The sequence below is a fragment of the Bactrocera oleae genome, chromosome 3, assembly GCF_042242935.1.
Source record: "Bactrocera oleae isolate idBacOlea1 chromosome 3, idBacOlea1, whole genome shotgun sequence".
In the NCBI taxonomy this organism is placed as follows: domain Eukaryota; kingdom Metazoa; phylum Arthropoda; class Insecta; order Diptera; family Tephritidae; genus Bactrocera; species Bactrocera oleae.
In genome coordinates this window covers 9616680-9760858 of record NC_091537.1, presented here as the reverse complement: position 1 = coordinate 9760858, position 144179 = coordinate 9616680, and the positions used below count along the sequence as shown (strand labels likewise).

At 33.9% G+C, this 144179-nt stretch overlaps 10 protein-coding genes across 23 annotated transcripts in view; 6 read left to right on the top strand and 4 right to left on the bottom strand.

The window, feature by feature from the left end:
* The window catches only part of LOC106617094 (cilia- and flagella-associated protein 44), an 8717-nt gene extending 7048 nt beyond the window's left edge, over positions 1–1669 (bottom strand). The window contains exons 1-3 of the mRNA XM_036358044.2: positions 1379–1669; positions 1153–1315; positions 323–1090 (exon numbers count right to left, since the gene is read on the bottom strand). Coding sequence (XP_036213937.2) covers positions 323–1090; positions 1153–1315; positions 1379–1470 — 1023 coding nt within the window. The 5' untranslated portion in view covers positions 1471–1669. The remainder of the gene's footprint in view (positions 1–322; positions 1091–1152; positions 1316–1378) is intronic.
* A 1622-nt stretch (positions 1670–3291) lies between these two features.
* Marcal1 (SWI/SNF-related matrix-associated actin-dependent regulator of chromatin subfamily A-like protein 1) lies at positions 3292–6393 on the bottom strand. The gene is made up of 10 exons (XM_036358042.2): positions 5751–6393; positions 5474–5690; positions 5276–5410; positions 4867–5222; positions 4650–4800; positions 4406–4570; positions 4193–4343; positions 3991–4122; positions 3732–3926; positions 3292–3675 (listed from the first exon to the last, which is right to left on the bottom strand). Exons 1-10 carry the CDS (start codon positions 6286–6288, stop codon positions 3463–3465), a joined length of 2253 nt encoding a protein of 750 aa, XP_036213935.2. The 5' UTR covers positions 6289–6393; the 3' UTR covers positions 3292–3462.
* Positions 6394–7095: 702 nt separating this feature from the next.
* On the top strand, positions 7096–8680 carry jet (F-box and leucine rich repeat protein jetlag). 2 transcript variants are annotated; one of them, XM_036358041.2, is made up of 2 exons: positions 7096–7979; positions 8126–8366. In XM_036358041.2, exons 1-2 carry the CDS (start codon positions 7249–7251, stop codon positions 8292–8294), a joined length of 900 nt encoding a protein of 299 aa, XP_036213934.1. In that variant the 5' UTR covers positions 7096–7248; the 3' UTR covers positions 8295–8366. The 2 variants fall into 2 exon arrangements, with proteins under 2 accessions (XP_036213934.1, XP_014089618.1); XM_014234143.3 differs by lacking the exon at positions 8126–8366 and adding an exon at positions 8373–8680 and having other exon boundaries at positions 7104–7979.
* Positions 8592–11417, bottom strand: betaggt-I (geranylgeranyl transferase type-1 subunit beta). The gene is made up of 5 exons (XM_014234142.3): positions 10724–11417; positions 9983–10142; positions 9760–9923; positions 9545–9697; positions 8592–9477 (listed from the first exon to the last, which is right to left on the bottom strand). Exons 1-5 carry the CDS (start codon positions 11003–11005, stop codon positions 9052–9054), a joined length of 1185 nt encoding a protein of 394 aa, XP_014089617.2. The 5' UTR covers positions 11006–11417; the 3' UTR covers positions 8592–9051.
* A 284-nt stretch (positions 11418–11701) lies between these two features.
* mRpL24 (mitochondrial ribosomal protein L24) lies at positions 11702–12911 on the top strand. Its single transcript, XM_014234145.3, has 5 exons — positions 11702–11868; positions 11971–12127; positions 12196–12389; positions 12450–12645; positions 12705–12911. The coding sequence occupies exons 1-5, from the start codon at positions 11785–11787 to the stop codon at positions 12818–12820; spliced, it is 747 nt and encodes a 248-aa protein (XP_014089620.2). The 5' UTR covers positions 11702–11784; the 3' UTR covers positions 12821–12911.
* Positions 12912–12953: 42 nt separating this feature from the next.
* On the bottom strand, positions 12954–18079 carry synr (sayonara). Its single transcript, XM_014234118.3, has 6 exons — positions 17595–18079; positions 17052–17525; positions 13707–13914; positions 13457–13649; positions 13214–13399; positions 12954–13158 (listed from the first exon to the last, which is right to left on the bottom strand). The coding sequence occupies exons 1-6, from the start codon at positions 17679–17681 to the stop codon at positions 12972–12974; spliced, it is 1335 nt and encodes a 444-aa protein (XP_014089593.3). The 5' UTR covers positions 17682–18079; the 3' UTR covers positions 12954–12971.
* Positions 18080–24803: 6724 nt separating this feature from the next.
* On the top strand, positions 24804–34139 carry hoe2 (hoepel2). Of its 7 annotated transcripts, none has more exons than XM_036358038.2 (11): positions 24804–24915; positions 26852–27403; positions 30314–30455; positions 30512–30747; positions 30817–30980; positions 31041–31313; positions 31373–31692; positions 31749–31887; positions 32479–33301; positions 33372–33465; positions 33547–34139. In XM_036358038.2, the coding sequence occupies exons 2-11, from the start codon at positions 27160–27162 to the stop codon at positions 33635–33637; spliced, it is 2526 nt and encodes an 841-aa protein (XP_036213931.2). In that variant the 5' UTR covers positions 24804–24915; positions 26852–27159; the 3' UTR covers positions 33638–34139. The 7 variants fall into 7 exon arrangements, with proteins under 7 accessions (XP_036213931.2, XP_036213930.2, XP_036213924.2 ...); XM_036358037.2 differs by having other exon boundaries at positions 26836–27403; XM_036358031.2 differs by having other exon boundaries at positions 24804–24923.
* Positions 34140–37999: 3860 nt separating this feature from the next.
* hoe1 (OCA2 melanosomal transmembrane protein hoepel1) lies at positions 38000–104890 on the top strand. Of its 3 annotated transcripts, none has more exons than XM_036358025.2 (12): positions 38000–38706; positions 96289–96395; positions 99128–99248; positions 99331–99394; positions 100297–100429; positions 100514–101172; positions 101239–101493; positions 101550–101879; positions 101950–102297; positions 102363–102510; positions 103122–103215; positions 103294–104890. In XM_036358025.2, exons 1-12 carry the CDS (start codon positions 38522–38524, stop codon positions 103376–103378), a joined length of 2529 nt encoding a protein of 842 aa, XP_036213918.2. In that variant the 5' UTR covers positions 38000–38521; the 3' UTR covers positions 103379–104890. The 3 variants fall into 3 exon arrangements, with proteins under 3 accessions (XP_036213918.2, XP_069963522.1, XP_014089595.2); XM_070107421.1 differs by lacking the exon at positions 38000–38706 and adding an exon at positions 64262–65645; XM_014234120.3 differs by lacking the exon at positions 38000–38706 and adding an exon at positions 83922–84755.
* Positions 104891–106896: 2006 nt separating this feature from the next.
* On the top strand, positions 106897–110216 carry LOC106617102 (long-chain fatty acid transport protein 4). Its single transcript, XM_014234099.3, has 4 exons — positions 106897–108043; positions 108117–108737; positions 108853–109054; positions 109131–110216. Exons 1-4 carry the CDS (start codon positions 107760–107762, stop codon positions 110070–110072), a joined length of 2049 nt encoding a protein of 682 aa, XP_014089574.2. The 5' UTR covers positions 106897–107759; the 3' UTR covers positions 110073–110216.
* Positions 110217–117873: 7657 nt separating this feature from the next.
* snsl (snustorr snarlik) lies at positions 117874–126729 on the top strand. 5 transcript variants are annotated; one of them, XM_036358023.2, is made up of 4 exons: positions 117874–117948; positions 122495–122780; positions 125713–125799; positions 125875–126729. In XM_036358023.2, exons 2-4 carry the CDS (start codon positions 122696–122698, stop codon positions 126606–126608), a joined length of 906 nt encoding a protein of 301 aa, XP_036213916.2. In that variant the 5' UTR covers positions 117874–117948; positions 122495–122695; the 3' UTR covers positions 126609–126729. The 5 variants fall into 5 exon arrangements, with proteins under 5 accessions (XP_036213916.2, XP_036213914.2, XP_069963520.1 ...); XM_036358021.2 differs by having other exon boundaries at positions 117892–118018; XM_070107419.1 differs by having other exon boundaries at positions 117893–117936.
* Positions 126730–144179: the final 17450 nt, after the last annotated feature.

Genomic DNA, 144179 nt, shown 5'->3' with positions numbered 1-144179 from the left:
TCGAGAGAATCAAATCGCTCTCAAATATGAACGAAGATCTCAGCATAACTCGTGAGACCAGAGTGACTGCAGCAGAGTTTGATACAAGAAAATTATTAAACTTCCACTTATACAAGACACACGACTTTGACGTAATCGCTATGCGGAGCAATGACGTTATAGCAAAGAGATTGTCTTTGTAAAATCCAGCTGAAGAAATTCTCTAATATTCTCTTATATTAGATTCGTACCCATTCAGAACCTTCATTTGCTGCTCCGACCATGATGCCGATAGAAGTTCTGATAACCCATATCAATATTATGCCATATACCCCAAACTCACTTGCGCATAATAGCTAAAATCTTTTTTATCGAAAGGTTTAATCTTCTGCAGGCCACGTATTTCACAGTCCCCAACTTTGAATTCATAAATCGGTTCAATCTCCACAAAACGATCATCATCCGGCGGATCAGCCAAATCGACGGTTTCCCAATACCAAATGCGCACATAACCATCCATACCGACAGTCGTCACCTCACCCTCATCCATGGTGATGCGCGTAATCGGTTTAGTATGACACGGTTTGCGTCCCTTACGCGTGATTTCGAACTTAATCAAACCGGCTTCCCACAGCAGTATATTACCCCACTCACAACCGGAGATTACATTCTCGTCGGAAAGCATATAAATCGCACAAATATCACTGAAGTCCGTCTTGCCGAAACGACCCAATTCTCCCTTTAACTTCAGCCCAGTGAAAGTGTTAGCCATCTTCCAGAATTTAATATGACTAAGACCGCAGGATGCCAGCAGTATGGGATTGAAGTGTGAAAAGTGTACATGCAATATATTATTTTGAAATGATTTGGAGCGTAAGACCACCTCGCCGGTTTGCCAGCGCCAAATCGTGAGCATGAAATCGGGATAGCCGGCTTGTGAAGCGAAGAGCTCACCGGTCGAATTGTACGAACCGCAGGTAAAGCAAGACTTGGCCGCATTCTCCAACTTGATGCGCAACGCATGCGAGGGATATTCGTATATGAAGATGGTCGGTCGTACACCATTCTCGGCAACGGTAAAGAGATCGATGAAGTCGGGATGTTCGTTGCGCTGCAAGTTTAATTTTTTAGTTAAAGGCTCGCAATTATTTGTAATGTGTGTTGTCAACGTACCGTTATAAAACCAATGCCACCGCCGAAAACGGTCTTGCGAAATGTTACCGTACGCGTAGGTATATCAAAGTAATGCAAATAATCGCCGGACGCGAAAATCAGCGTATTTTCACCGAGCAGCACCAGATTGAAAAAACGCTTGCAGTCGTAACCGAATGAATGACTGTTTTCGAAATTTTGTTTATTTGCTTATACACATATTTACAATATTTCGTTGGCAACTTACCTCAAATCGATGATGTGCTCGCCAAATGTTGGCTCTTCCCTTTGCACTACCTCAGCTTCCGTTTCCTCCTCGTTTTCCTCTTGTTCGGACATATTGGTTTTTTATGTTTTTTCACTTTTTTCGCAGCTTAAATTATTTTCAGTTACGTTTCTCGTACAAAATATTTTCTTATGCTTTTTTTTTTTTACTCAAAATATATTTGTGGCAATACGGGAATGTTTGCGGCAGAGAAATGATATATGAAACTCCGAACTGGTTCTGAAGGCACAGAAAAAGTTTGTTTATGCGTTGCCAAGCATTTGTTGACACGTATATTTCAAATTACAACTGTTAAGTGCTTGAATAAATTATTTTTTCGGATTTACAGTAAATGCATCAATTAGAAATTAAATTACTTAGAAGTATTAGCTTTTAATTTCGAAAAATTCGAGTATCTACAAAAATGAAGTTAATTTATTACGCACCAAAAGTTTGCAGGGCTGACATAAGTTTGTATGTGTGTGTGTGGGAATTCACTTGCCAAACGCTAATTTATTAATATTTCTAGGCAGTCGACTTTTAAAATAAGCAGTTTTTGAGAAACTGGTTCATGAAATTTTTAGATAATTTTATAATCCGAACAGGGTATATCAAGTTTGACGCGAAGTTTGTAACATCCAGAAGGAAACGTTCAAGACCTTATAATATAGCTTATATAATATGGTATATAAATAATCGATCTGAAATTTTGCAGACGTTCTTTTCTCCCCAAGCAGCTGCTCATTTGCCGGAACAGTCGATATCGGACCACTTTAGCATAAAGCTGCCATATAAACTGAACGATCGGATTCAAGTGCTTGTATTGAAAACTTTTGCATTTGATGAGGTATCTTCACGAAATTTGATATCGTTTACTTCCCAAAGCATCTCTACAACCTTCGTAGAAATTGTTCAGATCGGAACACTAAAGCCATAGCTGCCATACAAACTTAGCGTTCAAAAATAAGTTCTTGTATGGAAACTTTTTTGTGTTTTTGTTTGTTGTTGCTGTAACCATAACGGCATACCACCAGTTTGAGTACCAGAAGACGAAGCGAAATTACTCTTCAGTAACGGAATTTTTTACGAGCTTGAGGACGGATATAGGATTTAGTTGTTATTATTGCAGTATATAGAAAAAATGTTGATACAACTACAGCAATTAAAATATAAATAAAATAATAATAAATAAAATAATAATAATAAATAAAATAATAATAAATAAATAAAATAATAATAAATATATAAAATAATAATAAATAAATAAAATAATAATAAATACATAAAATAATAATAAATAAATAAAATAATAATAAATAAATAAAATAATAATAAATAAATAATTCTTAAAATCAATATTACAAATTATAATTTACTAACTGAATAACAAATAAAAATAAAATTAATCTTATTTAAATAGCATCTAAAAATTTAAAAATAAAGGTTTAAAATAAAATAAAAGTTTAAAAATAAAATAAAAGTTTAAAAATATAATAAAAGTTTAAAAATAAAATAAAAGTTCAAAAATAAAATAAAAGTTTAAAAATAAAATAAGAATTTAAAAATAAAATAAAAGTTCAAAAATAAAATTAAAGTAAAAAAAATTTAATTAAGAAAATTTAAAAAAAATCCAATAAAAAAAAACAAAAATTAAAAAACAGATAAAATTAAAAAAAAAAAATTAATAAAAAAAATTAAAAAAAAAAATTAATAAAAAAAATTAAAAAAAAAAATTAAAAACAAAAATTTTAATTAAAAAAAAATTAAATTAAAATTTTAATTTAAAAAAATTATGTTTTTAAATAAAAAAAATCTTTAAACAAAAAGAAAAATAACAAATAATTGAACAAGTTGAAAAATAATAAATTTTTTTGCTTATTTACAGAAAAAATCCATTGTTTATAATTATTAAATGGTACAAACTTTGTAAATTTATTAGTGGCACAAGCTAGCATATAATAGTAAAAAATAATATAGCCAACTATAACAATTCACAGACTCATGCGCTGCTTATTACTTCACAAACATTGCTTTAGACACTTGAAAAAAAAAAACTCCAACAAAAATCAAAACAACAGGTCCTTGAACGCATCGTCATCGTCATCCATAAATAATTCATCGATATTCTCCAATTCTCGGTTCAAGTCTAACTTTTTCACGGCATCGAGCGCAGAACTAGCGGCTGGTTGTGGTTCAATGTCAACAGCGTTAGGCTCCGCGTTTGATTTAGATGAGTCATTCTTTTTGATTGGCGAAAAGTAGCTTTCGATTTTATGTGACTATAATAAAAAAATATTATAATGAAATATTTTATATACAAAAACAGTGTAATCACCCCGGTAGGTGCTGCGGTGTGCGTGGCATCCTGCAAGTTTTCACAGAACAGACCTGCGCGGTTCAAAACATCCTGCTTGCTTTTCAACATATTCCATATGACATCATCGGCTGTTTTAGGTGCCATTAAGTAACGGCATATGATCGCTTTATTTTGGCCGATGCGATGTGCGCGACTCTCCGCCTGCGCCAAGGTCTACAGTATAATAAAACAATACAAATTTAATATTAACTTTTCTATGTGTGTTTGTTTAGCATACACTTGGATTCCAGTCCAATTCGGCGAACACAATCATCTCTGCAGCCGTTAGCGTGATGCCTGCATTACAAGCGCGCAATGAGAGCACAGCAACTTGGCACGACGATTTTGTTTGAAATTTGTCAATATATTCCTTTAAAACAACAATTTAAAAAATAAAATTTTTATTTTTTAATTTTTGGTAATATTTAACGGAAACTTACCCCTCGCGCCTCATTCTTGGTAGAGCCATCAATGCGTACAAAATTCACATTTAATGTGCACAAGCAATCGGTTATGGCGTCCATCATGATGCGATGATGTGCAAAGACAATGAATTTTATTTTGTCTTTCACCAAGTTTTTTAGGTAAGCGCTAGAAGTGCACAAGCGAAAATTTTTGTTAACCATTTTTACATGTTTCTATGTGTTAATTACCACACAGCACGCGCTTTAACCTCAGCTGTCGTTGAATAGAATCTTAGAAGTATATCTTCGCGTTCGCGTCCCTTGCTTGTGGAGAAATCTCTGCTAAGCGTTTCTAGGTTTTGCTTCGTGTCAGTATTGGTCGACAAAAGTGCTGGGTCTAACACAACGGTTTCGCTACATAATCGAAATAGCAAATTAAAATCAAATATCATATTAAATATTAATTACATTTTTCTATTTTCACATTGACTACCGATTCTTTTCCGCCAATTGTGGCAGTACAGCCTCCTTAGTGCGTCTTATCATAAATTTTTCTTTTAGCACAACATTTAGCTCTTCCAGATTCGACTGACCAGTCGCATCCCAGCCAAAATTCGTTTGCTTGCCATCACAGTAACGAGTAGCTATATATGAAGAGCACATATACAATTAGCAAAATTTCTAATTTCTACAAGACACACTTTACGTACTATATTCTCTAAATGTCATAAATTTACGATCGATGAGATGAATTTGTGTGAATAATTCTAAAGGCCGCGATAGTGCTGGTGTGCCAGACAGCAAAATCACATGTCGTGCATTTTGTGTTAAACGTTCCGCAACCATTGCGCATTTTGTTTTGGCATTTTTTAAAGTATGAGATTCATCGAATATTACAAAACCAAATTTATGCTCCAATAACCTATCAACATGCCTATCCATCATATTATAACTGGTGATAAGAACTTTGGCATCATGGAAATATTGCTGATTACTTAGCAGCGTTTGTATGTAGTGGACAGGTATGCTGGGTAGCAGATCGCGTACGTGATTGATCCAGGACTCACTACGAGAGGAGAATTTATAATGTGGATATAGTAATAATTGACCAAATTTTACCGAACGGAAGCGGTGGTACAAATCAACAAAGGCCAGGATTCTTTATAGAAGTCTGCTACGGCCAGCGCTTGATACGTTTTGCCCAGACCCATTTCATCACAAATCATAAGACGGCCGTGATGTGCAATAGCAAAACTGTATTAAGATATAAAAAGTAACGTATATATATATATATAGCGTAACTTGTGAAATACTAACCAAACTCCTTCTTGCTGGAAAGGTAATAATTTCTCTGCTAATTTTGGTTCGATCGAGGATAAACATGATCGTTCGATATCTACAGGCGGCGTGCGGCATACTGTAATAACACTTTTTGGTATTATGCCAATGCTTATGTCTGGCTTCATACCACCGACGCGTTCTTGCAGCAGTTCATAATCTTGTAGTCCAAAACTCCAAAGACATTTTGAATTATCTGTAATAAGAGTAAAATATTTAAAATAATTATATAGCAATTCAATAATTGCATACAAACCATATGATCTTGACGGTATAGTTTTAAAAACATCTATAAGTTTAGCATGGAAGCATGAAGGCTGTGCCACAAAGCGTGTATTACTTATCATATATACCTTACAGCTAACTTTGACAACGAATATAGGTGCTAGGTTTTGTTGATTCGAATTGTTAGCAGAATGCGTTGCTGCATCCTTTTGCTTGTGATTAAATGGGCTTCGGGAGTAAGGTTGTGCTGAATTGCGTGCTTTATTTACATACTTTCCAATGTTACTACGCTTTAAATCATTTAAAAAATTTATGGCTGCAGCGGTGGGCTTTGCGCTGGAATTTTGCGGTGGGTTTGCATTTGTAGCACTGTGTGTTTGTGTGTGATTTTGCTGCTTGAAGAAGCTATTTGTTGATATGTCACCTGTAGCTGTAAGTTGCTGTTGCACTGGAGATGTGATTTTTGTTGCAGTTGATGAGGCGTTAGCCAAACGTTGCTTTTTAGCTGCTAACTTCTCTAATGCAATACGTCGCTTTTCAGCAATTTCAGCTGCGGTGCAAACCGACATTTAATTCTAATTGTATATTTTTTTTCCGATGATCAAAACATAAATAAATATATTAAAGACTACGGAGAATATAAAGAATATAAATATGATGAGCGCGAATAAGCTCAAAGAAATATTCAAATTACAGCTGTTTTAACGAAACCTCTCTGCTTTGTGCAAGCTGAATTAATTAGTTGTCTGGAGGAGATATTTTACAAAGACACTATATTGATAACCACAAAAGGTTCTCCAAAACGGCGTGTGTTCCGTGCAAACACAAAACTGAGTTATCGGTAAGATAATGATTTTATAACTAGTAGTCTCTTTCTGTAATCTTAAATATTACATAATATTTTGAAAATTAATAGAAAACTGTGGCGTCTTCAAACAAATGAAATATATATCCAACCGAGAAACTGTTGGTTTTCTAAGCATTTTCTAATATGGATCTCAAATGAGAATCAATTTTCAGTTTGAAAGTGCTGTCCACTTTAAGTAAAAGTCAGAATTTGATTCCAAAATACAATTTTATATTTGAATATATAGTTTATTTAACATGTAACTATCTCTTCTTATCTGACTTGTGCAGCAGGACTAATTCTCCGAATTACTAACCAGATTTTCTAATTGAATTTGTTTTTTTTCGACATCAAATAACTTCTAATTGTGCAAATGTTATTACTTTAGTACAACATATTTATTGTATATTCAGTATGTATAAAATTTTTATATTTATATATTTTAAAAAATGCTGAAGTATTTTTATTTCATTTCAGTTGTATCACCCTTTCTAGCGTCAGCTGTTTTTTGATGTGTATGCATAATCAAAATAAAAAGCAAAAGAACAAAAAAAAAATAACAAAATTAAGAATACGCATTTAAGACAATGAAGTAGTTGTGAAAATCTTCGAAATATTGCACTTAAACAAGAAACATACTAAATTCTTGTTTTTCTTGTGCTCGCCAAAGCGGGATTTCAAAATGTGCAGCCTAGAAGGAGAGGAGAATCATTTGGCCTCAATGGCATTGGCAGTTTTCTATGACAATACAAAGGTGTCATTCTTCGACATAAGTTGGCAGGATGTTCTGATACCTATGGTTGCGGAATTTCTTACTCTTAAGGACCTATTTAATTTACGTTGCTGTTCAAAAACTGCCAAACGCTTTGCCGAAGCTGCATTTGAGCGACGCAAAGACATTAACTTGGCTGGTAATAATAGCCGTAATGTTGAATTAGCATTCGCCGTGCTCGGAAAATGCTGTCGACGTGTAGAGAACTTGCACTTAGCACGTTGCCATTGGTTAACAGATGAGTATTTATTACCGCTATTAGCTGAAAACAGACGATTACGCGTTGTCAACTTGAATGAATGCGTAAATATTACGCCACTAGCTTTGCAGCCGATCATTATTGAATGCAAGGAGTTGCGCATTTTGAAACTCTCTAAATGCCAGTGGTTAACAACGGGTGCGGTAGATGCACTAACCTTACATCATAGTAATTTGGTGGAATTCGACATTTCATACTGTACAGCAATTGGAGAGCGTTGTTTAATAATATTTTTCAGGAAGTTAAACAAATTAAATGTATTGTCATTGGCCAATACACCCAGCGTGACTGATCAAGTGTTAATACAAATTGCTAACTACTGCCGCAGTTTGGAGCACATTAATTTGGTCGGATGCGCTGCCATTTCCGATTATGGCATACAGTAAGTTTTTCTTGTTTTAGTTGCATCGTTTGCGAAAAAAAAATGTATATTGTTGTCCTTCCAGTAACTCTATCCTATAAGATTTTAGAGGCGCGTGCATAATATATTTCAATCATCTCTCTTTTTTTTTGTTTGTCTAATTACAGTGCAATCGCAACGTATTGCACTCAGCTACGTTCACTACTCGTACAACGTTGTCCGCGTGTAACGGAGCGTTCTTTAGCACCGCTACGCAAACGCGCGCACATCGATCGACAAAGTCAATTAGACATGTATCTAAACGATTTCTATCCCAGTGATTTTCTTATTTATTAAGCTTGCAAAACTAAAGCAATTACTGAGACAACTAAGACAGCGGAGTTTATTTCTACTCTGCTTTTCGTTTATTTGCAGCGCTCTAACTACAACATGTCAGCAACTCCAATCGCTGATGGTGCATCGATGTCCGAATGTGACTGAACGAGTGTTGGCGCCTCTACGCGGTCGTCTCTTCATTGATCGACCACTACTGGGCTATAATATACCGGCATTGCAGGGGCATAATTGCCTTTACTTGCAGGTTTAATCTAAATGATAATTGTATTTCTAAATTAATAATATAAATGTGGGTGATTCTCTTTACAAAACAATTTAAGCTAGCTTTAATTGTATTAGTTTATTTACAATACCGATCAATATAATTAAATACTATTAGAAAAATAGTTGTGCTTATGTTTTAATTCACAATAGTTTCACGATACACTTACTATATGATTGGACTATTTGACTTAACGAATTGCGTACATTTTGCTTTTTTAAAGCTGAGAATTTAATATTGATATTTTGAACTGGAATATGCAAGTCGTGAATATGCATAAAAATTATTAAATGGTAAAAAAAAGCAATCAGTCACAATAGAAAGGCATATGCATATGTTTATAAAACGTATGCAAAACATATAATTTTTTTTTGTTAAAAAATGACTGCAAAAAAATTCAGCACGAATAGTCAAATAGGTGTCCAATCATTGCTCACTTCGTATAAAAATCACTCTCGCTTAATGTATAGTTTTTTTTTGTAAAAGAAATGCTCCTTATTGTGCTTCTATAAGCGGCGAGGTAACGGACGTTGAATTTTCATCACTATTAAGCTTGGAGGTCGACCTGTTGCTGCTAACAAATCGATCATCTGTACTCTCCACTTGCCACTGTGCATGTAATTGTTTCAGACGATTGTAAGCGCGCATTGATATATTCAAGCTGGGCATAACTTCTGATAAACCAGGCTCATTCATGAATGAAAGCCCACAAAGCCCGAAATACGTATGAAAAGGGTCAGTTGTGGATTGTGGCCATTTGGAAAAACCACCGACAATGTTGTCTTGTGTCTCCATAATGTAAGCACGATTTTCTTCATAATCGATTAGCTCAAAGGCGCCCAATATGCGTAGTGCTGCACCTATCCAAAATGAATAACATGTGTCTACCGCTTTATTTGGACGACCTTGGAAACCATTCACCTGTAATAAGTTTATATTATAACATAGCAGCTTACCATATATATTTATATATATACGTATACTTTACCTGTCTGAAAATCAACCAACGTTTTATGTTTTCTATCGTTGTTACATCCAATCGATGTAATTGGCCGCTCAGCTCAAGCGCAGCCAAAGCACAAAATGTGGTACCGCCGTGCGCTTCACCCTCTAAATACTGACTGAAGCCGTTATCATAACGCTGCAAATGGTGCAGAAATGTTAGAGTAAAATCGCTTTTATAACGGTCGATAATTTACTTACTATACAGCTGGTTATGAAGTCAAACATTTTCTCCTTATTTACATCACCCCAATAGTCCAGCATATGACATATGGCAGCTGCACAAAAAACGAAGCGCATGTCGTTTTCACTGCCGTCCACGCAAGCGCTGAAACTACCATCTGGACGCTGTACCGCGGCAACACCTGAAAAATAGTGTAATTCTGATGTTTTATTGAAATTAGTTGTGCGTATATGAACTTACCATCGACAATACTTTTTCGGTCTATGCGACTCAAATCGTCGCCAAGCGTAGCTAATATACCAATACCGGTATATGTCATGGCAAGGTGGCCCCATTGATAGCTTCTGGCATTGGCCTGCAACTGTTCGTCATCGGAAATGATATTCACGCAACGTGAACCCTGAAATCAAGAATTTTGGAATTACGTTAATTTAAAACGATAAAAGCATTATATTTTTTGTATTTTCTATGTGTATTGTTGTTGGAAATTTTTACAACACAGTTAATTGACTGAAATACGATGTTTAACACATTTTTTTTACTGCATTGATAAGAAGTTTGCTTTCAGTGAGTGGAAGATAAGAGCACATCTTTGATATATTTTTTGTACCGCTCCCATAAGTGTGTAGATATGTGTGATTGTTGTAAAATATATTTATAATAAATAAAAAATATATAAAATGTATTTGCATAATCTTAAAAAAAATTATGACTGTTGACCTGTTATTAAGAATTAAATCAAAGCAAACTTTAAAAATAAAAGTTAAATAAATTAGAAGCAATTGTTGTTGTCGGAAAAATGCTGTGTAAACAAAGCACAGCGCTGTTAGCACAAAACAAGCATTGAACTACACGTACCTATAGATAACATGCTGCTAGAAAATATATACATACATATTTATGCACATATGCAAACACGCTCACCTGCCATTCACTTTTGATTAATGACTATGCGCAATAATATACTATATGTGTATTTACCTGAAATCCGCTGCAACTAGGCTGTTTTTCTGGATTTGAAGTCACAAGCCCACCGTAAATCCATTCAATGACATCCTTTTGCATTTCTTTTGTAAGTAGAGGTAGCGAATTAAGTACATCCAATCCGCATACGGCAAAGAATGCAATGGTGCCTCTGGTGGAGTCATGTGAAGCCAGACGAGCTGGCAATAAATTCAAAAATCGAACGAAAAATTTTGCATGTTTTTGTAACAAAGCTGGTTCCTGCTTAACACCTTCTATATTCACCACATCGTGGGACATTTTTCTTTCACTTATTATTATTACTAAGTAATTATTGGAACGTGTTGCAATTAAATACTTAGTTTAGTACTCGCCTTGCAGTAAATATTTCCACTGAAAGTCGTACTCTTACGTATGTTAGTTATGTGTTTATGACTAATACAAAATCAGCTTAACGTAAACTTATTATTCATTTATTGATAATCGCTTGTCGGCGAGCCATGAGTAGTAAACTTCCACAACCAACGAACGTTTGTAGTTCACGAATTCAACTTCACTTTCACTTCAACGACTCATGAATCAGAAAATAAAACAATTTTAATGTTTATATGCTTTTTATAGCTATCCTGTTTTATATTTTGTTTATAAATCTCTTGTTGACTAGTCGGTATAAAATGCACATAGAAAATCATCAATTCGTTTTACTCTGGAGAATGGAGCAAATGAGTGCTATGCAATGCAGAACAGCTGATTACTACAGAGTTGCATTGGGATAAAACAAAAAGTTATTAAATGAAATACATCGTAATAAGCAGATAAGTTGGGAATAAGTGCTCGTTAAGTAAATTAACTTATATCTTTATTAATTTGAAATAAATATTTTAATGAAATATATTTCGTAAAACATATGACAAATATCAAATACTTTTTACGCTGCTCGCTATTTTTATTATTGCTTTATTTTCGAACGCATCTAGACAACTGTCAGTAGTCAGCTGTTTTTTAACATTCCTCCAAATTGCATTCACGCGTTTGCCACTACATTTCGATTGATTTTATAACAATAAGTTCTGAAGAAGATGAGGCTAACACAATTTTTGGGCACTAAATTAAAAAACTTCTCAAATTTTCCGAAGGAATACATTGAGAGAAGCAAAAAGCAGGTCAGTTTTTGGAATGTCATAGATGTGGATATACAATATAATTTACAATTCATATACAAACTATGACTATCCCTTTCGCTATTTATAAATTTGGAATTAAAGGTCTATTGGAAAACACCATCTGGTGTGCCAAATTACATACATCGCACGGTTGAGCGTAAGCGTTTTCGATATACAACAAACCGGCCATGGACAGGTCAGTTTAGACAGCAAAATATGCCCGGTACTATACGCAAAAAGGTCTTTCTGAATCCAGTGGGTAGGTAACAATTTTCGTTTAGATCAAAGCAGTTAATACAATTAAACACTTAATTTCTTTTTGGATAGATGAATGGGGTTTCTTTCGTGGTGATCGTGTTGAAGTGCTTGTTGGTAAAGATAAAGGCAAACAAGGTATTGTTACACAGGTTATACCAGAACGCAATTGGGTGATGGTAGAAGGTCTGAACTGGCATTATCGTACAGTAGGTGTCGAAGAAGGTTTTCCAGGCATATTGATTATATCTGAGGCACCTTTAGATGTGAGTTTAATCACATGGAATTTTATGTTAGTAATTATAAAGTTATATGTTATTTATTAGGTTACAAAAGATCTACGATTAGTTGATCCCTCGGACTTGCAAGGCACAGAATACGAATGGCGCTATACTGAAGAGGGTGAGAAGGTGCGCGTATCCGCGCGTACTGGTCGCCTTATACCCATACCAGAAACGAATAATCAAACACACGATTATAAGACGCCGGGCGCATATATCGAACGCGAAAAGGATACACCCGGTATATTAAACTCGACGTTTGAAATAACTGCAAACATTCTTATAATTTTGTTTTTATAGCCGCTGTTGTATCCGAAATAACTTTCCAACCTAAATTGTCCACATTTGAAATGGATATTATGGAAGAGATGGGCATTGAGGAAGAACGTATACCAAAGAAGACTTACTGGTATTAAGTTTAACTACGTTTTTTTTTTAAACAATGCTTTAATTTGTTAATAAATATAAACTATAAATAAAATGTATAATGAAAAATTTTTCTTACAACTATTGCAAATAATTGCTTTGAGCAAGTGCTTACTGCTATTTCCGAGCAAACGTATTCTACTATTTCCGAGCAGCGGTGAAAATCTCCTCCCGATGATCCCTCAATGTTTTAGCCAACTGACGCACCGTTTCCTCGGCTTTATCGAAATCATGACGCAAAGTTTTGTTGAACATTTCATACAACCACATCGAAGCTTTGGACGTATTACTCTCAAAGGAGGTGAATACTTTACTCGTATGCTGATATCTGTGGTGAAAATATATGAATTATAGATGATATTATTAAAATTGCTGTTACTTACCGTGCAAGATTGGCTATATCTGTAATCATGTAGGTGTTGCAATGCTTAACTGCCAGCAGTTGCCGATTGCTTATATGCTTGATTTCCACATGTGGCAGCGCCAATTGCGCACACTCCACCGATATCAAAGCTGCCTGCAGTGCCGTACGACATTCCAAAGCAAGTTGAATTTTGTGTTTCGGATCACTTGAATGCAAAAGTAGCAATTAGATTCAAAACTTATACTTACAAAAGAAAACTTACATCGCTTTAGCCAACTGTTGCCACTGCTTTAAAGCTTGTGTGGCTGAAGTTGCGCTGGTGCGCAACAGAGTGCCGCATATGCGCCATTGCTCCAAAGCGCTGCCTAGTTTATCGCGCACATCACGCGCCGTCTCCAATTGCGCGTCAAGACTCTCCTCCAACCGCGTCATGTACGTACCGCCACTGATAAAGGCTAAAAGGCGCATCAATTCATTGTTATTGTTGTACCATAGTTTTTTTTAGTGCCTACCTATAATGCCGTCGTGATGCACATATAGCTCATTTAATTCGTTGTAGCTTTCCGTTAAGGTTTTCAGTCGCACCTTAGTGTGTTCCAGTATTTCCGTATAATAACGGATTGAAGTTAGATAAAGCGCAGATTCACTGAGATTCGCAAAGAAATCCTCATGTGTGGAAGCCTTATTTACATCGCCAACAACACCCAAATTTATGGCAAGCTGACAAAATATATACTAGATAGTTAATTTTTGTAGTGTTTATATTACTATTTAACTTTTTTCTCTCTTAAATTTCGATATAGCATTCAATATTTGTTTCAAGTCAAGCAAGTCATTCCATTTGTCTGGTTAGTCAAGCATGTAAATATTTTTCTATACAAAAACACTTTTACGTATAGTATTTGGTAATCCTCCCCCTACTACCGCTAAAATAAACTTAACTTGCACCTATAATTTCGTCAAGTGTCCAAGTACGTTAATTACTGTAGGCATTTAGTTGCAATAAATAAGTATGACAGTGCGTATGAGCAACGAAATACAAATCCTACAATACTGTGCAATATATAACCACCAGCAATCATACACTTCTAAATCGTTGCGTTTCGAGCATGGAAATCATTATTCTACAAGTATATAGATAAGAAGTCTAAGGCATATTTTTGAACTTTGACAACTTTTTAAGTGAGCATAACCTAAAAAAAAATTAAATGAATGAAAAATTATCAATACATTAGTGGAGTTATCAGGTTAATGGCGGCATTTTCAGTGCCACATTGTTCGGAAAGTAACAAAAAAAATTGTCGAAAGGGTCAAAATAAAATTATTTGAGTGCGATTTAAGGGGCACATCTAGTGTGAAATTAAAAAAAAAAAACGTTTTTTCTATATTCCAGTAGATTATACCTTAACAAATAACACACTAAAAATTTAAATTGATATCTCAAATGATTTTTGTGTTACAGCATGCGCCTTACAACATTTTATATTTAAACGGCTTTTTCTCAAAACTACATTTTTTTAAATATGTTTGAGTGAATACTCGCAGAAAAATGATCTGATCAGTATAGATTTCCATACAATGACCTACCAGTTTTTTGATCTGATCAAAAATCGAATTTTGTCGGGCTAAAAATAGCTACAATTTTGAGTAAAATTCAACTTTTTTCAAACGCCGCCATTTTTCCATTTTTAAAATTTTTTAGACTGTAGCTCATTGCAAGAACAATATATTCTAAATAAGTAGAGAATTCTTTTTTTAGCTTACATCTTCTTTTTTTAGCTTACATAACTTTGCGCCGGAGATTGCATGGAACTCGAAAAATAATGGTTAATTTATTATATTCAAAATTCACTCTATAGTCAGCCCTTTTGAAATCCAAAGAGGCACGTTTAAATCAAGTTTTAACGCCAAATATGTTGTAAAAATTCTTTTTCGCCAATGCTGAGTTTTTTACAACACTGTACGTCCGGTTCTTGGTTATTTACACAAAACTATGAAAATTTTAATAATTTGTTCCATCGTTACGACAACAACAACAGCAAAAACATAAAGCGATTTTCGAGAAATGACCTAATATTACATTTAATGCCGCAGTAATTCAAAACAAACAAAGCTAACAACAACTAATGCCTACAATTAATCCAATTATTAGAGGAAGGAAGTATGAACGCGCTCCAAATGAGCCGTCACTTTGCACGTGTACACAAGCAAACGCCACAGGGTGTTAAACTACGGGGTGGTGGCAAGCTCATTTAGCAACACGTGAACATACTTACAAATGTATTGATGTAATAGTGTCTGTATATATACAATATATACACGTACACGCATATTCAACTATATAGGAATAACAAAGGTGGAGTATTTAAAACGAAACCGGCGATAAAATAAACATATGAGCATTTAGGGGTTTGTATAACTTGGCGCTCGAAGAAAAAATATTTTTTAGTTTAAATACTGCCCTGGCAAAGAAATTGGTAAAAATGTACTTTTAGCGCTCTGCAAGACTTTAGCCTGGTATACTCTATATCTAACACCTAAATTGCGAGCTTGCCGTCAAACATTCTCTGCAAGTTCAAGTACTTGATCGGTCACGAAGCTGCTCTATCATTTTCGCCTAAAAGTAATTATATATTTCTTTGCGGTTCTGGAAGTTTTATAACGCCTGCGCGTGTATTGGATACAGACAACCTTGGGTAATGTTTCCAAGAACTATTTACATTGTGACCAGAAAGTTTCCGGAAATTGTAAATAAAACGAAAAATTTTTAATCTTCATTAATAATTATTTTGTCGCCTTTAAAATATGCTCCTTCTAAAGCGACACACATATGCCACCTCTTTTTCCAATCAGCATTTAGGCGCTGTTCGGTATCACCTTCAGTTCCCTCTGCGAATTTTCTTTAACGGCCTCAATCGAGTCGAAATGGGTTCCACGGAGTTGTAACTTGAGTTTTGGAAACAAAAAAAGTCGCCGAGAGCCAAATCCGGTGAATACGGTGGTTGATCGATGGTATTGAACGTGTTTTTGATCTTAAAATCGTTCACAACTACAGCTCGGTGCATCTTTTTGCAAAAAATTCAGCTCTTTTGGAACAAGCTGAGCATTGAGGCGTCTCATGACCAAATTATCGATCAAAATCAAGTGTGCTGCTTCACGGCCGATGTCTAGCTTAAGTGCTATCTCTCTAACACTCGCATGATGATTTTCGAGCACGATTTTCTTCGCCTTTTTGATGTTATCGTCAGTGGTGGACATCAAAGGATGACCGAAACAAGGCATGTCTTCGACGGTTCTTCGACCATCCTGAAAAGCTTTGTATCAGTCGTAGACTTGGGTTATCGATAGCCTAGATTCACCATAAGCCTTTTTTAAGATTCGCAGATGATTCACGTTAATTTTTGGCAAAGTAATTAAGGACAAACTTAACAAAAAAAAGTGGTGAAAAATATTCGGCGCGGACAGTTTAAATGACAATTTCCGGAAACTTTCTGATCACAATGTATAAGCTTATTGTTGTGGTACGAATTTATAACACTATTCTTATACTCTCTCTTCATTCCTTCCGACGAAAGTAGTTTAAGTTCCATATTCACTAAATAACCCTAGAAAAGACTTAAGCTTCAATATCGTCCAAATCACTTTTTCGAAAAGCAGTTGCCACCCTGACTATGGGTCGAAAATAACAATTTGCTTAAAAACTTAAAATTCTTAAAACGCTTTTTTCACAGAAAACCGTCCCAAATCGTCAAATTCATACTAAAACCCTACCGAAATACCTCAGTACTAGTGTACCCCCTCTGAATATGTAAGTGCGTGTTTTAAGCGACATTTTGGTATTTGTGTTTTCAACTCACATTAGCCAAATCTTGGGTGGGTGTATTGGCCACTATGCTGTTATTAGGCTGTCGTGCCGCACCGCCTACGCCATTTGTAGTGGCGCCATTTCCATGCAGTAATGTGCCTCTGTTTACCTTTGACATTGCTGTTATGGCTGCAGTAACGCTCAGCGGCTGTAAGGGCGGTTGATGTATGGGTGGCGGTGTTGTTGCATCGATCTCATTCAGGGTCAATATTTCACTATTCATTTGCTGTTGTTGTTGTTGGTGTTGGTGTTGTCGTGGTTGCTGCTGCTGCTGTTGCAACATTCCGTTATTTTGTGGATTCAAGGCCATATCTAAGGTGTCAACACCGAGCAATGAATCGCGTTGCGACTGCAAGTGCTCCACCCATGCTTCGGCGGTGGCCATACGCGGCCCCGGACAAGTGGCCTCCAATTTGCTGATGCGTTCATCCAAACCCACAAATTCCTCGATGACGGCAGTGGGCTCCTATATGTGTTATAGGAAGAGGATTGATATGTAAAAAAAATGTTGGTTTGCTTCGCATTCGGTATTTACCATGTCACCCTGCTGCCAACGCTCCAAGCTCTGTATGGGCTCTTCAATTACACTATTCGTGTCCATCGATGAACCACATCCCATCATTTGTGCGGCGATATTATGGAAAAATGCATATTTGCACTTAAGGCTGGTTGCAAGTGAACATTAAATGTTTGAAAATACGATTTTTTTAAATAAATTTTTTTTTAGTTTTTATTTAAATAAAGCCTTTAAATTAATTGCAGCACATAAATTTGTATATACATATGTATATATATGTTCGCATGCACTTTGTTCTATTTTTTATATTCTTTATCTAATTTTCCATCTTTGCAATTAGTGCATTTTACGGTTTTCTACACGCTATTCCGCCGTTGTTCAATTCACTAGTCACTCGTTACAACGTCGATTTCTGAATGAAATTCATTTGCATGCTTGGTTTCTTGTTCACCCATCAAATGGTTGTATAGTTCGTTGAGCCTTTGTCCAATCCGTCAATGTTATTTTTTTTTACTTACCTACAAGTACAAAAACAAGAAAACAAATGTATGTGCACTTGGCTGACATACAGGTATGAAAACAAATACAAACTATTTATCCTGGTTGAAAATTTTCCATATACCGTTGCAAGCATCCCAGCAGGAAATTTACTTTGTAATAACTGTTGCCAATTTTTCGAAAATTTTGAAGTTACTTGTTGACCTCCTACCTGACCGTGGTCGTTCACTAAGTAATTTCGTTTGTTGACGACAGCTGATCTTATTGAACTTTTCCACAGCCAACTTCACACTTAACCGCTTTACAGTTATACCGGTATATTTGAACCGCTGATATAGTAAGGCTTGTTTGTGTAAAAATTTCATACATTTTTTGGAGTATATCCTATCGAAGATGGTAAACGAAAACTGCATTTTCGGCATATTTTACTGTTTTACTATCAAAATGGTAAAAATGAAGTTCAAGCAAGGCGAAAAATATGTGCTGTGTACGAAGAAGATGTGTTGACCGAACGCCAATGCCAAAATTGGTTTAATTTGTTTCGGAAATGCCCTAGAAGGAGTCTTGAAACCGATGTAGATAAAATAAAGTCGTTCGTCGATGCAAATCGTCGAATAACAACTCGAAAGATTGTTGAAAGATTAAATCTGTCTAAGGCGACCGTTCAAAAGCACATGAAACGTCTAGGATTAATTTCGAAACTTGACATCCTCATTTCCTTACAGAACGAAATTTGCTTCGTCGCATTAACGACTGTCATTTGCTTATCAAACATCAAAGAAGTGATCCATTTTTGAGGCGCATTGTTATTGGCGATGAAAAGTGGGTTGTTTACAAGAATTTAAAAGATCATGGTGTAAAAAGGATGAACCAGCTCTAACCACTTCGAAGGCCGATAGTCACGAAAAAAAAGGTTATGTAAAATATATAAAAGCTAGACAAATTGAGTGATGCACTTAAACAAAAGAGGACCGAATCGATCTATAACAAAGGTGTAGTGTGCCACCAGGATAATACGAGACCTTATACAAGTTTGATGATTCGCTAAAAGCTTTTACAGCTTGAATGCGATGTATTACCACTCCCACCCTTTTCTCCAGACTTGGCATCTTCGGACTATTACTTGCTCCGGTCTCTGCAAAAGATCCAAAATATGGCAAAAAATATTGGATCAAAATGGAGAATATATAATTTCATAAAATGTTTTACACAATAAAAAATCGTGTTTAAATTGCACTAAAAAAACGAAACTACTTAATGAATGACCCAGTATTTTTGGTTTTATATCCATTTTTAGTCATAAATTCGAACTTTTTACCTACTTATATATTCTGAAAATTCAATTCCTAGGTCAGGCACATACATACTTGCACTTTCTGTTTTTTTCTATAGTTAAAATTTTCACCTAGAAGACACGACGTCTACGGTTAATCTCGAGGGAAAGCTTCATGGATGTTTCTAAGAACTTTTAGCATGATTAATGTTGGGATATGGAAATTTCGGACTGATTTTCCGTAGAAGGACATCTGTAATGCAATAATCTTAATTAAACCAACATCTTTCCTGGAGCTTTGTTACACATTTTTTAAAAGTTTTTGGGACCTGTTCAGTAATATTCAAAAAATGATAAAATTTAGGCCAATATCTTCTAACTTTTTCTTGCAATGGATACTGATGGCGACAGAGAGCGACAAAATTTATGGGGATACTATATTAATTGATCGAAACAGCAGACAAACATAGAAGAAGCAGGAGAAACCAAATTTCCTACAGGGTATTATTAAGATGACTGCTCATTTGCCAGTAGTACTATGAGTACCGTAGAAGTAACATTCCAAGAAAAAGTGAAACTTTTTAAAGAATATATATGATATTTTACCGTTACATATCTTAAAATAGACTAACAAGAGCTTTTAATAATGTTATGTATTTAAGCTGGATTTTATATAAGCACTTGATTTTGATCGGTCAGTTTGTATGGCAGCTATATGCTATAGTGGTTCGATCTGAACTATTTGTTCGGCGATTGTACCGTTGCTTCAGGCAATAATCTATGCTAAATTTTTTCCGACTTTTGCTTGGTGTTGCAAACTTCGTACCTGTTCATGGTATAAAAATGAAAAAAATGCTCGTTTAACCCTGAAATGCACCTTCCATGGCATTAGTTTAACAGTCGCCACACTTAGAAGTTCAAGTGTGTTCATTCATTTTTGTGACGAGTCCTTTTAAAAGTTGTGAACATGATTCAATACTAAGTGCAATTTTATTATTGGCAATTACTTGCTCTTATAAGTATATAGTATTTGCATACATACTGTTACCTAGAAAATTGTGAATTTGTTGGTGCAATTCGATTTAAAAAAAAACGATTTTTTTTCATATTTTTAAAGATTAACGATTTAAGAATATGTCTGCGAGAGGATTTTTAAAAATTTCAATTATTTTCGGAGATATAGACATTTTACTGAACCGGCCTCCAAACTGGTTCGGCTGGGTCTAATCGAAACTTTAAATGCGTTTTTCTCAGAGCAAACTTTTTCACTACGATACCCACGATTTCTCGAGTTCTACTGGACCGACTTGAAATTTTTTAGATAATCTTCTTTATAGACCTCTCTAGAGTATGAACTAGCAATAAAAATTTTTACTATTTTTTAAAAATACGAGAAAATATATCCTTTCAGATAACTGCGACTTTATCAGCGGCCAGTTTCTTAAATTTTTAAATTTTTTTAAAATTTTTTTTGTACTCTTGAAACATTAATAAAAAACTGATAAAAAAATCGATAGTAAAAATATTGATTGCCTTTTTTTTACGACACAATTACCTACAATTCATCTCTCTAGACTAGAATACCCCCATAAGCTATGGTTACAATTTTAGATGAATTCGGCGAAATGACAGGTTTTTGGGTTTGAAAACTCTCTCGAAGGGCGAATGTAAAATTTGTGACATTAAGTTCCAAACATTGCTTACGGATGCATTCGTGTATGAAAAAAGAAATATATAATACTAATATTGCAAAAAATAGAACTCAGTATAAAGTATTATTTTATATAGAGTAATCAATTACCTCTGCGTTACTGATCTTACCGATTTGGAAATCATTAAATCTGTATGGAATATCAGAATATCATATTTGAAGAAATTTTTCAATTCATATTCAATTCAAATTGAAATATTTCTTCAATTTTCAAATAATGATATTCCATACAGATTTAATAATTTCCTAATCGGTAAAGGATCGATTTACAATAACTTCGTAACAACAATTTAAATTATATATATCAATTAAGCGAAGAACTAAATATTTGATCCCAAATATAGGATAATAATAATATTTATATAATATAATAGTTATGTGGTCGTAATTTTCTACAAAAAACACACCGGTATGTACATAGATATGTCAAGCAGTGTATATATAATATATGTATATTAGGGTGAGAAAAAAACTAACCTGTCGATTTTTTTTGTGCGTTAAAATGTAGCTATATACGAAAAATATCCCTACAAAAAAACATGTTTAGAGTAATTTTTGGTGGGTGAGTATTCAAAGCTTCACATACAGTAGTAAATATAAAAGATCTCATATTAATATGTATGTATATGTAAATATTCGAATTTTCAAATTAAAAAAAAAAAATTTCCCTAAGGTAGATTTTTCAGGATATTTTATGCCTTACCGCATAGTAAAAAATTGTATCAAAAATGGCTCAAAATTTATGGTATTTTTAAAGAAAACCAGTTTTTTAACGAGTTATGTATTTGTATGAGACATTTTGAATTCTGACCGACACCTTTTAAAACTAAACTAAAAATCCTGCTTGCAATGATATTTTTTAACTGTACGAGAATATAGAGGTACATTTAAACCCATAAATTCAAAATTAGTTTTGTTTTTTGGTTCACCCTAATGTATTGTATATGCATATCAATATTTCTTAAACTTCACATTCTGCTTATCAGAGCTCGTGGAAAACTCATCGCCGGCAATTAATCAAATGCCCCAGCTAATTTGACGTTGTTGGTACCTTCGGCTTAGCATGTCCTTGACTTATCCTTTCACTAGCAATTTTTCTTACAACGCTTGTTTTGTGATACAAATGTATTTGTTTTGATGACGAATCACTATATGATGTTTTTATGGGTATTTACATTAGCTAATTGCATTAAGTCACTAAAAACATACAATTTAACTTTTGGTGACTTGACAAACCTTTACGCTTAATAATAATACAATACAAAATTGGCTCCCAAGTGTCAATAAGTGATTTGTGTTATACAAGAGTGTTTATAGAAACGTATTTTTCTTAACAAAAATAATTTCGGTCGACATATTATCCGCCATGTTTTTGTTATCGCGTGGTTTAAATGCGCGACGGACCTTCAAAAGATTATGTTAACATATTTAGGCCACAGTTGAGTCGGAATTTATAGAAAAATGGCTATTTAAAGTATTAAAAATATTAATTTATTTAAAAAACATATTTATTTAAAATTTTTTATCATCGAAATATAAAATAAAAAGGAGGAAAAAAATGTCGCCTGCTAAGTGAGTTCATATATTTCTTCAATAACTCATGTTCACCCACCTACCTAGTAATGCAAATAAGTGCATATGTCTCGCATTATTTACGCACACCTGTTGTGATTTTTTGTTAATTCATAATTTAATGTCTGTAAACGTGCAGTTGCATTCGTCAGCAGCAAATATTTTTTTTTATGAATTAAATGTCATGCATACGCCATGTAGGCCCATATGAATAAATAATAATAGTCTAACATGCAAGCCAAATGAGACCAACACCTAACCATTGGCAATGAAAAATTTTCCAACAAGTTATTTAGTGAGTTCAATGGAGTCCCTAGAGGTGCTTATGTATGTGGTAGGGCTAGGTCAACATTACCAGGACCTTGCTAACGATAAATGCAAGCTACGTCAATATTTAAAGGCTAATCAAAACAGCAACAAGTGATGTGTTGAAAGGTGTATAAACAAGCGAGAAAATACTGTAGGAATGCATATATAAATCTATTAACACGCAAATGTTGCATAGATATATGTGTTTACTTTGATAAAAAAGCAAATAATGCAAAGAAAGCTTTGCTTGTTATTTTATAGACAGCTTAAAGCTTTCATACTTTTTTGGAGATGCATATGTCTGTGTAATGTGTTTAATTTGTAGCTATAAATTGGAACTATCACCGATAAATTCTCTCTCTAAAATACTGAAAAACAACCCTTAGTATATTTAAAGAATCTCCTAATAATTCCTATTAATAAATCAATCGTTAAACAATGTATACAAAGCTTTCATCGCTCAACAGTTCAAAACTTTCAAAAAGCAAGCATCATTGCATGATTACAGTTCTATAAACTTGACGGTAGAAAATTGCAGCTTTAAAACTCACATATTGTAGTTAATAAAGCTTTCAGAGCTTTCCGAACTTTTGTTAGCATTCAATCTTTTTTTGTAACATATTGCATTTGTAGAACTCTGTCAGTGAAAGCAGTTCAATAAACTTGACGGTGAAAAATTTTACAATTAAAATTCACGTATTGTAGTTAATAAAGCTTTCAGAGCTTTCAGAACTTTGGTTAGCATTCAACATTTTTCTGTAACATATTGCATTTGAAGAACTCTGTCAGTGATGTAGTTCAATAAACTTGACTTATTCTAGTTAATAAAGCTTTCAGAGCTTTCAGAACTTTGGTTGGCATTCAACATTTATTTGCATTGCATTTGTAAAGTTCTATCAGTGAAAGCTGTAAACTAATATCTTATCTATACAGAAGACTGGCATAAGTGTCAGATTGTTGAAAGCTTTCTATTCCAGTACCAGTTTTGTTGGTTAAGGTTTGTACAACGATTGACTTAACGGAAAAAAACAAAATTTGTAGCATTGATTAGCTTATTATATTTTAATAGAAACAAAGGAGGTTGCATAATTTTCAAAATTATTTCTTCATCTATTGAATGTGGAGTTAAGACTCGGCAATCTAAAAGTATATTTACAAGGTGTCTGCCACAGAAATAGTTCCACGTTAGAAGTTATATATCCGCTCAGGTTTTTAGCTCAATCGTTACTTTACAATCTCCACAACTAGAAGGAGCCATCGAAAAATTATGAGCCTCCTTAAGCTCTGAGAATTTGATATACTGCTATAAAAACAGGCGCAATGAGAATCAAATAAGTTTGGGAACCACAACGCTCACATTGTGTATGCTTTTGTGTAAGCTCTTCGTGCAAAAACAATCATTAAGCGCTTAGAAATTCATTGTCAGTGCCAAGTGGGTACACACAAGGAAAATATTGTTGATTGTTTTGACAGGCTTTGCCGGTCAAATAAACACATGTTGAACTTTCGGAAAGCTCGTTGGCACAAAAGTTTACGCTTGCGAGCTTTCGAAGGCAATGGAGGTGTGCTAGCTATCAGCGCCTTGTTGTAGGCGTGTTTTCATGCTGGAAGCAATTAATAACGCTGCTGCTCGGCTACGGTTACGCCGACTGCTGCTGCCACAAACGTGAAGCCTGCGCACACGTACCAAGCAAGCAGCAGGAAAGCAACACCCACACGACGCCAGCGACACTTGGAAGTGTGTAAAGTCGGTTTCGGGGGGCAGCGTTACGCGCAGCTGCGGCACTGAAGCAACAGCGACTAGAACGACAGCATTTAGAAACCGTTGAAATGCTGTGCGGCGCAGCGAATTCAAATTAGTCGTGTGGCAAGCGCTGACTGCTAAAGTTGCGAATTTTTTGGTGAAAATGTAAACGAAGATTTTTTCAAGTTTACAAATCAGCTGTTGAGTCGCGGCAGAAATTTATTGTTTGCAAGTATATATGTATGTGTAAATAAGTGTGTGGTATGTGTGTGAGTAGATAAATAAATGTAAAACCATTTCTAGTGCTGATTAAAATGCAATGAAGTGTTGTGGTGTAAAATGTAAATAAGTCAAATGCCCAAAAATTTCGTTTGGAAAGTGAAAGAATAAACATAAATAAATGTATGGAAATAAAAATAACTGTAAAGTATTTTTAAGTAAAAAAAATTCTAATTCACATACAATAGTTGCAAGTCTCTTCTGGTCTTTGCGGCCGTATGAAATAGCAGTTTTATATCAAAAAACATAAATAAATCATTAAATTAATATACAAAAGCCTGCGTAATATTTGGAGCATTGCGCCATGACACACGCGTATGGAGCGCACAGAATAAGAATGCATAAGAAGAATAGCGTTTTTGTTGACATTTATCGCTTGTGTCTACGCGCATTTGACATCGTGAACCGTTACACCTTCGCGAATATTTATATCGTTGCAAGTTAGGGTTGCTACGTAGAACCGTTTGCTTACAAGTATAAAAAGTATGGAGGTTTATTTTTTAGTACTGTGTAGCATATAAACGTGGACCGTAACTGTCAAAATTGCAGTCGACGTAGTTTTCTTTTGAGCTAGTGCGGAAACGTTCGACTATCACAAATGCGTTAACGAGTTACAACATGGTCGCTAGTTAGTTTTTGATGAGTCACGCCTAGGTGCACTAAAAATGGCTACAACCGAGGTTAACGTGACAAAAGTCCACGATCTTCTATTCGCAGACCGCCGATTGAAGTTGAGATGAGAGTATGCGAAATATATATAATATTATGGATCTACCAATATACTCCAGAGACTAAAGAAGAGACAAAACAGTGGACATCTCCCGGCCAAACAGTTCCAAAGAAGGCGAAGACTTGTTGTACCCGCCGGAAAAGTAATGGCCACGGTTTTCTGGCGTTCTCATTGCGTGATTTACTACCTCGACTATCTGGAATAGAGTATAATGGTCACACGGTCACTGTACCCCATTATTTTCAATTATGATTTGGATTCGATGCCGAATTGCAGAAAAAACGGACCCAATTGGCGAAGAAAAAAGTGTTATTCTACCAAAACAACGCATAAGCTCGCCTCTGTAATTGTCACTGCCAAATTGGTCGAAATAGGCTACTAATTGGTTTCCTATGCACCGTATTATCCAGATTTGGCTCTGTGCGACTTTTTTGTGTTTCCAAGTTTGAAAAACTCACTCGACGTGAAGAAATTTTTTGTCGCTACTGAGATTTACAATTCAGACCGCCAGAAAACGTATTTTTCAGACGGACTAAAGTAGTTGGAGCATTACTGGGTCAAATTTATCTAGCTGAAAACTTTTCTAAAATTTTTCTTTTTCCTTTGAAGGCTATGTACTTACCGGACCGTTCACCTAATATATGTTTTAAAATTTCAAACATTTTTTTATATATATTTAAAAAAAAATGTATAAATTCAAACCGCCTTGCTTGAAAATTCTAAACATTTTATTAATTTTTTTTTTTTTTTTTTTTGTAAAAATAATTAATAAGAATTCATGTAAATGCTAATTTATCAAAGATAAATATTGAAAAATTAAAATTTTAGCAAAGCAGCACAACGAAGAAAATAAATTTTAAAATTCAAGGCGAAAAAAAAATCTAATTAAATGCTTATGTGTGTGTATGAACAAACTATAAATATAAATACATATAAACACGTGTGTCTAAAAGCAATCCGCCACTGTCAGCGTCAGTGGAATTGGAATTGACATTGGTCACATGAGCAACGAGCGCGCGTATCCGCATAGCAAATTATAAAAGAAATAAAACAAACAAAAAAAAATGTCACTGCCTTTGTCGTTTTTAATTCATTACACGAATATATAAACAAAACAAACTATTTTAATTCCATTTTAATTAGTTAAATACACATACAGATACAAATACACAGGAACATCTTGAGCCGCCACAGACAACAAATGACTTTGTGCTTAACTATTTTAATTGTGATTAAGTGTTAAATAAACAATGTCACCGCAGCGTGTGTAAGCGTGTAAGCAGCACGCGTGCGCTACCGCAGTGGAAAAATCAACGCATTTCTAAGATAAAACAGCCAACGAGCCAGCAACCACCCACCTGTTAACCCACCAACAGTGTTTACAAAATAAATCAACTCAGCTGCTCATCATTAGCTATTCATTGCTTAGTTGTGCGCACTCACACACACACACATACAGACACGAATATGGGTCTAAAGGATAAAATACGCGTGTTAAAGAATGGCGCCAGCCCCATACACAGCCCCGCCCGCGTCGCCTCCAGCACACCAGCGAAGAGCGTCGATCTGTTGAAGCCACATTCCAGTCGCAATCTCATGGCACCTGGTCAAGTCACCGAGCAGACACTGCAAGTGTGGCGCGCTCTGCCGCCACAAATACGACACGATCCAAGCATGCTGTCCTTTCAAATGGAAAATGAGCGTTTGCATGGTGGGTAAACAAAAAAAAACTGCATTGCATTGTATTTATAGTTAATTTAGCATGTTGTTGTAAGAAAAAAAGTTTTGTAAGCAACTAATTGATTGGAGAAAACTGCAAGGAAATATGTATAGATACTTTTAGTTTTCAATGTAAAAATTAATTTTAGAATTTTTAATGCAAAAAATGCAAAGTTCAAGGCTAACTTGCATAGAGTGAAAAATAACAGCTTCACTCATGCATTAACAAATTTGTTTTATTTTATTATATGAATAGAACTTTGAGTGCGCAGCTTTTAAGGAGAATAATCACAAAATCGCTATTAGACCATATAAATATTATTATTATCTCATATTAGAAGAGAGTAAATCATTTTTGAAAACAAAAAAAACAACAGTCGGATGAAATCCATCGAATAAGCAATTCAATTGATCTCCCTTACTCTCCTTTCTTTTTAATAAAATTTTTAATTGTTTAATATGCCTTTGACCGGAAAAGTCCACCGACATTGGTTGCATATCTTTGGATCAGTAGAAGATTGAAAGGAGTTGGATATAATAGATTCTGATTCGTAAAAAAAATAATGATTCTGAAAAAATTTATCAAGAATAGAAATGATCCTATAGGGATATTGTGATTTCTGAAAATTTGGTCTATACAGCTCTGATTGCCTATATGACCTTCTAGCTTAATTTTACATGTTGAGGATTTGATTAAAAATGATAAAGATGTAGACAAAAGTTAATATGTAATTATTCTGTCTTCAACAACTCGAACTTTAAACCTAAGAGAGTGGCGAATCGAAGAAGCACCTGGTATAAATCAAATTTTTTGGTTTAATTAAAAAGAGAGCGGTTATACCATTGTGAATTCTTGTAGTTTTTGACATGAGAGCAGCATTCTAACATGCCCTACGAAAGAGTGATAAATGTTGTAATGTTAGCAATCCTGTGTCGGTTGACCTTTTCGGTAAAAATGTGCGAAAATGTCAGAAAAAAATAAAACTAAACCACGCTTACTCCATATAAGACAAATTTCCATCTGATTCTTTCACTTACCAATGAATGTATCGAGATATAACTTGGCACCAATCGTGCCTTTGAGGTGTGCCAACTTATTTCTAAAAACTATTCAAGCCTCTAGATACCGAATATGTAGACCCTACAGCGAACATTTTACCGAAAATAACCCTCAATCTGTCATATATATTCTATAAATTCGAAGATAATCCTTTTCTGATAATAATATCAATAATTCCTTTAGCCATAATTCCATTCCATAACCCTAATAGTAAGATTTTAAAATTACCGGCTAACTTAATGTCGCATATATCGGCAAATAAGCAAGATACCTTAGTAAAATTGACTGAACGTATAATATTCGATATACTATAGTTTAATGCCATATACTACAGATATTGATTTTCATGCACATTCATATGAGCCTAGTACCGTTCAATGTTGAATGAAAGACGACTTCCCACAAGATCCTTGATCACTCTGAGCAAAATTTGCTGCTTGGAATTTTTATGATAATGTCTAAGTTTGTGGTAGTTTCAAAATATAATATATTCAATCATATTACCAAATTTTTTTATATTTTTAAAAATTTTACTCAGTCAGTCTTAATAAGAATCACCCTTTCATAATTGACTTTGAAAGCCAGTCGCTTAGTTGAGTATTATTCCAAGTTTATGATCTTAGAATATATATATTTTTTGCATATAACAAAGTTAGTTTATGCCATTATTAAACTATATTTACGTACAAATGTCAAATGTTAAGTGAGAGTGAAATATGAGTCGTCTATTGTTGGGAGTTCCCACAAACTAATCAAATAAAACAATTGATGGATGTTTATCATTTGTTTGCAAACCTTTTGGCAATCGTTTTTTTTTTGTGTGCTTCTCTTATTTGTTTCGTTAATTAACGCTAGTATTATTGTTGTAATTATAAACGTTATACTTGTCAACGAGTCGTCAATACTCTATTTCATTTTCCATGCGTTTCAAGTGGAAACGTCATTCAATTCCACTTCCCACGCATTCATTTGCAAGTAGTTAAGGAAGTGGTTAACAGTTATGTGCCCATACACATACATAAGCAAAATATACAAACGAAAGTTAATTACGACATTAATGTCGGAATTATTGTGCTTTTCATGGATATACATACATATATAAGCAGCACTTCATACGCAAACAATAATATTCATAATAGATAATTGAAATATTTGTATATAGAATTCTTGTATGTATTTGTGCACAGTCGTGTCGTTTATGTGGGTGTCAGTTACAGAAATACTCAAGTGTCCTTATAACTTTAGCTCAAAACAAATTATTTTTGATTTTATTAGTTGGTATATATATATTTACCTGCTATCAAGCGCGTGCTAATGTTGTATAATTTGTTGTTGATTGATCGATGCTATTTTGTGACCCATTGACTTCTTCATAGTTTCGACACGCACTTCTATAATTCATATTGATGGTCATATTTCATATTTAATATTATATATATAATTTATTTGGGGTCTATATTTACTCATAGTAATGTGTACAGATTGCTATTCATATACAAATTTAGTATTATAGGTATAACGGAAAGTAGGACATACCATGAATGGAGGAAGATTCTAGGCAGATGATATTCTCAAATTCAAATGGAGCTTGAGATGTTCAATTATCTCATATATTTAGAAATATTTTCAGTAGTTTTAGAGGCAGTATCTAGTATAAGGAACACCTTGGTTAAGCTTTGGTAATTTTGGAATTCTGTTTAAATAAAATCGTAATATATAAATTGCCTTAGGTGTGTGTTTTATAGACTTCTATTATCGAAATCATTAAAATCTAATACTAAACTCAAAATTTTGCTACCAATAAACACTTAATGCTTACATTTCCCATTTTAAACTCCACAGGTTCCATAGTGGTTACGGATGATGAGTCCGGCAATCCACATGACTTGGAGTCGAGCTATGAAGACGAGCACAGCTTTGCAGATTCTGAATATATCAATATGAGAAAACTGTCGCATGGTCATAATACAGGCGATGAACGAAGGTAAGTAAATATATCTAAAATTTTGCACCTAAGCCAGTTAATACTTACGCTCATAGCACCGATGGCGAATGTACACTCTCGGACATCGAAAACTCGACCAACGAAAAGTCAAAAGCGGTTGTGACCCGTGTAGTGGCTAAACAAAAGTCGAAAGAGCGACGCAAACGTGAACGGTTGATAAAACGAGGTGGACTTTTGGTATTTTGGGTATTTGCAGCGGTTGTGCTGATGATATTTGAAGAGAAACATTTGTTGGAGAAGACACTGGAAGTGCCGTGGAACAAAACAAAAAGTAGGTGGCAGAATTTTAGATAAAGCATAAAGTATTCACATATTCTTATATACATATGCCAAACTGTAGACTTTGTGCTGCCCAAGAATCCCACCGGCGATTTCAAGCTCAAAATCTTCGGCACATTCAACGAGACTATGCGCATGTATCAGCATGAGGATGCTGGAAAATTTCTATTCGTACAGCCACAGCTGTCGTATTATGACAAAATAAACAATAGACAGGATTATAAGGTATGGCCAAACGTTCAAAGTTTTTATAACTAAATAATTTGCTAATTTTTTTTATTGTAGAACATTTTACAGCCTTGGCTGATACCGATAGTTTCAGAAACACTTTTTGAGGTGGCGCCTGTCGTCTGGCGCAATCAGACCTACGAAATGCCGAACAATGTTTTAGGAAATCTGCAAAAACCGGGCGTGACATTGCGCCTTAGCATGTACACTAATGCTGAGAAGGATTTCGCAGTTGAGTTGGTCTACAATCCTCTGATTATTAATAAAAAGATTGGCACACTACTTGCGGCGGGCATATTACTGATCTTCTATGCGCTGCTCGTATGGGAGGTATAATCAGAAAGTAAAATAATTGTGCGCAAGAATACAACTTGTTCATCTTCATTTAGGTTTTCCAACGCACCTTCGTGGCCATTGTCTGTTCCATACTCTCAGTTGCAGTGTTGGCTTGTTTCGACGATCGTCCAAATATGGACGAGATCATCGAATGGATGGACATGGAAATGTTGACGTTGCTGTTTTGTATGATGATCATTGTGGGTATTCTAGCGGAGACCGGTGTTTTTGACTATATAGCAGTGTTGGCTTTCGAAATTTCGGGTGGTAAAATTTGGCCTATGATATATTTTCTTTGTTTTATAACATGTTTCGTTTCGAGTTTTCTCGATAACGTCACAACTGTTATTTTGATGACGCCAGTGGCAATTCGGTAAGTTCGTATAAGTTTTTGGTAGGTCATAGTGTTTAATATATTTTTTTTTGCAGATTATGCGAAGTGATGAGTTTGGATCCGGTGCCGGTGCTACTCGGTATTATAGTACAATCAAATATTGGTGGTTCGCTGACACCTATTGGTGATCCCATTTCGATCATTATTTGCTCAAATCACTTTTTTACCAAAAATGTAAGTTGCAAACGTTAAATTAAATAAGAATATACCATGGTATGGTATATGGTAATAGAGTCAGCTGATTCCGTGGCATCAATAAAGCGAAGATCAAACAACGTAAAATAGAACTATAGCGATCTCCTCGGGTCTTTTTGTACACTTTACACTTTATTGTCCTACATAGGTTTGCATTAAAGAGTCTATTTACACTCCTAGGGAAGGAAAGCAGTGGGTAGAAAAAATTTAGGTACAGAGGGATATAGCGAAAATGTGACTTCGTCCATAAGAAATGCACAAATGGTAATACTCGCCTATGCAGTTAAACTTTTTGAAAGTAGATGAATTACGAAAAGCCCACTCTTATTTTGTAGACGACTCAATCGAATTTTTGTAGTTCCAGTTATAAAAAATTTCCTTCTTAAGAGAAGAAAACAGCTTTCAAAAACAAAAACCTTTGAATTTCCATATTTTAAATACTTTTCTGTCTCAAGAGTCACTCTTTATGAATTGCAAGTTACGCACAACCGTGGAAGTATACCAAAATTTAGAATACCCAAATGTTTTCGAACTAATTAAACCCTTGAATACCTCACTTCAACATTTCAGGGCATCACATTCACCAAATTCGTCGCACACACCCTACCCGGTGTCATTTTGGTCACCATACAGAGTTGCATGCATTTGCGTTTCGTCTTTCGCGACCCAAAATCGTTGCGTCTCAACGAACCGAAAGAGTTTAAGGACCTACGACGCGAAATCAAAGTTTGGCAACGTGCCGCCAATTCACTTTCCTCCTATTCCAAGGACGCCGACCTTGTACGCGCCACATTGCACAAGAAAGTGAAACTACTGAAACGTACACTCCGTCGCAAACAACGTGGTCTCGACTCCAACGACGCCTACACACATACATTGCAGGAGCTCAAGCTCAAGTATCCAATCAAACATAAAATGCTTTTGTTGCAAGCTTGCGCAGCGTTGACATTCGTGCTTGTCTGCTTCTTCGTGCAGTCGGTGCCAAAATGGCGCACACTACCGCTGGGCTGGCTGGCGCTGCTCGGCGTCATTGCATTGTTGATTGTTTTGAATCGTGATGATATGGAGCATCTGTTGCATCGCATTGAATGGACGACATTGCTATTTTTCGCCGCCATGTTTGTGATGATGGAATGCGTGGAGCGTTTGGGACTCTTTGCCTGCATTGGTGAATTAACGAAAAGGATTATCTTATTTGTTGATGAGCAACATCGTCTGGCAATGGCTATATTCATTATATTATGGATATCGGCACTGGCGTCAGCGGTGCTAGACAGCATACCAGTGACCGCTATGATGGTGCGTGTGGTTGTATCGTTGGTGAGTAGAGAGACGTTGGGTCTGCCATTGGAACCGTTGGTGTGGGCGCTAACATTCGGCTCGAGTTTAGGAGGTAGGTGGGAGCGTTTATTATGAAAGTTTCTTTTACGAGTTAATGTTAAAATGAAAATATTTCTTCGCAGGAAATGGCACTTTGTATGGCGCCTCCTCTAATGTGGTCTCGGCCGGCATCGCCGAACAGCATGGTTATAAAATAACATTCACACGCTACTTGAAGTTAGTGCAACAAAAAAACAAATAACATTTTGTCTTTTATTATTATAGCTTTCTTTTTTCTTGCTCTCTTCTCGCACACAGAGTGGTTTTTCCACTGATGCTTGGTCAAATTGTTATTATCACCGCCTATCTCGTATGGGCGCACATTATCTTCGAATGGCATAGCGAGTAGTCTGTTCCCGCGCTCTGTAAGCAAGTTGTAAATGTGCCAGCTTTTATTTCAAGGCTATCCGCTGTTAAGGATTTATTTATACACATACAAACATACATAAATAAATGTATTATATTATATGTAGGCTTAAGCATAAACTATCTCTACCAAGTATTTTTATTGAAAATGCTTTACAAGCGTTTACGTGCTCATTAACATTTAGTAAGCAGATTTTTTCGCTTTTAGAAATTTTAACCGAAATCTAAGCTGAATTTATATATATATGTACAAGTATACATACATACATACATATGCGTATTATATTGCAATATGTTTGTTCTATTATATATGACTTTATATGATTTTATTTACTATAAATAAGAATTTATTATATAAACTTTCTTCCTACTACACGTAGGAAAAGCAAAAGTAAATGTTAACAACTTTTTCAGTGTGATTTTATTGAACAAGTTCTTAAAAATATCTTAATCAGCACTTTAAATAAATATGCAAATTTATCTTATTTTTTTGGTGTTGTCGTACTTTTTGCGGTGTTTTCTAAGAATTGGTTTGTTAAACTTATGGTTATCATAAGCTGTCTTCGATTCACCATTTCCCTGCTCATTATGTTTGCGCGGTGCAGGATGATACAATTGGATACCTACTTTCAGAGACTTATTTTGCTGACCTTACGAAAAATTGTTGGCTAACTTTTCGAAAATTCTAACTATTATTAAGACTCAAGCATATTTCTGAAAGGAAAACATGTATAACTACTTAATAAATTGTACACAACCAATCTTAGGGTGCTGTCATTACACCCCGGATAAAACGTTTTCGGAAGTCAATCTTCTTTATAGAAAAGTCTTCAACCGAATTTCCAGTAGCTAGTGCTGTTAGCTTAATGACACCGAAAAAAAGTATGACCGAAAACTTAATAGAATAAAATTGTTATAATAACAAAAATATTAGATCTACGAATTTTGTTTAATTCCTATTGAAAGAGACGAAGCTATTTATTTTACTCTACCATTAAACTGCCATCTTTGATTGAAAAATTTGAAAAATATTGTTCGAGAATACCATAGAGATGGAATATGACAGTTAAATCGATAAACAGAACTTACCGCATTGGATTTGATCGAATTTCGAAATAGGTTCGAAGGAAAACCTCTAATAGCGATATAATATTTTAGTAATCTATTTATACCGTAAAGCATGCTTTTCGGAACGGGACCGAGTTAGATCTCCATTGACGTCTTGACCAATCAATCTCGCGTGCGCTTCACAGGCACTGGTCGTCGACCAGCTCCTGTGCGACTTCGAGATCCTTTCGTCCTAGAGTGGAACACATGAGATCTGCAATTGTAGAGATTCTTATTAAACACTGTCCAATAGGCATTTATGCGGTAAGGCTAAACACTTTGTCGGACGCTAGTTGTGGTAGTTGTACTTGTATTTAGGAGGATGAGGTGGAAACATCCAGGCACTTTCACTTTCTTTGTCCAACTATTGCAAAAGCTGAGGTTCAAACATCTCGATAGTCGTACCTTCGGCGAACCAGGGGACATAGCCTTAGCCCCTGACCTTAGCAGTTTAAATATATTTGTGCTAGGCTTAAAGCGCTTTGGTAATTTGTAAGGGTCTTATGATTTATTATATCGGATATTTTATCGAACCGGTGTTCGAAGCTGTCCAAGTGAGATTGCTGTTAGGATCGAGCTTTTAACCTAACCTATGCTTTAAGTAAACCTTTTTTATATAGATTTATACAAATTTAAATGCGATACATACCGACTATTGAACAATAGTATGAAATAGTTCCGGTATGATTTCATAAAGCGATGTTCCCATTTAGGTCTTTGTCCAAATTGTGATGACAAAAAGTAATTTGTTTGGCGAGTCGCTAGTAGAGGACGTTTTTATACCACACATTGGTGAATAACAAAAGTAAACGTCTCTCTCTTTTCCACTCTTAACGACCAGCACGAATATTGATATATATATTAATATACGATATGTTCGTAATTTCTTTACTCTTGCTGAAAACACTTGTTAGATTCAATATTCTGATACAAAACCACGTAACATATATAGGCATTTCCAAATCAGCTGTTTGTCAATCAAATAATTCTCACAGATGTCCCTTTCGGTAAACAAATACAAAGTGGTTCTAATCTTATGTAAATAGTACATAATGTATAATGTTTGCAAATGTTATACATATATTATATACAATCTCATGTGTGAGCCTACGCAAAACCAAAAGAAAAGAAACTTCATTTATACAAGGGAAAAATATGTTACCCCTTCTTCTAAAGCAAGAATAGTTGTTCGCATAATTTCTCTTTTTCCTGCTTTTAGATATTTACATGTGTATGTAAGTAGGTTTGACTTTTGCGACCAGGCCATTTTCGCTAAGGGTATTCACAAACTTCTATATATTTGGCAGATATTTGAAATTCGCTACTTAAACATATATGGTAGATACTTGAATTGGAGAATCAAAATGTTGTTGGCTAAAGCAGCTTCATAGCTCAAAATCAGCTTCTGAAACTGATGGAAGAGAAGATTTTTAATGCCAGCAATTCACTTGTAAAGTAGACCGTGCCTGTCGTAGGAGGGACGCAGTTAGACATAAAATTTTCTAAAACCTTAAGTTTGGCAGGTTCATCCAAAAAAAAAATTACGATTATTTTTAATAAGTTATTTCTTATCGTTTTTTATATAATGCATTTATTTATGTAAATTTTTTGAGGAAAGAAAATATCGAGATTTGTGAATGACCCTATTGCCCTTCCGCGAGCTTATAAAATAAATTAACATATTTTGTATATTGGCATATACAAATTATAATATACTCGTATATACATACATAGACTTACTAGCATTCATATACCTACATATACAGTCGATCATATAAGCTATGGTACATATTTTAAAAGTGGTTTCACATATTGTAGTTTCAACAATACTTGTAAATCATACCCTGCGGAGGGTATATTAAGTTTACCCTGTGGTTTGTAAACATAAAAGGACACGCCAGAGACACTATAAAATATATATACAAGTATATAAAAATGATCAGCATGACAAGCTGATTCGATTTAGCTATGTCCGTCTGTATATACGCGAACTAATCTCTCTGTTTTTGAGATATGGATCTGAAATTTTGCACACGCCCTTTTCTCTTCAAGAAGCTGCTCATAAGTCGGAACCGCCATTATAAGACCACTATAGCATATAGCTGCCATACAAGCTGAACGATCGAAATCAAGTTTTTGTAAGGAGTCGTTTGTATTTGTGAAGTCTATTTTAGCTTCAACCGAAGTTAAGGTTTTCTTCTTCTTTTTTTTGTAATATTCGAAGTACCAATAACTCCAGATGAAGATCGATAAGAAAGCAATTTATATTCACATCATAGGGAATCTGTAAGAATGCAGATAAGTAGTCTATTTAGATATTCTTTAATGTTATTAAATTGCCCTTCGCCAATACATCTTTAATATTTAGCAGCAGAGACGATAGAACATTTAAACAATTTAATTCTAGATATCTATGGACGATGGATAGTGTAGTGAAATAAATTCGGATTATCCATCTAGTTATCTGCTTCCACAAACCTTAGCCATTTTGAAGTTTCACATGTACTAAACCTCTCTCAAAGCAGTATGCTTTATTAAAAAATATGTTTTCTAACCTACAACACTGTTTCTCGATCAGGAAAATAGACCTTTTGGAACCGAATTCATGAATCCATTATTGATTTCTGAATTCTTACTGTGTAAATGTGTATATTATGACCGCACATTTTTCTCACCTACTGTGCATATACATGCAGTATAACATATAAATGTATCTCACTTATAGCCAACTTAAAACAATAGATTCAAATGCGTCCGTATGCTAGAAAGTAAACAAACAAACTACAAAAAACACACATTTATGGATTTTGACACGCTTTTCGGATTTTCATTGCCTTTGCCATCTGTCTTTCACTCCACTTTTAGCATTTCTTTTTCTATTTTTACGACAAATGAAAATATTTCCTGCCTTCACCAGCAGCACATGGATTGGTACATATGTACATACATATGCATTTACATATGAAATTTTCATGTTTACCATATGTAAATATGTATTTTTATGTGTAATTACTAAGCACTTTTGCTTTCTTTCTTTTTATAAATGTAAATATACCATACATATTTGTATATATATAAGAAAATATATACGAGACATAAATATAAGTATATTTCTTATTAGTTTTTTGCGTGCTTCCTAAACAATTTAGTGGCAGCGGCCAGCCAACCAGCGTCAACCAAACTATTAAGAGACCATTTTGCCAAGCGCCGCCGTTGGCAAAGGCCTTCCGCCTTGGCTGGCCAAGTGATTGTTTAGTCTGTGATGGCATTTCGTTGGCGAAATTTCTCCACAAATTTCGTGTCCGTAACGTTCTTTTCGAATAGTGATTTTTCGATATCCTACAAGTCAACGCGGCGTGTAGCTTTGCCGCAAGTGATGCATGTTTTTTCAGTTCAAAAACGAAATACGCAAATGTTCGCGGTGAGTTGATTGAAAGACGGGCGCAATTGATTGATACGTGTATTTAAGTGTATATATGTACGTAAGTATGTGAGCGCGCTTATAATTTCCGCCCACAATTGCCAAAATTAATTGGGTTATGTGTAACAATTTGAAAGCGTCGAAGGTGATTTGTGTGTTTTCGTTTGCGAAAAGTGTTTGTGTTAATTATTATTTCCCAAGTCTGTAAATTTTGCGCAAAATTAAGAATAGAAAATATTTGGCTAATTTTCTAAATGCAGTTGTAAATAATATTGCTCACAAGTGTAGCATCGTCGGGGAAATAAAATTCGAAAGTTGTTGAAAAATAATTTCCACATCATGGAGAGTGTTCATTCGTGTCCCACCTTCACGATCGCCGATGATCTGATTGAAGATCGTGAGTTTACTTCAGATGCCACCGTCAACTATGAGTGGGAAGAGGAAGATGAAGTGGAAAGGAATAATAAAATTCAGGAATTAATGCAACGTATACGCTCCTGGGTGCGTTTGCCACGGAGCGACAAGTAAGTGCTTAGAAATTAGGCTAAATAATATGAATAAAAAAAAATTACTAATATAAATAGTTTTGACTCAATTTTGTAATTGGTAATGAAAACTGCTTTTGGTAGAGAAAATTTGGTAATTTTTATAATATGTGCTCAATGAAGGTGTTCAATGAAATAGAAACATTTGAATAATCGTACTTTAATTCTTTACTATGTATCAGATATTTTACAGCTTTGACATCCTTTAGTTCTCTTTGAAAATGAATTACTATGTATAGTCATTTGGAAATCATACCGTGTTGTCAGGATTTGATAAACAGCTGATTTCGAACTTCGAGCTTTTCGAGCTGGTCCAAATTTAACATAGAGTACATAAAGTCCAATATTTCTATATTCCTTTTGAAAAATCATTATCTATCAATTACGTTATATTTTTATTCAAATCAATAAAAATATTAAAAACGGTCTGTGAACGTTATTTCCTTTTATGCTATAGATAGTTTCGAATTTCTGGTGATTTTGTTAAAACTATGTTTTGAAATCGTTCAGGCACTAATTGGAGCCCCTCAGTAACTATTATGAACAGGTTATTGCCCAGAAAGCTATTTCATGCTTAAAAAGCTCAATATAATTTCAGTAGTTTTAAAAAAAGTCTACTTCGTATCGAAACTTCATAAGCACCCTAAAGCTTATCCCCTACCAAATAGTGCAAATCGTCTGTTTTTTCTTTTCATAGTTTTCAAGATTGCTTCGATAAAGTTTAGAATTTTCGTGAACATAAACTTTATTATGCTTTAAAAGCTCAATATCATTCTATAAGCTTTTAAAATTAAATATCTCGTAAAGAAAGTTTTAAGGAACCTGAAGCTTATTTTCTTTTTTTTTTTTTAAGTTTTGTAGATTGCTATGACAAAGAATCCTGAGCTTTTTCATAAACATTTAAAACATGCCATAAAACTTATGATTTCAAATTAACTGGCTTCCCAAATATGGATGATCTTTGATTTCTACAAATATTGCTGGTGAACAGTGCTTTTGTGCTTTTCAATATTAGTAACAGCGCTAAAGATGGTTTAGGTTTTATTTCAATCTTCTCTACTTATCGTAAGGAGGACCGACTTTGCTCTTACAATCTCACTAGTTTATTTCCAGATCTCTCATTAGGTCCAGTATATTTATAAGCGGTGCAAGCTGGAAGCCAATATTGAGAGGGCTTGCCGTTCGTGTTGAATTCCAAGGTCTGCGCGACGTTTTTTCTCATCACCTCGGTAATATTCAGCAAGCAGTTAACGCTAGAGAAAACTCTCACCTCACAGGCAGCCATATTTAATTATTTTTTTACGCTTTTAGCTCACATTTTACTAATTAAATTTAGAAAGTCTCAGTATTTATGTGGTTTAATGCTAAACAAAGCTAAAAGCCACAAATAGTTTTAATTAACCGCTAGTAACCTCAAATGTAATTAAATAATATGAAAAGTGGAAACAGAAGTACTCAGGCAATTCGACCAACTTTTCTGCTGAAAATGAAAAGAGTCTCGTATAACTGTGTTAATGTGCTAAAGGCTTAAATGACATTCTGGAAAGCTGTGAACAATCAAAAAATTATATGTACATATATATATGAATAAATGTAGCTAACGGCATATGTAAAATGTACACATTTATACGTATGCGTTTACTTGTATAGTTTCCTAACAACAACCAGCATTTGTTTGTGCATTTCGGTGGGGAGGCAGACATCGGATAGGCACATTTTCATATATAAACACATACATACTTATATGCTTATCTTATATGTATGTATGTACGTATGTATTTGCCACTTTCACTACTAGCGCTTGTGCAAACATCTACATATCGCCGCCATCTTCTCGCTTTCCGCTTTTGTATCCGCATATGACGCAATTATCACAACCCACTAAGCCTTTGTGCGTCTCTGCATGCATGTGTTAGTTCCACATTGCGGTACATATATATATTTCCTCTTTTACTTTCTCTTTATAGCTCTTTGGCAATTTGTTTACACTGGCTTAACAGCTTATTTTGCACTTCGCTTTGTTTTTGGTGCCATTTCAGCCTTTAGCTATGCCGTCGCAGAGTGGCTTGTAAATTTATATGCGTCTGGAGGTCAGAACTTTGTACACTAAGATTTTTATTTCTTTATCTTATAAGTTACAGGGTCAAGAGGTCATTGTCATAATCGCTCTGCATATTTGTTCTTTCATATTATATTTTCTTATGATTTGCTGCTCCCCGGACATTTGGTTAAAGTCATCTGTCTGTGAATACACTAAAAGCTCTTACTCTTTGTTTAAAGATAATGAAAACTTTAATTTGATAATAAATCACAGAATGTGTGGGGAGATGCGTGCTGAGATTGCAGGGTGTGGGCTTAGCTATATTCCACTAAAGATCTAGTTTTTATTTCGTATTTAGTGCTCTCTTCACTTGTCTTAATTCAGTGAATGTTGTTCTAACTGACAATTGGGTAAAAACTCAAGGCCTCTGCGACAACAGTTTGACAAAGAGAACCATAGAGCGCTGTCACATAAACACCGTGTGGAATTATTATGTTGTATTCTCCTTTTAGTTTAAGGAACTATGAACCGATTTCAATCTCTATGAAGGAATGCGACTCACATATTTTGGTTCTGACAGCATAGATACTTTATAGGATAGGAAATATTGAAAACTATATAGGTAAGTTCATTAAAGATTTATGGGAACTGAGCAGCACCTAGTCCTTTTCTTGTAACTGAGCTTTTAGAGCAGACCTTTTAATAGATTGATCCATATGTAAAAGCCTTTTTTTATAGTGCTGAATAGCTGGTTGCTCTTGTTATAAATATAACTGCAATATAGTACAATAATACTTTAGCACCACCAAAAATGTTCCATAACTTTTAAACTAGCTATATACTTTGCACCTAGTTCTTAGATTATGATTAGATGAAACTTAAAAAGATTCTCGATGAAAACCTAAGAAATTGCAAATAGGTTAGAAAGTGGTTCTCAATTTTCAAACAACTTATTTTTAGAAGTAGTTACTTTTAAAAGAGTTACATTAAACCTAACTGAACACAAAAACAAAATTCTTTTATACAAAATCTAGAAAATTATAAATTAGTTGGAAAACGGTTCTCAAACTAGTTACTTTTGAAACTAGTTACTTTACAACTAGATATTTTAAAATTAACTGAAAACCAAAAACACTTTTTCGATAAAATCTAGAAAAGTATAAATTAGTTGGTAAACATTGCTCAACTTTCAAACTAGTTACTTTGCAAGTAGTCACTTTAAAACTGACTCCAAACTCCAAAAATCTAAAAAACCCCTCGTCGAAACTCTAAAAAGCTAATCATTTTTGGACTTTCTGGAACTAGTCAATTTTGTTATTACTTGTCTATAATAAGTACAACATTTTTAATATGATTTTTTTATTACATTAGCTCATATAACCCTTTATCTAATTAAACCTTATATTATATCAATATTGGAAAGTTTTCAACTTAATTTGCTGCTTTTATATAATTGTACAATATTCTATTATTATTAGTCAATTAACATGCTGACAAAATAACTCATCTGTGTATACAAAGTAGTGTTTAATGGAACTAATATTAAGTAAAAATCTTTATTTTTTTGATATTAAAAATATCTAAGTGTATTGCTAATAACCAATTAACATATCTGAAGAAGAATAATTGAAATCGCGCACATACGCCATAACACTGCGCTGCCGATTATCGCTTGCCTTGGTTAATTTATTTTTTATTATTAAAAACGTCAGCACATCTTATTGAAACTTAATATTTTTCCGGCTGTTTAAAAAATAGCACTTTACAGTTCTGACGCCAGTTAAATGTGGCTTAAAAAGTTGCTAATGGACCTCAATTTGCGTACATATGGCTATTAGCGTGCGGACAGTTTTAGCACATCAGGCAGCAACCACTGATTTTCCGCACTTAACCGGTTAAAAAATATCGATTAAATTATTAGCAAAATTGAATTAAATAAAGCGTTGAACATAACTCTTTAAAGCTCTCAATTAGCACTGTAATTGCGTTGATTTTTTTATTTTTATTTTTCATTTATTTGTATTTATGCCAATCTAATTAAACCACGTGATTCGCTGCACTTGCAAAATTTCAAAATAACTTTCAAACTAATTGATTTAACAAATAATTGAGCAGTAATTTGAAGATTTGAACGCATAATTGTTAGATGGATATCAATTACAAGCGCAAATAGAATAATTGCAGTAATTTGTAGTGATTCTTCGTAAGAAATGTGTTGGTAAGCTGGAAAAGAAATTCGTAAGTAGAAATGATAACAATAATATGCTAAATGACTGATTGTAAATAGGAAAAATTTGGATTTCAAGTACCTCATTTGAATATCAAAATACCAATTAAGTGTGTAATTACCAAGCGAAATGTTCAGCTGGATGATGATGCTCTCCTTGTGCCATTTATAATTTGATTTGAATTATGTGTGTGTATGTATTATCATAAAATTATATTATGCAATCTGTATGTAAATTGACATAAAGCATGCTTATAGTTAGCAGTCTAACTAGATATGACTTTGCCATTTAACATTTTTCCATAAGACTTGTAGATTTGCCGGTAATCGAGATAAACAGTTTTTACCCTAAAAAACTCAACCACTCCCTCTCACTTCCACTTCCAGATCGCCCGTAATTAATTTTTCCTTTCTTTTTTGTTATATTATCTTCCTTTTCCAATAGGTTTCATCCTATAATTTTTATACCCTGAACAGAGTATATTAAGTTTGCCATGAAATTTGTAACACCCAGAAGGAAACGTCGCAGACCCTGTAAAATATATATATGTATATAAATGATAAGCATGACGAGCTGAGTCAATTTAGCCATGTCCATATGTCAGTCTGGCTGTATATACACGAACTAGTCCCTCAGTTTTTGCGATATCGATTTGAAATTTTGCACACACCCTTTTCTCTCAAGAAGCTGTGGATTTGTCGGAACCGCCGATGTCGGACCTCTATAGCATATAGCTGTCAAACAAACTAAACGATCAAAGTCAAGTTCTTGTAAGGAATGTTTTGTATTTGTGAAGTATTTTTTTTAATTTTTTACCATTTCAAAGGCTTCACCCGTGGTCTAAAAAGACATGAATATAAACAAATTTCAAAATAATAAAACAGACATTTTATTTCCGATTTCTTGAGAAATTTTAATTCGAATTGTAATTTTGTTTTTCAGAAATTATTTTTTACTACTTTCTAATTTTAAAATCATATATAACTGTAAATTTAGTGATAGTAAAATACATTTTTTGAAAAATTTGCAGACTCATACTCACACACTAGTTTTCACATGAGTATATATACTTACATGTGTACATATATTTTTCAACATTTTCTAGTATATTTGCATATTAAATTGTACACACAATTATCGTATAAATTTGCTTAATTGAGCTCATTCAAGCGCATTGCCTCAACGGTACGCTAAATTTAGTATAAAAGTGAGCGTAAAAATAGTAGCGAAACATTTGTAGGCTGCAATAAAAATTAGTCTAATGGATATTTCCTACAAAAAGAAATGCATGCATATGAAAAAAGTGAAAATTTTGCATGATTAACGTAATACGTCAGCCGATACACGAGCATGCATACATACTTGTATGTATACCTATATGTAGACACCGAAAACTACACTGAGCAAACTGAATTTTTTCACTGTGAAACTGACTTTTTCATTCAAAAATGCTTTATTTAAGAGTTGATGAGCTTTATTGATCACTACTTGTTCTACAATTATTTATACGACAACATTAGTGTGAGCTTAAAGTGAACCATTATAAGGACCTCAATTGCCTCGATTTTGCTTTATTTACCGGAAATCTAATTGCTTACCATGCGCAGCTTTTAAAGCTTTTGTTAGTCTCTACAAATGTGTGAATATTTTTGATAGTTTTATTTTCTTTCTAAACTCAGCTGATGCTTTTCCAACGTTGGGAAAAGTAAAAACTTTGTTAGCCGCAATTTTGTAATGTCGTGCACTCTTTATACATTCGGTATTAGTGTTAAAAAATACCTGACTTATTTATATTGCGATTCGGTAAAATCTGTCGATAAAACAGATAAATTTGTCCCAAGTTTCGGTTAATTTGCCTAACCTCATGTTATTGGATTTTTAAACAATAGCTACAACTCGATATATTTTTTGACAATATCATAACTTGTTTAGGGATAATGTCTTCTTAATCAAAGAACTCTATCTTCTCACTCACACACTCACAAATTACAGGTCTTAATTGTAGTTTAGCTTCTTTTCTGGAGAACCTTATTGTTGTTTTTATTTATTTGAAATCGAACTTAATTTAAAAGCTAAGCTTAAGCTCTAAAGTTTCGATTGAAGCGCAAGATCCCGTTAATTACATTCTCAGTTTTTAAAATACCTGACTGAAATCGAGAGACAATACCGATTATATTGGACACTTATTCATAACTTAGTACTAAAAATAAAACCAAATTGCTTGAGATCCTAAAATGTCTCTAATATTTCTTACAGAAGTGTGCTTTAATTACATGAAGGGTATATAGCTTTCGGCATAGCTAAAGTCAACGATGGTTTATTGCTTCGTTTTTATTTATAATTTTATGGAATTTTTTACTCACTGAGCATTTACCGTTAACCATACACGTAACTATATACCCTAGTATATGTATTGATGTATGTAGGTATACTTGTATATATTATATATACATCATTGTCTATCTGCTTAATTACCTAGTTGACAGCAATTCACTAAATATAGTGGCTAAATTATTTTACGACAATTTTATTACTTTTTAACTAAATATAAATGCGAGTTCTTATATTTCATATTCTAAACTACGTAAAATACAGCAAATCATATAAGAGGAGCAATAAAAGTTTGCATATCGCAAAAGTGCAGGGCGCCACACTCAATAGTTGCGCATGAACCAAATGTTAAAAAAATATTTGCTTTGCTAATCTTGGCGAAGGAAAATTACCGCTTTACAATTTGCAATTCAGCGTAGAATTTTATTAAGCTTTTATACGCATCTCGCAGAGAGTTTTGTGTAGCATTAGAGGCTCTTAATAAACACTCATAACGACTACGTATTTGATTATTGTGTAATTCATAACGAAATTCTTGTGAAATATTTATAGAATTAGTAAATGAGCGCGGCTAAGAAATATTTAAAGAACTTTTTTTTCGTTTTTTTATTTTTTATTTTTTTATTTTTTTTTGTTTTTGTTTTTTTCGAAAACGCTTATATAGTAATTAACAACAGCTTTGTTTACAGTTATTCTAATATTTACACGCCCAATTAAATGAATCGCCAACCCACGCAGATTTCTGCCCACTTTTACATAAACGACCACTTATAGTATGTAATTAAATAGAAATTAACTGTTGTTGTGTCTCTAAAATGTTTGTCTGGTTATTCACACTGTAATTGATGAGTAGTGGAAAAGTGGACATACTACAAGGCTACTAAGTACTTAACCGCACATACTTAATATTATCAAATAATAATAATAATAATATATGAGGTGTAGCAAAAATAATTTACTTCTTGCGGTAATTACATATTGCCACTCTCATTGCAACTTACTAGCATATACTCTTGTGGCGAATTTTTCACTAGTAAAATAATTCGCCATTGGCAGCAGCAGGTAGTAATAACTTGCGGTCGAGTCCAGACTAAAAGGTGGATGCATAAGAACCTCTCAATCAAATGTCCGCAGCTTCTGGCGAGTCACTATCGATGTGTGTGGCTGGATCGAACAAAATTTCTGTCCTTATGACAAAAATTATGGATTTCTTCCTATAGACGCTTCAATCATTGACAGTACAGGTCCGATTTAAGAGTTTGGCCTCAGAAGAGTAGCTCATGGAAGATGATCCCCTGCTATTTCCACCAAACGCTCCGCAAAATCTTCTACGCCGGTTTACCGCTTTTCAACCGTGACCGTTTTCATTTCACATTGTCGTAAGTAAGACCCACTTTTTATCATTAGTAACCACGTTTCAGTAATGGATTGATTTTGTTGTATTTTAATGGAAAAATAATAGATTTTTATTTACTAAATTTTATAAAAAGAAAAATCTTTCTTCTGAGCACGTTTGAACTCTTTTGTTCTTTTAACTTTTACTTTGACATTGATGAGAAGTATAAATGCGTTCTATAAGGGAACATAAGTTTTGAAACCATTTGCTTACGAGCGATTCTTTATTAATAGGAATTTACAATAATATTACACAGAACCCTAAAAGGAGAAGCAGGCAATAAACATTTTGCAACATCTATGTATATAGTATGTAAACAATTCTACAACACTAATATTTGCAATTTCTAGCAGCTTGCAACTTCGCATTTTAATGACACTCATTTAATTCGTTTAAGTGGAATCGAAACGTAAGCTGATTGCTCAATATGAGTGGACCAAGTGGCGTAGTGGGTTTGTGGGTGCGCCAATGTGTTCGCTTGCGTTGCTGTAAAAAAAGAGCTGTGCAAAATCTTTGCTTTGACAATCTCGTCTGGTTGTCTATTGATGTTTTCCCGACCGTGCACACATTCAATCAGCATAACATAACCTTAATTGTGTAGGTCTTCTTGGTAGCCAAACAAGCTGAGGAGATTAACGACTATTGTGGTTTGAAATTTCGTAAAGTGATTATATAATATATATGTATAGACACTTCACTGTGTCCACAGCTTAAAGGTAATGAAAATGAGTAGCGTTCAACAATTTGTTACACACGAGTGCACAGAAGTTTTTTTTTCGGTTATAAAGGTGAATGAGCAGTCACCCTTTGTCAGGCTGTGTCTGCAGGTTAAGCGTACGGGATTTTTGCATTTATATGTGGATTGTATGTGCCAAAATATAGTTACTTGTTCATGAAAAGGCTTTCAAATTTCCAAATTACTCGTTTCATTGCGAATTTTCTTACATTTTTAAAAATTAAAAAAAAAAACAATTTTTGTAGAGGTTTCATAAACAAATAGTTAGTGTATTAAAAAATGATTGAAGTCGGTATACAAGAAAAAAATAAAAATTAGTGATATTAGTTAATAACCTTAAGTACTTAAAGTTAAACTTTAAATAACAGTTAGGTACTGGTTTGGTAAATCTACCCAACTATTCGAATATCGAAACCGATTAACATTTTTTTTTTTTTTTAATTTTGGTGGAAATATATAAAAGCTTAACGAGAAAAAAACTTATATTTTTAGTTATTTTTAGTAACATTTTAAAATTTCGAATTAAAAAAATTAAATTTTAAACCAGTTACCTTAATTTTGTAACTACTTTTTATGTATGTATGAAATCGCCAATCATAATTTCTTTCTTATGTAGGCGAAGGTATATTTGTTTTATGCTTTTCTACTATAACAAAAAACAAACTTCACCAAGCTAAAGGAAATCCGATTGTCTCTCATGTAATACTCGTACATATGTATGTGTGTACATCCATAACTACACAAATCATTTCCGAATGTCAACAAAGAAATCTAAATCATGTTTATGCTTACATATATATTCAGATATACCCTATAGCCACTTTGAATGGGTATGCATGTATGTTTGTATGTATGATAAGCGGTAGAAAAAAATCGGCTTGAAAACTCCCATCATAATTATTCGCATGTTTTGAATGGAAATGTGTGATTAAAGCGTTTAGAAAATCTCAAACGATCTACGAAAGAGATAAATATAGAACAATGCCTTGAAACATATCTAGTCTTGACCAGTTAGCTCCGGCTAAAAGTGGAAGTAAACATAATCGTAGCGGTTAATTGACGTAAACCAAACTTCGACTGTTTAAAAATTGATAAAACAACCAGTTTCTAATTTTTATTAGAGCTGAAATTTTACTTTTCTTTTTTAATTAGTTTTGGTATATGAACCGTTTGTACGTAAAGCATAACGGTATTAAATTTTTACGGACTGAAATCTTGACATACTTTTTTTTACCTATAACACGTTTGTAAATGTGTCAAAAAGTTCTTAAAAAATATTATATATAAGTATCCTCGTAAAATAGCACCAAATTCTTCCGAACACACTTACTTTCTTATAGAATGCACACATAAATAATAAAAGGCACACATAAAGTCAGGTAATGCCGCTGTTATAAATTAAAAAAAGGTTACGAGATTGTCACATGTACAATAGAGACTTGACACGTGATGATGACACAAAGTGCTTGTAAGTAGCGCCGAAAATATATATTCATAATTTGTCATGACATACGACATTTTTTTGTACCATTGATATAATTTCTGTGTTACAAATATAATCTAAAATTAAAAAATATTATTTAAGAATCCAAATTATCATTCTTCATACTTATTACAATAAAATATAAATATATTAATATTTTAATTCAAGTCCTATTACTTTACTGGGTTAATAATTTAAATATTTGGAATATGTTTAAAACGAATGTATAACATACATTTTTTTAAATTCGCCACTAGTTGCTGTGATTAAATAGTTAGTCTAAACATTACCAACTATGTACAATACAATACAAATAAAAAATCAAAGATTTAAACATCAGTTTCAAAACCACTTACTTTGGCCTGCTGGGTTATCAATTAAACTAACCAAAATGCTGCTATACTAAGGAAAAGGGCACGTGTAGCATCAGAAATAAAAGGCGGCAGTAAGGTATACTCTTACACATACATACATATGTATGTATACAAATAAACTTACGTACATATTTACGCGCATAACGCTATCTCGTATTTAAAATGTAAACGAGTGAGTAAAAAAGCTACCAACTTTTAACTTGCCACACGCACTGGAAATGCGACTGGATGGCTGTTGAAAGTGAATGAGGTGGAAATGTACGCAGCGCCACATACTGCTGCAGTCCGCACAGCACTGCCCACGAGATAACGAATCGATTGCAACGCTAGCAGAGCAGTCTACGACGCTCACAACGCCAACCACCTTCGCACATAGAGCCGCTTGTAATGCTCTGCCGGCGCGCAACGCAGACACAACACAGTCTGTACATGCTTGCAATAATTATGCCGGCAAAGCCACGGCCACCGTCGACGTCGCAGTAGCGTCTGGCATATTCCATTCGCCGGGGAATCGGCACTTCGGCATTTGACGGCAGCTGCGACTGCTTGATGTACGCTAACAAGTTGGATTTTGTGTTTGACTTTTTCTTTACATTTGTTTGTTTGTTCCATTTTGACTTCGCCAACAGCTGATAGCTGGTGGTGGTGCTGCTTTTGCTGTGTTCGTAGTAGCTGCTGCTGCTGCTGCTGCTGCTGCTATTGTTGCCGTTTTTGCTGCCGATGCAGTATCGGTCGTCGTTTAACAAGGAAAAGTGCCGCGACCTGAGATTTATTTAGTGTACAACTGTCGTGGAAAACAGACATCGTCGGAAGGTGCTTAGGGACGTATCGTCTCGCAGAATTAAACATTTTCTTACTTCTCCTCGCATGCATGCAGCTATTGTGCTACATACAAACGAATATTTTGTGCTTTGTAAATGAAATTGTGTATAAAAGTGTAAATTTAGTTAAATCTACGCGCAAAAATAAGTTAAACGCGGTTTGGTAAAGTTCTTTGAAGTGAGTGGAGCGAAAAAAAGCATCGTTTATGGAATATTGTAGCGAAATGCATACATGTTTAAAACATACAGAGTTATAATTTTCCAGTCGGTTTTGTTTTTTTGTTGACTGCATTGTGCTGTGAAGTTGGTGTAGCGCGCGTGAGTGAGAGTGTTAAAAACAAAATAAGGAGTTGATAAAAATATACGTATGTACATACTTATATTGATGCCAATTTAGAAATCTCAATTTGTATGAAATCAATGAACCATTAAATTGAGGTAAATATTTTTAACCGTAATGCAAACTATTCAGTGAATTAAAAAAAAAAATTACACAAAACTAAGCAACAATAGAATAAAAATTATATAATAATAAATAAATTAATAAATAAAGACATAAGCGAATGCGTGAAAATGCTTATTTATTTAATAAAAATAAAAATATCAGCCGTAACTAAATGGTTGTTAATTTAATAAATTTTATGACCGTTTAAAATTTATGGAAAAAATAATTTGCTCAATAATTGAGATAAAATAAGATAAAATTTTAATTTAAAGGAACTTTTTTAATAAAAAAAAAATATGCTGCATAATTATACGAAGCTATTACAAATCAAGATCCTTACTAAATCAAAATTTTTTTAAAGTTATTTTTAACAAATATTGTGCTTTGATTAAAAATTAAATTTACATATGTTTGTATTGTTACACATAAAATGGCATATTTTTTAAAATAAAAATTAAAAATTTTAATGATTAAATTTCTAGTTATATTTTAGTTTTTTTATAGTACAATTTTAAAATCATTGAAGAATAAAACAATTTATTCAAAGTAATTGCAATAGTCAAAATTGTTTAGAACTAAATATAAGACTTCACTTGATTTTTCGCTGCAAACAACTATAAAAACCAAGAAAAAACGATAATTTCGGTTGCTTCGAAGCTATAATAAAAAAAAATTTCCATTCAACAACTTGATTTTGATCGTTCAGCTTCTATATAAACTATATGCTATAGTAGCCCGATCTAAACAATAAATTCTGAGATTGTAGTGTTGCCTTGTACAATAATTCATGCAAAATTTCGTGAAGATATCTTACCAAATAAAAAAGTTGTCGATATAAAAACTTTTTATCGTTCAGTTTATATGGCAGCTATATAATATAATGGTCCGATATTTGCGATTCCAACAACTCGGCAGTTCCTTAAGGGGAAGAGAGCGTGTTCAAAATTTCAAATTTATATCTTAAAATGAAGAGTAACTTTTAGGTGTTATAAACTTCATGGTAAACTTAACCCACTAAAACCTACATAAATTACTTAACCTCATGAAAAAATTGGTATGCAGCGCATACTTTGCAACGAAACTGCAATAATTAGTTTCTATATATACATATATATTTGGAATTAAGCCAATGATATTTTGAATTTACATATTACATATTTTGTAAGTAGTAGTATTCTCGAAGTATATAATCTAACTGCTTAAAACAAGTAATACTAGCAATATAAAAGTGGAATTTTGAACCAACGAATTTATTTAAAAAATTTGCATAAATATGTAAACTATTTTGAAATTTCAACAAAAAAAAGCACGAGTCAGCTGCAAGTAGTAGTAACATAATGCCAAGGCTAGTGTAAACCAAACTTAAGGCAGCTGGAGCGCTTTTACATTTGTTAACAAAAGCATGCAACTAAACGTTCAAAACCAATTACAAATAAATAAAAATATAGGTAATTGAAAAATTACAAAAAATTGATTATACGTTGCTTTTTATTTATTATAATATACTAAAAACCTTTAAATCAGTTATATATAAGTTTAAATTTGTTATACAATAACAAAAACCAAAAAAAATGGTTATGATTTCTATAAAATATATACATATATGTATGCATAAATACTCATAAATTATAACCAAATTTTTTTTTTAATATGCAGCATATTTTTTTTAGAAAAATAAAAACTTTAAAATAATAAAAAAATACCAAAAAAATTATTAATCAGAAAGAGCTCAGCGCCAGCGCAAGTGTGTAAAATGTACTCAAAATTTAGACTCTTTTCCATTTCATTAAATATTTAAGCACTTATGTCATATAATTTTGTGGCGATTTCCCATTTACTTGGCTTAAGTGCATTTTCTTTTCTGCTACACCTTTCGCTTTTGACAACAAACCAATTTTGCCCCAAGCATGTACAGTATACATAATTACAAGTATGTATGTATGTAAGTACATTAGTAGCCGCAAAAATAATAACAAACACCAACTTCAGGTTAAAAGCGCGACGCAAGCAGCGCAGCGCCAAATTTCCAAACAAACACTTCCCAAGCAAAACTCCGTACTCAAACACAAGGCCAAGGCAGCGGTGAAGAGCGTGAGCAAAAGATACACATAACAGTAACAATCATTTGAGATAAGACGCCGATTCTGCAGCTGCAGCTGGGTTTTGTACGATATTTATGGTACTTTTATGTGTGTGTATGCGTTTGAATGTACTAAAGTTTTACGTATCTATTTTTGTTCATTTGATATCGCACATAAAGCGTACGAAATGCTTTATTTTCCCTTTCATTGCATCTGCTTTGAGTCATGCGTACTACGCTGCGTATGAGCAAAATGGTAATAATTTCTGTGCCGACAGCATCACAATTCTAGCGGCAGACAGCGAGACGTTCATTACGTGCATCGTTTTGTAATATTTTTTTTTTATATATTCGGCACTTAATTAATGTCTTCCTCGCCCTTCACTTTAGCTTGTCTTACTTCTTAAAGTGTGATGTAATCTCTTTAAGCGCTTCTCTGTGCGGTAAACTTGTTTTGATGTTGTCTGGCAGCCGTTTGAAGCCAAGAAATGAACGAATATTAAATAAGTGAGCTAAGCAAGAGGAAAATTCATTATTGAACTGTATTTTGTGCACACCAGAATGAGTGTTATATTTATATATTCTCATAGAAAATATTTCTAACAGAGTTAGTTATTTACTGCTTCTGGAAGAAGTAACGTCCTTGGGACTCTCTAGTTCAACTTGTTGTAGCGAGAAATTTAACAACATTGGTACACGTTTAAGAAAATATTATCAGAATTATTGTTGGTAATTAAAAAAAACATGGTATTTCGGTAGAGTTTGGTGATGCCTCATTTTGTAGTCAAATTTCTAGAAAAGATAATTAATAATGATGCTCTCCTTTCTTATTCGCTCCTTCTAAAAATAGTACTCAAAACTAATATTAGACTCACTGAGGTTGCTTTTGCTGATAATTGTTTGGTGAGGTTGGGTTAGCTTCGGTTATCTGGCTAATATCATGGGAATAACAATAGAGTTGCCAACGACCCGAAAAACCCATTTTATCACCTTGGTTTCGCAGGTGTCAGATCCATGCGGTTCTAGTCTTGAACTCGAAAGTGCGGAACAGTTTAGAAGACAGTAATGAAATGATTCTACCTCTTTTTCCAAACAATTTCAACAACTGATTTGACTTTTAAGATTTTTAAGGCATGATGGTTCTTTGGGGATTCATCAAATAAAACTCCTTCAATTAAGAGTGTTGCCAAGCTCACATGAGGCCCAGTTATCAAGTAGTAAAATACAAGTAGACAGCTGAGCTACGATTTAATTTCATTATGTTGATAGTGAGACAGCGGTTCCTTCCTTGTAAGCTCATCCGTTTAAAGTTGCTAGCAGTTCCACTTTGGCCTGGCAAACATACTAGTCTTAACATAAACTACAAAAGCTTGATGCCATTGCTAGTGAGGATATTCACTAAATAATATCGAGCATACGGTGACTGCGTTTAAGACTATCGGAGTCTATGTGTTCAAATTCTTAATATCTCTTATATAAATTTCCGCTTCAGCGAGTTGTTAAATGGTATTTTTCATCACTTAGACGGACAAATATGGGATATTTTCCTAACACAGCTCTTTCACTGGGTTTTGACCCCCTCAGCTAAATCCAAAAACTTGTGTTATTTTACCTATAAGCTGTGATCTAATGCATACCATAGCATGCTCTAGCAATCTGCACCCTTCAAATGCGTGCAGTTTTTCTTCACAGCTGACCAGCTGTGCTGGAAGTTTAATTAATTAATTTGCGTGCGATTGCTTTTCACTTTTACTGAGCAACAGCGCACATCAGTTGAGGTTATTTTCCAACACCTTCCATAAGCGGGTGCAATTTTTTTTTAATTGTATGCCAGTGCTGCTTGTGAATACGACTGCCAAGCACCACTACAACTTAGCACTGACACTGACATCCTCACATTGCCACCGAATGACAATGGGTCAGCATTTAAGCGTTTCGGTTGCGACGCTTCATTATGACACTGAACGGTCTAATTTTGTCCTAATCGTTGTTGTTGGTTTGGCTGCGGTGGCTGTAATGGCCGCTAGGGTTGGTGCCCCCCAACCAGTGCATCATTTCTGTTTTCTGCTGTTGTTATTTGCTTTTTTTTCACCACTCAAGCGGCTTTTGTTTTGCCACTTTCCTCAATTCGTTTGTATCAATTTTTCGCGTTTTTTTTATTTCGTTTTTTTTTCTTCTTCCTCCTTTGTTAACGAATTCGTAATTCCAGTTTTGTCTGAGATGAAAGCTGTGCGGTTGTGAATGCGCTTCCATCCGCCCATTCTGTTGTCAATTAATTCACCTTAATTATTTTCTGCTATGTAAGGGTAATTTTTTTACTTTACTACTACAGTTCTGTCCAAAAGTTATTCTAGCTAAAAATTATGAACTTACTTTTTATAGATAAACCGCAGTGGAATTTTTTTTTATAATTTTTGCAAGCTTCCGCTCAACAAGCCGATTTCTTCGAACGCTCCAGGCTCACAAATCTTTAATTCCCAATGGAAATTCCTTTTAGTGTTTGTACAAATCAGCATGCAGCTCCCAAGGGTATCTCTGTCTTCCTCCTTTGCTTAGATGCGGTGGTGGCAACCGTTTCAATTGCCCCAAATTGTGCTGGTTCATAAGCCATTTTCATTGTATTTACATGAAGAACTCAAATAGTAAAGTATGCCGGATGCCAAAAATTCTGCAAACATAGTTGTTTGCAATAAAGTTACTTAGGAAATTGTTGTGCGGCGAAAGAAGCGTGCAAAAAGCGGATGAGCGCAAAGAATTGAATAATATAGTATATATTTCATCAAAGGAAATAAATGCGACTGATGATTATTAGTTAAGCCAAAGGTTAGTGGTTATGGATTAGGTAAAAGAAAATATGCAAATATTGAGGAAAATGTGAATTAATTTTTAATATTTAATTTTATATCTCTTTTGTATTAAGCTCAAGTAATTTTCTTTATTTATCCACGAATAAAAGATGTTTTCGATTTATACATTTTTGCGTAAAGAACCTTTCCTTCTAAAACCTCACTGCGCCTCTTCTCTAGCAACTCTTTACCATCCACACATCCACAAGTAGCCTCTGCGACGCAAGCGTTAACTTCCTTACTCTACCCTCAATATTTGACCTCCTTTTTTATCAAGGATAAGCCCTAGGTATTTCACCTTATCAACAGGTTGAAGATGTGAGTCTCCAAATGAGGGGAAAGGCGCGTCTGGGATTTCATACCGCCTGGTAAATGAAAATTTAGTTTTACTTGGGTTGACGGCTAAGCCACTTCTATTCGCCCAGTTTTACACCCCGTTGAGGTACCCTTAGCTCGTAGACGATATTTAGAAATTTTCCTTGAACTATAAAGACAACATTGTCAGCGTAGGCTGCTACCCGACAACCTCGTTCCTCGAGTCCTTTAAGATCCAAAGCATTGCATTATAATGATTTCGCCCTATCTAGTCTTTGAAAGGGCAATCTCAGGGACAAATGCCAATATATATATTTTGTAACATTTTTAAACCGCTTCGTCTCGAACATTTCCACAACTTACTTAACGTCATTGAAAGTGTGCTTTCAACATAAATACGGTTATATGAGTACAAATTCGAGTACAATCATCTAATTTAAAGTTAAATAAAAACTCATGACACGCGTTAAGTGTCTTCAGCGTCTTCTTAACTCACTTTATTTGCGTTTTCTTTTTATTCTTTTATGAGAGAAACTTATTTATGTATTTATACGAGTGTACACAATTGTCATATGTAAATATATACTCAATATATTAGAGTGTCTCAATTTGTATGGGAAACTTTAGTCTTTAGAAAAGTTTTAGTAAGACTACTACAAGTAAGTCATAGATTCTTTATCATATATGACAACCTCTTCTTCACTTCGCTATAAGTGAAATTTTAAGGGATATGAAAGACTTTGAAATTTTGTTCAGAGGATACTTTAGGCGGTACAGTGTCCTGGGGAATTATCTGAAATTGAGTTTTACTAGAATATAAGGATCTTTTGTCATAAAACTCATTTCAATAAAGAGTTTCTTCATATATCGTTTATTGTTTTAGGATATAGTGTTGGAAACTTGGAAAAAGCTTGCGAAAATAGACTAGAATTAGTTGTCCTGTTAAACATTCGATTACAAAAAATATCTACTACCATTTATAGCTTGGATGGCAAATTCCTTGTAGATTTTCTGTATTACTTCTCTGTTGTTTTTTATTTCTTTCAAACTCAACTAAACTGGGCACTAAGTAAGCACAAAAAACTTATATGTTGACGATTTTGTTTGAAAGTACGGGCTTTCGGAAAAGCTTTTCTTAATTCTTTTTACAGTGAAAGCACCCAAACGAGCTTTTTCAGAGCTTTTAATGCCATTTATGTTCTTAACTCCACGCAATATGTTGTAAACCGTCTACAGAAATCTGGTATCCAGACAATTTGTGTTATAAGTTTCGAAAAGATTGCTCCCAACTAATGTAAATACACTTATGCATATACTTAAAAAGCTTTCTAAACGTGCGGGTATGGTAGAAAATATTTAATAGAAGCCCGTAAAGAAAAATTATTTAGAATTTAAGCACATAAAATGTCATGGGATCAGCACAAAGGTCTACATGCGCACTCCTTATAAAATAAAATAAAATGAATGCCAATGTGTCCCCAACTCTAGTTTGGGTATTAAATTGATTTTGTGCTAAAACACAAATACATTACAAAATCGATTTGTGGAACTTTTACGACACTTCACCGAACTTTCCATAGTAACATTATAGATATTAGCATGCGATATATATACATATGTATATATATAAATATGAATAATAAAATTTTAAATAAAGCTTTTGTGTGAAAATTTTGGTATATTATTTACAAATACAATATTTTGGATTCTTAAATCCAATCTTCGGTTTTCAATTCAATGTACATATATATTTTTCTATAAATACTGGCTGCTTGAACATAACTGTATGAAACAAATACATACAAATGTTCAGACCGACAAACATGTGAATACAACAGGTGTTGTATAACCAATAGCGAAATTATTTTCATTTATTGGAGATTTCAGTGCAGCTCGTAACCAACGTTACTTTTGATTTTATCTTTATTTACATACCCACAATTCACAGCTTGCGGAGAGTTTTCTATTGATGTTTTTTAGAGTTGATGAACTTGAAGTCAGTGAACTTTACTGAATTAAGCTTATTTAAAGCTCTAATTTTGCTTTAAGATTTTTCACATTTTTATTTCTATAACTAAAATAAAAGTTATGATATTACCGATTAATCTTAAGATTAAAACAAATTGGAATGCTTCTTGCAAATTGCTTTTTTCTGGCGGGGTCTTACACCAAAGTTATTAAATAAGATTATTTCGGCCAATCGAGTACCATTTTCGGATAAATTGTACCTTATATCTTAATATTATTATATTAAATATTTTTATTTCAGAATAAAATGCAAACTCGTTAAAAATCTAGTAACACTCCGATTTTTTAAAAAAGCAAATGCTATCGAAAAATGTCGTGAATTTGCCCGCTCTGTATCAGAACTTTATTCTAATATAGTGAAAAGTATAATTTCTCCGTAAAAAACGAAAACCATAATTAAAAAAAAATTTTTTTTACTACTGAGTTTTTTTTGTGATGTTGCATTGAGGGATTTATTCTATTAATTCAATAGTTTCTGTATCCTTACTTGAAATATTCGAAATAAAGTTTCACAAGGTCCTCAAAATATAAATAATTTCAAGTTCGGAAAGATATGGTTTATTTTGATATGTAGTTCCCCATTTTTCCTTTGACCGCATGCCTAAAACACTCGTTTTCAATACTCTAGATATTTTTTGAAGTATTTGCTAGAGCTTCAGGAAACTTGTACAGTTCATTTTGTCTTAGAAATCATTTTATAAGGATATAATATAACCTACCGATAGAAGCTCAGTCGTAAACATCTTTTTGTGCACAACCGGCGTTCTTTTTATGGAACCGATCTCGGAGGTGCTCAAACAATATTTGTTTAATATTCTGAATAAATGCCGAACCGGCACCTTAATAAATTATCAAGGTTTTTTTCCGTTGTGGTATTTGTAAGAGAATATATATTTTTAATATTTTTATCCTCCTCTGGCTATGACTTTTAACTTCATTTAAGGAAAAGTACCCCACACCATTGCTTTATATATTATTTAAAGGGCATGGATATGTCCGTCTAAAGGGTATGGGTGTGTCCATCCCTCAGTTACTAATTTTTTCCTGACGTGCTCCAATATTAGTTTTCAACTGTATTTGTTGTATTCCGCAAAGTTTGAGAAACCATGTAGTCTTCTTTTTTTGGGTTGCTCCCACTCTTTTCCACATGCTTGCGTGCCTTCAACCAAATTTCACTGTCAATTCAGTCATTTATTATTCATTTAGTTTTTTGGCTTTTCTTTTGTTACCTGTATTTACTTTTTAGTGCTTTTTTTACCTTTATTTGTATATATTTATGTAGCTCAATGCTGCATGCATTGTCCTGGATTGCCCTTCAATTATTCTATTTCTTTACATTGGTTGAAATATAAATATTAAATGTCATAATAGCCGTTGTCAATTACATACACATTTACATATGTACGCACAAAGCGCTGAAGCGGAAATTAAAAAAAGCGTTCACAATGGACACGCACATTTATGTGCTTGGGTATAAACTTCTCCTCTTTTCCTTTTAAATACTCTTGAGGACTACAACTGAAAATTGACATTTAACTGCTACCATAACGAGTGCTTTACTAGTTTCAGATTTAAAGAGAGGGAGAGTGGCACGAAAATAAAGATAGAGGGAGAATCAGCGAGCGGCAGACAGAGAGAGAAAGAGACAGATACAGACAGAGTGAGAGTGAGGAAGAATGAGAGTGAGGAAGAATGAGAGTGAGGAAGAATGAGAGTGAGGAAGAGTGAGAATATTATAGAGCTGTTTTATTCAATGTAAAAGCAGAGATAAAGAGATGCCCTACTCGTCTCTCACTGGAAATTAGAGCGCAATTGATAAACGTCAAAACCTACTGAACTCAAGCAACTGTCAAAGTTCAGTAGGTCTGACGTTTAGCAATTGGAAAAAGAGGGACGGCCAGATTAAAATCCTACAGAAAAATATGTAAACAGAGAGATTTGTGCTGCTGTTGAAGATCACTAACAAAAATTGGAAAACAATGAAAATGAAAGAAAACGCGAAATTGAAATGTATGTGATGATATCTTTTATGATGTCATGCTAAGTGGTATTGATTTTCAATTGAACATTTTTAAAACCATTTATTAATTGAGAGCTAATACATTTGTTCTTTTGATTACGTATTGAAAGTTCAAAAATCAACTGTTTAATATATCACAAAATCACAAAAAAAGAGTATAAAAAGTTTCTGCATATGTTTAACGGATACATGTATAATAACATTTAATCTTTATAAATGATGGGTATTTTAATTTAAATTCCCAAAAATTATTATTTTGTCCGATCTGGCTACAATGGATAATGTTATAAAAAATGCTAATTTTGAAGCGCTCTCACACTGGAAAGAGTTGGGCATCCCATTATCCCTGGTAAAAGCGTGGTCCCGAGCGCTAAGTGAAAGCCTGACTGTCTTCCCGACACTGCAGTACTTTTCAAATTTTTAAGATATTCTCTGGAAGCAATATAATTTGAAATTATTGCGGTAGCAATTCAATCTGAGAGATGTTATAGAGCTTTTTGCGCAACAAATTGTTATAGCATTAATGACATTCATGTTCTATAAAAAGCATATTTCCCGACGATGATGAGTACTATAATTTTCTAAAGTTCGCACTCAGAGTCAATTCATTATTCACTAATTTGACAGATGATGCAGGGGGTTTTCAGAAACAAAGGATGAACAATTCAAAGTATCTTCTATTATGCCCTGTTTTACACTTATTTGAATGAGGTAAATTGTGTGTGGAATAAAAAATTAAATTTTGAAAAGTTTAGAATTTAATAACTACCCTAATATATCGCTTACATCGACATATTTCTTTAAATAACCACACGCACATAAATTCTCTAGTAATGTCTACACAAAGCATCCTGTCACTCAATTTATACCCACTTACTGCACACGTGTGTGCGTGGTCAAAACAAATTTTAGCAGCACTCGGGAGATTTGCGCAGAGCATACTACTGCTTCGGTGTTTTTGCTTCACAGCTCATGTAAATTTTTTTCTAACATAGTTTGTGTTTAGTTGCAAACTTTTGCACCATTTTACTCTGTTTGTTCGTTTTTATACTCTCGCCACATGTTGCTACAGAATATAAGCGTTTTTTTATTTTATTTTTTTGAACAGTTTTAAAGTAATATGTGGAGGAAGAGACCCACAACAGTTGCTCAGTGTACTAAACTTGGAATTTTAGATGCTGATATAAATACATAATTAATGTGGAAAGTGTGATTTTAATTATAATTAGATGCTGCTGGCTGGAAGAGAGTGTTGATTCCTTTGTACTAGTGGAACTCATAGAAGATATGAGCCATTCCGAATCAAATATTTAATGATTTTTCAAACATTTTTAAGAGTTTAAAAAAATATGTAAGATAGATAATATTTAATTGACCACAGCATAATTTTCAGTAAAAAACTCTTTCCTTCTAATGAAGAGTCATATATACATATAGCAGAGTACTCATATTTTATTAAGAAATTTAATTAGCATATTTTTTAACACATCTCTTAAGTGATCGGTCCTAGTTTTCTCTCTTACGAGTAGTTTGATCATTATACTTTGTAGAACTTGAAACGTTAATTGTTTGTTTGCATAATATTGACCCTTACTGGCACCTTTCGAAAATATAGACATGCCTATATATACTCTGTTGCGATATTCACATCTTAATAATCCGCTTTGATCTGCACGATTTCTAAGTGCAATATGGTTTGCAAATAATTATGAGTACAAGTATATTCGTTTTTCGTTCTCGTTCTGCGAAAGAATCATATCTACATCTTTTAGCTTCGATGAATATTTTTACACAGCTTCTTTAATGAAAACTATAAACCATAGTTGGCCATTATTTTGTCACATAGTATATTTTAATATCTCTAAAGACAAACATACCTCTCTTAGTATATTCTTTGCACCTTGAATATTAAGCACTTGATGTATTCACATATCTTACTATATGTAACCTGCTCAGATAAGTTTATATGCTAGCCAGCAATAAACACAAAATTGTGTTGCATAAATTATTTGTAAGCAACCACCTGTAGTCAATAATAATAAAAATGAAAAATGCATTTGGATAACCACCTCATAAATTGTGTCAGTGAACCGGTTTTCCAGGGCAAACGAGCTACTGAGTTCAGTGACAGCTAAGACTGTGACTTTTCTAAAATCTGCAGCTGCTAAAGAATGCTGTCCAATTTCAAATGCACTTGATATCAAGTAATAGTTAAAACACAAAAGAAAACTTTAATTTCACCGATTATACATCTACTTTATGTGTATTTATTTATATATGCATATGTATGTAGTTTTTCGTTAGATGCAAACAAAAACATGTGGCAACAATTATTGAAGCGATCCAAAATTTTTCCTTTTTATTGGATTACTGCTGCATTTAAAAATCTATTTGTGTACCACTATGTACATAGCCTTATGAAAATTGCTTCTCAAGTTCTCATTGGTGTAAAAATGTAAGGGTTTTAGATAAAAAGCTTTTGAATCATTACTTCGTACTGTTTTGTTAGGCCTAAGACTCGATGCATAGTGTAGAGTAAACGAAATTTTGGGCTGAAATCAAATTGTATAATGAAAATTATGAATATTCGGAGACCTTCTTTATCGAATATATAGTGGATCACTGTTGAGTACATAATTATTCTTCTTCGCAGTATTCTCTTACTTCAAACACTCACAAAATAGCTTTATCTATAGCTTTAAAGTTAGATAAATATATGCTTTCTAGCGCCATATAACGAATATTAGTATACTTGTACGTTCTCAAACCTTAATTTATAAGAAAGAAATGTCTTAGACAACAATTGTCGTATAATTTGGACGCTTGTTCAATTTTTTTCTGTAAAGTCGCGGTGGAAAACACATACTGTATATAGGGATTTTTCCACATTTTAGGGTTTCTGGTTTCTTGGAACAAGCACACTTACTACTTACTTGAGAAAAAAAAGGTTCGCAAATGCAATTGTTTTCAAATTATATCCACTAAAAATTGTCTCTACTTCTATTATCAATTTCTCTTGATTTTTTTTTTTCATATTAAGTAAATATTAGTTCTTTTTGGAAGCAGGAACACAAAAAAAGAAAAATCGAATGTAAAATGAAACAATTATTGATAGTTAAGTGACCGTCAATTAGTACGCATATCAACTGTACATTAAGATTGACAGTTGCTCTCCAGACACTTGTTTTCCCGACTGTGAAGTGCTTTGAAATCTCTACCATTCGACTGCAACACATTTGAGATTCCATTTCCAATAAACCCAAATCTTATTGGTGCTTTGTCAGACATCAGGCGTCAGTCGTTAGCTGTCAGCTGTCACATGTTGAATACTTTTACCGTTACGATATGCACATTTGTGAGACAGTAAAGCGGCTTTATCGCGTCACAAGTATTGCTCACTCATTTGCGCTGCTTCTTCTTGAACTGAATTGAGATTTTTGGGCTCATAAACGTAAATTCGTAAGCTTGACGCTTCGGCGTTATGTTTTGTGGCAGCTCTTAACGAGAGTGCAAAGTTTTGCGTGTGGTCTTTATGGCTTATAACACAGTGTGGCATGCCACATGCCGATGTACGCCGCATATATTTTTAAACTTTACAAATTTTTTGTATTCATTATTTTTACTATGTGCCAAAGTCGAAACGCGCACACATACACACTTGCGTTGCCTGCTGAAGGTGTTGGTGCGGGTGGTGGTGGCTGGTTATTGCGACAGCAGCTGGAAGCTAATCTTATTTTTTTTTCAAATTTTTACAGCTGTGCTTTGTTACATGAGAAAAATAGCAACAATTTTTAAATATTGACAAGTTGAAAATTCCAACCACGTAGCTGTAACGAGTGAATGTGCAACAGGGCGTGTAAACCGATGAGTGTAAAAGCGGCAAAAGTGTTAAAAATTAGTGCAAAAAATATGCGGCTAAGTTAACAGAACAAAAAAATAAACAAGCAGTTGTGTGGAAAAAATACAAAAATAAAAAAAGAAAATAATAAACATAGATAAAACGAATATTCAAAGAAATAAATAATAAAGGTAGAGATAAACAGAAAACCAAGTGCAGAAAAACATTTAAAATGTACAAGAGAAAGGTTTGAAGTGCGGTAGGTGTTTTATAGAAGTGACCAATGTAAACTGACGAATTAATTGTAAAAACAAACTAAAAAATATTTATTTAAAAAATTTTAAAATAAGTTAAAAACATTTAAAAAACTTAAACAAAAATATTACTACTAAACAAGTTAAAAAAAATTAACAAAAAATTTTTTTTTTAAATTTTAAAATTAAAAAATTGAAGAAAAAAATTTTAAAATAAACAAATTAAAAAGTTTGAGAAAAAAATTTTAAAATAAAAAAATTAAAACTAAAAAACTTGAAATTTAAAATTTTGGAATTAAAAAATAAGAATTAAAAAAACTACAATAACAAAATTAACATTGAAAAAATTAAAATTCAAAAATTAAATTCAATAATAATAATTTAAAAAGATTTAAATTGAATCAATGCTCTAATTGATACCAACATTTGGCAGTGAGAAGTATATTAACGGATTGTGAGCGAATGTACCTGTAACTAAAATGACAAATAATTTTACTTAGTTTATGTGATGTATGTAATAACGAAATAAATATTACTAAAAAACTGTTAATTAACAAATTAATTAAAAAAAATCGTTTTGGAAAAACATTCCAATGTAAAACTCCTAGTTTTCATATTTTATTGCAAAATAAAAAACCACATAAATTTCAAAAATTAAACTCAAACATATCTCAAACAAAAACTAACGAAACTAATTACTAACTGTACCTAACCGAAAGCATTGCAACAGTTAATAATTCACGCTTAGACGAACCGCCAGCGTTGCAGTATTCCCTGCTGAAATAATTAATAGCAACAGCACCAAATTCTAGCCGACGACGCGTGCTGCCTTTGAAGTAACTCGCCACCGTACACCGAAACGCACTAAAACGCAGCGCATTCGGTGTAATTAAATAGCACCGAAATAGGCAAATAACGGTGTGTAGCAGCGCAATAGCGAGATTTCATTTGAAAATCGTTTACTGTTAAACCATCAAAACGGCTAACGAAGCGCTCGCACTGGCGGCCATATCCGCACCAACAACAACAACGCCAACATCAGCGTTGGCGACACCAATATCACCCACACCAAGCGTTTCGACGCACTCACCTGTGGGCACGCCACACCTAGCGGTCACAACACCAACGCTGGAAACATCTGTAGCAGCCGCAACGCCAATCGCTGAATTGTGCGCGGCGGAGGGGGATGTGAAGGAGCCAGTGGTGGTGTTGGACTTAGAATCGACGGAGGATAAAGGGAGTGTGACTGCATTATCAGTAGCCGAGACGGCAAGCAGAAGCTCAATTGACTGCACAACGGACGTTGCACCCGTTGTTGAGGGTGCTCAGCAAACCACAACCACGTGTGCGGTTGTCACTAAAGCACCATCTGTACCTACCGCAACTACAACAACAAGTACGCCTACTAGCCAACACTCGAATGGGAATGCGCATGCAAGTGAGTCGAGCAACACGAACGGTAACAATAATAGCTATCCACCTGCAAACACCTGCACGAATAGCGGTAATACGAAGCGTTTAACGCCTACTGACTTTGCTAAAGCGGTAAACCATCAGAGCATCGGTCGCAACAACTACAACAAAGCGAAGGTGACACTGAAAATGCGCTTCAAGGTTGCTAAACGCATTTGCCAGCGACGAGTTCGCGCAAAGAATATCGATGAAAATTTTCCACAACCGCAGTAAGTTTTCTTTGACACTTAGTTAGTTTTAGTTTTACAATTTTTATATGTAGGAGTCATTTTTAATACATTTAATCGCTAATGTTCTTTCGTTTCCTGTAGGAATAGTTGACCGGTTGGTTCAGTATTGGAAATTAGAATCTCTCTTGAGAGCAAAGATAACATTGATAGTAGCTTTTGTTCGGAACTGTTTGCATAAAACTCTGTGGAGTTCTTTACATACTTCTTAAGTAACCGAAGATCTAAAATACATTCTATATTTTTATGACAATCTTTCTGAGACCAAAAAAAATTGGTTATCAATAAGGTGAGACCAATCGGCCTGAACGAATTTGCCAGTGTGTAGTATTTCCGTCCTACCTTGAGTATGAAAATTACTCTTCCACTACTCACACATGTACGTCATCAGTTTGACAAGATGGGACACTCTCTTCTCTCTACCCTATTAGCGATCTTCTAGGTTCTTGCAAGCCGAGCGGGTTGGCTTGTGCGCGATCACTAGTAGAATATGCTCGTCCTGGAAAGCTTCTGGCAAGTGCGTGCACAAGAGGGCTCTTGCTCTTCCCATAACTGTATCAATCATACCTCTGGCCAGAGTTTTATGTAGCCTTACCACCTCTGGGGTCGAAGAGATGTTCTCACAAAATTTGCTAAAATTCTCTATTTTTGCTAACCTTATCTCCTTATAGTAGGTTGTCAGGTAGCTTTTATATTCTGCCCAGTTGCCGTTACCCTTTGCTTTGTTAAATAGCTTACGAACCGATTTTCTGAGTTACAAGAGTTAGTTTGTACGTCAAGGGCTTTTAAGCCTGTTGGTGATCGTTTTCAGTGGTCAGCTGCAGTAGTACGCGTCTATAATTACATATTTTATATTATTATATTATCTATATAAATATTGGTTTGTCTTAGTGATCCTGCTTTTAATCTGCACTAGCCGTCGCACCACCGATTAGCTGATCTACCCTACTCAGATGAAATTTTAAAGTATTCCTTAAAAGTATCCCAGTTGATATTATTGAATTTATTGTACCAATGGATAGGGGTTCTTGACCTCAACTCCCAATGCGAAACTGACGATTCTGTCGGTTTGTCATTGAACGCTCTGTTGATACTCTCCACTGCGTGATAAGTACAATCGCAAGGTCTTTACTCAGGGTAATGTCAAGTACTACGTTCCTCGTGTTCATTACGAAAGTTAGAACTCGTTACGCTCGTAGGTTGTAGTGCAAGTCAGAGTACCCTAGAATTAGAGAAAGCCTATTTTTTTTCAGTATTTCACCAGGCTTTCCACTGTTGCGGATGACACAGTCGATATTCTGCCTCGTCATATTTTATACAAACTCTTTCAAATCTCATGTATACTCTCTTTGATTGATTGCCAGTTTTTAAGCATTGCTCAATCTTTTAACGAAATTTCACGGTGCCGGCTTACAAAACTTTTACCATTCTATTATCAAACTCAATTAAAAGTCCTAACTAAGATTTTTTCATAATAACTTCCTGATATTTTTAGGTACATATACATATATTAAAGTGATATACTTGCTAATGATTCAGAGCTATTATATGGTTTCAAATAATATAAATTCTTGATATTGTATGTGTGTAAGCTCAACTCTTTCCGCGCGATAAAAAGTCTCAATTTCAAAGTAATACTCAAATTCTCAGCTTCCTTGAAACGAGGCGCCTTCATTTGAAACGAAAGCTTACGTGACAATCAGGCGCGCTCACAAACATTTATATGTATGGATATACAAAACTGTTATATCTTCGTATAGGATTGATATATATATATATATGTGCACTTCGTTCACTTCCAAAGAAACATAAATATCCAACAAAGCGAGTACAATTTATAAATTTAACTTTCTGAAAATTACATTAGATATGTTTAGCACTATAATAGAGACCACCGCTGCAAACTGTGTTTATGCGTCTTCGGAAACGACGATTGGGGGCGCTCGCTGACTGACTTTCGTGACGGCCAGTGGGTGTCTTCGTTACTTAAATGGCGCATTCATATTTGAAGAAACAGCTCAGCTGGTTACGCTTCATTGAGTTTCTCACGCGGGTACATGTAAAAAGTAAAAGATGAAAAGTAAAGAAAACAAAATAAAAATAGAAAAGGAAATATATCATATTATTTACAAAGTTTGCAGACAGATAACTCGAGCGGACCACTGACGGCCGGCGGCTGACGTGACATCTTGCGCTCTTCTCATGTGCTGTGGGTGAGACGGGTGGTGATAACGAATCGTTTGGTCCCGCTAGTTAGTGGGCGCTTTATAATGCGGCTATTCGTTCAGCTCAACTCAGTGCAATTCACTTTCAAATGGCACAAATATTTATAACACAATTACAAGCACGCATACACATTCGTTTATTTATATGTGTATACTTAATCTTATTTGCATTTGATATTATTTTAGGTGTTTTATTTTTTATGATTTTTCTTTTTGTATTTTTTTTATTTATTTTTTTGATTTTTTTTTCATTTTGGTATTGTAGTTTATATTTATTTTTACTTATGCTTGTGTGTATAGTTGACCCCGTCTCAGTTGCTAGCCTCACATCACCGTCCATCACATCTGCTGTGATATTTATATATATATATGTATATAGTGCAATCTATTTATTTGTCTATATTTTTATCCGTACGCATGATGAATTTAAATTATTTAAACTGTACACGCGTCATTAATTCGTGCAGCAAAGCTTATTTATTTTCGTAACTTGCTACCGAAATGGTTTGCGTATGTGTTTGTATGTATGTGTGTGTGGCATAAAAATAACGGTTGAATTCGAATTGATATAGCGTACAACAACAACGGATATATCGGAGATTCTGCTTTGATGTCTTTGAGCATATATCATGTGAAGAAACCGTTTGAAGCACTAAGTTTTAGCTAGAGGTGACATTCATTTTTAATAAATATTGTTAATACCTAAAAATTAGCAAAACCAAAAATAAAAGCGTTAACTTCGGTTGCAACGAAGCTAGAATATCCTTCACAAATCGAAAAAAGTTTCAAGAACTTGATTGTAATCTGTCGAAATCTATGTCAAATTTCTGGCAGATATCTCGTCAACTAAAAAATTTTTCCATACAAGCACTTGATTTCGATCATTCATATGACAGCTATATGCTATAATAAGCCGATTTCGGCGATTCCAACAAATGATCTGCTACTTGGGAAAAAACGGAATAGTGCAGAATGTCTGATCGATATCTCAAAAACTAAGGGACTAGTCCGCATATATACAGACGGGAAGACGAACAGACTTTAGGGGATTTTCTACGTTTCCTTCTACCTGTTTCTATGTCTTACAGAAAAAATTAATAAATTGAGTTACATCTTTATGAAAAACTTGATTATTTGCACATGTTATTATAAGTTCAAAATTCCACACTTCTTACATGACAGTAACTGTAAAATCCACCTCGTAGTGTGTTCTCAATAAATCTGTAAACTATTGTTAAATATTGCTTCAAAACAGTACCATATATTCCCCATATATCCCATATATCCCTCTCGTCCAAATGTGATCTCCTAACTGTATCTGTAATCACCAATTATGGCTATAATTATCAGCACACTTGACATGCAATTAAGATTTATTTGATTCACGCTCGATTTTAAATCGTTTCCAATATGACAGCTTATCAATAATCTAGACATAACATAATTAACACAATTTTACGAATTTATAAAAACTAAAAAAAAAAACAATTAACAGTAAACCAACAGTATAGTTTAAATGCAAAGTGTTTGCCGAAGGCAATTCTAAAACACTCAGTTTCCTTGTAAGTTCATCAACCATAAATACAACAATAATTGACATTCATTACCTTAATCATCACACTAAATGTGCGTGTAGGCAAGAGAGAGAAACTAAGTACCTTTATTTCACCGCCTGAACTTGACGCGATGAATATCATAAGCGATAAATAATCAGAGAGCGGCCCACGCACTTCCGGACTCCATGGCGTATGCGTAACATGTAATTTCCTCTTCAAGATTTAATGTGTTGTGGAGCATATAAGAATGCATCAACTAACTGAAGACATACGAATAATGAATGTAATAAACTATTCATTATATGCGCCACTATTACACAATGTCATGTAAGCATTTACACGCGATTACATAAATATAATATTATATATGGTATATATTTACGTGTGCATACCACACTATTTTTGAACTTCTAGTATTTAGTGAGCAATTTAATTTCTAACCGCCACTTCTCTAGACTTTTTTTTTAATAAAATATGGCCTTGTCTTATAATATTGTCTTAGTGTTGCTTACTTCTCTTTTAGTTTATTCTTAGTCATATTTTTGCCGACTTGTATTCTTTGCTTTCCACTTATGAGACAGAGACTTTATTTATGTGTAATATTATATATTTGTACATTTGCCTACATACATGTTGTTTATATGCTTATTTCATGGTGAAAACTATTTTTAATGCCGCGTACGCAACATCTACTTGCACATATATGTATGAACATATATTACTCTCTTATGTGGAAATATTTAATGTCTGCCGGCTTCTTGCACTTGGTTTGCTGACGCGGCCAAGGTATAACTATTTTTAGAACAATCTCATTTATTTCTTTCTTTCGCTGGCGATCGACGTCATATAGTCTATATTAAAATAATTTTAAAAAAAATGAAATGCTAAGACTTTATCAGAATTAAATAAGGCGTTTCCAGAAGACCTAATGAAATATATATCTAAGTGATCAGCATGATGAGCTGAGTCAATTCAGCCATGTCCATCTATCTGTCTGTATATATGCGAACTAGTCTCTCCGGTTTTGAGATATTGGATCACTATAGCATATAGCTGCCATATAAACTGAATGATCGGAATCAAGTCCATCTGCGGTAAGCTGTTGTATTTCTCGAGATATCTTTACGAAATTTAGTATGGATTATTTTCTAAGACAACGCTGCAATATCTAAAGTAATTTTTCGGATCGGACTACTATATCATACATTTGCCATACATACTAAACGACCAAAATCAAGATCTTATACGGAAACTTCGTTATATGTGAAGGGTATTCCAGCTTCGATGGGATTCTTGTTTTATAGTACTTCTATACTCTTAAAAAATGTTGCCTACATTTAGGAGGGAAATGTGTAAGTATGACGACTATTTTATTGTCCAAACTAATTATATAATATAAACGAGCATTTTTTAAATAATGCAAAAAGTAATTAGTCAAAGAAAATGAACGTGTTTAAAGTATAAATTACATATTTCAATAATTTAATTAACTAACTTCTTCTTGAAAGCGTTCATTATACTACTTTCAATATTCGTTTTCCTATCATTAATCCTCCTTCCACCCGCCAACGAACGTTCCGTTAAAAGTACTCATTCAAGAAGCAACAAACATATGCTTGACACTTGACTCAAGGACTAAATTTTGCTCAATTTCCGAGCGCGTGTTCGACCTAATTTTCTTGCCATTTTCAGCTGCATATAAGAAACCTATGTATGTATTTTATATAAGTCTATACCTATATGTGTATAGTATGTAAATGAGTTAGTAATTTAACTGTAATATGCATGTGTGCACACCTAATTAAGTCAGCAATTGTTGCGATTGCAATTAAAAGAGCTAAAGCTGCTGCAGACACATGGTTAGGGTGTGTCTAGTGCATATATACGTATTTATGGTGCTGAAAGTATGGCGCTGACATGGCGTATGAGTGACGTCCAATTAGTAATGATTATTGCAGTCAAATTTCCAAAGACGCACTTGCTTATATATAAATATATAAATATAACCATGTATACATGCATGCCATAAGGTATATGGCAGCAAGTGATGAAACAGAAAATGACTGTATTAATTAGTAGATATGAAGTGAAAGCTTTTAAAGGGTATTGATTTGAAGCACGCTAAATTTGGTTGGTTTCTGCTGCTGATTACTCAAAGCGCTTGTTTTTGACGTTTATGCAATCAGAACTAGATTTTTGCATTTATGGTATATGGTATTATATTTTCTGCGTGTCAGCTGGTGTAAAAGTCAGTCAAGGTCATAAGGTGACATTTTGCCTCCGCCTTTGAGTAAGCAGCTGCTCTTTAATGCCGTGCTTGCTAGTAATTAAGACAATGTCCTTGAATGACCTTCTTTGTTATTTGTGCAAAACTGACAGTTGCTTTTTGTAGCTATTTTAATATTGTTTTTGTTTGTCGTTGGAGCACACATTTTCGCATGAAATAAATCTTCATATAATTACTTGCGTGATATGCTTGCTAAAGATGTGCGTGAAATTGTTGTGGTTTTTCATTGGATATATTTATTATTTTTAAACTTAATTTGTTATATTTATGTGCATTATCCTTACCTACTACTTATTGATCCGAACATGGTTAGATCGCCCAAACAACAGCCTATAATAACTTTATGTTGAGAGATAACTTTAGATGTTGAGATATATTTCGTTATGTAAGGTTTATTTGGACTTTGAAGATACCATGATTTTATTTTTTTCCCCTCTCAGCATATTAAATCTTTAATTCCATAATTTTTAAAATTTTTTTCTCTGTTGAATTAAGTACTTGTGAAAGTTTTTCAGCAAACCCAAAGTAACTTCTGCCTGCTCTCTTCAGTTATAAAATATTACCCGTCTGGCATGTCATATTTATTTATAACTTTCCTATTCATTTCCTTGCCAGTCCATTACTTTCGCCGGCAAAAAGTCGTAAAAATTTATATTTGCTTCACTCTCGCTCATAACGGTAAGTTTTGCACGCATTTGCAACAACAACGAAGTAAAGCATAACACCAATAAGCTGATAAATTGGTTGCCAGGCTAAGAAGTTCACTGCCGGCTTGACCTTTTTGATTCGCCATCTGCATAACTAAGTGACTAGGTCATGCTTATATTCATATACACACATGCTACGTATCAGAGGAGCGTCACCTCGGAAAATGCTTATACATAATATGTGTTATACGAGTGTGTGTAAGCTTGCACGTGCAAGTGCCGCAGGGAGCACCTTGTGTGTGTGTGTATACGCACGCCGGGTTTTGCAGGAAAAATTATGAATTTTTTAAAAGGTTAGGTGAAAATAGCATACCATCAGCCAAAGTTTACTAAAAACTTTATTGTTGTACTTAGTTTAATTTAACCTAAAATTTAATCTACTTTTCTTTTCTTATAAATTAAATTTCTATTATTCTTCATTCACACAGATATGTATGTATACCAAATTATCTGCAGCTTCCAGAGAAATTTTTCATGCCACTAAAAATGTAAAGCAAAACCAAAGTATAAAGCTCTAGCAAAAGTTTTCGCTGACTTAGCGGCTTTAATTTCGCTTTCACAGCCACCAAAACTTGCCACAAGCTTGTGGTGGGCTGATAAGTAAGCGTGAAGCATGTCAGATTATACAAAATTTTACACAAATACATACACACAAGTAAATAAGTTTTAATATAAGTAAATATTTGAAGAACTGACAGCATTTACAAAATTTTGAAAATGTCCGCTAAGTAATTTGTACGTAGTCTACATGAATATTAAGGTGACAAACCAAAAAAATCGCGATTTTTAGAATAACAAAAAATTCTAATTGCTTAAAAAATTCTAAATTTTTCGACTTGCACATGATTTGCGACGGCGCTAAATAAACTAGGGGCTGCACTGTTGCAGTGATACCGACCTTTTCCGTGGATGAAACAAAAAAAAATATTCTCTCTAGATGATATTGTGCGTACAATTACCTCGGAAAAAAATCAAAAATTGACAAAATGGCGGTGATTTAAAAAAAAGTGAAATTTGACCCAAAATTTTGGTCGTTTGCTGTTTCGATAAAAACGCGTTTAAAGATAAACTGTTAGAGTCGATTGAACTGAGCGGCTATAGCTTAGAAGGCTGTAGCTCTAAAAATATTTGAAATATGCAGAAAATTAAAATTGTTTTTTCAAAATTTCTGTGCTCCTTAACGAAGGCATATATAATATATACAAAAATTATTGGTTTTGTTTAACGCTAAGGTATAACTCTTATTTCATTATGAGCGTTATAATAATAAGTGGTAAACCACATTTATCATTTACTCAAGTAAAATGCAGCATTTATGTTTCCTACAGGCTACTTATCTATTCACACGTGCAATCTATGAAAATTGTTCTTCTTATTATTAAATATGTAGCCTTGATACTCATAATAATAATAAGTACTTGGTCTTCACACATTTACCACGCACTAAAAGTATATAATGTTAGGCACATATTTACGTGGTATTTCCATATATATTAGCGTGGTACTTACATATAAAATTAGCTGTTTATCTAAAATGTGATAGATTTGAGAGAAATCTAAAACGTCTTGTAAACAAATTTTATTTGTATACTGTACAATGTATTTCTAATATATTTAAGCACCACCCTAACGTGCATATGTAGCTATACTGTATACATAACTTTGAGATGAATTAGTTTCTTTGAATTGTGCGTGTGTTATTGTGGTTTATGTGAATTATTAATATTAAAGTGGACAAGAATTTTCAATGTTCTTGAGGTTTATGCAGCTTAGGAAGCTTTAAGAAGTTGAAATGTTTAATTTGACAGCAAAAGGGATTTTAGAAGGAGATGAATTTCATCGAAATTTTCACTGACATTAAGAAGCTTATTATACGTAGTGTGTATTGTTAGTTTTTAAAATATTTTCTTACAATATTTTGTTTCGAAGAACAACATCTCTTCAGTTTTGATAATTTTTTTTGTGTTCTCTCTTGAAAACAGTTTTAGGTTTCTATGAAAAGGGCACAACAGCAAGTTAAAAAGTTTTGCCAATGAAAGCTTTTTTCGGCCTTATAAAATGTAGTTCAAAATCGTTGTGGTTTAAATATACTCAGATTCAAATAATCGGTGTCTTCTTTTTTTCTGACGAATTTTCTCTGTTTTCTCTTTTTAAATCAGTTTTAATTGCGCAAAAAAAATAGTTTAACAAGTTACGAAGCTTTACTGGTGAAAACATTACGCTGGAAAGCTTTACTCGATTTTTATATTTTTCTCTTTGTTCTCTATTAAAGTCAGTTTAAGCTTCGCAAAAAAAAGAATTTAAAATGTTGCGAGGCTTTTTCGATGAAAGCTTGTCTCGGAACAGTTTTACTCGATGAAGTTTATATATTTATTGTGATATTAAGAACTTGTCAGACTTACTCCTGATTTTTTGGACTCTGATAGACGCTTAATGAGGAGCGCCCAATTGTTACTAAATACTCACTCGCTTGACATAACCTCATTTAGTAATTTAGAAAATATTCTTCCCTTATTGCTGTAGTCTGATTATTTACACATTTTCGCATCCCCAAATAAAGCAGAGAACTCACATAGAGAACATAAAAATGGGTCTGTGCTTAAATTAGCGATTTACCTCATTGTCAACCCACATTAAGCTCCATCTTCCTCAGCGATCTGAATGCCGTCATATGCCCCAATGTATGCCTCGATTAAAATCACAACGCAAACATTGTCATAAGCAATCTTCATTGCCACACCTTCCAGAGCTTGTCACTTCACTTCGTTTTTGTATGCCGTCCATCAATATTGACGAATTTTCAGGTTCAATTGTAAACCTCATACATAGATACATATGTACATGCATGCATTTATATATTATATGTACATATGTATTTTTATAAGCAAATGCTTGTTTACCACCCAACAGTCCGGCTGCTGTTAATGCAACTCAGTCGTTTGTGGCATTCTTGTTGTTGTTGTTGCGACTCGTGACAACCACACTCACCACCGACACACCCCAACACGCCACAGCTCGGTTTACAGTTGTCAACATAAATGACAGTTTGAACGCGACGAAGCGAAAATAAATTGTTGCGCTTGTCAATGTGCAACATGCAACGTGCGAGCGATTTGCAACAAAGAAGAACAATGGCCGTTGCCAACTTTGTTTCTGCAACACTGCGCCGTTTTTATAGTGAAAGGGAGGCAGGCAATTACTGCAAAAACGGTGGTGTAGCTAGCGCGGGTGATAAATTTGTGTGTGTGTGGCATAAATAAGAAGGAGAAGGCAAAGAAAAGGGGAATGTGCACTAAAGTTCATATTGCTTGTTTAAACATTCACAAGTAAGTAGCCGATATATACATATGTACATATGTATGCTCATGTGCAAGTGTGAAGGTGTTCGTTTACACAACAACAACAACAACCACCGCCATTCGTTAATGAAAATGCTTGTTTGCTGGCGCTTCCAAATGTCAGCCGTTAACGAGTTACATGCAAGTGCATTCTTACAACAACATTTTGTTGTTTTTCCTTTTTTTTTAAATTACAATTATTTGCTGTTTTTTGTAATTCCTTCCTGTCACTTACACATATATACGTTTGTTTGTTGTTGTGCTTAAGTTGCAAGCGTTGCATTTAAGTTGATTTCATTAGTGTAATTGTCATCATTGTCTTCTATTTGCGTCTATTAATTTGTTGTTGGCGCGCAATACAATTCACACACACGCTGCCATGCTGTTGTTGTTGCTTGTGGCGTTCGGTTTGCTTTCATAACGTCGCTGGTTTATTAGTTTATGAACTTGATATGACAGTTGATGGGGTATTTTATTGTTGTTGATCATATTGGCGTTGTTTTTGCTATATTTATTGTTGTTGCTATCGCTATTTGCTGTTGTTGTTGTTGTGCCCGCTGTTGATGTCTTATTTAGTTGTTTGCATTATTAATGCTGTTGCAATAGTCTTAGGTGGTTACACCATTCCATCGATTGCTGTTCCCGCTCTATGTTTGTATGTGTGTGTGAATAAGCAATTTGTACTTAAAAAACAATAAAACTTTATTGTAGTGAATGAAATGGAATTTTTTTGTATATCGTCTATGTTTTTAAGGGTAATGTTTTTATATTAGGGTATAGCAGTTATACTTGGGTGTGCCGCGAATTCGTTTAACAGTGTTTTGTATCATAAGATGGGACACAGGCATAACCTCAGCAAGGACTCCCTTTCGACTCAGCATCTTAGAGGGACTAATGAGTCAGTCGTGAGCAGTGTAAGACCCAAATAAACTAAGCTATTGCTTTTTGGATTCCTGCCTAATACGTAGCTTGCCTTTTATATTTCGGGATTAAAGAACTAAAACAAATATTAATAATCGAAAATCGCTTAATCGTTTTTCAAAATATTCTCCATTAAGATCTATACAGTTTTGCATGAGTTTGAACCAATTGTCGAAGCATTTTTATTAATCAGATTAAGGTATCGCCAAAACATGCATTCTGAAGGCAGCTACCGCAACTTCAGGTGTCGAAAAATGTGATCTCTTAGTTTATTGTTTACGTACTGGAATAAAAAGAAGTCATTCAGTGCCAAGTCAGGACTATAACATACAGTGGATGATTCCTCAAATCAATGTTCAGAGTGCTCAAAAATACAGTTGTTTCAGTCGATGTGTAAGAGCTCGCATTGTCGTGATGAAGAGTGATCCGTTTTCTGCATTTGGTTTGCCTGATTTCTTGAAAGACAACTGGTAACCAAATGGTTGTGTATTAGTCAGAATTTACTGTTCAACCTTGTTCTATTAGTAGTAGTGTTTTATAAAGTAAAGAGGCAACCATTTGCTTGTTAGTGCTTCGTGCCCGAACAACTTTTGCTGGATTCGGCTCATCTAGAAACACCCATACAGTCGACTGTTGTTGATTTCCAGGCTATATTAATACGCGTAAGTCCACGATCTATCACATGTAACGATATTATAGACGTGTTTCGAAGCACCGCTATCATATTTGGTTTAACATTTCTTTCGACCAATGACACGAGCCTTTTTTTGAGCGATTGACACATTGTTTGGGATCCAGAGTGAACAATTTATTTTTATAGTCAATTGTACATTCAATATTCAATGTATGCTGCATAAATAATTTCCGGAACAATAACTGATTTCTGACTACCTTCATAACATTGATCTTGGAGTGATCTACGACCTCGATTGAATTCACCATACCATCGATAAACAGTCGTGCTTGATGGTGCGTCATCGCCAAAAATTTAATTAAGTTCATCGGTACACTGTTACTGCGTTCATCCACCTCGAAAGTTGCAAAAGTTACTGTTAACACAAATAGCGCTCGTATGTTAAAATGTTCTATGTTTGTATTACATAAAAATTGTCAAATTTTACGATAAAGTTATGACTTGCCAGATTGCAAAACTAGAATTGCCAAACCCCGAAATATAAAAGGTAACCTACGTATTTGTCAATAATTATATAATTTCTCATATAGATATGTATATACGTCGGCTTGATCCATGTTGCTTGAGGCTGAAAGTGACCACGACCCGAAAACGATGAGCTATCAGTGCTCGCGAACTTATCCAATCCTGCTTTATGTTTGTTTTTTATTTTTGGACTAAGGTGCCTTCCAAAGTTCTTCTAACTCTCATTAGGTACACCCTTAGTAACTTGGGACTTTGGTGTGCGTAATATTGTTGGTCTTGTCCCAGTTCTAATATAAAAAGGTCGATTACAGTATTAGATCGGTAATCAAAAATAAGTTTTTCTTAATTTAATTACCATTAGCTGGTCCGCAAATAAAATACTTTTGTTTTTTATGCATACTCCCAGAAAGAGAATTGAGCTTCATCTCTGAGAGCAATATTTCAGTCAAAAAAAAAACTTTGAACACTCAGTAGATGGTCTTAAGACTTCAACTTGGTGCACTACCCATACTTAAATGAAGGTCCTCACCTAATTCTCAAGTACATATATCTTGTATATAGGCAATAATGTGCCAAAGGGCTGTATCGACTTTCGAGCAGGCATAAGTAATACGGATATTTATTCACACTTGAACTCAAAGCATATATATGCTTAGACTTTGCTCTCACAACTGTGACACATTCATTTCATTTTGATTTTTTTTAATTGCTTATAAGTGTTTAACCTAATGAAAACCCAGAATGCTCACTTTGCTTGACATTTTCATTTAAGATCGTTGACAAGCAAGCTTTTGACAGCTACGTATGATTGACAGCTGTCATATTGCAATCTCGTTTTTACAAAAACACGAAATTGGCCACTCTATTTGACAGCAAAGATACATATTTACGGCTTTATTACTATTTAAAAATAATTTTAACATAATAATGAATAAAACTTAAAAATATAATTGATTCTTAGCAACGTATGCCTAAAACTTGTAAAGGCATTGTTTGTTTAAAACAATTAATATTAATTTAAAATTTTCCAACACTTGACTTAAATAACTGTTTCTTTACCTAGACTATTCATTCGAGTTAAAAATCTCAAACCACTTTTGTGAAAATATTATCTATTTACTTAAAGAAAAGTTGTGAAAAGATAATCAAAATTATTCAATTATAAACTATTTAGCATTAGTATAATAACGTAACTTTTATGAGCACTTAAAACGTTTTTCTGTTATAAAAGTTCTAAACAACTTTTATGGGTGCAGCTTTAAGACCGGTCACGAAAATTTTTCCTTTATTCTCAATGGCTGTGGGCGATTTTGCAAAGCTCGAACACGTCTATGATTAATTGAATATTCAACGTTATTCCCAAACAAATCATTTGTCATTTTGTAGATATGTATCTATATTCATCATATATGTTCTATGCTTTTTGTGTATATTTACAATTCAACTGAGCCAACAATCCCTTTTGAAAAGTGCACGTGCGCAAACATAAAAGAGCTAACTGGTACATTCTTCCTCGTATGACTTCATAAAAATTAATATAAACTTTTAAATACCTTAACAAATAATTAATTCTTAAATAATTTATACGTACGTATCTAATGCAGTGGAACTGCGAAGCAATTAGATTTCCAACAATCATTAGTTCAAAACCTTAAGTAATGCGCTCGGAATGTTGTGCAATTTTTAGTCAGGTAAGATTAATCATACCTCATATTTTAGCGTTATGTCATTTGAATAACTGAAATTTGAAGAGAAAAGAGCAAAAACAGAGAAAGTTTCATGACTCGACTGGTTCAGGACCAGATAAAAAATATTGCGCGAGGAGAGCAAAAAAATAATAATAAAACAAGAAAAAACGTTAACTTCGGTTGCACCAAAGCTATAATACCCCTGACAGCAGCATTGTTATAGCATAAAAGGATATACAATTTTTTTTTTCTGATTTTGATCGGTCAGTTTGATGGCAGCTATAAGCTATAGTGGTCCGATCTGAACAATATATTCAGAGATTCTAGCGTTGTCTTGCATAATAATCTATGCCAAATTTCGTGAATAAAAAAGATTCCATACAAGAATTTGATTTTGATTGTTCAGTTTGTATGGTTGCTATATGCATAGTACAAATGAGCGACTTCTTGGCAGGAAAAGGACGTGTGCAAAATTTCAGAGCGATATCTCGAAAATTGAGAGACTAGTTCGCGTATATACAAACGGATAGGCAGACGGACATGGCTAAATCGACTCAGCTTTACTTACTACTTTATATAATAATCTGTTCAGCATAAAACAAATATGCCTAAACATTTGTAACTTTTGTGTGGGAAGAGAAAACCAATCCGTGTTTTGAAATAAGTTCCGGGGTCACTGAAGTCTTTTTTACAAAAACCACACAAGGAACAGGCGATATTTGCGTTCAAACTGGCGGCAAAAGATTTAATAATGATTACAGAATCAAACAATGGCTTCTCAGCAACATGTCAGAAGGCTCCAGTACCTAATGCTCTCTTGGGGCATACTTAAACCATCTAAGCTTAAATATGCCATGAGTAAAATTTTTGAGCACCTCATCAAATTTATAACGGTAACTCCGACGAAGATGTACAGTATATGAAATTCGATATTTTTCTCTCACTCTCACCAAATGGTACAGATTCTACATTTATGAAAATATTCGAGTCTACTTTTAGAGTAGGACCAACAGTTATGATTCCATCCTTTTCATTTATATAGAATCAAAGCAATTTTAACCCACAATTCGACAATTCAAAAGCAAAGCTTTCTCTTGATTTGCTTATATAAAAGTTTTCAATTCTTATATGTGATTGATAGTCAACAGATTTGGTGGCTTTTGATGAGGGAAAAATATTCTTAAAAAGATAAGTGGACTTTGAAGAACTAAACACGGTGAATATCGGTTTGGAGATGTTCAGTGCGGTACCAGCTGGTGGTAGTGGGGTACATGGAATCAAAACTACGTTCAAAAGGGTAGCCGACTTGATTTCTCCTTTTTTGAAATAAAAATGTAAAATTTTTGAAAACGCAAAAATTGCAAAAAAGAAAAATAAGGTGGTGTATAAACATATGTGGGTATGTATTCCAAATTAAGTCTAAATAAAAACTCTATATTATAGTTTCCTTTCAACCAAATTTTGAACGTTATACTATAGGGTTTTGAAAATAGTAACTTCCATATGAATGCTACTGCTGATTGCTTTCCACTTTACCATTTAAAATATCAGCAATTTATTCTTATATTTCAAATTCAATTGGCACACACTCTCATATACAATTCTCTCCAGTATCTACCACATTTAGTGTTGTTCCTAAGCGGCTTTAGTAAATCAGTGACAGATATGTAATCAATTGGATTACAAGTACTCTTCTAAATGTCGAGATATTTTCGCATTTGTGTCACATTACGAGTCTATTGATGGCATAACGACTTTTCAAGGACACTCGGCAAATCTACACAAAAACAAGAAAACAAATAGGTCACTTGTACAACACAATAACAATCACAAGATAATATCCCATTTGCTGTGTTGTTGGGTATTTCCTGTAGGTTTATTTAGAAATAACCGCAAAATGTCTTATCCGTAGTACGCTTCACTGCACGGACAATAAATATTAACTAAATTAAATTCGCAAATTAAATATGTACGAGTGTGTATACAAATATAGGTGTATGTAGCTTTTCGCAAAAAAGCTAAACAAATAAATTCGATCGCAAAATATTTTAAAATACGCATACACCCTTTATTAGTTGTATGTATTATATGTACATATACATGTATGATTACGCATTAGTATACTCAAAGCCTCCACATTACTATTTCAAGTTCAGCTTTTAGTATTTCTAGTTAGAGCTTTGCTCGGCTAAAGCTTTTGTTGCAATATTGTTTAAGCTTTTCTCATAATATTTTGTTTATTTAAATTTTTAAATTACCGTTAAAAGTCGTTTCCCATCAATCAACGGTAGAATGAGTAGCAAGCAACGCAGCTTTTTATTGCGGTCGCTGCCACTCAAGCACGCTTGCACATTATTGTCGCGGTTAGTCGGTGAATGCGGTCTTTCAATTTGACTTTCTACAGCGCATTTATCGCTTTTAGCATTTTTAGCGTGCAAAAGACGATATTTTACGAGCATTTACTAATGAATTTCGGAGTGCAATTACTATTGTCGTAATTACAGTCATGGCAAAAAAGTGGACGCTTATGTGAATTTTTTTAAAAGATGTAAAAAATTTATTAGTTTGGAATAAAAATACGATTTTTAGCGTTCTTTTTCTTTTCCAAGTATTTATAATTGTCTATCTGAGGTTATACAAGCGGACTCCAATATATATAAGGTATGAGGTCTAAAATTTTGACGCACGCCAAAAGTTGTCCCGAGGTAGACGACGTGGAAATAACTCAATATTCGCTCCGCAGGTTTCAGTTTTCGTTAGATTTTCGCTGAAGTATCTCTTATGTTATGACACTTCGGTGAACCAGGCGAATTGGCTCGTTTCTGTTTTAGCCGCCTCAACAGTCGTCGCAATATCATTATGGAAATCGTCGAGTTTGCCCGTTATATAAATACTGTGTTAATGCCCAGAAGCTAAACATTGCACAAAAAACCGTTTGAAATCTTTTAAATAAGTCTGGCTTCAAAAAGCAGCTCCATGTATGGATGACATACGAGTTAACGCAAAAAACTCTCTTTAACCGAATTTCCATCAGCAAATCGAAACGTGATCGCAAATAGTGACCAAGCCAGGAATGATGGTTAAGAAGGTTCGGTGGGATTGAGCTCCTCCCCCACGGCCACACACCAGATGGAAAAAATTTGAACTTTCGACTTGAGCCCTTTTCATTCTAATCTGCCTAGAATACCAAATCAAGTCAATGAAAGCATTACATAAAACCTTAACGACAACTTTAATGAATTCGTTCAAAGATCAGCACACAGTAGAAGAGGCAATTTTCAAATATAAAAATAAGAGCAATACAACAACATCAACAATCAACAAAGAATAAATCATATTAAAGACGAAGAAGCAACAATGTTTGAAGGTGCTGATTACCCGATGGGTGGATGGATAGAACGATGATTATGCGGTGACAAGATCGGTGTCGAAGAGACTAAAAAGAGACAGCTGACACACAACAACAACGCCAACAACAATGGAGACAAGACAGATCATACGTAATTGAAGCAGCAGCTAAATATGGCACTGAGTGCAAAGCCACAGCAACAACCACAATAACAAATATTAAAGAAGAGTGCATAAAAATATGGCAGTAATAAAAATAAACGGTAAATATAGGCGACAAACAAACAAACATGACAAAACACGACAAAACCAATGAATATCATATCAGCGACAGTCATAAATTGCAATGAAAAGGAATCATTACACGTAATAAAAGCGAAAATCTGGGGATGATAACCGCAGCAACAACACCAACAAAGTACATACTGACTAGTAGAAAGTGTGTTCGCCTGAGGGAAGTGACAGCGAGCGCTAGTGATGATGGCAAAGTTAAGCGCAAGCTCAGTTGCGTGGGTAGTTAGCGGCTGCTAAGAAAAATATCGTTAATTGGAGGGTTGCATTCGAAAGTCGTCGCCGAATAATCTGAAATATGCTAGGGCACCACATTGCGTGATCACACTCGCAAAGATGATGCATGAAACAGCCGAGCGTTGCATGCAACCAGCGCCGATTTGAGACGACGTCGGGCATACACACCCGTTGTCAGTTACACTGTCTGACACTTTGTTTGAAACTTTGTCTGACACTTGAGCGCCGCAATGCGTTCAGCGATCGCGCTGTCACATGTGAGAGTCAATTTGAGTGATTTACTTGTAAGCGTGGACCAATTGCTATGCAGCGCTAGAAAGACGATTAAAAGCGCTCTCAAATTAAAAAGCATAAACGACCACGACGAATGCCAAAGAGAGATTAAAATATAACACGAATTAAGTGAAAATAAATCCACACACCAAAAAAAAAAAAAACACCAAAGAACACCAACCCGCAAAGTGGCGGAAAAATGTGGATACAAAATACGGGAAATCTCAACGCTCGACTGTTAGTTTGGCCGGAGCAGTTAGTGTGAGAGTTACGTGTGAATAGCAAACGCGCTTGTAACCACGGCAAGGAATAAACTTTGACAACAACAAAAAACTTTACCAGCGCAAAAAACAAACTGAATTAAATGAACTGTAAAACTATTTTAGTTATTTAAAAAGCGCTACGAAGGAAGTGAGTTGCAACGGCGCAGTATGAAAATAATTTTATGAAATATCAATACGTGCCGCCAGCGTTTCAACTAATTCAGCAATTTGCTGTCGCGTTAACTATTTTTTTAATTTGTGCTGCGATCGCGCTCGTCCAGCGCCAGTGAAAACGTTGTTGCTGCAGCTGGAAATTTAGTTGAATACCCAAACGCGCACGAGACGGTGGAAAGTACGACGCGTTAGCGAGCGAAAATCTCTATAGAAATCGTCCTGATAAACTGAGGAAAATACCAAAGTTGAAATCGATTTATAAAGCAAGTGACGCCTACTGTTTTGCTGTGAGAAACAGTTGTAAAGAACCAAATATTATAAAAGTATAAAGAAGTAAATATAATTTCACGAAACACCAAATAGTTTTGAAAAACTCTACACAAAAAAAAAATTTGAAAATACGTGAATTTAAATAAAGATATATTCTTTTCGCGAAAACGTTGGCCTTTTCGTAGTGCAAAAATACAAAAATATTTGTGTCAAAATTCTACCATAACATGAGACTTGCTCTATTGCTTTGACAAAAGTTTCAACGTTGGCTGAAAGAATTTCGTAAACGCATGGTACAACCACTAAATATGACGACACAATACAACAACAATTTTGAACTACGATTAACCGATGAGTAGGTGTTTTAATGTATTGATACAAAAATTATATTAATTTTACTACAGTGCTTCGTTTAATATACGTGTATTTATTTAAAAATAGATTTTTTTGCAAAATTCTATGTTTACGAATATGTGATGCATATTCGAACTTTCTTCCGTGTAACTGCTAGTTTTGGAGGTTAGAAGTTTTCAAATTGTAAAAATAATATTTCTTTATTGAATATTTCAAAATCCGTCCATGTGTTTGTTAGTCCCTCTGTCTGTATATACGCTAGTTAGTTACTTAGTTTCTGAGATTTCGCTCTGAAATTTTGCACAAGTCCTTTTCTCGCCATGGTGCTGTTTATATGCTAGAATTGCTGATATCGGACTGCTATAGCATATAGCTCTCATACAAACTGAACAATCAAAATCAAGTGCTTGCATGGAAAACTTTTTTATTTAATGAGATATCTTCACAAAATTTTGGTACAAATTTTTATCCAAGTCAACAATATTATCTGTAAACATATTGTTCAAATCGGACCACTAAAAGATGCAGCTGCTATACAAAATGACCTATCAAAATGTAGATAAAGATCTTTTGATATAATTTTATGCAATAATAAATACACTTGTGAAGGGTATTATAGTTTCGGTGCAGCCTTCTTATATTTTCTTCATCTAACTCAAATAAAGTAGCATACGAGTACATACATATTTATACTAAAAAAATATTTATACCATATATAAAGGTATTAAAAAAAATAAGCCTCCGCATAAGATTTGTTCTTGATTGCACACATATTCACAGCTAAATTGCACTTATTATACATATTTTTTAAATATAATAAAATTCAAAATTTTATTCATACCCCCGCCTTATGTGCTCCGCTCTTGACTTGCTGCCAAACGCAATTGAAGTCACGTTTAAATATTTTTTTCGCGTATGTTTTCTCTTTCCTCAAATTTCAAGTCTATTGTGCTTTACTTATGTTTACTTTATTTACTATTTTTTACTTTTCTGTACTGTTATATATTTTATTGTTGTTGTGTTTTTTTACAATGCATCGCGGCGTTAATTTTTTTCATTTATTATACTTTTTTTTTTGCTTTTGTTATATTCTCAATTTTTTTTAGCTTAGCATTTCGTTTGTCATTCAATTGCATCAAGTTTCGGCTCTAATTTCATTCTATTATGCCTCTTGGCACGTGATTTTTGAGCTGTTGAATTGCGTGTCTAAAAATGCTTGCAAATCTTTCCAGTTTTTTATGAGTTTATAAAAATAATATATTTATAAAATTATGTGTATTAATATGAGGTAATATTATTTAAGATAAAAATATAAAAAAAAAATAATTTTGCGGTTTTTATATTATCTGAGTTCTATTAGCTAATAACCATGACTCTTTACGTTTCTTGAACTCACTATATAGAACTGTTCTCCTGAAAAAGTTTCTATAAAATTCGGTTTGCCGAAGATTATTGCTATAATTAATTAATGATTATTTCGATTATAAAAACTGGTTTGCAATGATTTCATTAAGAATGTTTTTTATCGCAGAAAAAAAAAATATACCATATATTTCCCCTATATTTGCTCAAAGCACCAAATTTTTAGGTACTATCCCACTCGGCCATCTACCTCCACGAACAACCCGGTTTCGGCTTCTCTCCAGCACAAGCCATTAGCGGCAGCGAATGACACTCTGACACGCTCACTGTCACTCGATTCGAAATTAATAATGAAAGCATGACACATGAGTGGAAAATATGCAGAACAGAAAGGGCGTCCGGCAACGGTGTGTGTTGGCGTGGATGAAAAGAAATTTGATTCAATTAATAAAGCAAACATCAGTCAAGGTTAATTTAAAATGACAAACTACGGGCAGCTAAAAAAAATAATTACATGTATCTCTATGTACATGTGTGTGTATTGGTTAACACAAAAATATCTATAGAGACATCAGCGCAGGAATCATTTATCAGCGCAACGGTATGGTAGAAGTCATGGGCTATACGTACATCTAAGCGATGGGATTTTGCGAGACTTCGGTTTTCACTATTAGCTATATAACTGCCAATTGTCTGCTTAAGGAAAAATACATATGACTTAAATTCTTCGAAATACTAAAATACTCTCGTTATAGATCTGTGGCTCGTTCATTCGTTTTCTTTCGGTAAGCTCATCTCCTTTCCCAACCTGATTGGATATAACATGAAATTCAAGGTAAAATTCGAAAAAGGGGCTTTCAGATTTCTACATAGCCTCGACGAGTTTTAATTCCGCAGGGTATTGCCGTTGGCTTAAAAAAATTCAGTTTTGTTATTTCATACAGGTTGCTAGGTCTCCACATATCCAGTTATTTCATAAGGTTGTATAAAATTTCGTATACTCCCATAAAACCTACCGTATTTTTTAACTAGTTCTTTTTGGCTTACAAGCAATTACTATCTACTCTTCGGAAGTTGGAAACTTATACAGTATTTTTAAGTACTTCGGCTTACTCAGCTTTAGTTATATGCAAAATATGGTTGAATGAAAATATTACAATCTCAGCTAATATCTCCAAAACTATTATGGGAAAAAAATTGATTAACTTACCGGGATCGCAGTTAATAATGATACTAAACAAATATTGACATCAATCCTAAGATTATTCTTCCTAATGTCAAGAACTTAAGAAAAATTATTCACTTTAGAGCCAACTAATAACTATTAATGATTTGCCGACCTATTTCCCGAGTATGATGAAGCCTCCGACAGAAAAGTTCCGAGTTCTGCCCTTTAAGAGGTTCTTATGAAAAACTTATAACTCTGATAGACACAAACTCAGAAAAATGAGAAATTACGCAAACGTTCATGATCATATAGCTAAAATTTTCTAAACTTACAACTCTCTTAGTTCTAAAAATGTTTTTTAAGACGGTAACAACATATGTGATATACATATATAGTCCGGCCGCTATAACCTTCATATTACTATACATTACTTCTAAATAATTATTTTAATCAGAAATAAAGCTGTGTTGTCTTTACTATTTGTAATAATTAATTCACACAGAGTTGCATGGGAATATACGAAATATTTCCTACTTTTTTTCATACAAAAATAGACTAAATAAAATATTCCACTCTTCATGACATCCCAGTGATAGCCAAACATTAGCATAACAAAATTAGCCTTCAAAAAGTAACAACTATGCAGCTGTATATTACAGTTATGTGTTTTACAAGGCAACTGATTCACCCAAGTTTGTCACTCAAAACTAATATGCTATCATATGCCATGCATTTTATTGTTAAAACCATTTCCGCATTTGCCTAACAACTTGTTGCAAGTACGCGCATTCCCACAAACATATACAGATTACACACATATTATGTATACATACATACATAAACATTAATATATGTCTATACTCATACTAGGGACTATTAAATATAAAAATACGAAATTTAGATAGCAATGAGAACGAATTTGACATGCATGCACCATGAGCGATACAGTCAAACAAACAAGTAATCGGACAATTTTTTCTCTTGCGACTAAATTTTTAATATATTTCAAATTTAATATACATATGTATGTGTTTCAGCAGCACCATCTAGCACTTTACTGCTTCAGTTTACAATTCTATGCTTTAGATTTTTTATTCTTATCTTTTTTTTTTTTTTTTTTGCTTAGATAAAATAATAATTTAATATTTTCTTATAATTTATGGTTATATTATATATTAAATTTTGGAAATATGTCATCGAATTATTATTTTTTTTTTATAGAGTATTAATTTTTGTTGTTGTAATAGAGACAAAAAACATACTCCAAATATTATTCAAGAGTTGCCACACAAAACGCTCGTGCGATAATATATTGTATAATGTCATATGGAATATTAAATTCTTGACTTACTGTATGTGGCATGCACTCAGAACATATAGAGACACACCGTTTCTGCGCCCGCGTCAGCTTTATTGTCACACAAGCAGTTAGGCCTCATATCAAATGTGCGCGACCAATTGGTCAGCTTAGATTTCATATCATAATAATACAGCGGCGGTCCGCAATGCCAAAGCTTGATATACAATTCATTTAGACTAAAACATCAAGTAGCTGGAATACTATCCGCAATCTTCACCTTCGTTGTTTGTGCCGCGTTACAGCATCCACTTGAGCTATGTGGTTGTTTTTGTTGCTACGCCCTTTCTCACCAATTTGTAGCTCTTTGACTCTTAAATATGATGATTATTTTTTCACATTTACTATTAAGCTAAACCAATGGAAATTGAGTATGCTTCTTGAGGTATGAGCACTAAATTACATATATTAATATGTTTGAATATGTGTATATGTGTGTAAAAATATATTATTGTATACTCGTATATGTGTGTATGTGGTCAAATATAAAAATATAAGCACTTATACTTTATATTTCCGCACAGCTTGTAATATATGCGCCTTTGTATCGCATATATGATTTTAGCTACATACGTATATCAAATCTTAAATGCTTATATGTATATATATATGTGTGTATGCATGTTTGTATTTGTGCAGTATACTATTGTTCCATAGCGCTTGTTATTTCCCATTTGATCTGCGCGTAATTTGACTTTCTCAAGTAGCCTTTTAAGAAATTTATAAACTTAACTGTGCACACATACATAAAACATGCACAGATATACAAACACACACACTCAAATATCCGCAGCGCTTCAAGTTGAGCGCATTTTTCATGGTTGCGCGCTTTGATGCAGATATCTGAATTTTTTATTGTCATCTGTCTAAATTGAGATTAGTGGCTTTTCATTGCGCAGACGAGGCACAAAACTACCAGCGTCTACTCATATCTAAAAATGTATTTGAATTGCTGGAAAAAAGCACAGAAAAACAGAAAATAATATGAAATTGAAATTTTTAAATTGGCAGCAGTCAGTATTGCGCCTCTAAAGCCAGTTGATTTAAAATTTAATTTTTTTATTTTATTTGTTTAATTTTTTTTTTTAATTTTTTTAAATTTAATTTTTTAAATTTAATTTTTTTAATTTATTTTTTAAAGTTTAATTTTTTAAATTAATTTATAATTAAATTGACGCTAAGAACAAATGCACTTGACCACATCAAAGTGGCAACGACTGCGCTTTCCTGCCGTTTCTACTCGGCAATTTCTTTAGCTTGCCTCATATCGTTTTTCCACTCTCTTTATTATCCATTAATTGTGTTGCTAATTTTTTTTTTGTTGTACTCACTTATTCATACTAATTGAAATTAAATCAATGCGCGAATAAAAAAAAATTGCCAGCGCTGATTTGATTTGACCTGCCACGCGGCGCGTTCAATCCGCGGCGCTTCAAGTGGCGTGCGCGTCAAATTGACGCCCACACATAATGCGTCGCGCAAACGCGTAACTACATTTACACATACAAACATGGATATATACATGTGTGTATGAATAGCATTTAACATAAAAACAATTATTTCGCTTGACTAATTGCCATTTATAACTGTTTGGCTTTTCGTTGTTGCGCTTTATTTGACGCAACGCGCTCTGCGTTCGGCGACGCGCTGCGGCTGTTGTCAGCAGTTTTGTCTTAGTTTTTTTGCATTTTTTACAGCGCACTCACTTACTTACTAATCATTACACTAATTATGTCAACTTGTTATGTTTTAGACGTACTGAGCTTAGTAATATATATATATGTCTAAAGACAACGGAACTTCTTGCGAATCTGCCATTCGAGGGAACTACATTTACCTTGGTTGTTACCGCAACCCACTTTTCCACCGAAATGGATGTTGTGAAATTGTAGCATTTTCAAAAGTGGCTTTCGGCAAACGTGCTTATAATGGAAGCTGAGGCAGGGTGTTTATCAGCGAAACTGCGCTACTGCCAAGCTGTATATTTCCTTAGAAAACATCAATTTCGGAGAATCTTATTTCTATGAGAGCCTTCCTAGAAGCGTCTTTCTGCGAAAATAAATGGATTTATAATTTAAGCTGGGCAGACGAGCAAATCAGTGAAATTGCGCTTCAATTAAGCTCTCTCCTTGTCAATAATAAACACCGATTTCTGCGTATTTCACTACTAAAATCATTTAGTTTGAAACAATTAATTGTTTCAGGTACTTCTCCAGGTGCCTTTATGCTCTACACAGTGTTCTATAAATTTCATTACTACGCATTTACTCGCAGGTATTAGCAAAAGCATGCAGCTTCACCGAAAGCATTCGCCTGCGCTTTCATGCTCTCTTTTCGCTAAACACCCTCAATCTGGATGTAAGTCGCCCACAACAAATTTGGTTCCTGAGAAATTAGTTGAAAGCCCGCTTTGGCTGAAGTGTGTGCTTTTCAACAGAAAAACTTCAATTTCTGCAAAAGTTTTTGCTATTATCATTTATGCATGTTATTTGTTAGCAAGAGGATATGAAGCAATTGATTCAACTATTACAGCCACTTAAATTAAACTTTATGAGAAGTATAGCTACTTGAAGTTTATAGAGGATTAAATTTTCATTAAAAAAACTAGCTGGATGGGTTTCACTTCAACGCTTAGACCACTCAGAAAAAGCGATCTCATAGAACAAATTGACTAATTTTATCATGAGATGCGCTTAATGTATTTCGATTAATTTAATTGAGATCCTGTCAGATTTCATTTTCTTTTTTCCTATCGTTTAATGGTTTTCTGTCTTAACGACTTTTTTCGATAACAACTCTTTTGGGAGAATTCGCTACTCCCTAAATATTAATCACCTTTGTACATTATATGGTACTTATACTGACTACTAAGCCTAGTGGATTTCCATGAGGGCTCTCGATCAAATGTAAGGTCTTGTTCATTTCATTTTACTGTTTATTCAATTTGTATTTTTCCTTACGCAGAACTATGGGTTGTTAAGCACAGCGTTGCATTTAGGAATACTTTACCAAACATTTGAAGCCTTTTATTATCCAATTATCTATGTAACTTAGTCTCTCTTCTCTCTACCTAGAAAAAATCTTAGCTCTAACTAAATATTAAATGCTGTTTAAAATTTCTTAACTAATTTAATATCATAATTATTTTTGTTATTCGCATGAGTTGTAACTCGATATCATTATTCAAAACATTTATTTAATAATCTGCAGTTTACTCTCTCTGTTTTCTTTAAATTCAATATCGATATTTTATATAACAACCACAGGGAAGTGAAGGAGAACTTATAATATAAAATAAAAATATATAGTACGTACATATGTATAAATGATCAGCGTGACGAGCTTAGTCGATTTAGCCATTTCCATCTGTCCGTCTGTCTGTATATACGCGAAGTAGTCCATAAGATTTTGAAATATCGAATTGAAATTACACACGTACTTTTCTCTCCAAGAAGCTGATCATTTGTCGGAATCGCCGATATCGGACCACTATAGCATATAGCTGCCATACAAACTGAACGATCATGGTCAAGTCTATTTTCTTTTACGAGATAGCTTCATAACATTTGACATGGATTATTGTTCTAGGCAACGCTAGAAGCTCCAAAGAAATTGTACAGACCGGATATATAGCATGTAGCTGTCATACAAACTGAACGATCAAGTTGAAGTTCTTGTATGGAATACTTTTTTAGTTTACGAGATATCTTTACGAAATTCAACATGGATTACTGTCGATAGCAACGTTATAATCTTTCAACATATCGTTGAGATCGGACCACTATAGCATATAGTTGCCATACGAACTGGCCGATTAAAAATAAGATAAATATCTTTTTATACACTTTCATACTATAAGAAGTGCACCTGTGAGGGTTTTATAGCGTCGGTGAAGCCGAAGTTAATGCTTTTTCTTGTTCTTTCTAATTTTAGTTACTTAAACAACCACAGCACACAATTTTTTGTTTTCAAGTGTAGAGTCTCCTCATCTTCCACAAAAGCGCATACAGTTGCTATGAAAACTGTATAACAATTAAATATAAAATTTTTTGGAAAACTTGTTTACAGGGTTAGATTAGGTTGAAATTTTAATTTACGTTTCCATGAACAAAGTAATCATAGCTAGCAAGTAGCGGCTATTTTTAACTCACCGAATATAATTGTTTGCGTCAAAATATAGATGCACCCGATGGAGATTTTGCATTTGCATAATGCATTTGTATTTAAATCAACAAAAGCATTTGGATGTGTGTGTCTATGTGTGTGTGTGGGTGTTTCTCATGTTTGCAAGGTTAATTAAGTTAAATTAAAACGTTTTGGGTTTGGGTAACTATTTGAGTCTACATATATAAATATATGTGTGGTTTATAGATGATCACATAAACATGCATACATATTAGGGTGGCGTAAAAAACCCGAATAATTTTTTTTTTAAGTCTCGTGTGAAAATATGATACTTTATCATGTTTTAAGAGCCTTGTTCAAAGGACAGCTCGAAAAAAAATATTAAGAGGTCGCTCAGAATTTTTTAAGATTTCAAAAATCACCAAAAAAAATTATTCGTTTTTTTTGCGCCACCCTAATACATATCTATTGTGTTTTGCACGCTTTGACTCGGTTAAGTGGTAATTGTATAGTTGCATGCATGGTTGCAATTTTGGAAACACTAAAAAGTGATTATTAGCTTTTAACTGGAAAACTAAAAGTACCTTAACAAATTCAAGTGGAAAATTTGGTATAATGAGTTTATGGTAAATTGTGCAAATCCGCTGAATAGAGACAGTAAAAGAACACAATCAAGAGATTTAAAAACATGTGTAATCTTGGGTTATCATTTAACAACTCTTCATTCAGTGGACTGGTCTACATGGTCGATATACTTTTGAGCACTACTTTCCCACTACTTGTATAGTGGGGTAATACAAAGTACATCATTTGTCTGTTGACTTTATCACTCGTCTAAATGTTCTTTAGTCCATATTCATATCTTAACTGCCTAATACTTGTACGAACGATTTGTACACCACCTATTAGTATCTTCATCTAATTGCGCTTTCTGTAACTTTTTAAGAATGTTCATAGCGGTAGGGAATTTTTTGAGTAAAATGAAATTAAGGGCACACCTACTGTAACAACCCTAACAAGGCAAAAACTGCTGTAGCAATTGTCTTGAAAGCTTACGGACATATTTTCGATATTGATTTCAAAGAATATTCCTTGTAGAAGATATAATCCGAAGAATGACCTACGAAAAAAAAGATCAAAAATTGACAAAATGGCGGCATTTAAAAAAAAAGTTGAATTTTACCCAAATTTTTAGTTGTTTTTGGCCTGCCTAAATACGTTTTTTGATCAAATTAATAAAACTGGTAGGTCATTGTATGCAGAACTACTTATCTATATACAGAAGGAAACCACAACTGTCCTTATATTTCCTTATCAAACTAATTAGTTCTCTTTAGTATAGTGACCGTGAAATATATGGTGGATTCTATCGAACTATCGCAATGATATAAGAAAGGTAAAAATCGATAAGCATCGGATACTTCCGTGTATACGAGGTGTGTTTAGAATAGCGGGAACTTTAAAATTTAATATTTCGCGAGTTTTGGAGAGTCCGAGTATCAATTTTTTTTATTTTATTGATATAAATGCCTTTGAAGTACGATACAATTTTCAGCAGTATCTCAACTTACTTTGTTTGTAGCACCGGCTAAGTTTAGACGTGGTTTTATGAGCTTGACGATTTTCGTTTGTTAAAAGCTCATACTTCGTTGGTTGTTTGTAAGTTCTTGCTCAAAAGCAATACTGTAACGATGACAAGGATGAAATGATGCGAAACTCTTTAAATCCAGAGAGAGCTGTCAAAACCCACATTTTTTATAACATTTGACAATCATGCCACTGTCGAAAGAAAATGGATTGGGTATAATAAAAAAAACTTTTGGGTATTTTGCATTTCGATTTTATTTTTAGGTGCTCCGTTCCCGAGTAGGCCTATATAACGCATATACATCCCTAAATACGTGTATTCATATTATAAAATTTTTAAAACATCATATAACATAAAAAAATAGCATATAAATAAAAAAAGTTATAACAAAGAAACAATTCAAGTCATAATAAAATATCATGGCTTTATGATGAACGTTTTAAATTAAATAAGCAAATAAAATTTAGTTGCACGTTATTCAAAAGTATTTGTGTCGTTCCTTGAAATTTCGTTTCGCACGGCTTTTGTTAGTTATTTTTAGCGGGTTTATTTCTGGCATCCCGCCTTTTTTGACATCAGCTGTTCGAAATTCCCTGATTTTAATAATCAGGAAAAGAGCATAACAGAAAAATCAGCGAAAATGAGAAAGTCTCGCATCATGTCATCCTTGACGATGATCCAACCTCTATCTTCGCCAGACATGCCTCCGTGTGACTTTTTCTATTTCTAAAAAAAATAGAATCTTGAAGAGCCGTCGTTTTACAAAAGTTTGAAATAGCTAATAAAGGCTATCCCAAAAATCGAGTTTGAGAAGTGTTTCGACGATTTGAAGAAGTGTTGACATAAGTGCATATGTTAATATCGAATGTGGACTATTTTGAAGGCGCCAACATTAAGTAAACGAATGAATACATAATTTTTTGAAAAAACGAAAATTCTCTTTTGAACAAATCTCGTATACTCGTCATAGTATTTGATTTTAGCTGGATGATCTGGAAAGTGCAAAATTCACATACAACGACTCATAACCTCACTTTGGATATTGAAGTGTATCGCTTTAGCCAACTCCACTTAAAGAATAATAATAATCGGTCATCTAAATTTGAATTTATTGGTTGGAGCTCGAAATATCAACTATTGTGGGACTAAATATTGTTAACAGAATTAAATCATAATAATAAATAATTAATAATAATAATAAAAAAAAGTAGTAATGTTATATTAATTACAAACACTTTTTGTCACAGATGTTCATGCTTATAACGCTAAAAATAGTTCAATAAATAATTAATCAATTATTTAGCATATATTAAGCGCTAAATGAGTAATCACTCGCTAATAAGTAATATTACATTATATTTACTCAGACTGCATTGTTGGCGGCGACATTATTAGCACGCGAAGGCTGTCATATTTGTATCATTTTTTATAATTCATTCACGGCTTGTTTGGCTGCGTTAGTGTGTGCGTGCTGTAAACAAATGATGGTGATTTAATATCAATTATATATTTACATATATATACATATATACAAAAAAATATTGGCTTTTGATGCCACGCGCCGCAAGGTTCAGCTGTAACCAAGTTAGGCGGTCGGGTGATGATGTCCGCAGCAGTTGTCATAACATTGAAATAGTGAGGAATAGAGCTGGAATGGAGGAAAAAGATTCAGTGCAAATTAATTGTTGTCCCATTGTAATTTTTTTTTTGTTGAAGTTTTCAGCATACAGCTTTAGAAATTTAGAAATGATAGGCGATTGTCCTATGAGATTACGCGCAAATGTTTGCCGCGTTAATTTCAAAAGTGAAAGTAAATCCCAAATAATGGGTAATAATAGAATCAGTACTCTCAAAATAATTTAAGTTCACCATTACTCAGTAAATATAAAATGCCATAAATAATGTGTTCGTTTCACTCTCCTTTCTCTTTGCAGCGAGGTTACAGAAGGTGCCTTACAAGTATGGCGTGCTCTGCCCGAACGCATACGCCAAGATCCGAGCTTAGCATCATTCCGCGTGGAACATGAGCGTCTACATGGCGGTGAGTAAATAAATCAAAGCGTTTGCAGAGAGAGAAATAGTGGCTATTTATTTCTGTATGTTTTTATTGAAAAAAATTTTTTTCCGGTAAATATGTGATGTATAAACTCAGTAAGAAGAAGGACAAATGTCGTGAAGTAGAGTATATTGAGCTAGCTTAGACAGGTTCAGTTGTGTAAGCTGTGATTGCTATCGCCGGAATCACATTTAGGTTGTTTCGTTCGTGAAGTGAAAGAAGATTCCATCCAACTCATTACCTTCCTAAGCATTTTAAGAGTAGGGATTGTTAAAGAATTTTAAATTTTACCGCATGGGTATAGAGCAAAGTCCAACTATAATGTGTATTGCAAAAAAAGGATGTTGTTGTTATAGGGGTTATCTAGTGCCCGCTTAGGTGGTAATGGTGAGCCCAGGAACCATGCCTTTAAAATTAATTCCGGAAACAGAAGGCGGCACTTATCAATATATTTCTGCTTTCACTGCTGGAAATATTTTTTATGACTCTTGACAAGTTTCCGCCTTTCAATTTCGATTTTGTTTACCGCTTGCCAAAATATCATCTACAGCTCTTTTCATCAACCGGAAACGTGGCATTTTCAACTCAGCTGTTTTCCTTCGCCCTAAAGCCATAAATACGGTTAAGTACCGTTTTTATTGCTTCGTCGCGTAATTGTAAGAATTTTGCTAATATGATTATTTTTATTAGTTCGACGGAGATGTAAATGTTAGATGCGCATATACATATATATATGCGTATATATAATATATATATATATATATATGTATGTATATTATACGTAAATATCGACTTTCCTGACGTTTTATGGGTCACACAAAAGTCAATGTCAATTTAAGAATTAATTTTTGTATATATTTATGCAGTTATTTTTGGTTTGAAGCTAAATTCTGCAGAGGCAGACTCACTACCATACATATTTATAAATTTTTTATTGCTATTTTTATTTTTCATAGAATGCCTCCCCAACATAATAGTCCACCTCCACACTTCAAGTGTGTTCGTGTGTGTGTATTTACTTTAGCTGCAAACTGTTTTTGTCGTATAAAAATAGCTTTAAAAGCTTGTCTCCTTATTTCTTAGTAATTTGCATTTATTAGTTAATATCCAACAGTTTTACTGGCTTAAAGTGAAATTATTATCTTCAATCTCTTCGTGCACAATTCTACATACATTTATGTATGTGTGTATACTTGTGTGTGTGTGTGTGAAATTTGTGGATAATTCGCTTCAACTTAATATTTTATTAGCAAAACACCGGCAAGTGAATTTGATTATCTCATGCGATTAAATTGTGTAAAGTTTGATATACGGAGCTAAATATATATACATATACAAGTATGTATTGAGAAAATAGATATGAAATTAGATATTAAATTCGGTATAAATTAGGTAGAGGGATATTCAGTATATAAAACTAGCTCCGTTTCTCTTCTCTATAGCGAAAAAAAAATTGGAATAATCTAGTATCTCTTAGTAAATAAAACCATCTCAATTTAATTTGGGTTAATGGGGAGGGCATTTCCAGTCGCGCAATTAGTTACGATACTGAGGTGCCGTGCGTCAACTCTTACACGGTACTTACGATCTTTCCCTTGTAGCAGGCATGGTTACTACATCGACCAGGAACCTCAAGTTTTTTCCACAAGTCGTTGACGATCAAGATTCATAGAAGAGGAGAGAGAACTCCATCTTGTGTGTGCCCCTATTCACATTTCACCGTCAAGCCCTCAGAGTTCAGAAATGGACTTCGTTTATACTCGTACATAAAATATTAAGACTGTGTTGTAAGAATAATCCAATTAAATTTTCGACCTGTATTGTTTTTTCTCGTTCTGCTAAACGTATGTACAAACTTAATATGGTTCAAATAAATGTAGGTGCATTAACCATTATTTATTGACAAGAATTTTCACGCATTAAAGTACAATTACGCACATTTTGTTAACAATCACATAATCTCACTTAGACGTCAGCGTGACAGCTATACCAAGCAACACACAACTATGGTATTTACAGCACTTCTCAGAATCTTTTTAATATTATTCAAACAAATTACATCTATAAATTCTCAATTTTTATATAACCTACCATAATAGAGACATAAGCGAGCAGAGTCACGTTTCAAAACTAAATCAAATGCCGCCCACAAATCCAGAAATGGACCAAAAAAAAAAAAATCGAAATGAAAAGGGAGGGCAACGAATTGCGACGTGATTTGGCGAACAAATCGTCAAAATGGACAGTTGTCAAATGGCAGCTGTTAATATTGTAGAACAACAAGTAATCGAATATTTAGGTTTTCCATCTTCCTCAACTATTTCTACATATATATAATATACATACGTCAAACGACATACTCGTATAATCAAAATAATATCCTGTTTGTTAACTACATAAACATAAGATAGATATGTTATATATTATATGTACAAACCCACCTTCTATGTGGCTAAAAGGACATTTTTTCTGATTTTGCGGTTTTTTGTTTCAAGTTTAAGTTTTTTGCACGCTCTTCTATCTCCCACATTCTTTATATATAATATAATATGATGCCACTTATTTATCTAAGTACAGGAAATTAATTAAATTGAGTGTTTCAGTTGTTTTTGATTTACCAAGCAATGCGACGAATCAAATTTCAATTTTCTTTATATACATATTTCTATTTCCTCTTCCACTTTCTCTTAATCTTTTCCTCCGCTGCCGCCACACAGACTTGGATCTGCTGCCCTCGCCGGATGTGCGCGAACACTATGTGAAGGCGCCAAATGCATTTACCAAAGTCGGCATCAATGTGACCAATGAGCTGGGACAGGTCCGCATCCTGGAAGTTAGGTAAGCGAGCATTGATGATTGCGCGTAAATTCAATAAATTCAATTATCTAACACTTGTAATACATTGTCTTCGTGCACGCAGGGATATGGAGAACAATAACGAAGATCATCATGATGACCACGACGAGCCACATTCGCGTAGGAAGGTATGTATGTATGTTTGTAAATATTGACTTAATATTAAGTTTATCAAAGGATAATATGAGAAGTCTCGTTATATTATTATCAATTTAATTTCCGTATAAAGTTGTCTGTCTTCTCTTTTTTGAAGACAACTTTTCATTTATTAAGACTCAATGTCAATTAAGGCATTGCCGAAGGCGCCCAAATCGAGTTCAAGCTACATATTTCACTTGAGAAATAGCTAACGGTGTTTCAGGTCGGAGAATGTCATTTAAAAATTACCAAGCTATAGAATATATGATTGAAAATAGGTGGAGATGTACGCTCTTTTATAACAGAAAGCTTGTAACGGCTGTTTAGTGATCCCACATAATGACCACGTAATATCTAGAAGAATCCCAAATAACATCTGCAACAGATTTTACTGTCCCTAACCTTCGTACTATTGAAATTTAATAGTCCGAAGTGACTCGAACCTACATCTTCCGCACTTAGGGACCCAATTTGTACTCATGTTCTTTCCAGTTACGTATACACAACTTTCTTACAGGGACAGAAAGCCATGAGAGAAGTTAATGGAGATAAAAAGTATTTCTTCCAGGAAGACAACTGAAGCTCAGTCATAATTTGTAAGATATTATGAGACAGCAATATAGGTCTTTATAAACTGTTAATGTCAATAATTGATTTCACTACTTGAAATCTTTGAGTAAAAATCAAACACCACTAAATTCCCACTAAAAATCAGTTGAAAATTTAAGGACCGCGAAATATTATGAAATATATTTTAGTAATATCCCAAAACTATATGAGCAGTCTTGTAAAGTGAAGTAAAAACATAAGCTTCATAAATCCGAAACTTGATCAATCCGCAATCCAGCTTATAATCTCAATTCCTAATCCTTTATAATCTTTCTTTGCATAGAAAATCCTGAAGTGGTTCAAAATTTCGGTATTATTGGTTGTTTGGGCCGTCTTTACTGCATTCCTGATGTCGAATAACGAACATGTTGAAGAGCTTAGACTGATCAGTGTTCCTAAAAGTGGCGAAGAGAAACGTGAGTTTATCCAAATTTCACTAAAAATATATCCCCTAAATACGAACATATTACATATATTCCACTTGTTCCACAATCCTTTAGTGTTTACCATAACAACTGCCACATTGTCGCGTCTTGGTCTGAAACTAAAAGGTCCCTTCCGTCAACAAGAGGCCGATCTGTACGGCAAAAATAAGAGCTCCTTTGCCGCACCACCCACGCTTCACGTGCAACTGCAACGCAAGTACTATAATGCCAGCGGTGATGAATTCTACGTAGAAGATGCCTCTCAAGTTTGGAAATTATCATTGGTCTATCCCGAACAATTGGACACGACAAAGGAATCGTGGAAAGCGAACAATTATGACATTTCACCCGCCGACGAAGAACTGTTAAATCAAGCCAATTACACCACTTTGAATTTACGTTTTATTGCCAACATCGAAACCGAATTTCCACTGCAGTTGTCTATCGACGAGTCACCCATCTACAAGAAGGAGGGTGTCATCTATGCGGCGATAGTATTGTGTGGCTTGTATATAATGATCATTTGGGAAATTGTCAATCGTACCTTTGCGGCAATGATTGCATCAACGTTATCGGTTGGTATATTGGCGGCTCTGAACTCACGTCCCTCAATGGCGACAATAATGGGTTGGATTGATGTGGAGACATTATTGCTGCTCTTCGGCATGATGATACTAGTGGCCATACTCTCCGAGACGGGTATTTTCGACTATTTGGCTGTGTATGCTTATAAGGTAGGTGTCATAGTTGGGGCGATCAAGCATTATTTAGTCTAAAAATATATTCCGCATGGTTTACAGATAACAAATGGACACATTTGGCCGCTCATCAACTGTCTTTGCCTATTCACGGCGGTACTGTCCTCCTTTTTGGATAATGTGACGACCGTGTTGCTGATGACACCCGTCACTATACGCCTCTGTGAGGTTATGTCGCTGAATCCTGTGCCTATATTGATGTGCATGGTGATCTATTCAAATATTGGTGGCGCGCTGACACCCGTCGGTGATCCACCAAATGTGATAATTGCTTCGAATAATTTCATTTCGCGAAATGTAAGTGACTATGTTTAAATGAGTATTATAAAATTAATTATTTTTCTGTATTACAGGGTGTCAATTTTGCCATATTCACGCTGCACATGTTACCCGGCGTGATACTGGTGATGATACAGACCTATATACAATTACGTTTTAAGTTCCGCAATACAAACGATTTGCAATTTAAAGACTCACCCGAGGTGGAGGAGCTGCGTCACGAGATCCACGTTTGGAAGCGTGCCGCACAAAGTCTCTCAGCATATTCAAAGGATGAGGAAATCGTACGTCAAACGTTGATGAAAAAGGTGAATCGCTTGAAGCGTAGTCTGAAGAAACGCGTCTCCGAGGCGGTGGAACCGGCGCCCAATTATAAACAAACACTGACGCAGCTACAAGCGAAGGTGAATTTATTGTTTTAACAGTTTTTTATGGACATTCTTTTAACAAAAGTGCCTCTACTCCATTTCACAGTACCCCATCCGCAATAAGTCGCTGCTGATCAAGTGCTCATTTGCCTTGATCTTTGTCATTAGCTTGTTTTTCCTGCACTCGGTGCCCGAATTGCAACGCCTCTCTTTGGGTTGGACTGCCTTGTTGGGCGCCATATTCTTGCTCATACTGGCTGATATTGAAGACATGGAGGCGATATTGGCTCGTGTTGAATGGTCCACATTGCTATTCTTTGCCGCTCTCTTCATTCTTATGGAGGCGCTATCCGAACTGGGTCTGATCGAATGGATTGGCCAGATGACGGAGAGCATTATTTTGGGCGTGAGCGAAGGTTCGCGTCTAATGGTGGCAGTTTTAATCATACTTTGGGTGCGTTTTGCCTTATCTAAAAAAAAAATTAAATTTTTTTAATATATTTTTTTTTGTAATTTTAGGTTTCGGCCATAACCTCTGCTTTTGTCGACAATATTCCACTAACAACGATGATGGTGAAAATAACAATTTCTTTAGCGGAAAACTCCGCTCTGAATTTACCGCTGCAACCACTAGTGTGGGCTCTGGCTTTGGGCGCTTGTTTAGGCGGTAAGTGGTAGAGTAAATTTGCTTATCTACAAGTAGCTACATATCTATATTCAAAATTATTATTTTATAATCATAAATTTCAATTCACAAATATTATAATCGCTTAAGCTGATGTATCCATAAAAAATATTAATGTCGACTGCTACTGAATTCGCAAGCTGGTTCATCTCTTTTCTTTATTATGAGGGAGTTCATCGTTATCATATACATAACTCTAATCTCGCCTGTTTTTAATTACAGTAAAACACGCGTAAATGCCTCACGAAAAATCCCAGCTCTGTGAGTTACTTAGGCGGGTTGGGTACTTAAACGAGCCTGCTTAAGTCTTTCGATGCGAGTACTGAGCTCAAAAATTTTGGTTATTTAAGCCGATTCGTTACTTAAGTGGGAAGTTCTTAAGCGTGTTTTACTGTATAACACTTTTTTAATTGCTTTTCGCACACTTTTTTTATATTTTCTCTAAATTCACCGCATTTTTTTCATTTACCTTTGGCATACCATTTAATTTCACTGCCAATAATTTGTGCAATCTCATTTCACCCTCCCCTCATTTCAACATTTAATTGTAAAATCCATAAATGTAAATATTTTCCAACGTTTCCCCCGCACAGGCAATGGCACACTGATTGGCGCTTCGGCGAATGTTGTTTGCGCGGGCGTAGCCGAACAGCACGGCTATAAATTCACTTTTCTCGAATTTTTCAAGTAAGTTGGCAACTCTGCTTCCTCTCTCACCCGCTTTTATCAAGCATTAATGCAAATAACACCACTTCTTTCCCACAGGGTCGGTTTTCCGGTTATGATCGGCAGCATTATCGTATCCACCGCATATCTTCTCTTCACACACGTACTCTTCGCCTGGCACTGAGTCAAGCACTTGCAGGATTAACAATAAAAACTATATATATGTATAGTATATATGAATACCTCGTAGAAATGGAAAGACATTGCAAGTAATTTAGTTAAACGAAAGCATACGAGCTTAGCTAACCGAAAATTGAAGATTTACTTTAGTTTTTTTCCACTACGACTAGCTCCGTTATTTGTAGATATTTGTGTATAACAGCACTTGGTTGCTAAAAACCAATAATTTTTTGTTCGTAAAACAGTTGAATGTATTTGATAAGGTAAATTGTGTTAATTACTAAACGCATTCTAAAATTAAATAAGTGTGATGAAAGAAAATTTGCTGGATACTGCGAAGAATTGATAAAAACTTGCATTAAAAAATGAATTTAGGGAAAATTATTTAGCGAAAAATTCTTCTAGTAAAACGTTTTCAACCTTTGTTTTTAACGTTTTTTTTCCGGTGTAGTGTAAATTATAGTAAAATATTATAAATAATTAACGGTAAAAATTGATATCATTCTAAATAATAAACGAAATTAAAATCTAAGTGTAAAATATCAAATAAAAACAATGCAGTGAAAACAAAGTAAATTTATAAAAAGCAAAATTAAAAAAAAAAAACTAAAAAAAAAACAATAAAAAATTAAAATAAAAACAAAAACAACAATAAAAACATATTTTTACACCTGTTGTTACATTAGTCGATAGTCTGTGAAGAGTCTGTATGCAGTGTTTTGTAGCAAAGTGTAGGCGAATATGTGATGCAAAGTGGTTATATTTTGGACAGCGAAGATGTTGGCGTACAGTGTTGCGCAAAAGTGTTTTGTAGCGTTTTCAGTAGCGTTTTGTAGAAAAAAATCATTTCGATAGTAAAAGAAAAAATCAAACCTAAAAATTTGGCTACAAAAAGACGAATTAGCAAAGTGACCATTTTAAGCGCTGTAAATTTGTAATAATATTTGCATTAGCATTCTTTATTCGCTTATTGTACTAAAAAGCATTTCTACAAATATGTCCCGCTCCTGCATTATTTGTTTGTGTCGTTTTTCTTTGCTTAATTAACTGTGTCCCAAGAAATCTAGTAGTTATGCTATATATTTCGCAGGGTTACACACATACCTACATGTTTTAACGAGCTTCTAACGGTAATAGGAATATTTAGTTAGCAAAGTGTATAAATAGATACGAACTATATACCAATATATACTTTAAACTTAATTTAAATTGAAAACATTATCGACCAATTATCAAAAGCATATTAATAAATTATAAATACTATAATTATTATGCCTTTTTAAAAAGATTTGCATAGTTTATAAATATGCCTTGAAAGTTTAATTAGTAGTATCCATACACACATACATATATAAATACATAATATATATATGCATATATACTTGATTTTAGTTCATTATCATTTCGTTATTATTGTAATAAACGTTATATTTAGCTATTTTATGTACATACATTTAAGCGATATTGTTATTTATATAAATAAATAAAATCAATTCTACAAAATTATTATAAAAAACGAGAACTGACATTATTGCCAATTGAGATTGCATCACTTCTTTTATTGTTGTAGTAGAAGCAGAAAAATTATCAAAGTATAAACTCAGCTCCAACATGAGAGGTTTGGTTAGGTTAGCAGCTGATCCCTCAGCATGGCGGGGGATCACAGCCAGCCAAAAAACTCCTTTAGTTGGATATCAGCTAACACCCTGAACCTATCACAAATCTGCTTACGTGTTTTATTTCTATTTTCGCTGTTTCAACTGGATGTCCGAAATTATGAGATCCAAGGTGTTTGCGCCTTGATCTCGCAAAAGCGGAACATTCGAGGAGGAATTGTTGAGTTGATTATAACTCATCTTCTTCCCAACGGCTGATACTTGAGTGGTTATAGAGAGTATATATTTATTTGATTTTAGGAGAACTTTTTAATCTAAGATTAAGAAACAAAGTGAAGTTATCTTGCCTTGACTTCCCGTCATTTGGCTTACATATCTTCCTACTTTAGGACCAATCGCAGCTTGGATTGTTGTAAACAATATTCTTCTCTTTGATTTTGATCGCTTTAAAGGCCTGCGCTATATAAACTTTGCTTGAAGCTAATTTAACTAATATTAGTCTGTCTTAACATTATCTCAACTTGTCTATATGTGGCCTTACTTCAATTTCGTTCATTATTGTGGTCCTGTTAAATAGTGCAAAAAGACGGACGATATAGACATCCGATGAGATGGCACTAAGAGTCTTCGGGTGAACGGTTTTGCGGAAGATTTATGGTGATGATGAATAATGCAGACGATGAAACGATGAGCTGTACGAGTTTTACGATGACATTGATATAGTTCAACGTTTAAAAAGACAACGTCCGAATGGACGAAATCACTACAGCTTTGAGGATGTTCGTTGCAGTAACCGCTGGTGGGAAGGAGAAGATCTCCACTTCGTTGGATAGATCAGATGGGTAGGGACGTGGTTTCGCTTTGTATATCCAACTGGCGTCAAACTGCTAGAAGAAGAAAGTAATGAAAAAAGTTTCTATTGATGTTTAGGCTATAATCACATAAGCGGTGCCTACGCCAATGTAATAGTAGTAGTAGTAGTAGTTGCTCTAAACTATTTATGTGCTGTCTTCTTATCTTAATAATTCGTATTTTGAAAAAGAAAGATCTTTTCAAGCTTTGTTCTCCACGACAGAATCACCGTTTCATAGTTTATGTAACTCAACATCTATCAGTACCGGGCTACGATTTTCTCTCTGCGGCCCTGCCTAGAATCGAGGATATACTTATAAATTATCTTACTTAGAACATTTCAAACTATATTCGATGAGTGAGAGTTTATTATAAATATGATCTATATAGAACTTTATGTATAAGTTATAGACCCAGTATGGTGTCTGGATTAAAGTGATTCCAGATTGAAGAAATATTTTAGTTCTATGACGAAAAATTTCTTTAATAATGCTCTGTATTTTAAGATCAGCGTAACCTTACGAACTGGTCTTTAACAAGTCATTATCAAATAACTTTATAATATTTGTACTTATATAAATTTAAAATCATTTTTACAAATATCTGTTCAGATTCCTCATATTTGCCTTTAAAGTAACTATCGAGTAACCATTCTACTGATTAAAATAAAGAATCTTATTTACACCACTGTTTCGTCTAACATAAAAGTTCTGCTTTATAACAGTTGCCCTTAGGTAGGAAATGATGAGTCCTCGAGCATATTTCAGCCACGAAAAAGTTTTTCACATGAGCTTTCATCTCTTTGGAGTCTGTTCTACTGGCTACTGCCGATAGAGTGTTGAGGTCTTCTGCAAATGGAGAATAATACTGGGAGGAAAGCAACTCTAAGCTGAATCGTAGGTCCAGTGAGAAACTTTTTTCTATCAGAAATAAAATTCTGACTAGTATTTGCCTACTAAGGGGTCAAAGTATTTAAAAGTACTTTTCTTTAACTTTGAATTTGATCTTTAATTTTGAAATTACAGCGCTTTAGCTATAAGGTACTTTAAAAATTCTTCGGTATCTATTTTTCACATCATATTTGAAATTTGAAAAGAGAGTTGGCGACTCTTAAACATTTTAAATTGATTGCTATAAATATGGTGCACCCTGTACCATAGCATATAAGCACATTTCTAATGTCCTACGAAAGTCCGTAAGCTTTAAAGCTCACACACACATATACAACTCATAACGGTATAGGTGCAGGATATGTGCGTATTTATAGACAGCTGTGCGAATTCGTCCTTTTCGCTGAATTAAACACATTCTTTCGGTTGGTGCTTTAAAAACAAGTTGTTTGTTATATAAAAAAATATTTGTTATAAAATATAAAATAAATGAAAAATTAAAAAAAAAAATACTCAAGTGATAAAGTTATAAAAAATAAATTGTGCTTTCCAGAATATTATAAAAAAAAGTTTAAATTGTTGATTATCGATTTTTCGCGTGTTCGTGTGTTAAAGTGCAGCTGTTACTTTTGTGCTCGCTCTTTAAAGACGCTGGTGAACGCAAAAACCCTCGCGGCTTCCAACTATGCTAATGCGTAACTTTATATTTCGCACCAACTATTTACCAACGCGTTCACCGCATCAACTATTATGACGACACTTACTGTCACGACAGTATCAGAAATACCGTTATCGCTACTTTAAGAGCCCCGCCTACACGCCCGCTCCGCAGTCAACGACAAATGATAGCGAACATCATTGGCGTTGCAGTCACCACAATCATAACTGTCAACAGTTGCATTCAACACCGGACCTCATTGATGACACACACGCCCATCAAAAAGCGGTTTCACAGCAGCAGCAACAACAACCGAACTATCCCAATCACACCACCATCGACATCGAAGGTGATGAACAACTAAGGCAAATGAACGGAGGCAATCAACTATACAGCGGACACAAACGGTACGCCTACACATATCACGGCCAGCAACAAGGTGCAGCTTGCGGCGCGCTAGCTAGAAACAAACGTAGAATACTCATCGTACTCACCGTAGGCACCACCGCTACGGTGGACACGCTGCTGTGGCAGAGCTTCGGCTGGATGTGTGGCCTGCCCGCAATGTTCGCCGCCTTGTTTGTTATCATGCTGGTAACATTGGGCTGGCGCTGGTTCTATATAGCCGCCGTAACGTGCAGACGTGATTTCACGTAAGTTTTCTACGTAAGCATTAACAATCCGCAATAATATACAATATCATTTCGATTCCCTCACTCTTTGAAGCGCTTTGTGGGCCTACATAAAACTGCTTATGCTCATTAAACTTTTTGAGCGCAAAAATTTAAATATCGGCGATGTGTTCGAGAAGAAAGCGCTCAAGCATCCTGACAAGTTGGCAATAATTAGTGAGACGCAACGCTGGACCTTCCGCCAGCTGTATGACTTTTCCAAGCACGTCGCCATCGTATTTCAAAGGCATGGCTATCGGAAAGGTGATGTTATCGGCTTGTTGCTGGAGAATCGCGCGGAGTACGTTGGCATTTGGTTGGGTCTCTCGCGACTTGGCGTTGTCACAGCGCTGATCAACACCAATTTGCAGGGTCCGTCGCTGCGTCACAGCATCAACGTGGCGAAATGTTCGGCGTTGATATATGGCGAGGATTTCTGCGAAGCAATTGAGTATATAGCGAATGACACACCGGCGAAATTGTATCAATTCAACAACGCTATCGATAAGCCAATAAGTGAGTCGGCGTCCGATTTGGCTACGCTACTGCACTCGGTTAGACATATGGAACTCACGCGTTCGACTGTGCAACCACCAAATCATCACGACAGATTGATGTATATTTATACCTCCGGTACAACCGGCCTACCGAAAGCGGCCGTAATCTCGCATTCAAGGTAGGTTATGAAAGTAGAAATAGGTTTCTGGTGTTTTTTCCATATTTTTAGAGCATAAATACAAATATCTGACATCTAAACTTCATTGGCTCGACTAAAACATTTCTATTTACAGATATATGTTTATAGCGGCGGGTATACATTTTACGCTAAATTTTAAAATAAAAGATATTTATTACACACCCTTGCCGCTCTACCACACGGCTGGTGGTGTAATGAGTATAGGACAAGCGGTGCTCTTTGGCTCAACCGTTGCCATACGGAAAAAATTCTCAGCTTCCGGATATTTTGCGGACTGCGTGCGCTTTAAGTGTACGGTAAGGCTGGTGATACTATATACTATATATACATACTTGTATATCACTTTTACTAATGTATTACTGCCGCTAACAGGTGGCACAATACATCGGCGAAATGGCACGTTATATTTTAGCGACGTCGTCAACTCAATATGACCGTCGCCATAAAATACGTATGATCTTCGGCAATGGCTTGCGTCCGCAAATCTGGCAGAGCTTCGTGAAACGTTTTAATATACCAAAAGTGGGAGAATTTTATGGCGCCACCGAGGGCAATGCGAATATTATCAATAATGACAATACTGTCGGCGCTATTGGTTTCATCTCACGTATATTTCCGCAAATTTATCCCATATCCATAATTAAGGCCGATACAGACACTGGCGTACCGATACGTGGTGTCGATGGCTTGTGTCAGCCTTGTGCACCCGGCGAAGCGGGTGTGTTCATTGGCAAGATTATCCAAGGCAATCCCTCGCGTGAATTTCTCGGTTATGCTGATGAGAGTGCATCGTCGAAGAAAATCGCACGTGATGTATTTAAAAAAGGTGACATGGCATTTATATCCGGCGATCTGTTGACTTCGGACGAGCGAGGTTACTTGCACTTTGTGGATCGTACTGGTGATACATTTCGCTGGAAGGGTGAGAATGTATCAACCAGTGAGGTGGAGGCTCAGGTCAGTAATATTGCGCTATATAAGGATACTATTGTCTACGGTGTTGCAATACCAAATACTGAAGGTCGTGCCGGTATGGCTGCTATATATGATCCAGAGCGTCAATTGCATCTTGATCGTTTTGCATACGAATTGTCGAAAGTGTTGCCGCCTTACGCACGACCTCAATTTATAAGAATTCTGACTAAACTTGATATCACTGGCACCTATAAACTGCGCAAAGTTGATCTGCAAAGAGAGGGCTACAATCCGAATGTCATCAGCGACACGTTGTTCTATAGAACAACTTCCGGCAGCTATGAGTTACTCACTAGTGAAGCTTTCGAAAAGATAAACCAGGGTCTCATACGATTTTAAAGCAGTATAACTTACTATTTCGCTATTACTAGTATATCATAGATTTACTTTTTTTTTAGGAAATTCATTCTATTATACTAGCCAATATGTAAATATTATTTTAAAATAATTTTAAATAAAGTTTGGACAATACATACAATGGAATTTTAAGTTATTTATATACAAAGTTTTAAATTTTTTACTCGGCATGTACGGGTATTTATTCCATAATCCAAAACGGAGAAAGGGGAGAAGAAATATGTACTCTTTTCCACGTCAGTTGGGTCTATGCTAAGACAGCACTCCTCAAAATTATTCAGGAGTTATTTTTCATTTAATATAACAACTACAAGAGATTTATACTAAAGATTCCCAAAAAGTCAACGATATTGCATTTGACACACATATATATATATATATATATATATATATATACAAGTACATATGGAGACGCAATCTTTCCATTTTTTGAGTTTCTGATCAATATATGTCAGAATGTGGGTTATTAAATCTCTTGATAAACAGTGATCTTATGAATGTTTTCAAACTTCTCCGACTACAGACTATAAATAAAGCATCTCGTTCGGTTATATATACCAATTTCTTTTATAGACCGACACCATTCAGGCGTAGATCAAATAGTGATATTTTGCATATGAATCGATGACCTATATAACACATGGGCTGAAAATGACCGGGCCTAATAAAGAAAACACTGCTTTTTTTTGTTCGAAATTGGCTTTATTCATCAATATAATCTCCATCAAGAGTAACACAGTCATTCCAGCGCCGCTCTAACATTACAATACCCCTTTAATGGAACGATTTGTCTTTTGCCTTAAAATAGGCCTCAGTTCAGTGATAATTGCATCATTCGAGCGAAATTTCTTACCGGCGATATTTGACGTCAACTTTTTTGGACCTTAGATATTTCGTTGTCCAAATTTCTTCTCCAGTTTAGCGCGGATCGATCTTTCCGTTCGCTGTCTGATTGATGCCAGTAGATAGTCTTACGGAGATTGTGTCTAGTCACCCCAAATCTATGCAACCTTTGTAAAATAACTTGGTCAATATTCTATTATTGTTGTTTTTATTTTACAAACAGAAAACATTCCGTCAATAATTTCGAGCACCGATTCATCGAAGACAGATCATCGCCAGATATAAACCAAGGTCTGCTCCAGTTACTTGTACGCAACTGTCGTGGCAATGGTAATTTCAGTATTTGAGAGAATTACAGTTTTATATGAGGGACTCGACCCAGGGCATGTGTACAGCTTTATTATATTTATTTAATACTTTTTCTGTTTGAAATCTGTATATGTCGGTGGGTTGAGTAACGTCTTAAGATTAGCTGAAAAGGTGTTGAAGGTGGCGAAAATGACTTCTCTTTAGAAGCAAAATGTTTCACCGAAAATATTTATAATTCGGTCGTAAGGTTTCTGTTTCGAAATTATTTTCCAACCAATACCAAAGCAATTCTGTGTCTTGTGCTCTGTTGCAGTAGAGGTTCGAACACTAGAAGTATTTTGTTCGAGTTTGGTATCAGAGCTTGCTCTACTAAAAATAACTCACTTCTAAGCGCATCTCCATTATTACATACATATATATTTTTGTGATTTTACAGTTATTTATTATGATGGGTTGGAAGTTTTTCGATATATAACAGAGTTGATATAAATATATAATAAACTAATCACTCCAATGTTAGGTTGTAACTTAAAACATGGCAACACTTTCACATATAATTTTACCGCTACTCACCTTAAAATTAATAAACGCCTAAAACTATACCCTGCAAAAATAATTATGTGTCAAATAAAAAAAAATAAATGAAAAATACTATTTATTTGCAACACGTAATGATTTTCTAATTTTACCTTTTTTACACAGTGCATTTGCGAAAAAAAAAAATGTACTTCGTAATAACTAATGGGTACTTAAGCCGATACTTATAGGTAAACTTTTATGACTAGCCTAAAATGACACGACATTCAGTACCCTGTTGCAGTTATAAAAGGGAAAGGCGCGAACAAATACAGTGTAATGCAAAAGTTTGCAAACAAAAAAACGTGTTTTTTTTTCAACAAAATTATACATATTTAGATAAGCTCATAAATGCATGCAGACGCCGGCGCAGTTAACGACCTGCTGCAGTTCCGCTGTCTGCTGACTTGTATTAAGTGACTTACTTGTTGCAAGTCATCTCTCATTTACGCTTTTATTTGCCTTTTAGGCTTTGAGTATTTGCAGCAAATTGTGCTAATGACAGCAAAGAAATAACGGTAAATGTGTAAAATTCCAAACATAATTGTATTTTCGCATGCGTAACCTTCTTTGAATGTGAACACTTGAACTGCTAATGGACTATAGGTAAATAAAGTCATCATAGTTAGACATAAATATTTACTCATTTATATCATATGCAAAATATACACACATATATGTGTATATACGAAGTGATAGTATTTAAAAATACATTTGTTGTTCATTATTGCTGCAGTTGCTGACGAATTGACGGATGAGCTGCTAAAACGAGACTAAAATAGTTATCAACAGCTCGAACGGCAGCTGAGGCAACGCTTAACGCTGGTGAAATTTCACATTGTTAACACACACACATATGCATGCATGCATGTACAAAGACAGTCACTTTTAAGATGAACCGACGGACAGTTGGACAGTTTTATGATGCATAATCATGGCAGAGTGCTGCAAGCAAAAGTTAATATGAGTACACATATACATATACAAGTATATACAAATATATATAATATGTGTATTTAGGTATGCATATACATATATACATACTTATGATCACAGCAGACCAACGTTGATAATAGGCGAGCAGTTACGCTTCACTACTTATCGGGGTAAACACTGGAGTATGAAGATAGAGTGATGTGTAGGAAGACAATTGACATTTAACAAACACACATACATTATATATATAGATGTGCCATTGAGACTTTGTAGCATTGGCTAATGTCAAAAAATTACATAATAGCAATTTAAAAAAACAAAAATACAGTCAAAATAAAAAAATGTACATACTTCAGTCAATATTTGTCGTGGGTGTGTACCGCTACCTGAATCCACGTGTGTTATACGTGTAATACTTCAATATTATTATTTTGCTATGACATATGTACTATATGCATATAATTTCCAATTACTTTTTGGGTTCAAAGTACTTGAGCGATACAAATTCATATTGAATATTAAAAAAAAAAAATTTTGTTTTCATAATGCCAATGGTTGCTATATAAATTTTTTGTTCATTGACACCCAATCCTTAAAGGTTTATATACAATTCTGAATATCGATTTGAAAATCGATTTTTTTTATCGAATGTACATATATTTGAGAATAGTTTCGGCAAATAATAGCAGCGATATGTGCGTGTTTGCAAGAGTTTTTAACTTAGTTTAAGCGGCTCCCAAAACTTAATCGAGTTTTTTTTTGCGAAAGTAGCCATTTTGTCAAAAATCTCGATTATTTCCTGAATTCGTCTATAATGATAATAATTTCTTTTTAAATTAATGGATTTCAGATAATTTTAAGCAGAAAAATCTTACTCGCCGTCAAACACCTTTTTTCGAAAGTCCTCCTGGAGATTGCATACGTGCACAAGAGAATACAAATATATAAAATATATAGTATATATAAAAGTCTCATAACTGATTAACATAATTTAATGAGAAATATCTCAGACAGCGCAATTATTTTTTATATTTCGGTTATAATGTCGCTCAAGACTGCTATCACGCCTATATGGTAAAATTTTCCTTGCTTCTGCATAAATATAGCCCAGCATCTAAGAAATTGACTCGTCTGTATTTGCTTAAAGAAAATTGAATAATTAAATAGACATATTTACAAATGTGTAACTCTTTGAGAGCGCAGCTTCATACCAAATTAGCTTGGCATTTTCCTTTAGCTATCATTATCAAAAGTTTATTAAGCGCTTAGAGTACCAACGCTTGAAAAGCTTCTAATGAGTTGAACACGAAGCATCGTTCCACTAATTCTGTATCCATATCTTTTGTTATTACTATATTTAAGCAGAAGCTGAAAGCACTAACCATCTCACCAAAAACAGCAACACTTAGGTGATATATCTTTTGATCTTGATATCATATATAGCTACTTTATCTACCTGATTATAAATAAATTATTATAGTTGCTGTGAGAACTCTGTACTTCATGTAATTTATTTTCGATTTTGTGAGCAATATTTGACTTCAAGATTATTATTTTGTTATGGCTATGCAATTAACAAATTTTCAAAGAATTCATCATTTTTGTAGCTATTATTTATTGTATTATATTATATTAATAAGTTTGCCTTACTCATATTATCTTATCACTGAATGGACCTCACATTTGGTGTAAACTTCGAACGGCTATCAGATCTTATAAAAACCTCTTTAATGGCTCGGAATTTTGCCTTTTCTTGTCGAGGCTGCTAGCGGGCTATTCAAATTTTATATTATACTTGTATGTTGGTCGGTGCATGTATCGAACTATGGTGCTGTGCAGTGTTCATACGTATTGCTATACATAAATATTTATTTACACCTTTAAAACAAATACTATGTTTTTCAACACTTTCAAACAATTACTTTTAGCGATGTAGTTTATTTTGAGTCGTTTATTTGATTAAATTGCTCGTAAGCTTGCCTTGAAAATGGTCTCTGAACTAAATACAATTGTTTGTATGTATATATGTAGACATTTAACAAGTTGAGAATAGCTTGGAAATGTGTTTAATACTATAAACTCTAAGCAAACACGCAGAAACACAGCATATACCATACATATGTATGTATTTTTGAAAAAATATATACGTGCATATGTTTATCCACTACTTATATATTTTTTAATTATAAAAACCGATTTGTTGCAAAAAGGAAACATAAAGCGCTTTATATAGTGGCAACAGGTCAATTTCATTTTATAATAGTCTATTTAGAAATATGCAAGTTACATATGAAAACAACGATATACTTGTACATATATATATATACAATACCTATGTATACCTATATACTAAAAATATAAGCAGAAACTCACAAAAACATTAGACACACGCAATTAAACTCAAAATAATAACTCAAAATGATGAATTGAAATAAATACATAAATTTATAAATAGGTATGTACATTAGGGTGCGTCAAAAAAAAATTTTTTTCGCGCTTGGTACTCTGAAAACTTGGTTGATAGGTAGCTCTAAGAAAGTCTCTCTCCAAGTCTGAGCTTTTAATTGCATTGGGAAGCTCCTTAACTTTACAGTTTTCTATTTTTTTCTTACTATCAAATCGAATAATCCAAAATTCGCTTTCAGCTACTTGAAAATATATTTCGTTTTATAAATTTTGTAAGAAATTTAATGTTCTTCAAAAAAGTTTTTAAACGTTTTTTCTTGAAAACCTAAATGTTTAAAAAATATTAACAGTTCAAGTTTGACTATGTTAAAAAATTTTTTATTTTTCTTAATTTTGTAACTCAATGAAAAAATAATAATTTTAAATTGCAAAACTCATAGCTTGGTAGTAAATTTACTGTTCTATAAAAACGGTCTTTGTTTTCTCTCTATTTTATTATTCGAGGCCATTTTGGAAAGCAATAAATTTTCTATAAAGCTATGAGCTTTCCGATTTATGATGCTATTGTATTATTGAGCTATACAATTCAAAAGAAAAAAACAATTTATCTCAAAATAGTCAAACTTTAACTGTTTATATCCTTTAAACGGTTATGTTTACAAAAAAATTGTAAGGGGTCTTTATGTAGAGCATTCGATACACAAAACCTATGAAACCAAATATTCTTTCAGGCAGTTAGAAGCGAGTTTTGAATTTTTCTATCTGATAATAAGGAAAAAATAGAAGACCTTAAAGCGGAGGACCTTACCGTTACAATTAAGAGGTGCCTAAGAACCTAATTTTCAGAGTATCAAGCGAAAAAATAATCGTGTTTTTGGCCCACCCTAATATAAATATATATTCAAGCAATATAGCAGCTACCGCTAAATAAAATATGAATGCAGAAAGCAAAAGGGCTACAGTCTCACAGACTTCACAAACCAAATGCTCATTAAGTACCCAAATAATTTAATCTGAATTGTCACGCTTTTTGAGATGTAAGGTGTAAATTTCAGTAAAATACGCTGAAATTATAAAGATATTACACGCACTGTGCCAGCAAATACTGTGTATATCAATTTATTGAAGCATAGAGCAACAAGAAAAATTAAAAACATAATTAAAACAGTTTCAGCGCAGCATAAAATAATTAAAACAAAAAACACAAAAAAAGTATGTATTTAAAAAGTCACCAAAAGTAAATCATCGCAAGCGAATTATAAAGCACAAGACTCGCTTAATCTGTACTCAACAAGCCACCAGACTCAGCTAGTCGCAAAGAATGACGCCAGCGGCAAGCAGGCCATAATCATGTTGCCAGTTCGCCGATGTTGCAACACTCATTACGACTAAGGCGCAAATACAATGATACAATGTTGGCTAATAACTATTAAAATATAATTTAAAAAAAGAAGAAAAAAAATATTAAGAAAAAGCTGCCAAAGCAAATACAAGTTATTTATTAGCTAAAAAATGGTGCTGAAAATAATCAACTGAGAGTAGAGTACTCGCATATGTATGTGGCTATATGTTTTCGCCGCAACACTTCGCGCCGGTACAATGACGATACAGTTGGACGTTTTGAATTTTTTAAAAGTTAGCATGATCATCACTTGACTGCTGTTCAATAAGAAAAATCTCGAAGAACCTGTTAAGGAGCACACCCAGTGTAACAGCATAAAAGAGGCAATTTTCAAACTGCTAGGTTATTATATGGAGACCTATTTGATAGTGTTAGTCTAATTTGTCTCCGAGTAATCGCTCAGGCAATTTCCAAACCTCTGTTTCGAGAAAAACGCGTTTAAAGCTAAACTGATAGAGCTGCTTGAACTGAGTGGCTACATTTGAGCAGTCTGTAGCTCAAAAACTCTTTGAGATATCGATATAAAATTTTAGTACGTTATTTTCAAAGATTATACCTTCCTCTCCTACCTCGATATATGAAATTTTTGCTTTCAATTTCATTAGGTGCGCCCTTAGTATTATATATCCCATATAATTATATAACCCATGAGTCGAACTTTTTATCCAATTGAGGTGGCTCTTCAAGATATTTTAAGAAAGAGCTTGGTTTTAAAAGAGTTTATCTCAATACCCAGAAAATTCTTCACGAGAAATCCACTAATATTATGGCAACAGAGTTATTTTATATTGATTTATTATGTTTATTTAAGTATATATTTTTATGTATAAAATTTGTATTAATCTAATATCTATTCTAATCTAATAATTAATATATGTATCAATTTTTTTATTTTAATTTTTACGATCTATTATCAAAAATATTATTTAATTAATTTAGCATGTATCCATACTAACTCAGCTAGAATACAATCATTAATCATCAGCGAAGATTCATCATACACTCTTACTATACCTCTACTCATTTGATTACAATTGAATACAAAATAACACACTGTATGCTCGGCGCATGCGCAACGGCATTACGTGATATGTGCGCTTCGTTAGAGTTGTCCGAGTGACTGGAGTCACTTACCGAGGCCACTAAACAGCGCTACGCGACTGTGCTGCAATAAACTGGGCAACAACAAGCCAAAAGCTACAAAAGCAAAAGCAACTTTTTTAATGCAGCCAGCAAGAGCATAATATTGCTCGCACTGTTGTTGTTGTTATTATTATTATTGCTATTGCTGCAACTGTTTGGGTTTTTTAAGCGAACGGCAAGCATTTAAAAATTTCGATTTCAGTCAACGTGCGAACGCGAAACAAAAGTGTTGTAAGTGCCAAGGTGTGTTGATCGAAGGAATGTGTGTACAAAAATCTAATTTGTTGTTGCTTAAATAAAAACCTAAAATAAAGTGAGTGAGTGGAAGCAAGTGCAAAGAGCAAACGTTTTAAAAGCGCGGAAATTGTTAATAATTTTTTTATAAAAAATATTTTTAAAATAAAAAACTATTTTTTTTAATAAAAATTTATATTATTTTATTTTAAAAAGATGTTTTTTTTTTAAACTTTTTTTTTGGTGGAAGTTGCGTATACGCCGAGCTGTGCTTGTGCACGGCGTAATAAAAGTGATGTGCTAATTAATTAAATAAACAAAAATAGTTTATAAGAAACTAGTGTATGCTAAAGAAAACAATTTTATTATGGAATGACACACATAGCGGTACATGTACACTTTCGTTGTACTTTCGTTTTTTCGATTTATTGTGCGATTTTTACGCCGCCTTTGGCCACCATACCATTTACTCGATTGGGCACTCGATGTTATTTGCGTGTGTTATTGTTTTTGTTTTGCAAAGCCATCGGAATTTTAATGTACATGTGCGTATACAAATCGCTTTTTTTCAGCAATTGTAAAGTTACACTATAAAGGGGCACATAAAGCTTTGAAACTGAAAAAGAGAGAGCGAAAGAGAGAGTTAGTGCCTGCAATGAAATGAGTGTGGTGGGAGTAGCGCCAAATAAATGAGTGAAATTTAACAAAAATGTGCTAAATATGCAAAAAAAAAATTAAATTGATGAGAGATTGTTCAATAAAAAGACATTAAATTAAACTCTAAAAAATATTTAAAACAATTTTAAAGTGCATTAAAAAGCAGAAAAACTATTTTCGCATTGCTTTTAAATCAAACGTGTAGATTGATTATATATATTACAAAATATTACACAAACATGTTAACAAATCATCTTAAAATAACATCCAAATTGTTGCAAAAAAAAGGAATAAATAAATAAATAAATACATTTTTACAACTCACGCTTAACAATAAAAATCGTTGAAGAAAAGTGAGAGTGTTTGCCGAATGCGTTGTAGTCAGTGCCTTGAGCTGCTTCGGCTTTTGTTTGCATTTATCATTCATAGAAGCGACAAACTCAGCGTGTGTGCATTTTTACGCATTTATGTAGATATATATGTATTGTACATACATATGATGATACTTGATGAGTAAACAGACTCTTGGCTTTGGTAAAAATGAAATCGATTGCCTCAAATTAAATATAAAATAAAATATTTAATAATTAATTTTATAAATTAGTTGTCGACTATATACAATTTTAATAAATAACATTTAAATATAAAATAAAATATTAGTATTAAATAAAATTAAATAAAAAAATAATTATTAATAAAAAAATAATTTAAAAAACTAAAATTTAAAAGTGAGCGAAAAACAGTTCTTTTATAATAAAAATAAATAATATAAGCATAAGTAAAACTAAATTAAATACAATACATTTCTATACTAAAATAGTAACAAAAAAAATTAAAAAATAATCAAAAATTAAAAAATTGTATTAAAAAAAAAATTCTGAAACAGTTATAAAAAAATAGAGTTGAAAACAGTTTTATAGTAAAACAAGTAAGGAAGGGCTAAGTTGGATGTAACCGAACATTTTATACTCTCGCAAAGTCAAATGGTATACTCGTTTGAGATTTCTTTGTGGATTGACTGATATTTTCGGCAGAAGGTCAACTATAGGCACTGGGGTCCACATATTTAGTACTTAGGTCCTTGAACAGTTTTGGTTCGATTTAGACAATTTTTGGCCACAAGGTGGCATACTTTAATCACATTATTCACGCAAAGTTTTATCCCGATACAGTCATTGTTGCCTGATTTGCATAGTGGAAAGTGAAAGAATCAGATGGAATTTAAAATGGTGTTACATTGCAAATAGGCGTGGTTGTAGTCCGATTTAGCCCATTTTCGCACTATAACATAGGAATATGAAAGTAACGTTATGCACCGAATTTGGTTGAAATCGGTTAAGCAGATCCAAAGATATGGGTTTTCACCTAAAAGTGGGCTGTGCCACGCCCACTGTCTAATTTTGAACGCGATTAAGAGATAAAATTTAATGTCTCTGGGGCATATAGTGCTTGATTTATCGCGTTTTTAGTAGTTTTTAACAGTAGCGTTATATGGGGAGTGGGCGGAGTTGCCACCCGATTTCAACTATTTTCACACCGTCAATAGAAGTGCTAAAAACATTTGCTTCCAGTGAATTTTGTTATTATAGCATTAGCGCTTTAGGAGATATGCACATTAAACCTATTAGAGGCGGGACCACGCCCACTTTTTAAAAAAAAAATTCGGACAGACAGTCACCCGGATTTCAACTCGTCTCTTCATCCTGATCATTTATATATATATAACCCTATATCTAACTCGATTAGTTTTAGGTGATACAAACAACCGTTAGGTGAACAAAACTATTATACTCTGTAGCAACAGGTTGCGAGAGTATAAAAATTATAAAAAAAAAATTAAATCAAAAATATTTCCAAAAGAGACAATATTAAATAAAAATTATAGAAATTTAAAAACTAGAAATTGAAACGAAAAACAGTTAAACAATTAAAAAATAAAAAAAATTCCAACGAACAGTTTTTAAAAAAAATTTATAATAAAAAAGTTATTAAAAATAAAAAAAAATATGAATAAAAACCATATCTTAAAAAGATAAAATGAAAAAAAGTAATTAAAATAAACTAATAAAGAAAAAATGATTTATTAAAAATAGAGTATAGCAAAAAAAAATAGAAAAAATAGTTATTAAATACAGAGAATCGTATCAAAAAATAGAGTTAAAGAAAATATAACATAAAAATGACAAAACGAAAGCAGGAGTAATAAAAATTAATTAAAATTAAAAAAGAAAAAATGTTTATTAAAAATAGAGTATAGTATAAAGAAATGGAGTTTAAAAAAATTATAAAAAATAAAATATAACAAAAAAAAGACATATTGAAAACAAAAGTAATAAAAAAATAATTGAAAAAGTATACAAAAAATGTTTATGCAATAATAGAAAAAAAATTAAGTGTTAAACAAAAATTTTAAAGTCCAACTTTTTACCAATCCTTTAATCAGAGATACTTTATAATCAAAGATACATATTCACATATTCACAGTTTACACCACACTTTAGGTTGTGAAAATGCCACAAGAACTAGTTTTACTGCATCTTTCTGATTATATAAATATTTTTGAGTCAGAGTAAAACCAGTAATGTTGATATTATGGTGCTTTGCGCGCTCCTTCTGTACCAACTGAGTCATACACACGGTCTGTGCTGGTTTGATAATATCTAAAAGTCGATTTCTTGCTTCGGTGACTTTTTTGTTACTATATATTCTCAAAAAAAAAAGTATTGAGATTGCCTATATTAGAGATTGCCTAGGTGTTAAAAAAAAACCAAAAAGAATTGGAATTCAAAATAAGCTGTTGTTAGTAAAATAAGCTGTTGTTGACTTGATAGTCCTTTATAGTTCTCACAAAACGGCCAAAAAAGCCCTCTCTTTTAAAACTTTTTTCTAGACCGAGTCTCAAGTGCGCGAAGAACTGAAAAAAGTAGAAAATATTACACACTCACTAAAATACGAGTAAAAACGCCATAGGACCAAGTCTTCTAAATAATTATATTATATTACAAGTTATCTATCACCAATACTTACTTAATCACTAATCTAGTGTTGTTCAAGCATGTTAGCAACAAAATTGCGCCCCCCAATCAATGATGACATCATACATCATAGAATAAGAAGAAATAACGTGAAAAAGCTGTCAAGTTTCAAAAATTAAATTGTAAACAAAAGCATAAATAGTTTTGAAAACTCGTGAAATACACCAAATTTTTTAGTTGATAAACAAGAAGTTCCACACGTTTCAAGTCGGAAAATGTGACGTAATAGCAATATTGCTTGTCATAGCAAAAATTAAAATTAAAAAATTATAATAACTGTAAAAACTTTGTGTAATCTCTAGTTATATTTTTCTGATTGCAGTGCTTTTAGTTATTCTAGTTTGTCGGTAATAAGTATAATATTTGGTAGCGGTGATCACTGGATTTCTAAAGAGTAGATAAAATGCAACCCTGTGCTGTTTCCGCGGAATAATAGTGATATTAAAGACAGTATAAAAGTGTATTAATGTAAATAATAAATATGAAATAAGAACAATGAAAGAGTTATATGTATGCGCTAAAATAAAATCCAGCTCGGTCTCGACGAAGAAAAACTCACACATAAATAATTAACAAGTTATATGTATTAAAGTGAACAGTGTAAACGTGAAGTAACAGTATTTATAAAAAATAAAATTTAAACATTTAACAGTATAAAAAAGTTTTTAAAATATGCACATGCGAAACCAAAGACACCTTCGTTTTCAACGTCACAGCCTTTAAACCGCACTTGCAACACGAACTGCACACATTTGTTACGGCGGCAAATGATAACTGCACAGTGAACGAATATGTTTTTACTGCAATTTAATTGCATTAATTAAAAATATTTATTTTAAAGTCCAACACTTTTTTTGTTGCAGTCAGCCGCAAAGCTAAGAAAAAACCGCAAAACCGCACTTGCAGCTTGCAACATTATACATTGCTTGCTTGTTGAATGCTGCAAGTGGATCGCCACATAGTGAAAAAGTGCCAACACCGACGACAGCAACAACAACGCTGAAAATTGCCATAAATGCCGCTGCAGTTAACAACCAACACAGAAATTCGACCCGCAGACCCAGATGAATGCCCCACTGAAAATGTTGTTGCACGCCCCAGGCATCACAATTTCGGCTGCTTTTAGTATATGGCTGATGTGCTGTTGTTGTAAGTATAGCAAGTATTGCAACATGCAATTTAGCAAACATATTTTTTTTTTATAAATATATACGTTTGTGTGTGTATTAGTGGTTTAAATACCCGGTTAACATACTCTCACAAACACACACCGCTGCTCACGCCTTCCTGCTCTCTCTATCCCCATAAAAGCATTCTCATGTTCAAAAGCTGCTCTTCCTTCCAACGCTAGCTTGTTGTTGTAAATTAACAAAATTTGTTTTTAATGCCTCTCACTATGTAAATACTCGCTGTAATTCATTATTGAGCAAATAGAAAACCGGTTTTCTACCTATTGCGTTCGCGCTGCTGTCTTTTTTTCCACTTCGGACTGGTTGTTAGTCTTCTGCGATTTACATTTTTTTTAATGTTTTTTATGACTCTTAGACTTTTGGCCGTTCAAAGTGCTGTGTCGTCATTGTGTCAAGGTCGTTTAGTTTGGTTTATTATTTTAGCTTGCTTTTTACTATTTGGTGCTACTTATCTACAAACTGAACTTAACTGAACGGCTCTAATGCTCTTTGTCTGCGATGGCGCCGCATGAGCAGTTAAGCGCTAATTCCTCACGCTTGAGTTTATTAGCATAATTGAATTGTGGACGCCTAAATTTCGTTTGCGAAGTCAATAAACTCAGCATCTTCGATGAGCTTCGTAAATACCTTTACTTTTTGTGCTTTGTTTTCAGCTTTGTTTTTAGCTTTGTTGCTTTGTTTGTATAAAACTTCAGAGCTTTTTTTTTTGAATTGGGTAAACTCTATAGAGATTTACTTATGCTTTCGGATATGCCAAAAACTTTTTGGCTATATATCTAGGTATGTATGTATATAGCAAATATATTTATACAAGTATAGATGATTGCTGTAGAATTTTTATGATATGTCAAAGACTGCTTCAGTTCATTTTTGTTCTAGAAGAGCACTACAATATATGTATCTATGTAGTTTTACGAAATAAATTTAAATAATTGTCTTCTGTTTATTTCTCTTTCAGCCGTTTGTGACCAAGAATTAGATCAGTTTGAAACTTAAGCTTAGGTTTTGTTGCTGGTTCGTGATGGTAATATAATATAACATCTGAAACAACATTTTCATATTTTTCCTGCAGAAAATTACTGACCCCGAAAAACCTTTATATATCGCTGAAACAAGTTTCGTTATCAGATAATTCCCGGGGTTAAATAAATAACTGAGAACAATGTTGTTTCAATTATAGCCTCACAAAAATGTGACAGTCTAAAAGCAAATGCTGAAATGATGCCAAATTACGCTTTTTCAACAACTTCGTTTTTGGGTAGCAAATGGTTAACAATCAGTTAGAGCGCTTATATCTATTATAGCAAAAGAGCGGCCTATACCACTTATTTTTACGAGAACCAGCTGTCGAAGATTGGTTCACAAGAGCAAAAAAGAACTTTTAATCATCAGTTCGTGATTTTTTATTGTTTTATTGTATTATAAGACTTCTTTTAAAGGTCAATAAAAAGGTCGTACAAAAAGTGTGATATTTTTGTGCTTTTAAAAAGACTTCAAAGTTATGTTGTTGTTGTCTAAAATTATGACAAATTGACTAATCTTTCCACTATCGTCTAGAATTTTACCTTTGTTTATTGTATTTTATATATCATAACTGGGAAGAGAACCCATATATATATATGTATATATGTGGCTCATGAAAATATCAAGTTCTGTTGCAAAACATTGCATTGGTAAGATATCCACCTAACCGTATTCAGTTAAAAAGAGCTAATATAGTAATCTACAAATACTATTGAACCCTGAATTTTTATTTTTGATCTTTTTATCTTAAACAACCACATTTTAAGGTCATGTCAATACCAGCCTTGTTTCGCTAACAATCGATGACAAGATAACACTTTGCTACTTCCCACTTAACTTGCATGATTTCAATACGACATAATGTATTTTTTTAGTAAATTTTAAAAATAAAAAGTTAAATGTGTCTTACGAGCACTCGCTACATAAGGAAATGCAAATTTGAGACAACTGTCAATGGCTTATCGTACGAAAAGTAATTCCAACAAAATTTCGGCAACCAAAAGGCAGGTAGGTCAACAGCAAACGATTCAAGGCAAATTTCGAATAACACACACTCACAAGAAAAAATAACTAATAGACGCTTGAAAAAGTAAAACAACTGAAAGACAAATAAAATTCGGTTAAATACAATGAAAACAAGGCGCGCATGCGCATTAGTGCACCACCTGTGGTTATGTGCTTAGATTTGGTTTTGAATTCATGAACGCTGCCTGCGTCAAAAACCAAACCCATTTTATGTGTACAACTGCATTACATAACTTTTTCGACGTACGACAACATTTTGACTGTTTTTATGCTTGAAGCTGTGTGTGCGGCGTAGCTGAGGAATTACAAAAATTTCAGTGGAATGTTGGTGTGGCCATCAGCGGCATATTTGTAGCTTTTTTGTTATTTTTGGCTGTCACAATGCATATTTAAGACTCTCATAATGAATCAAAAAGGGATTTACTCAATAATATTTGCATGACTATTTCAAATGATGAAGTGAGAAATGCTTAGAAAAATATATTAAGGCAATTAATAGTCGAGTTCCTAGCTGTTTTAAATGTTAAGCTTTTTAAAACTGTTTTAAGCTTGAAGCGCTTTTTTCAAATCTTTCAGTTTAGCGGTGTTTAATGTAAAGTTTCTACCAAGACTGAATATTTAAACATAGCCCTCACTTAAATATAGATTTGCTCTGTTCTAACCCAAAGCCGAACGCATTTTCTTTAGACTCGCTGCTCTCCGTGCTTTTATTGCAATTGTTGCGGACAGACCCATACATTAGTGACAAGGTTGTAGATATCATACCTACATACACGTATACATACATACATACATACTGACATTCCTATCTTATAAGTATAATAATCTCGAATTCATTGCAGTACCAAACGCCGAGCCACTCGTAGTGCCACAGGAGCTACCCTCCATACTATCACTGATCTACTCTAATATTCCACCCATCAAAAAAGGTACGTCATCATTAAATATTTTTATAACTTAATACACCTTAAACTACCCCACTAATGCCATTTACTTGCGCTTAGGTACCGATTCCCGACTCGGCTTCGGCTTTCGTCTCGGCAATCATGCTGACTTCCAAGTTTTACTCGAGCTGGGACCACAGAAGAACACACGTCCAATTGGCGAAGATGCCGACTCGGAGAACTCGTTCAATAAACGACAAGTGAGCAAGGCGCAACGCGCTCATCTGCTGCGCAAACAAGCGCAGGAAGTGTACCGACAGCTCGCGACCAGCACGACAACAGAACGCGCAGCCAATAGTTGGCTAGAGAGTTGGTCGAATGCCATGAATACAAATCACAATGCTGACGGTGTGACGGTGACCAGTGCCGGCATAGCAGCGAACAAAAAGAAATCTGCGCCGAAACTCGCACAAAGCACGGGGAAGAAGCAGCAGCAGCTGGAGAATTTCACGCCACCGGCGGCCAACACAGCGGAGCAGTCAATGATGCAACTGCAAATGCTCTACCGCATGGCCACCGCCAGCAGCACAACAACAACATCACCAATAGATATACAACCAAGTACCGAGTCGCCAGTTATGGTTGACACGCCGGAGCCACAGTTACAGCGATTACGTCCGACTTTTGTACCGTACAAAGGTGGTTCTTTGGACTTAGGCGGACCAGTGGGATTCACACCACGCCCACTTGAGGAATTGGCACTGCAGACAATCGCAGAGCAACCGATTGAGCGCAAATCGAAAAGTGAAATAACCAAGGAGTTGATGGATGTGAGCCTTGAGCAGGGCCAGTAGCGTGTCAGCTATTCGAAATGCAGTAAAACTTTTGTAAATAATCTTTATGTAAAAAAAATCGATTGTATATAAAAAATTTTAATTTAGAAAGATAAATAAAAGTAATATTTTGGAAAAAACTACGAAAAATAATTTTTCATTATTGTTTGTGTATCTCAGCAGCAGTATTTTGTCTATTGGGTTGTTTCGAAACATCAAGTAGCATTCGATTATATAATATTATGTTTCGATTTAGGCTTGGCAACACAAAAAATACTTCTTTTTTCCTATCACCCCTTAAACCGCCTTATCAGAGCATGTTAATAAACGAAAAAATTACTTACCACACCCTATAGATCAACTATCGGTTAACTCAAATATCAGCGCTACCTGAAATTTCTCTGAGTTTCTTCTGACCAAATTGACAAAACTACCCAAAACTTTTGCGTATGTGTGATTACATGTTCCTTTTTAACGTATGTGTTAGTTTCCCTGCTAATTCTTTCAATATATTTGCTTTACGCTGATCGTGACTTGCTGGGCATGCATAACAATTTGAACCATTCCATAAATTATTTTCACTGAGCACTAGACCACCCTGTGCTGGATAAATAAAATGAACACAGCTAGCTTAGACAACAACCCGATGGTTTACAGTATTGCCAGCACACGAGCTAACAGGAATCAATTTGAACAATTTTTGACTTTTTGTTTTGACACGGCATTCGTGGCTGATTGGAAAATAAGTTGACCGCCGTTTGGCAATGCGCCGCTTCTCGTCGTTCGCTTTCGTGCAGTAATTTTTTAACCGTCGTTTCGAATGGATGTGAAGTAGTGCGTGCGTGTTTTGTGTTCGTGAATTGGTATCCTAGCAATATTTCAACATTGCACCTCAACCACCTGCACAAGTTCAGAACAAATACAAAGAAAGTGTAAAATGTGACATAAAAGTGCAAAAGTAAATTGCAAAAAGCATGAAATTAGTGATAAAAATTGAATTTGAAAAAAGTGCAAGACGGTGAAAGAATTTTCAGTGCTACGCTGCTGCTGCAAAAATAAGTTGCAAAGAAAAAGGGTAGAAAAGCAGCAGCAAAAGCAATTCGCAGTGATAGCGGCAGAACACAAGCAAAAGCAGCGGCCAAAACGTGCGCAGCAAACGGGAAAAACGAGGCAAAAAGGAAGGTGTATTTTGTGCGCCCTGTACGTGTGTGTATGTCTGTGCAGTGTTTGTGTAAAAGAATGTAAAACGTTTACAACGACGAAACGACGCACAAAGTGTAAACGTGGAAAAAGTGTTTGCGAAGCGCGTACATTGGGAATGTGTGAAACTGAAGCTGCGCTGTCGTGCTGACTGCCAACGTTGTAGGTAGCAGCGCTGTCGCTGCTTTAAATAGACGACTGTGCTTTCTGTGTTTTTTGCAAACAATGTCTAGCGGTGCTGCGCTGCGGTCGCAAAAGCTAATTTGAAGCGTTGTGTTGGAAAAAATCTGTTTTAACGCAAAAAATAAAAGAATGGTCTACCATATTTGTTGCACATTTTTTGCTTGGAAAATATTAGCTGATGACAAAGAAATATTTTGCAGTCAGTAAGAATAAAACGTGTCGGTGAAATAGCAAAAGCTGCACCAAAATTTTTGCAAAACCAAGCAGACACAAAGAAATGTTGGTCTAAAAATGATTAAAAGCAAAATACACGCACGCATATAAAATAAAAAAATATAAAAATAAAAATGAATGCAGTGGTGTAAATAAAGCGCTTATCTGCTTAACATATGTATATAGAAAAATAAATACAAGAACGCTTTAGATAAGATAGCTAGTTAAAATAAAAATAGGAAAAAAATGTGTAAAAAAAAAGTTCGCTAAAGCAGAGCAAATTTTAAAGAATAATATATAAAATAAGTTGTCAGAGAAGCGCTATAGCTAAATCTTTGTTAGAGTAAAACATAAAGTGTATAAAAAGTGTGTGTTTTTACATTTTGAATCCGACGATTTATTTAAAGAAGGGACAACAAAACGTCCAGCGCAAATACAAGCAAAAATCTGAAACTAAGCAGAGCAGTCCAAAGCGAGTGAAACAAAAACGTATCGTCGTAACTAAAAGGTAAGTGAAATGTAAAGCCTGCAGGAAAAAATAATTAAAATCTAAAGCAAAGCCTTTTATGTGCCGGTAGTGTTTACTTAAAAAATGTCATTGCCGCAGGCAGCTATTACATACATACATAGCTACCTTGTAATTAAACCTTTGTTTTCTACAATGCCAAAGCACGCAAGGCTACCACGCATTGCGTTGCAAGCGCCACCTTTTAGACATATATACATATATGCGCTAGAATAATATAAGCAAGCAAAAGCAACCTGTCTGCATCGGAATGCATTTGCTCCATTTAAAGCAAAATTCCTAGGCACTGAAATTAAATGCATAAATATTCGCTGGTTGCATATGCAACCGCACAGTCATAGATACTTACCCCCAAAACAGGTGCTGCGCATCCTATCCCCCCTCCATAGCTGCGCAGCGCACAATTTATCAATGAAGTGCACAAAGTATACAGAAAACCAACAAGCTTGGTAGCCAGCAGCCTGTCTGCAGCCGTTGCCATGACAACAGTGCGCCAACGGCAGCTGCTGCCTCAGCGAAATGCCGCAGTCGCCGGGATACGCAACTGTCATTTTTGAATTTGAATTCCTATGCTTGAAGCGAATTATGTTTATGCATATATATATATGTATTCTTCATATGTATATATGTATTCTTCATATGTATATATGTATACATGTATGTATGTGCATGGTTTCATTTTCATCCGCGCTTTTGGAGTGGCTTGTGGTTGATTGGCGTCGCTGTTCTAATTTTGTTTTGCTTATGGCTTTCCTTCCGCTATTCCTGCTGTCACTAGGCTTGTATATACACACTGCTTGTTAGCTTGGCAGTATCAGCATCTCACAAGCAACAAAATTGTATGTGTATGTGTGTGTATTTTTCTCACTTTTGAGGGTTGTCAAACACAAGCTTCCATTTTTTCATACGCACACACATACATATGTACGTATAGGCACCCCCGCTGCTGCGAACACGCTTTGAAGGACGAAAGCCCCATTAATGCTGCGCCATGGACGACCCACTGAGTTGTCGGAGTCGTGCTTTCAGATTTATGTATTTTAAGTGTTGATTTTTATGGCTCTCTCTCTGCTAAGTAATCGATGACGGTAGGAAGGGCGAGCATTTTTATGACATTATCGCTTAAATATTATGTGTCAAAAGCAAAGTCATTTGATGCTGTCGAATTCGAGATTTTTCTTATAAGTATACTATGCATACATACATATGTACTCGTATTTATGTATATGTAAGAGTTATGTACACGTCGTACATGTTTTTACCTATTCAGCCAAGTTGAAGAGTTATTCAATGGTTCTTCAGAAGCATAAAATAATCATTTTGTAACTCAAATCTTTTATAGTTGAGAGTATTTAAGTTCTTTAAGAAAAATTTTTAAGTACAAATTTTGTATCCTTAAACTATTTTTTACTGTTGTCCATAGAGTCTTTGTACAGAAAATTTTGTTATTTAACGAGATATCTTCTCGAAATTTGGCAAAGACTATTGTCCATTGACACTGCTAGAATCTTCAAACATATCATTCAAATCGTAAAATATATGGTAGCTGCCATACAAAGTGAATGATCATCGAATCAAACCCTTGTAAGCAAACCTTTTTTATTTGACAAGTAATCTTCACGAAAGTCGGCATGGATTATTATTCAAGACAATGCTAAAATCTCCGAAAAAATTGCTTAGATCGGACCAGTATAAAATATAGCTGTCATACAAACTGACCGTACAACATCAAGTCCTTGTATAGTAAATTTTTTTATTTGGTGAGATATTCACGAAATTTGGCAAATATTTTTGTCTAAGACAACACTACAATCTCCGGAAAATTCGTTCAGATCGAACGATTATTGAATATAGCTGTCATACAAATCGATCGATTAAAATCAAATTCTTATATGGAACATTTTCTTATTTGACAATTTATCTTCACGAAATTTGGCTTAGTTTATTGTGCACTACAGTTTCTAAAGAAATTGTTCAAATCGGACCACTATAGCATATTGCTGCCATAAAAATTGAACGGTAAAAATCAAGATACATAGATTTTTATGCGCTTTTGTGCTATAAGAAATGCAGCTGTAAAGGGAATTTTAGCTTCGATGCAACCGAAGTTAACGTTTTTCTTGTTTATATATATTTTTTTCAATATTTTTTATTTTTTTTCAAAATTTTTGTTTTCGTTTTTCAATATTAAAAATTTTTGTTTTTCAATATTTTTTATTTTTTTTCAATATTAAAAATTTTTGTTCTTCAATATTTTTTATTTTTTTTTCAATATATTTTATTTTTTTTTATTATTTTTTAGGTTTTTTTTTACATTTTTTTTTATAATTTTGTAGGTGTTTTTTTTCAAAATTTTTATATTTTTTTTTCAACATTTAAATTTTTTTTCAATATTAAAATTTTTTTTCAATATTTTTAATTGTTTCATTATTATTAGTTTTGTTTTTTCAATATTTCTATTATTATATTCAATATATTTTTTTTTGTTTTTTTCAATATTTTTTATTTTACGAATTGTCTATGCTATCTGCATATATTTCACAATATAGCTTTGTAATTATTCCATTATTACTTTGAGTGCTAATTTTTATGGTCATACAACTACGGCACCACTCCTTCCGCTTACTGCTTACAAAAAGAAATAATTTTTTTTTGTTTTTCTTACTCGAGAACTTCAGCAATAAAAAAGATGATTCAGTGATCTTTAAATTAATTTTACTTCATTGTCTGTCTTTGCGTTATTTTCCGACGTCATCATTCGCATACACTTATATATACTATGTATGTACATATGTATGTATTAGTTCGTTATTATTGCTCACGAGTAAAACAGAAAAATAAATAAAAAATTTTAAAGCAGAAATCAAGCACAAATTTAGGACAGGTAAACAGCAGAATCGCGTGATATACATATGTATTCAGTGCTGTATGTAGCTTTGTGTACACAGAACTTATACATGCATGTATTTGTACCTACATACATATGTTTGTTTGTTTGTAGTTCTCATCTTACTTTCTTCCATCTCGGCTACGCTTCAGCACAATACTTTTATGTTCTTCAGCGTAAATTCTCTTGTTCTACTTTAAACCAAGTACACAATAAGAACGAAGTTAAAAAAAAAACGATAAAAAATAAGTAAGACACACAAATTAGCTTGGAAAAAATAGCAGGTGAATTCGGACAACCTTCGAAAGGTTGGCACTCTGTTGCATGCTCTCGATCTCGTTCTCTGAAATATCTGCTCTTTCATATTTTTTTTTTTTCTCATGCTGCCTGTCTGAGCCCTTGGCACCTGTGATGCTCACGGCAAATCCCCGAACGTTGTATGCTCATAAATTTCAACTACCTGTGAACTGCACAATGTGTTCTTTATTTGTATGCGTATGTTTGTGTTTGTGTGCGTGCGTCCAGATTGATTCACCTTTTTCTTTACGCCGCAAAGAGGCAAGATCATCGCTCTGACTAAGTGGACTCGGTGGCTGAGCATTATAACAATTCCACGCGCACGCACACACACCCATTCATTTATATATTTGTATATGTGCATGCGTGTGTGCGCACTCACATTCTGTTGTGAATTTTCTTGCTTTTAGCCGTTTTGGTTATACAATTTTGTACATTTTTGTTCTCTTCAAACTTCTTCACTGCTCCGTCTTATCCGTTTATCTGTTAGCTAGTTTATCTTAACGTCACGTAAGCAAATACATATTTATTTATTTATGTTTACTTACATACAAACATCTGCATGCATATTTGCCCACAGATAAGCTTCCAAAACTGTGTAAATGTTTGTGTGTTTTGCTGCTGCCGGCAAAATTATTTTGTTTTTTCCTTGCACATTGAACGTTTTATTTTTCTATTTTAGATTTCTTTACTTATTTTAAGTATTCTTTATTTACATTTATCATTCTTTATTTTGCTCTTCACTTGTTTACTCTCTGTCTCTCTCTCGGCTTTTATGCTTGATGTTTTCATTGGAATGTGCGTCAGCGTCTATGCAGCAGATGACTTTTGCTTCGGTCATTATTGTGTTTCTTATTGTTGTTGTTGCTGTTGTTGCCCAACTGCAGCTGCTGGTGTGTTCTATGTTCAATGTCAACGTTGCACTGGACTCTACGGTTGACTGCCGACTGGCGACTGTCAACAGTTTTCTTCAACAAGCCAAACCGCAGCGTGTTTTTGTGTTCATTTTGCAATTTAAATCGCTTTTGCGGTCAATGTTGTTGTACCATACAACAAAAACTTGTGAATGGGGCATGTGCAGATATTTGCTTGCAGATGTTGTATATTTTGTTGCTTACATATTTTTATCGCCAATTGGAATTTCTTGCTTTATCTTATCAGATCAAATTTAATATATTGATTTTAAATTATGTTTAAAAAAAAATTGGAAAATATTTCTTAATATATATTTATAACCTGAATAAGTTTGTCACAATGTTTGTAACGCATAAAAGGAAACGTCACACCCCCTGAATATGTAGTCGAGCTGAGTCGATTTTACCTTATAACGCAATTTAATCCCTCAGTTTTTGAGATATCGATTAGAAATTTTGCACACACACTTTTCTCACCAAGAAACTATCCAGAAAGAAAGAAAAATCCACTATAGAATATAGCTGCCATACAAACTGACCGATTAAGGTCAAGTTCTTGTAAGGAAACGTTTTTTATTTGAGGAGATATCTTCACGAAATTTTGTATGGTTTATTGTTTAAGGCAATACTACAATATCCGTACAAGTATAAGTTTTTCATATCGGAATACTATAGCATATATGTAGCTGCCACATAAACTACACGATCAAAATCAAGAAAAATGTAGTCTTATACCCTTTTATGCTACAAGGTGCGTTCCAAAGTACACAGTAAAAAAGTAACAAAGTAAACTCTAGTGGCGCCATCTATATGTCGACTAGTGCGTTAGAATCTGCTATCATATCTCGACTTTCAGTAAAAATTTCATGACATTTCATCTATTGGAAGTGAAGTTATTGCGTTTTAAGTGTCAGTATGTTTTTGTCATCGGTGCGAAAATGAGCTTCGAACAAAGAGCCAACATTAAATTTTGTTTTAAAATTGGTAAAACTTTTACCGAAACGTTTCAATTGATGAAACAAGTTTATGGCGATGATTGCCTATCCCGTAGCTGGGTGCTGGGCACAAGTGGTTTCAACGTTTTCAAAGTGGTCGTGAGGACATAAATGACGATGAACATGTGGGCCAAAAAATCGCGTTTTGTTTTTATGATTCCAAGGGTATTGTCCACAAAGAATTTGTTCCACCCGGCCAAAACGTTAATGCGGTATTCTACCTTGGAGTTTTGAAGCGTTTGGTGCGCCGTATTCCACTGGTTCGGCCCAAATATCGCGAAGATGGAAGTTGGCGTTTGTTGCACGATAATGAGCCGTCTCATCGATCGACGCTTGTGGTCGATTATTTGACCAAAAATCACATTTTAACAATCAACCACTCCCCGTATTCACCTGATATGGCATCGTGCGACTTCTACCTTTTCGGAGAAATGCATTTGCCGAAGAAAGGGAAGCGTTATGCAGACGTGGAGGCCATTCAAAAGACTTGCAAAAAGCTGCATTAAAGCGGAAAGAGACTATTTTGAATAAAATTAATTGATTTTGCCGATAAAACCATTTGTTCTGTCTTTTTTTAAAGTCCTGTTTACTTTGGAACACACCTTGTATATAAAGTACACCAAGAGTATTACAGCTACGGGTGCAATTAAATTTTTTTTTGTACTTTTAATTGTTATTATTTTTTTTTAATTTTAATTATTATTATTATTTTATTTTAATTTCAATTATTATTATTTTTTTAAATTTTAATTATTATTATTTTTTTTATTTTAATTATTATTATTTTTTTTTAATTTTAATTACTATTATTTTTTTAATTTTAATTATTATTATTATTTTTTTTTTTTATTTAAAAATTCTTTAAATTATTTTTACTTTAATTAATATTATTATAAGTTTTCTTTTAATTATTATTATTTAAGCGTTCCATTTCTCTATTCCCTAAATTTTTTCATTTAACTTAAACTTTTGCGTTAAAGTATTTAGAAATTTTAAATAGTTACGTTAAATTTCGTTTGACTTTTAAATAGTGAGGTCACTTTGTAATCACCTGCTTGTTCACTCCGCACCAACAACGCATAAAACGCATATGTCACTGTCCTTACTCATCACAAAACAGAAAAGAAAAATTACAAACAAAGCAAACTATAACCGCCAGTCACGTTGACGACCACATGTTCATAAAAAGACGTAAAAATGCTTTTCTGCCAGACTAATGCAGCAGACAGTACGTGCAAGAGCACAGTTGACAAGACGGACTATGAGAAGTGACTGCATTCCTGCTACAAATTCAATGCCCTTTTGCGTTTTTACCAACATGTTTACTATTTATGTTTACGAGTACTTCTTACTTAGAGAATGTGTATGCAGCATAACCGGCAATTGGCCACAGAACAGAGTCAGAGCCAACAAAGCGTGCACTTGCAACATATGCGCATATGCATGAATCCTTTTTGGCCGCAACTGAACTTAACTAACTAACTCCGTGAGTTTATCTTTATTATTATTTTTTTATTATTTATTTTTATTTTTTTTTTTATTTAATTTTTTTTTTTATTATATCCGCCTCCTTCTCGCTTTGAGCCCTTGTCGTCGCTACAACGCAACGTCTTATAGCACTAGCTCTTATATACACACACATACATCTGTACTTGCAACACAGCAGCACAAGTGTATCCTTTTGCTTGGCAGCTCTTGTTTGCTTGCTGTGCCACTAAAATGTTGCACCTTTTCACTCTTGCACTTGTCGACTTGACTTTTGTTTGTGTGTACACAAATTTGTTGTTGCAACTAACTTTAGAAATATTCATGGAATGTCGTCTTACCAGCACTACTTCAGCGATTATTGTTGTCATTGCTGTGGCTCGGTTGGTCTTTATCCTCAAGCTCTGCGGCAACATCAGCAACAACACTATCGTCGCCAATTTGCTGCTTTGCTTGTCGCTTCGAGTCAACATCACTTGATCTACTCCGCTTCCTTTGCGCACAGACGGACATTTTCGTATAAATATGTTGCCTGTCTTCCAATTTCCAAGTCTGCTTTCAAGCGCAATATGCAGCGTTGTGAATTCGTGCTGCTGCGTCGCCCTCCTGCCACTTACCACCAGCGCAATTTTTCTAGATCTGCAGCATCTTTAAGCCCGTTGCACGGCATATTTGTTGTGTGTTGCAACAATGCTATTGCATGTCAAATATAGGTATACATATGTTTTTAAGCTTGCCATCGCCGCTGTTGGCGTACACATGTTTGTGCCACACAGCGCATCGGATAGCAACGACCGTCTGCCCGTGATGTGATTCAATGCAATGTGACGTGCCGCGCGGTGTTATACGCTATGTCTGTTTGTGTGTAGTGCTTTGTTGCATGTGTCGCGGCAACAATGCAACACTGCAATTATGCATCTCAAGTTTGAAACTCAATAAGACAATAGACGAGGCGTTGCTTTCTTGGTTTAGATTACAAGCAACTACAGTTGCATGGCTGCCACTACACTTGTTGTTGCTGTTGCCGTTACTTATTTATTAGATTTTTGTACTTTGATAGCAATTTGCTGCTAACACACACACACACACACACACACACACATAGTCTAACTTCCATATGCATGCATAATTTTAGCCACCAGTCTGTACCTGCTGCCCTAGCGCTGATTAATTGCAATGGCAGCAAACAACTGAAACTAAAAAAACTAAAACAACAACAAAAAACGTACTCAGCAGCAATCAAATCTTTAACGCCTCAGTACCTCAGCGCCTGCTGCGAAACCTTGTCCTCCGCCACTTTTCGTTATCCGCTGTAAAAAATTAAAAAAAAAAATCTATGTGGGAGCATTTTTCCATTTTCCATTTAATGAAATCGCATGAATGGGTTCTCATATCTGTGCCGGCCACTTATAGTCCACCGTCTGTATAGCTTGTGTACTTATTTAGCGTAGGCTGTTATATATTTACTGATCACTATAATTAAGCTAAAATACGAGTACATGTGGTAATTTTGCCGTGGACAAATGGGAAGGAGTGTGTGGCATAAATGAGATTATTTCGTATGAAGTTTATATGTACATATGTATGGTGTATAATAACTAACGGCTGTTGCTTAGACTTTAAACTTTAGAGTTTGTCCTACACTACTTCGATTGCATTCCACACAATCTACATAACTGCTTCGCGTAACCTTATCCTGGCGGTTCCTTTGAGGGCGGGGTGAAGCCGTTGGTGAAGCGGTGCAATTAGCTTTTCACGGATAGATCGAAGTTCAGAGAGCGGGTAGGAGCTGGAATCTTCTGTCGGGAGCACTCCCTCAACTCTAGTTTCAGGCTGTCCAAACCATTGTATCGTCTTTTAAGCGGAGGTGGCAGCCATCAACGTAGGCGCAGTCCATCTCGCCGCAATTGTAGTTGCTCTGACTGGGCACTGTCTAATAGGTTCAAAGCTGTATAAAGAAAAGCGAGGTGGAATCATTTTGTCACTTTCTCTTCTATTGCTCGGCTTTTTCCAGACTGAGGTTGAAATATTTCAGTATACACACCTTCGGCGAACTTAGCCACTTCGCTAAGCGATTACATTAATCGTCTTAACAAATTTATGGTAAGCTCAAAGCGCTTCGTCGATCTATGGATGGGGATTTGATAGTATCTGGTAGTATATGAGTAGCATAAAAGACGAACATATGGCCAAGAGAGATCCATCGATTAGCATTAACCCTACTACCTAACCTAACCTATCTCTATAACGACTTCCTCCTTCGCATATATGAATTGTTTATTCGAAACAAGATCTATATATGTATATATAAGCTACAAATAATGACCTACACATAAACACATTTTTATTCAGTTTATTGTAGCTTACCAATTTTGTTTAAAATTCTTCAACTAATATAATATAATTTATTTATTATGAGTTTTTTCTTTGCAGCTGTTTGGCTCTCTCTCTCTCAATTTGTTAGTGCTACAAATAATTTTTGCATTACAACTTCTAATTCCAATTGCTCAACTGTTGATTTTGTGCGACCAATTTTCACAGTTGCTTTTATTGCGTTTTTGTTTTTTATTTTATCTTTTTTTTTCACTTTTGAAACTATGCCAATATTAATTTGTATTGTATTTTTGCCAACTTGTTCCTTTTGCAGCAAACTGGCAATAATCTTTTTGTTTTGTGAATTTACTGTTGTTAGAATTTCGCACGTATCTCTTGTTTGTATCTATTTTTCATTTCTATTTATCTCGTTTTTGCTGTTGTTGTTTTTAAGTTTTCATTTTTTGTGGCATTCCAATGTTTACCACAGCAGCACACAATCGTGTTTGGAATCTCGGAAAGTGCCAAGAATCGACTTTACTGTTGTTGTTGCAAGTATGAGACAGTGAAATGGCACTCCAGTTGTTTGTTTTTTTTTTTGAAAATTATTTATTACCGAATATAAATTCTAAGAATGGAAATTTGTGTGTCGAAGAAAACGTTCGGCGTGATTATTAGATGTATGCAGTAGTATAAGTGTTGGTTTGAGAAAAATTTTATAGTTAGACAATTTAAATATTGACTATGGTAATTAAACTTTATTAATTAGTAAATATGTTAAAAAAATTTTAACACACTAAACTTGTTTATATTAAAAATAAAATTATTATAAATTATTATAAAAATCATTAAATTAAATAAAATATTATATATAATATATATTATATAATATTTTTCTTTAATATAATTAATAAAATTTAATTTACTTCTAACTATAAATTACAAATTTATTTTTAATTATTTACTTTTATTTTATGTTATCGAACTAATTAACATTTAATTAATTTTATTGTATAATATTTTTATAATTTTATAATTTATACTAAAAATGAAGTTTTTATATATTTCTGAATTAAAGTAATACAAATTGTTACTGCATACAATTAATAAATATTTTTAATTAATAAGAAACATTTATTTACTTAAGTAATTAACTTAATTTTTTTTTAGCTTTATGTTTTTATTTTAAATGATGAATTTTATAAATAAATAATTTTAGTCTTTATCAGTAAATTTTTCATAATAAATTTTTAATATTTTCTATACTAAAAATGAAAGCACTAAAAATTTTAAAAGCTGAAACAATAATCATATTTACTTAATTCAATTAATTAATATTTTTAATTATATGAAAAAAAATTTAATTACTTATGTAAATAAAAAAAATTTTATTTTTATTTAGCTTTATGTTTCAATTTTTAATTATGAATTTAAAAATACATAACTTTAATCTTTACTTTAATTTTTAGTTTTTATATTTAAATTTTTTTATAAGTATTAAGCATTTAAATATTAAAATTTAATTTAATTTTTAGCAATTAATTACAAATTAAACAATAAAGTTCAACTTTTTTAAATTATAACAATTTTTTTTTTATTATTCAAAATAATTAATCTAATTAAAAGTTTTTTAATTTTTTCTAAACTAAAAAAAATTACTACAAATTTTTTAACTTTAATAATAATTTTTTAAATTAAATTTTTAATCAATTGAAAAAAATTGAATTACCTAAATTATTAATTTTATCTTTTTATACTGCTTTGTTTTTTATTTATGAATTTAAAAAAAATGTAATTTAATTTTTAGAAATTAATTTAATATTTTAATATAATATTAATTTTTTTATATTAAAATTGCAACTACAAGTATTATAAAAATTATGAACTTAAGTAGCTTGTAAAGATAAGCAACCAGAAAGCAATTTTTCGTTGCTTTATAAACATTTCCTTTTACTCCGCATTCCATTACGGTCAATTGCGCACTCAAATGTCTGCAGCATTACTGCACATTTGCCAGAGTATCTACTTACCAACTGTGCTTTTGGACGGGTGTCTACGCCAAACTTGGCAAAAATGCGAACGGCAATTATCTGCAGTGTTTTCACGACAACAAAAACAATAACAATAGTCATTGAGCTTTAATGCACAGTCAAATTACATGCGAAAGCATTTTATTGCAATGATAATTCCAATGTGCAAGTAATGGCATTTGCCGCAGAAGGGGTATACGTGACGAAGGCATATACGAGTATGTGTGTACCTATTTCAATATATGTATATGCAGGTGTGTTTGTATGTCAGTTACCAATATGTGTCGCCATGGTCAACAAGCATATTCAAGTGAAATGTGGAGGGTAGTATATGCATGTGCATATTTATATGTGTAAATATGTATATGCGTATGTATGTATGCAAGCACGCATAAACTCGGAAACGCACTCATTTTATTGCAGCTGCCTCGGTCGTGTGGCGCACATTCACTGTCAGTGCCAAAGTCCGTCATCCGGCAATCGAATTATGCCATATATACGGAAAAGCATGCTTACATATGTATGCCATTTATACATTACATATATAGATATATATGCCTCATGTATGCCTGAAAGTCCTTTATCGCTGGTAATGTTGTCATTTGTAAATTAAAGTAAATTACTTTTGCTGCTTCAGCTCCCTTGAAGTGTGCGCTCAACAATCGTTGCATATATATCTCTATATATACATACTTGTATATATGCCCAGGTCTATTAATAAATTTGTTATCATCTGCATAATTTCGGTCCATAAATTTTTATTGCATTATTATCATAACGGAAGGTCAATGTACAAATATTTTGTGTATAAACATATATTTCTACGATAAATTGGATAAAGGAGATATTACTAGAGTTTAAGCAGAAATTTTCAAAATTTTTGTATATAGTGATTCTAGTTGAGTAGTCTTCTCTAATCAGTCTCATCACTTAACTTGTAAAGATCGATTAATTAGACGCGCTTGCTTCGATATTATTGTTCCTCTTCATTAGGCTATACGATTTTTTTCTCTTTCGTTGTGGTAAAAGTGATGTTTGTATAATAATGCCGATCAGATTGCAATAAGTTCACACCGAAGATTATTTGCTAATATCTGTAAGCTGTTTCTAATACTATACAGGAACTTTGTGGCTTAATTTTAGGGACCGCCTCCACTTTTGTCAAAAACCATCTGCTTCTGCGGCAGAAATACGCTTTCCAAAAGACTTACCGAACCGTTAAGTATGTACATATATTATACTAACAGGGACTTATCGATCAGTCAAGTTTATTATATTAACAGGGACTGCGCTTGTTCTTTACGCTACAGCGAAACACATACTTTAATCTAGTGTTGATGTCAGCTGATTCTTTTTTTGACGTAGAGGTTACTGACATGCAAACCCTCAAATCGTTAGCGATAGAAACTTGGCTGGCGAACAGTTTCAAGGTGTAAATAATTTTCGTGATTGATTCAAAGATCTTCTCCCTTTCAAAATTTTATGCTATTCTATATTGTTGAAAAATCCTTAATAATTATAAAATATTTTCCCTTAGTCGATTTTATTTAAGACACACACCATTTTTCATTCGTTCACTGCATGTTATAGCCAAGTCGCACTCCCTTGTCCACTGGATGATGTACTCTTATAACGATCGTTAAAGAAATTCAGGTTTTTGGTACTGTTTCTACATACATTTGATATAATGCTTTGTATAGATTTATATCTTCCTAATAATTATTATCGAAAGGGTAATGGTAATAGTAAATTATTATTAAAAGCTTATTTGCTTAAGGAGTTTAAACCACTTGCATGTAAAAACACGCGTTTTTTTCTGATTTTTTTTAAAGTGTCATTTTATTTAATAAATAAATAAAAATAGCTATGTTTACAGAATTTCATGTACTTTAATAGTCTTTGATTCATGAAATTATGGATTTCCTTGAACTTGTAGCTGCTCTCCGGGAGGACCTCCGAAAAAAACATGCCTGGACTGTAAAAATTTTACTTACCGGCTCTGAAAACAGCGTTTAAAGTTTTGGGTGCCGATTACACTAAGTTAAATAATTCTGATAACTCCGAAACTACTTGCCGGATCAGCTTTAAATTTTCGGAGAATATTCTCAAATATATGTACATTCGCTAAAAAACGATTTTTTTAAATTCACAAGTGAATAGATATAACCCTTGGAGCCAAGTTCTTAGTAGAACGCAGATGAAGTGAACTATTGAAATCAAGAAAAAACTCTAAACAGAAGCAAAGCTCTGCATTATACTCACATACTATTATAGAAGTATTGGATACATATGTATGTGTTTTCCAAAATTATTTTGTACTGTTGTGACCTTAAGTCCACTATGTGCCTAGCCTATGCTTAGCCTCCAAGCTAAGCCTATTTACTGCTTTATCAATTTTTTTTACGTGTGCAATCAATTATACTATTTACAAAGATAATACAATATAACAATTATCTGCGGATATTTTTTTCCTCTAAATGATTTTACTTTTTAACAACACATGACTAATTAAGAGACCTTAGGAATCAGTTGAAACGCTGTACGCCTCGTTAACAATGTTTTTCCGATATTATAACACATTTTTCTTTCAACTAACCGACAGGTGCTTAGTCACATACATACATACACACATAAATAAGTATATGCTTACTTACATGACTTCAACTGATGATTACGCTGAGCACTTTGCAGGGTCTCTTAGCGTTAGGTATAAAACACGTGCGCCATGGACGACTGACTGATTGACTAAGCCGTCTGTACATACAAATGACGAATTGCAAATATTCTATATTTGTATGTAGTGTGTCTATTTACTTATCTAAATTGCTATATACATATGTGTTGATCGATTTTTGCCACTTGACTGGTGCTCAGCATTTGCCAGCCAGGACTGATTGCTTTATGCCTATATCATTTTTATACCCTGCACGGGGTATATTAAGTTTGCTGCCATGAAATTTGTAACACCTACCAGTCAGAGACCACGTCAAAGATCCTATAAAGTATATAAATGATCAGCGTGACGAACTGAGTATATTTAGCTTTGCTCGTCTGTCTGTCTATATGTACGCAAACTAGTCCCGATTTTTTGAGAGATCGATCTGAAATTTTGCACACATTCTTTTCTCCTCAAGAAGCCACTCATTTGTTGGAACCGCCGAAATCGGACCACTTAAGCTTATAGCTGCCATACAAACTGAACGTTCGGAATTAAGTGCTTGTATGGAAAAATATTTATTTAACGAGATATCTTCACAAAATTTTGCATGGACTGGTGTCCAAGGCAACGCTACAATTCTTGAATAAATTGTTTAGATCAGATCTCTTTAAAATATAGCTCTCATACAAACTGAACGATCAAAATCAAGTTTTTGTAAGGAAAATTTTTTTATTTGTGAAGGGTGTTATAGCGTCGGCAGCCGAAGTTAACGCTTCTTCTTGTTTTTTTTTTTGCTTACAAACACACACATAATTTTAGAAATCAATTCATCACGAAAAAAGCAAGAAATTGTAATTTAAATGTATTTTCGATGAATATTATCGGGTAAACCAGTAGTTTGAAGCAACATTAGCTGGCCGGCGGGGGTACATTTCTAGCACAATAAAAAGCAAATCACCTTAAAAATTGTTTTCAAAGCTTGTAGCAAAGTCAAGTCGTTATTAGTACATGTGTGTGTGTAAATATGCATAGCATTACATAACATAAATGTGCACCTAATGAACTTGATCTTGAAACTGTGAATGAATAAAGTCTATACACACGCACACACTCATAACAATAAACATTTATACATATCACATAACACACACATACATATATATATATTTGTATATCAGTGTGCAAATGTACATAAATTGTTAGGTGGAGTTAAGTAGATAACGCATTAGGTGTGGAAGTCGCTTGGCAATTTTTGTTAGCACAAACACGCGTCGCTTTATGTTCATATATATATTCGGATGTACATATGCATCTATAATATGTGTGAGAAATTTCAAATATTGCAATTATGTTCAACAAGCTTTGCCAAAAAACTTTCAAGTTTTTGCTGTCAACATTTGTAGAGACAAATTCCAAATGTCCTCAATTTAAGGTCAAACTATAGAGCTATAAAATAGAGAAGTTTCTATAAAAATAGTAAATACTTGTTTTCTTGATTACACTAAGCTTCACGCTAATAAATTCATAAATTCATTTTTGTTTCTACACGTTTTATCATAAGTAATATTTGTCAAAGTTTTATTCCTACGTTCATAATAATCATCTTTAGCAGGATGAAGCCAGCCTATGCGTTCTAGAAGCATTGACAAGCCGGTAAGCTGCAGGGAAGCCAACGGTATTTGTTAGCTTTTTAATAATTTACCACCCATAATTTCCAAAGTATTTACACTGTGAGATATCTAGGACAGCTACCTTCGAATTCGCCACTTCTCTGCCCACTATATCTAGCAGAGCTAAGAGCTTATTCAAATATTATATTTCAACAGAAAATTAATAACAAATTTTTCTAATTGTATCCAACGCAGGAGATTATGTGAATACCTATACTCA

Bases quoted from the DNA above. Each gene is read 5' to 3' on its own strand.
- LOC106617102 (XM_014234099.3), top strand. From the start codon at position 107,760: ATGAACGGAGGCAATCAACTATACAGCGGACACAAACGGTACGCCTAC. The intron at 108,044-108,116 runs GTAAGTTTTCTA...CACTCTTTGAAG, and splicing joins ACGTGCAGACGTGATTTCAC to CGCTTTGTGGGCCTACATAA. The intron at 109,055-109,130 runs GTAAGGCTGGTG...TGCCGCTAACAG, and splicing joins GCGTGCGCTTTAAGTGTACG to GTGGCACAATACATCGGCGA.
- betaggt-I (XM_014234142.3), bottom strand. From the start codon at position 11,005: ATGTCCCACGATGTGGTGAATATAGAAGGTGTTAAGCAGGAACCAGCT. The intron at 10,143-10,723 runs GTAAATACACAT...TCTTGATTTCAG, and splicing joins CTAGTTGCAGCGGATTTCAG to GGTTCACGTTGCGTGAATAT. The intron at 9,698-9,759 runs GTAAGTAAATTA...CACCATTTGCAG, and splicing joins ACTTCATAACCAGCTGTATA to CGTTATGATAACGGCTTCAG.
- Marcal1 (XM_036358042.2), bottom strand. From the start codon at position 6,288: ATGTCGGTTTGCACCGCAGCTGAAATTGCTGAAAAGCGACGTATTGCA. The intron at 4,801-4,866 runs GTACGTAAAGTG...CTTCATATATAG, and splicing joins TATGACATTTAGAGAATATA to CTACTCGTTACTGTGATGGC. The intron at 4,123-4,192 runs GTAAGTTTCCGT...GTTGTTTTAAAG, and splicing joins CCAAGAATGAGGCGCGAGGG to GAATATATTGACAAATTTCA.
- hoe1 (XM_036358025.2), top strand. From the start codon at position 38,522: ATGGAGAGTGTTCATTCGTGTCCCACCTTCACGATCGCCGATGATCTG. The intron at 100,430-100,513 runs GTGAGTTTATCC...ACAATCCTTTAG, and splicing joins TAAAAGTGGCGAAGAGAAAC to TGTTTACCATAACAACTGCC. The intron at 101,880-101,949 runs GTGAATTTATTG...TCCATTTCACAG, and splicing joins TGACGCAGCTACAAGCGAAG to TACCCCATCCGCAATAAGTC.
- jet (XM_014234143.3), top strand. From the start codon at position 7,249: ATGTGCAGCCTAGAAGGAGAGGAGAATCATTTGGCCTCAATGGCATTG. The intron at 7,980-8,372 runs GTAAGTTTTTCT...GTTTATTTGCAG, and splicing joins ATTTCCGATTATGGCATACA to CGCTCTAACTACAACATGTC.
- snsl (XM_036358023.2), top strand. From the start codon at position 122,696: ATGAATGCCCCACTGAAAATGTTGTTGCACGCCCCAGGCATCACAATT. The intron at 122,781-125,712 runs GTAAGTATAGCA...AATTCATTGCAG, and splicing joins ATGGCTGATGTGCTGTTGTT to TACCAAACGCCGAGCCACTC. The intron at 125,800-125,874 runs GTACGTCATCAT...ACTTGCGCTTAG, and splicing joins TATTCCACCCATCAAAAAAG to GTACCGATTCCCGACTCGGC.
- mRpL24 (XM_014234145.3), top strand. From the start codon at position 11,785: ATGAGGCTAACACAATTTTTGGGCACTAAATTAAAAAACTTCTCAAAT. The intron at 12,128-12,195 runs GTAGGTAACAAT...CTTTTTGGATAG, and splicing joins GGTCTTTCTGAATCCAGTGG to ATGAATGGGGTTTCTTTCGT. The intron at 12,646-12,704 runs GTATATTAAACT...TTGTTTTTATAG, and splicing joins ACGCGAAAAGGATACACCCG to CCGCTGTTGTATCCGAAATA.
- hoe2 (XM_036358038.2), top strand. From the start codon at position 27,160: ATGGGTCTAAAGGATAAAATACGCGTGTTAAAGAATGGCGCCAGCCCC. The intron at 30,748-30,816 runs GTAGGTGGCAGA...GCCAAACTGTAG, and splicing joins GCCGTGGAACAAAACAAAAA to ACTTTGTGCTGCCCAAGAAT. The intron at 33,302-33,371 runs GTAGGTGGGAGC...ATTTCTTCGCAG, and splicing joins ATTCGGCTCGAGTTTAGGAG to GAAATGGCACTTTGTATGGC.
- synr (XM_014234118.3), bottom strand. From the start codon at position 17,681: ATGATGGGATGTGGTTCATCGATGGACACGAATAGTGTAATTGAAGAG. The intron at 13,650-13,706 runs GTAGGCACTAAA...TGCGCCTTTTAG, and splicing joins GCATCACGACGGCATTATAG to CCTTTATCAGTGGCGGTACG. The intron at 13,159-13,213 runs GTAAGTAACAGC...TTTTCACCACAG, and splicing joins GATATAGCCAATCTTGCACG to ATATCAGCATACGAGTAAAG.